This window comes from Pan paniscus, chromosome 2 (genome assembly GCF_029289425.2).
Source record: "Pan paniscus chromosome 2, NHGRI_mPanPan1-v2.0_pri, whole genome shotgun sequence".
NCBI classification, from domain to species: domain Eukaryota; kingdom Metazoa; phylum Chordata; class Mammalia; order Primates; family Hominidae; genus Pan; species Pan paniscus.
This window is the reverse complement of record NC_085926.1, coordinates 72307380-72451558: the sequence shown is the minus strand read 5'-3', so window position 1 is coordinate 72451558 and position 144179 is coordinate 72307380. Positions and strand designations below refer to the sequence as shown.

Sequence of the window (144179 nt, the reverse complement as noted above, 5' to 3'; positions counted from 1 at the left end):
TAAGTTTTGCAGTAATTTGTTATGCAGCAATTGGAAATTAATACATACACTCTCCTGTCTACAAAAGCTTACTCTTTTCTTCTCCAAATCATTCTCCCTCAAAATTCACATCAAATTCCTCCTTCGGCTTGGATTCTCCAGCCCAGAGGGATCACTCTTCTTTCTAAGCTTCATCACCACGCTTATACTTTTTTTTTTTTTTTTTTTGAGATGGAGTATCTCTGTCACCCAGGTTGGAGTGCAGTGGTGCGATCTTGGCTCACTGCAACCTCAGCCTCCCTGGTTCAAACAATTCTCCCACCTTAGCCTCCCAAGTAGCTGAGATTACAGGTGCCTGGCTAATTTGTGTATTTTTAGTAGAGATAGGGTTTGACCAGGTTGGCCAGGCTGATCTCGAACTCCTGACCTCAAATGATCTGCCCACCTTGGCCTCCCAAAGTGCTGGGATTAGAGGTGTGTGCCACCACGCCCAGCCATTGCCCTTCTTCCTTGGTGTTAACCTGAGCTAGAAGGAAGGGCTGTGCAGGCAGACCTAACATCTGATGTATCATTATTAATAGGTGACCATATTATCCATACTGAGGCATTTCTGAAAGCTGGTGGGGGGGGGGTTGCTATTAATAATAATCCTGAAAATCAGCAAAATCTAGGACAGTTCCAGGACAAACAACAGCATTCAGCCACCCATTCTATCTGTAAGAGGTACCTACACCTCCCAAAAAATGTAAGAAGAGGGAGAAAATTGTTTAGCAGGGATGTGGCTTTATTTGCCCAGTGCTTATATATGCAAAGAAAATGTAGCTTCTGGCTGGGCACAGTGGCTCATGCCTGTAATCCCAGCACTTTGGGAGGCCGAGGCGGGTGGATCATTTGAGGTCAGGAGTTCAAGACCAGGCTGGCCAACATGGTGAGAGCCTGTCTCTACTAAAAATACAAAAATTAGCCAGACATGGTGGCGCACACCTGTAATTCCAGCTACTTGGGAGGCTGAGGTAGAGAATCACTTGAACCTGGGAGATGCAGCTTGCAGTGAGCTGAGATCTTGCCACTGCACTCCAGCCTGGGCAGCAGAATGAGACTCCATCTCGAAAAAAAAAAGAAAAAACGAAAGAAAATGTAGCTTATTTTCTAATTATTTTTATTATTATTTTTAGACAGGGCCTCACTCTGTCACCCAGGCTGAAGTGCAGTGGCCCAACTACAGCTCACTGCAGCCTCGACCTCCTGGACTCAAGCGATCCTCCTGCCTCAGCCTCCCAAGTAGTCAGTGCACACCACCACACCTGGCTAATCTTATCCAATCTCTGAGATCACTCAGTCATTAGGTGACTGAGGAGGGGGAGAAGTGCAGTCAGAGCTCTGAATCCCACCTCCCAATTCTCATCTCCTCCCAACCACCCCCCCCCCATCCTTTTATGATGGTACTTAGGAATGTGCGAATTTGGGGTAAAACTGGCAAGTGGAAGGGGAAACAGAATCCGCCCAGGCTGTGAGGAATGGCTGTTCTGAGAGACTCCCTGGACTGGCTGGGGACTATCAATCCACCCAGATTTTTGTAGTGATGTCCTGGAATGAGTGTCATGTCTAAGTGCTGTGGGAGTTATGCCCTCCATGAGGGTGTCCACAGAAGAGCTGAAATCTAGCCAGTGCTTTGCTAGCCAAGCCACAAGCCCATGGGGCTGTGTGAGTCAGAAGAGCAAGCCTTTTTCTAATTTGCACAAAGGCATCCCATGGGCTGGGGCAGGCCCTGGCCAGCAACCAGATTCCAGGTCATTTGCTTCTGGCCTTGCATTCCCTGCCTGTGTCAGCCTGTTCATCCTGATCACAGGCCAGCGTTCTTTTGGCATCTCCCTGGACCCAGCCCAGGCCCCTGGGAAATTTGGTGTCCCCCACAGTCCATGGACAGGCCATGGAGGGCCAAGCCATCTTTCTCAGATTCCTCTATCCACATTCTTGCCACCACCTGTGTGCCATTGCTCTGGGCCCGGGGATACATGGTGCTTAGCCAGAGGTGAGGTCCCCCACGGCTGGCAGACTTCCTCACGCAGTGCCCTGCGATGTGATGTTCTCAAAATTTCCCCGTCACTTCTTGGATGATTCTAAATCTCCCCACTCCCTAAAGACATCTGACCTTATGAGTGGCCCTTGAGATTTTCCTTCTTTCCACCATCCTCCCAGGGCAGCACGAGCATGTTTGGGGCATTTCTGCAAATGGCAAAACTCAAGGATCTAGGTCAGTTCTTTGACACCTTTTTCTTTTTTTCTTTTTTTGAGATAGAGTCTCGCTCTGTTGCCCAAGCTGGAGTGCAGTGACGGGATCTCGGCTCACTGCAACCTCCACCTCCTGAGTTCAAGCAATTCTCCTGCCTCAGCCTCCCGAGTAGCCAGGATTACAGGCATGTGCCACCATGCTCAGATAATTTTTGCATGTTTAGTAGAGATAGGGTTTTGCCATGTTTGCCAGACCGGCCTCAAACTCCTGACCTCAAGTGATCCACTCGCCTCGGCCTCCCAAAGTGCTGGGATTACAGGCATGAGCCACTGTGCCTGGCCAACACCTTTTTCATGGAGTGGCACACATATAAAATAATAAGGGCATGATGTGCTGCATGGCCAAGAGGGGATCTGGAACCTCAGTGGAGGCTATACCAGAAGACTAATGAGATCCCCACCTGCCCAGATCGTGCCAGGCTGCTCCAAGGGCAGAGGGTATCAAATCTCTCAGGGGGTGGTGAGTCACTCTGATTGGGAAGATCTCCTTAGAGCTTTCAGCTTGACTTTGCTAGAAGGGATCTGAGGAGTTGAGAAATACCTTTTCTCCTCCATAAAGCCTTGCTTTCAAGGCCCTTGTCCCTCCGCAGAGGTCAAGAATGTCAGCCTGGAGATGCTAATGCTGATCAATGGCCTCTTTATTCTCTGCTTGTTCTCCTTCCCTTAGGCAATAAGCCTGCTGGCTCAGCCCTAGAGCTGGGACATGGCAAAGAGGTACAGTTTAAAGTGGGAAGCAAAATTACTGTAGGCATAAGGTTGGTGAAATGGGATCCCCATACAATTGTAATGATGAGAACTCCTCTGGAAGTGGAGGTAAGTATGGTTTTGGGGTTGGGGGGTGAGACCCCAAGGGAGCAGCACACTTGAGTGCCAATAAATTGTGGCTTAACTGCCTTCTAGAAACACAGGTTCCTGTCACTTCCAAGGGCATTTGTTTTGCTGAGTAGTTTATGCAAATGTGGAGCCCTCTGGGTGGCGTGCTGGGTGATGAAGTCAAGAGGGAACTGGCAGTCCTTCTCAAGCCACCCCAGAGGGCTCCCTGGTGCCTCTTCCCAGTCAGTCCTGGTCACCAGATTAATTTTGCCTGTTTTTTCTTTTTTTTTTTTTTTTGAGACAGAGTCTCACTTTGTTGTCCAGCTTGGAGTGCAGTGGTGCCATCTCAGCTCACTGCAACCTCCGCCTCCCAGTTCAAGCGATTCTCCTGCCTCAGCCTCCTGAGTCGCTGGGACTACAGGCACATGCCACCGTGCCCGGCCAAGTTTTGTATTTTTTAGTAGAGACAGGGTTTCGCCATGTTGAGCAGGCTGGTCTCGAACTCCTGACCTCAAATAATCTGCCCACCTTGGCCTCCCAAAGTGCTGGGATTACAGGCGTGAGCCACCGTGCCTGGCTGTTGTGTGTTTTTTGTTTGTTTGTTTTTAGAAAACATTATTGCTAAAATAAGTATTGTTTATTTCCGATAAAAGTAATACATGTTCATTTAGTAAAAGGAACATCCAAAAGTGCAAAGCTTTTAACAAGTCATCATCAATACATTCAGTTTTGTACTTGGCTTTTTTACTGAAAATATCGTGAGCATTTTTTCATCCTAGTCCATATGGAAGGAGGCTTATCCTCTTTTTAATTCCTTTTGGCCCCATTCCTTGTATAGGCTGTCAGCTAATATTTGCAATGATTCTGAGGTTTTACCCAGGAGAGACCTGGAGACAGCTGGTCACCTACCCCATCCGCCACAACCTCCCAGACAGATGCGGGCTGTCTAATATGAGAAAGCGCTGGGTCGAGAGGGCAGGGGCCTCCCTCCTTCACACACTGAACTATCACAAATGGACCTAACAGAGTGGAAGGACAGGTTGCAAATTGAGAAGAGAATGAGGAGTGCGGCAGTGAAATTGGAAAACAGAGTGGTAGTCAAGAGGAGGCAAGCAATGAGTTTAGAAAGCAGTGTCGCTACAGCCACTGCAAGCGTCTAGGACAGCTCCCCACTGCGCATGAGCTGTTGCAATGTGTCAGTTCAGTAGGATCCACAGATTAATGTTATACAAAAACAGAAAATTACAGAACAGAGATAGAACGAATGGCTTCTCTTTTCCTCCTACTCTTAGTTCATTCCAAATATTGGCAAACTTGGCCAGGTGTGGTGGTTCATGCCTGTAATCCCAGCACTTTGGGAAGCCAAGGTGGGTGGATCACTTGTGGTCAGGAGTTTGAGACCAGCCTGGCCAATATAGTGAAACCCTGTCTCTACTAAAAATACAAAAATTAGTTGGGTGTGGGTGGTGCACGCCTGTAATCCCAGCTACTTGGGAGGCAGAGGCAGAGAATCAACCCAGGAGGTGGAGGATGCGGTGAGCTGAGATCGGGCCACTGCACTCCAGCCTGGGTGACAGGGAGACTCTGTCTCAAAAAAATAAAAAATTAAAAGTATATATATTGGCAAACTTTTCTCAGTCTTTTGCCAACACTCATTTTTGCTGATTATATTTGCTTATAAACCTAAGTATCTTGAAGTACCTCTCTGTACTTCTGTTTCTTCATCTGGAAAATGGGGTGAATAATAATCCCTATCTCTGAGAGCAGGACTTCTCAACCTGGACACTATTGCAGTAGGGCCTGGATAATTCTTTGCTGTGGGGCCGTCCCAAGAACCATAGGTTGTTTAGCAGCATCCCTGGCCTCTACGCACTTAATGCCAATAGCATCCCCCCTAGTTGTAACGCACAAAATTGTCTCCAGACATTACCAAATGTCCCCTGGGTAAGGGGCAAAATAACCCCTAATTGAAAATCTCTGGTCTAGCACAGTGGCTCATGCCTATAATCCCAATGACTTGGGAGGCCGAGGTGGGAGGATCACTTGAGGCCAGACTGGGCAACATAGGGAGATCTTGTCTCTACATGAAAATTAAAAATTAGCCAGGCACGGGGGCTCACATCTGTAGTCCTAGCTACTTGGGAGGCTGAGGCAAGAGAATCACTTGAGTCCAAGAATTTGAGGTTACAGTGAGTCACGACCACGCCACTGGACTCCAGCCTGGGTGACAGAGCGAGCAACCCTGTCTCTTAAAAAAAAAAGAAAGGAAAATCATTGGTCTAGAGTTCTAGAGTTCCTGTAAGTATCACATGAGATGATTCAGGTAAGGTGCTTAGAAGAGTACCTGACACCAAATAAATGCTCAGTAAACTTAAGCCATCAGCATAGATGAAGAGGCCCTAGAATAGTAGGGACCATGGCCTGGGCTACTTCACAAACCGATTTGTTTGTTTATCATTATGGTTTTGTGCCTCTTAGGTTCTACCTTCCTAAAGTGCCATGGTTTAAAAAGCTCTTTTATGAGAGGTGCCTTTCTTTGTAGGTACAGAAATAAAGCTTCGAAGTACTGGCATTTGCAAGTGGCTTTTGAAACTGGAGAATGTCAAAGAAATGTAAATCATACTCTTTCAAGAGAACAAGAATGTATCTTTCTCTAAAAGCTTTCACAACTGTTAACTCAGTGGCTACTGAGACAAAGTGTTCTAGCAGGGGTGGTGGGAAGGCACCTAAACTGAACTCTGAGTTTTGCTGTTTGTGGAAGGACCAAACTGGTGAAACCACAGCATCGGTTCGCACAGGCATTTTGTTTGTTTCTGGCTGATGAAGAGAGGAGACTATTCTGTGAACAGCAAGGACTGAGAAAGATGGAAAATGAGGAAGAGGGTGAGATGGTGTTGTCCCTTCAAGCACGGATTTGAATGATGCGGGTGGGGTTGGTTAGGGCCACCTTGCAGGAAAATGTTGGGTAGGACCAGAGGAGTTGGGGACAGCATCCTCATGTCAAGCCCCTCTGCCACAGACGCTGTCAGCTCCAGGAACCTAGGAGCTGGGTGCGTGTGGTTTCAGGTCACCCTCATGCCAGACCCCACTGCCACCAGCAGCCACAAAACACCAAAGTGTGTGATAGGGACCTCTTCCCTCATCTTTTTCAGGCTCCTCAGGGTCCATGGCCCAAGTAGGTACAACCTGTCACTGCCTTTAGCTCAGTTTCCCCCGACTCTGCCAAAAGTTCTACCTGTGTTGAGGGACCAGGAGCACGAATCTTTGAATGATGCCATGTGGTCACTGAGATGAGGCCAGTCAGCAGCTCCTCCTTTTGTTATGGCTACTGCTGTGAGGCTGGCGGCCACAGCCATGGCCACAGCCCCACCCCCAGCTACAGACACAGCCACAGCTTCATAGCCCAGCAGTCCCAGCTACAGTCACGCCCACACAACCACTCCCGTGACTGTGGCCACCACCGCCCCCCACCCCCCTCCATGGACATTCCTCCTCACAGCTGCCTTCAGCCAAGTGTCTGCCACCAAGTTCCTGAGAAATGACTCACAGGAGCTTGCTAACTTTGGGGGAAATCTCGTGCTTGCTTTGTTTGTATGTTGCAAAGACCAGTATGATGACGGACCAACAGATTAATACCTGGATTCCAGACTGTTCAGAACTCTACATTCAACGTTTTTCATTTTACTGGCTCCCAAGCCCCCTCTGTGTGAGTCCCTGGGCCTGGTTCCTTCTTTGCTCTCTTGGAGGAGGAGACAGACCAACCCTGAGTACCCTGGCACTGTTGTCTAGCATTGCATTTCAGAGACGACTCAAAGGACCACAGGACTTCCAAACTGATCTATGCAGCCCAATAAAACTTAATTTCCCATTCCGTCCCTCTGTCCCCAGGATCCTTCCCTAGAGCAAGCTGTTCTAGAGCCAGTTTAGCCCTGAGAACCATGCCATGCTGCCTTGGAAGACCTCAATATCCATTTGGACCGGCTGACCAGCTTTTCCCTCCAGAACCTGAGCTCGCTGAGGTCACAGACTGTGTCTGCTTTACCCTTGTTTACAAGACAATTATGAGCCTGCAAATGTTCACATTTCTTCTATCACCCCACCAGAGGCAACCTTGTCATTGACAGCCCATCTCTTTCCTCTTGCTACAGAGGAAGGATTTGTTTAGGCTGGTGAGAGACTAGATTGATCTGTATAATAAAGGAATGGAAGACCGGCACGGTGGCTCTACACTTGTAGTCCCAGCACTTTGGGAGGACTAAGCAGGCAAATCACTTGAGCCCAGGAGTTTGAGACCAGCCTGGGCAACGTGGTGAAACCCTATCTCTACAAGAAAGATAAAAATTAGCTAGGTATGGTGGCGCGTGCCTGTGGTCCCAGCTGTTCAGGAGGCTGAGGTGGGAGGATCACCGGAGCCCAGGGAGGTCAAGGCTGCAGTGAGCCATGATTGCACCACTGCACTACAGCCGGGGCAAAGGAGTGAGACCCTGTCTCAAAGAAAAAAAAAAAAAAAGAAATGGAGAGAGGAGGAGAGTGTATCCATGAGTGATTCTTAAACTTCACGTGCATCAGAGCCACCTGGGATATTGTTAAAACGCAGATTCTGATTTGGTAGGTCTAGGGTAAGGTTTGAGATTCTACATTTCTAGCAAGCTCCCAACTTGCTAGATTAAGTCAGTTAAACCTCTTTCCTCTATAAATTACCCAGTCTCAGGTATGTCTTTATTAGCAGTGTAAGGAGTGGACTAATACATTATGATACTACTTCACCATGTTGAAGCTGAACCCATGGGCACGCTGGCTTTATACAGATTACATTTGGAGATTATAAATGCTGCTGGTTCTCTGAATACATTTTGCACAGCCGGGGTATAAAAGAGTGGATGTTGGGTGAGGTTTGCCTGTAACTGTAGGGAGAAATCCTGTGGAGCAGCTTCAGCGTGTGAGAGAAATGGATAGAAGAGAAAGGGGGATTTTTTTTATAAGTGTTGTCACAGCCTCAGTGGTTGGCTGTCATCATTCTCAAGAAATGCAAAGACCTTTGTTGTTTGTCATCTGCCCAGCTGCTGGTCCATCTTCCAAATTGTCTAGTGGAATGGTTAGCCAGGCCAGCCCTTCCTCCCCAGTGCATGACTGCCAGCAAGGCCAATGGGGGCTCCCTCCCTGAAATCTCAATCATGGATTCAGGCCCAAAGCAGAGAACACTTGGAGTGTTCTCATTCCAGCCACAGCAGCTCAGTGAGATTGTTGAGCATTTTCTGCTGCCAAGAACCTCCTGGAGATGCTGGGTGCCTAATGGCTCCAAGCCTGACTTTTTAGCCATTCCTTTGCTCTAGTGTGCTCTCTAATATCCTTCCAAGAAATTCCTGTTCTGCCTAGATCAGTAGAGGCAGTTTCTGTTGCTTACAATCAAAGCATCCTGACAGATAGAGCCAGTATAATATTTTGAGCTATTTTGAAATAATGTTTCATTTCCAGATACACGGTGTGTGTGGTATGTATGTGTGTGTGAATTATGTGATATAGTTTGGCTGTATCTCTGTATCCCCGTGTATCAAGGATGGGGCCAGGCAGTGATAATTGAATCATGGGGGTGGTTCCCCTGTACTGTTCTTGAGGTAGTTAATAAGTCTCACGAGATCTGATGGTTTTTTTTTTTTTTTTTTTTTTTTGAGACAGGGTTTCACTCTGTTACCCAGGTTGGAGTGCAGTGACGTGATCTTGGCTCACTGTAACCTCCTGGGTTCAAGCGATTTTCATGCCTCAGCCTCCTGAGTAGCTAGGATTATAGGCATGTGCCACCACATCTGGCTTATTTTTTGTATCTTTGGTAGAGATGGGGTTTCACCATGTTGGCCAGGCCAGTCTTGAACTCCTGACCTCAAATGATCCACCCGTTTCAGCCTCCCAAAGTGCTGGGATTACAGACGTGAGCCACTGCACCCAGCCTGATCTGATGGTTTTATAAAGGGAAGTTTCCCTACACAAGCCTTCTTGCCTGCCACCATGTAAGGCGTGACTTTGCTGCTCATCCACCTTCCGCCATGACTGTGAGGCCTCCCCAGCCATGTGGAACTGTGAGTCAATTAAACCTCTTTCCTTTATAAATTACCCAGTCTCAGGTATGTCTTTATGAGCATACTTTATGAGAATGACTAATACATTACGATATCACTTCACCACTTTGAAGCCGACCCCATGGGCATGCTGGTTTTATACAGATTACATTTGGAGTACATGCTGAGCACTGTGCCTGAGAGACATACAGTAGGTAGTCAATGAATGGCCACAGAAAGAATGAGCAGTCACTTTACAGCATCTGTGCTGAGCCCCAGCACCTCTCAGCTCCCCCCGTGCCCAGGGACACTTTAGATGTCCATCAAGCACTAAAATAGCAACACTTATAGGAAGGCATGGGCAAACTTGTAGTAGCACTGGCAAGTACACTTATGACCTTTTCCTCCAGTTTCCTTTCTCCCTATATATTCTTTAAAGCAAAGGGTTGCAGAAGGTCAGAATGGAGCATGATCTTTGTTCCACGAGTATGTTGTGCTTTGATTAAAATATTCCCAGTTACAGGCTCGGTGAGGTGGCTCATGCCTGTAATCCCAGCACTTTGGGAGGCCGAGGTGGGTGAATCACTTGAGGTCAGGAGTTCGAAACCAGCCTGGCCAACATGGTGCAACCCTGTTTCTACCAAAAAACACAAAACTTAGCCAGATGTGGTGGTGTGAGCCTGTAGTCCCAGCTACTCAGGAGGCTGAGGCATGAGAATCGCTTGAACTTGGGAAGTGGAGATTACAGTGAGCCGAGATTGTACCGCTGCACTCCAGCCTGGGCGACAGAGTGAAACCCTGTCTCAAAAAAAAAAAAAAAAAAAAAAAAATTCTTAGTTACATGAGAAGCAGGCCAGTGTTGCCTTCATGGCATTCCCAATTGAAGCACTTATCCCTATGGAGTGACAAACTCTATACATACTATAAAGGTTAATAGCTGGCCAGGTGTGGTGGCTCACACTTGTAGTCTCAGCACTTTCGGAGGCCGAGTTGGGGGGATTGCTTGAGCCCAGGAGTTCAAGACCAGCCTGGGCAACACAGTGAGACCCTGTCTCTATGAAAAGTAAATAAATAAATAAATAAAAAGTTTAAGAGCCCAGCCTGTGGAAGCAAGATGACTTTAATTAAAATTCATCCCAGCTGCTTTATGAACCAGCTGTTCTTGGGACTTCTCAGAGCCTCAGCTTCCTCACCTGTAAAATGGGCATGATAGTAATATCTTCCTCAGGGGCTGTTGTGAGGATTTTGAAAAGCAATGAACATAAATGGCTGACATTCCACCAATACACATTGAGTAAAGTGCCTAGAACATTTTCAGCCCTCAATAAATATAGCCTATTAAAACACATGTTCTACTGAAGCCAGAATCTATGATTCTTCCCTCTCACTCTTAAATAGATTTTTAAAAAAGCATTTGATCTAATTATGTTAAAGATATATATACAAGGGGAAGACAGAAAGAAAACATACTATGATCTTTCCTGTTTGTCTACGGGTGTGATGTTATATATAATTTTTATTTTCTTCTTTCAGGCCTCTTGTATTCCAGATTCTTTTGCAGTGAGCGTATATATTAGTTTTACGACCAGAAGATAAGCCTTGACAAATGCTATCTTTAAAAGAGAAGAAAATATCGAGGCAAACTGCAGCATGATTTTATAGAAACTGAGTGAAAAAAAAAAATCCCAGCTAGATGGAGAATTAGATGTTTTCTGGTCAAGAGCTTATTGGGAGGGAAATGACATCAATTTGGGTTCGCATCAGCTTGAGTGAAAAATCATAATGCAAAATGAAAGTACACAGCGCGGGTGCGGGGAGGGGCGCTGAACCCACGCTGGGATTTTGCCGTGTGAATCATCAAGCTAGAAATGACCTCAGGAGGGCATGTGGCCCCGCCCCCACCCCTCACCTCGGGAAGGTTGCCCAGCGACTTTTCAGGACAAATGAGCAATGGTCCTATTTATAAGCCCTCTAGGAACTAAATCTACACACATTTCCTTCCTCCTAAGCTTCAGGCAGGCTTGATTTAGCTTTTGCAGGTGCCCTCAACTAGCATTCTCCAACCTACTTCTCCTTCTGCCTGGAAGAGGCCTGGGAGTTGTCCCAGATCTTTCCTACCTACCCCTGAAGGACCCTGGGTCCTTGAGCAAAACCAAATCCCCCGGAAGTCAGTTTTGTCAGCTGTAAAATAGGGATAGGAAGGATTTGAAGAATGCCTAGCTGGGAGTGAAAAGGAGGCCTTCCAGTGCCAGAGGCCGTGTCTTTAACCATGTCTATACCTCCCTGGTGGGAAAAGGCAAGACACAAACAGAGGTAGCTTGTTTACAACAAATTGACAGGAATTTGGAGTTGGGGGTGGCAAGCTTGTTAAGAAGAAGCCAAGGCCACGGAGATGGGAAGCAGGAAGGGATTGAGAGGAGAGGGTCCAGAGAAAAACAGAGGCAGCTCAGGAGAGCAGTGATTAGCAAGGACATCTCTAGAGCAAGAGAAGCCCCCGGTGTAGGGACAGTCCAGAAAACTCAAGAACCAGGATGCTATATTGCTTTTTTAATTTTTATTTATTTTTTACTTTTTAAAATATTTTGAGATAGAGCCTCGCTCTGTCACCCTGGCTGGAGTGCAGCAGCGCCATCCTGGCTCACTGCAACCTCCACCTCCCAGGTTCAAGTGATCCTCCTGCCTTAGCCTCCCAAGTGCCTGGGATTATAGGTGTGCACCACCACACCCGGCTAATTTTTTGTATTTTTAGTAGAGACAGGGTTTCACCATGTTGGCCAGGCTGGTCTCAAACTGGTAATCTAAAGTGATCCATCTGCCTCCCAAAGTGCTGGGATTACAGATGTGAGCCGCTGCACCCAGCCAAGAACCAGGATGCTATGTTCCTGTAATTGACCAGATATGCAGGACTGCAATACCCCTTCGGTTATCCACAAACACTTTTGGGAACCAGCTTTGTGTTCATGATGCTATGAGGCATGGCAGATGTGAGGTGGTCCAGGGGTAACAGAGATGGGGAAAGAGAATGGCAGCTTCAGGAACAGAGGATGATGGCTAAGGACCAGATGACAGTGGTGACCGAGGGCATAACCCCCACTGACCAGGAGAAGGTATGTCTTTCTGGAAATCTGTGGAGTTTTTGAAGATGTGTCAGAGTGCTGCAGTGGGGCTGAAACCATTTTCTTTGTTTGTTAAAGAGTGATTACTGAGTTCTGAAGAACCTGGGGCTCTCCAGGAGGGACGTTTTCTGGGTGACAAGTATTAGCAATGTAAAATGAGTATTAGTGAAGTGCATTGCTAGCAGCATTTTTTTTTTTTTTAAGACAGAATCTTGCTCTATCACCCAGGCTGGAGGGCAGTGGCAGGATCTCGGCTCACTACAACCTCTGCCTCCTGGGTTCAAGCGATTCTTGTGCCTCAGACTCCCAAGATTACTCAGGGTTACAGGCACACACCACCATGCCTGGCTATATTTTCAGTAGAGACAGTGTTTCACCATGTTGGCCAGGCTGGTCTCAAACTTCTGGCCTCAAGAGATCTGCCTGCCTTGACCTCCCAAAGTGCTGGGATTACAGGTGTGAACCCCGTGCCCAGCCTGCTAGCAGTTTTGATGTTGGTATTGTATTAGTATTAGTATCTGTCTTAGTCTGTTTGTGCTGCTATAACAAAATACCACAAATTGGGTAATTTATCAATTTATTTCTCACAGTTCTGGATTCTGAGAAGTCCAACATCAAGGAACTGGCAGGTTTTGTGTCTGGTGAGGGCCCAGTCTCTGCTTCTAAGATGGTGTCTTGAATGCTATGCCCTCCCACTCAGAAGGCAGAAGGAAAGGCAAAAAAAGAACCAAACTGCCTCCATCAGGCCCTTTTGTGATAGCATTGATCCATTCATGAAGGCAGAGCCCTCCTGATCTAAACACCTCCCCAAAGTTTCCACCTCCCAACACTATTGCATTGAGGATCAAGTTTCCAACACATGAATTTTGGGGGACACATTCAGATCACAGAAATATCCATATTCCTTCCCCTCCCTCAAGTCCTGGATGAGCTCCTACATGTATTCTCCTAGGGCCAAATCAATGAACCACTGCTCAGACCCTGCCTCCCTGCATGTTGATGAGAGTGGCATGTGGTATTGAATTAAAAGCCCTCCAGAGGCGAGGAGATACACTTATTGCTCCCTTATCCACATGCCAGGTCACTTCATCATGAGAGGAAATTAAATTGGCTTGGAATGAATTGCTCCTCCCAAAGCCATGCTGGTCCCTAAACCTTCCTAGATGGCTGCAAAGCTGAAGGGTTGATTATCTATTGCAGCATAACAGATTTCTGCTCAGTTAAATAGCCCAAAGTAACAATACACTCACAGTTTATTCTCTCACACAGTTTATGGTAGGCAGGAAAGAGGGAGTGGCTCATTGCATGGTTGTGGCTTGGGGTTGCAGTCAGGAGGTCACCTGGGCCTGTGGTCATCTGAAGAGCTGGGCTGGAGAATCTGCTTCCAAGATGGCTCACACCTGCTGGCAGGTTGACAGGGAGGCCTCTGGTCCTTACTTGTAGGACCCCTCCATAGGGCCACTTGAGTGTCCTCATGACATGGCAGCTGGCTTCCTCTAGAATGAATAACCCAAGAGAGTATAAGGCAGAGTCACAACGTATTTGTATTAGTCAGTTTTCACACTGCTATAAAGAACTGCCTGAGACTGGGTAATTTATAAAGAAAAGAGGTTTAATTGACTCAGTTCCACAGGGCTAGGGAGGCCTCAGGAAACTTACAATCATGGCAGAAGGTAAAGGGGAAGCAAGGCAAGTCTTACATGGCAGCAGGAGAAAGAGAGAGAGGGGGGAATTGCCAAATGCTTTTAAACCATCAGATCTCATGAGAATTCACTCACTATCATGAGAACAGCATGGGGGAAATCACCCCCATGATCCAATCCCTTCCCACCAGATCCCTCCCTCAACAATTACAATTCGAGATGAGATTTAGGTGGTGACACAGAGCCAAACCATATTTCTCAGCCTCAGAAGTCACGTGCTCTAATTTCTGCAACATCCTATTGGTTACATGGGTCAGCCTTCCTCACCATGGGAGGACACTATCAAGGGCATGAATACCAGGAGGTGGGAATCATTTGGGGCCATCTGACAAGGGCCACTTCCTCTATGCTATAATTCTCAGAACCATTGTTTTTTCTTCTTTGTACATGAGTATAACATTGGCCAATTTTCAGTTATGTAAATAATTATACTAATATTCCCACTTGACATTTGTGCACCAATTTCGTCTCCTCAGAGCAATTACTGCCCCACGCTGCAGATGAGAAAATGAAGGCTTGAAGAAGTTAAGTGACGTCTCCGAAGTCCCAAAGTTAAAAAGGTCTGCAGGGCTGGGAACTGTGTTGTGGTTCCTAGTTTAGTGTCCTTTCCTTCATGCCTCACAGCTGCCATGAAGCCACAAAGACACCTTATGCCTGCTTGTCTTCCAGGGCAAATGGGAATTAAAAAGCAGCTGTAGTGTAGCAAGATAAATCTTATTTTTCTTTAAACTTTTGTATTTCACAGGTGACCCATACTCTTTATGGAAAAGCTATAAAATAGAAATAATTGAGAGTTAAGAAAAATTAAGAAAAGCCATTCCCCCATACTTCTCCCACCCAGATCTACCACTGTTAATATCTTAGTATGTTCCCCTAAGAACAAAGGACATGGTTTTAAAATACGTTACATGAACAGCATTTCCAGGGCAAACTCTGAAGGAAACCCCATCCACTCAGCTTCGCCTGTGGGGAGGAAGGATGTGAAATATGACCTTGAGCATGCAGTAGGCTGTGCATCTGTGTGCATGTGCAGGTGTGCACACATGTGTAAACGTCTGGTGCTTCTCTGTCCAGGTGGAGAGAGGCTCTGCATATCAGCAGTTAGCCAAGTTGAAGGGGAATTTATTGCAACCTCAGTAGAGCGTGTTTCTTCAAATGAGAGGCAGGGCAGCTCTGACTCCAGGTGGCAGAAATGGCTTGCCCTCTCGTTTGGTTTAAGTTCCTCTAGGCAGGGAAAGGTTGATTAAGTTTAATTCAATCCATTTGGTCTTCTGAGCTGCCTGCTGAGGTTGGGTCCTTGTGTGCTCCCTTTCATCATATGCCTTACACATGAAATGTCTTGTTTGTGACCAGCTCCCCTGCCCCGCCATGCCCCAACCAGAAGATCAGCCCCAGAGAGGGGGCCTCATCTGCCTTGTTCACCTGTATCTGCCTCCCAGCACCTGCCTCAGGGTCTGGCAGCTTGTATTTCTCAAAACCTGTTTGATTGAATTGAGTGCACGGTTTGGGGGATTGTCCACAAGAAAGTTGCTAGGGGCATCCACAATTTGTATCCAGAAGGAACTAGACCCCACTCAAGGGGCAGAATCAGGGTCCCAGGCACCTTCTCTGTGTCATCTGTTTGTAACTCGGGAACCCCAAGGTCAGGTTGCCACCACCTGGAGACAGAAGAGCTAGGTCCACATTAAAAAAAAAAAAAAATTACAAGAACTGCAAGGACTATTCCAAAGTGTTGGGCATCTGTTTTGTCCTGAACTAGAGAGATGAAATGAAATTCACTCTGTTTCATCAATCTTACTCAATTTCAGCTTCTATGGATTCTTTCCAAGTGCTGGGTCGGGAGGCAGTGAGGTAATATTAAATGTGATGAGCATCAGATTTGGAGTCAAATGCCAGGTCATCTACATTTGAGCTGCATGAGCTGGGGGAGTTTATCTCTCTGAGCCTCAGTTTCCTCATCTATAAAACAGGAATAATAACACTAAATTTGCAGCATTTTGGTGCTTGAATGAGATAAAAGTGAGAGTCGTTAGCATGATGCCTTGACACAGTGTGCCTAAGAATATGTATTTTTTTCTCTGGGAATATCTCCCTTAACCTTGAAAATCTGAAAGCAGTGCCAGCCACGTGACTCTCAAGGTTTCTGCCCATGAACGGCCTCCCGTGAGATTAGGAGATGGTGGAGCATGACTCCAGGCAGTGGGGCACAGGAGCCCACTGGGAAGTCCCAGGAGCACAGCCCCAGCATCGGTCAGGCCTGGATAGGATACCTGGGCCCTGAAGGGAGAATGTGGGTAGGAGGCAGCTCCGGGCTCTGCCCATAGCAGGGTCTCCTTTCTTCTCCTGCCTGGGTGGTGGCAGGTGGTCTTTCTCTAGTAGGAATCCAGGTTTTGGGGTCTGAAGCTGACATCACAGGAAAACCAAGGTTTCAGATGATGACCCAAGGACTCGTACATTATCAAATGGGTTAAGTCTGTCCCCTGTGGGTCCCCTGCCAATCTCCTGCTAGACTCCTTCCTTCCCTTTTGGCATCTTTCTTATCAAAGTGGCTCTTGGTGCTTCAGGCTCTCTTATTGTGGCAACTTCTTTCCCCATCAAAATGCATCCACTAGCACTTTGAGAATGTCCAACTCTCTTGAAACCTAATTGCTTTGACAATCAGATCCAGGGTCACAGTTTGCAGTATGTGACAATTTACAATTAACTGGGATGCTTTCTGAAGATACAGCCTGCATTTTTTGGGCTGGAGGACCAGAAATTACTACAATCCTGCCTCCAGGATCTTCTGTCTTTCCACAGCATCTGAGAGAGCAGTGACAAGGATTAGGTATTTGTCATCTCTGATCTAGACCAATCCCACGGCCCTATTTTTGGATGAGAAATCTAGGGTTCTGAGGGGTGAAGTAACTTATCCAAAGTCTCTTGCTGACTTTGAGGCAGAACCTGTGGAAAAGAAAACCACAGATCTCCTGACTTCTTTCCTACTGCCTGTCCCTCATTCCAGAACTTTCCATCTCAAAATGTGATCTCTAGACCAGCAGCATTGATGTCACCTGGGAGCTTATTAAAAATGCTGATGCTAAAATCCAACCCCAGCCTGACTGAAACAAAATCTGCATTTTAATACAAGATCCCCAGTTGATTCACATGCACTTCAGAATTTGAAAACCACTGGGCTAGAACTTAAATTTTTCCCTCTTGTTTCATTTCTTATCATTACTTCAACCCCAAGGGTCTATGAATCTCCCAGGCTGAAATTAACCCAATCTCAACATATAATGTTCAGGAGTCCTGGTATTATTAAATATAGTACAGTTTCCATGAGAAAACATTTCTGCCCTGTTTTCTGACATTTTTTTCATTTTCCTTAATTTAAAATTCTAAAAAGAAAAGCCTCATTAATGGAGTCATTTTTAGAATGGGCAGGAGAATCCAGCACTTTGAACTTAAGCAGAAAAGGTTTCATAGAAACTTAATAAACAATCAGACCTGGGTGGTGAAATGTACATGAAAGTGTGTGGTAAATTACAAAGTGGTGCATGAATGTTACTTCTAATTTCCAGGCTGTATGATCACAGAATGATATCCTTCATAAGCCCATTCTGGGTTAAAATGTTTCTCAGGAATATGATGTGAAATTTAAAGTTTTCTAATTATTCTCATTTTATTAGATATCTAAGGAGCTACAGTAGTGGTTATCAACTCTGGTTATGCATGAGAATAACTTGGGGGAGCTTGGTTTAAAAACACATGAGCCTGGGCCCTGGCCCTAGATTTTATTTCTTGAGGTCCTGCAGGTCAGAATTGGTCAAGGGTATGGTTTTAAACACTCCCAGGTGATTCTAATACAGAGTGAGATTGGAGAGCCACTGAGCTGGAAAGTCATTATTTTCCAGGTTTACAGTAAATACATGTGGGTGAGAATTTTATCCATATTTATGATATATCTAATGTCCAAAATTTCTAGTTTCTAAATTTTAACAATAATAAGACCATTGGGAGATATCACCTGAATTGAAATACTAATGGTTGCTGATTCTAAATAGTATTGATATGGCAATGACAATTTTGTTAATCATTCACTCTTTCAAAATTTGACATTGCCCCGCTACTATCCATGGTATCAAAGACTGACCTACATCTAACAGTCCATTTGTGTACAGGCTTACACCCTGGTGTCAACAACTGAATTCTTAGGTTCCATATAGTATTTATTCTAATGATTAGAACTTTTTAACAACACAGGCTTGAAAGAATATTCATGAGAACCTAAAAGCCCTAAGTTCTAGGTAGTGCTCTTTCCCTGAGTTGGCTGATGTTGATTCAATTTCCTGCTCTGAAAAATGACAGTGTTGGCCCAGAGGAGCTCAAATCTGGCTGACCATCACATTCACCTGGAGAGCTTTTCAAAGCCGCAGATTTCAAGGTCCCAGACTTTGAAGGGGAAGGGAGAATGTTGGAAATCCGGGTTTTCAAAAGAATCTTTGGAAGATCAGCTGTGTTTGGGAGCCACTGGACAAGATAAGCTTCCAAGTCCTTTTCTGCTCTAAGAGTCTACGGCATTAGATCCACTTAGTTAAATTCTTATATAAGAAAAAGCTGATCTGGGAGCAGGCCTGCCCAGCGGGCAGGGCCTACAGAGAGAGAGAACAGAAAACCGAAAAAACAGTAAAAGGCCTCATCTTTGACTCCCTCCTCTGTATGTCTCAAGGTTTTGTGTTCATGTGGTTTCTGTTCATATCTTTTCATCATAGTCATATTGCTAAATGTTGAACTGTCATTTCATCACATTACCTTTAAAAACTGTTGGAAATAATGTTCTCGGAAGGAATAATCACTTTTCCTGCTACCCATTTCACCTCACTTCTGCTCCAAGACTAAGTTTCAGTAGGCAGAAGAATCTCCCTGGGAAGACTGTTCAAAATACAGATTGCTTCCTGGCATGGTGCCTCATGCATGTGATCCCAGCATTTTCAGAGGCCAAGGCAGGCAGATCACTTGAGCTCAGGGGTTCGAGACCAGCATGGGCAATATGGCAAAACCCCATGTCTATTAAAAATACAAAAAATTAGCTGGGCATGGTGGCACGAGCCTGTGGTCTCAGTTACTCAGGAGGCTAAGGTGGGAGGATTGCTTGAGCCTGTGAGGCGGAGATTGCAGTCAGCCTAGATCACACCACTGCATCCAGCCTGTGAGACACAGCCAGACCCTGTCTTTAAAAAAAAAAAAAAAAAAAAAGACAGATTTCTGGGCTTCCCCTTGATTCTAATTCAAGAGATTTGGAGTTCGGTCCAGAGACCTGCATTTTTACAAGCATCCTAGGTATCCTATCTGCTTTTGATCTCCCTGTACAATTTAGCATGTAGGCTTTCCCCAAGTTTCCTTTATGGTAAGAATCTCATGGACCCATGGACAAGTAAACTAATAAATAAAACATGCTATATCCATACAATGGAATATTATTCAGTCATAAAAAGGAATGAAGTATTGATATACAGGACAATGGTAGATGAACCTTGAAAACATTATGCTAAGTAAAATAAGCCAGACACAAGAGGCCACATATCACATGGTTCCATTTATATGAAATATCCTGAGTAGGCAAATCGATAGAGACAGAAAGTAGATCAGCGGTTGTCAGGGGCTTGGAGGGAGAGAGGAATCGGGGGTGACTGCTAATGGGTGTGGGTTTCTTTATGGGGTGATGAAATATTCTCAGATGGTGGTGGTAGTTGCACAACTTTGTGAATATAATAAAAACCACTGAATTGTATAAAAGGGTGAATTGTATGGTATGTGAATTATACCTTAATTTTTTAAAAAGGCAAAAAAAAAAAAAAAAAAAAAAAGAATGCCCTGGGCAATTGTTTAGAAAAACAGATTCCCAGGGCCCACTGAAGCCGACTGATTTACCACTTCCAGTGGAGGAATACAAGAATCTGTTTTTTAATATCCACCCCGCATCAAGCGAATCAAAAGGGAAGTTTAGGAAACCTTATCAAAGGGGAAGTTTGGCACACTGAAGGCCTGAGCCATCTTTCTGCATGGACCCTTTAGTCCCATCAGTGCCTACTGATGGATGAATGGATTTTTAAAATGTGATATGTACACATGTCTTAGCCCATTTTGTGCTGCTATAACAGAATGCCATAGACTGGGTAATGTATAAAGACATTTATTTCTCACAGTTGTGGAAGCTGGGGAGTTTAAGAGCAAGGTGCCGGCAGGCTTGGTGTCTGGTAAGAGCCCTATCTCCACTTCCAAGACGGCACCTTGAACGCTATCTCCTCTGGAAGGGAGGGACACTGTGTTCCTCACATGGCAGAAAAGCAGAAGGACACAGACAGAGAACCCACTCCCCAAAGCCCTTTTTAAAAGGCACTAAACCCACCCATAAGGGTGGAGCCCTCATGTCTTAATCACCTCTTCAGGGTCCTACTTCTTCATATGGTTCCAATGGCAATTACATTTCAACATGAGTGTTGGAGGGGACAAACATCCAAACCACAGCAACATACAATGAGCTATTATTCAGTCTTAAAGAGGAAGGAAATTTGGACACATGCTACAACATGGATGAACCTTGAGGACATTATGCTAAATGAAAAAACCAAACACAAAAAGACGAAGACTGTATGCTTTTATGTGTATGAGGTACCTAGTATAGTCAAATTCATAGATACAGAAAGTAGAATGGTGGTTTCCAGAAGCTGGGGGGAAACAGAAATGAGGGTTGTTGTTTAATGAGTACAGTTTCAGTTTTTCAAGATGAAAATTCTGGAGGTCCGTTGCACAACAATGTGAATATATTTAACACTATGAAAGTGCACACTTAAAAATGGTAAAGATAGTTTTCTTTCTTTATTTTTGAGATAGAGTCTCGCTCTGTCACCCAGGCTGGAGTGCAGTGGTGTGATCCCAGCTCACTGTAGCCTCTGCCTGCCAGTTCAAGCAACTCTCCTGCCTCAGCCTCCCGAATAGCTGGGATTATAGGTGCCTGCCACCATGCCTGGATTAATCCCAGCACTTTGGGAGGCCAAGGCGGGTGGATCACCTGAGGTCAGGAGTTTGAGTCCAGCTTGGCCAACAGGGTGAAACCCCATCTCTACTAAAACTACAAAAAGTAGCTGGGCGTGGCGCCACACGCCTGTAATCCCAGCTACTTAGGAGGCTGAGGCAGGAGAATCTCTTGAACCCTGAAGTGGAGGTTGCAGTGAGCTGAGATCTTGACACTGTACTCCTGGCCTGGGTGACAGAGTGAGACTCCGTCTCAAAAAAAAAAAAAGATAGTTTTTTTTTAAAAAAAGACTGTGGCTTCCATTTCGAGCTCCCTCACTCTGTCTTGCTGTGCTTACTCTGTTGTTCACTGGCTCTCTCTTTCAGATCACCAGCTGCCATGTTGGGAAGACACTCAGGCAGCCTGTGGAGGAACTCCCATGGTGAGGAGTCTGCCAACAATCAGATGAGTGAACTTGGACATGTATCTTCCCAGGCCTGCCAACATGTGAATAGGCTGGGAAGCGGATCTTTGACCCCTATGTTGAGCCTTCAAATGAAACCACAGCCCTGGTGAACAGCTTGTTGCAACCTTATGAGATACCTCAGAGCAGCAGTCCCCAACCTTTTTGGCACCTGGGACCAGTTTCGTGGAAGGCAATTTTCCCACAGACCGGGGTTGGGGGGTGGGGATGGTTTTGGGATGAAACTCTTCCACCTCAGGTCATTAGCCATTAGAGTCTCATAAAGAACACACAACCTAGATCCCTCTTCACGCTCCTACGAGAATCTAATGCTGCTGCTGATCTGGCAGGAGGCGAAGCTCAGGCAGTAATGCTCACTCGCCCACTGCTCACCTCCTGCTGTGTGGCCTGATCCTAACAGGCCATAGACCAGTACCAGTCTATGACCTGGGGGTTGGGAACCCCTGTCTTGGAGTACAGGTACCCAGCTGAGCTGTGGAAGATTCTCAACACAGGGAATGTGTAGAATAATGAAGATTTATTGTTTCAAGCCACTAAGTTTTGGAGTAATTTGTTATGCAGCAATAGGTAACTAATACACCATCAAATGCATTTTGCTCAGTCAGATTGCAAGGCAGAACCTACTAGAGCTCCAGCTGCAACCCTGTTTTTCAGGATATAAAAGTATATATATTGTGGTAGACCAAATAATGAGCCTCCCAAAATGTCCACGTTCCTAATTTCCTGGAACATATTGTGAGTGTGTTACACTACAAGACAAAAGGGACTTTGCAGATGTAATTAAAGTTACAAACTTTAAAATACATTATCTTAGATGAGCTGAGTGGGTCCAATCTAATTACCTGAGCCCTTAAAAACAGAACTTTGGCTGGAGGCAGGAGAGATTTGCCAGAAGTGGAAGTTGGAAAGATTCAAAGTGTGAGAGGACCTCACTGTTGCTGGAAAAGGCAACGTGTAAAGCATGAAAATGAAGATGGGCCGCCTCTAGGAGCTAAGACTCCACCCCAGTTGATAGCCAGCAAGAAGACGGGGATCTGGGCTCTGCAACTGTCAGGAACTGAACAACCTGAAAAACCTTGAAAGCAATTCAGTGCTGGAGTCTCCAGAAAGGAATGCAGCCCTGCTAACACCTTGATTTTGGCCCTGTGAAAGCCAGGGAAGAAAAATCAGTAGCACCAACTGGGACTTCAGACCTACAGAGGTCTAAGATAAATAAATTTGTATTATTTTCAGTTCACTAAGTTTGGGGTAATTTGTTATGGCAGCAATAGAAAACATATCTATATATATGATATTTATTGGTTTTCAGTACTTTCCTACCAAGTGTCATTGCTATGCAGATGCTGCACAATGCTGTTTATCATTTTCCACTTACTCTGCTGAAGCAGTCATTCACTCTCTTAGTGTCTCTGTGTATTGCAGGGTTGAATGTTCCATGCATTGTTTTTAAGGCTCTCTTGGAAAGACACTCCTTCTTTGGGAGGCTGGCGTCTGGCTGGAGAAAGACTGAATGCCTGCTGGTTGTTTCTGAGGCTACTAATCAATATTTACCATTAGGATGACAACTCCATGCATCACTAAACTTTGACCTTTGTGCCCCAGAGCAGTCCCAAGATGCCAATTGATGTACGGGCAATATACATATTCCATGAACACAATACCCCTTTCATAGACTTTCCTGAATTAAGTTTTAGAGGTGCTGGCAATAGCAAAATAATGTTGCTAGTGTACCAGCAAGCTCAGGATATTTAGAAAGAGTGCTTGGATTGAAGTAACAGTGTTTATGATTTTTTAAAAGATCTTTTGGATGGATACTGTGTATGGAATGCTGACTAGATGTCCCTGTCTTCAGCATAACTGGGTGATGTTGGCATCAAGGGTCCGTTAAGCCAGCCTTGAAAACGAGGACATGCCTGTAGGCCCAAGACCTGTGGTATTCCCAGTAAAAGGTGTTGATACTTCAAATGAGATCAATTGCCAAACAGCTGTTTGGACTAAAACCAAATGATTAATTAGGCTTTCAAGAGGCAGTTATTTTGATTAAAGGGACCATATATGAATGGCCTTTGGCAATTTCTTATATCTAATCAGAGAGGTACACACACTCAGCTCTTGTGTGGAACCAGTGGGTGATGGACAGCTCAAGTCAAAAAGGGTTTATCAGAAGAGAAGATGCATGGAGCCCCATTAAAGAAAGGGTAGCCGAGACTCATAGGAGCTGAAAAACCATTAGGAACCAAGGAAGGCTATTCCTTCCATCTCTTTCCCTCTCTCTTCATAGCTACTTAGCCTCTCATCATTGCTTTCCCCTGGAATTCTCTGCTTGTTAATGCCCAGGGCCAAAAATTCCATCAGCTTTGATTTTATATCACTTTCAACTCTGTGGAACTGATTCTGAGTCTGAATTAATTTATTTATTTATTTTTGAGATGGAGTCTTGCTCTGCTGCCCAGGCTGGAGTGCAGTGGTGCGATTTTGGCTCACTGCAACTTCTGCCTCCCCAGTTCAAGTGATTCTCCTGCCTCAGCCTCCAAAGTAGCTCCACCGTGCCTGGCCTGAGTCTGAATTCAAATTCACCCAATTTTAAATTCCCAGGACAGAATCTGATTGGCTTAGTGTGATCTGGTGTCTAGCTGTGGTCCAATCAGCTGTACCCAGGATGAATCAGGGGACATATGACATGGTGGGAGCTGGCTCTTCCAAGTGACAGATGAGGCAGGGAAGAGATGACAGAACACCTCCAGAATATTTTCTGAACTGATAATAGCAGATGCCTCTTTGCTACTTCTTTTTTTCACCCATCTGCAAACCTGTTAAAGGGAAAGGACATTTTTTTCATTTTTGTCTTCACTACCATACTTAGCTAAGTGCCTCAGCCAGAGAAGATGCCTAATAAATTTTTAAAAAGATATAAAGGTGGTCATGTTTTTTCCAATCATACATACTTTTTTTTTCTTTTTTATTTCTTTTCTTTTTTTTTTTGGAGTCAGGGTTTCACTCCATCACCCAGGCTGGAGTGCAGTGGTGCGATCTCGGCTCACTACAGCCTCAATCTCCAGGGCTCAAGTGATCCTCCTGCTTCAGCCTCCCTAGTAGCTGGGAGTACAGGTGCATGCCATCACACCTGGCTAATTTTTTTTTTTTGTAAGTTTTTTAGAGACAGGGTTTTGCCATGTTGTCCAGGCTGGTCTCAAACTCTTGGACTACAGTGATCTGCCCACCTCGGCCTCCCAAAGTGATGGGATTACAGGTGTGAGCCACCACACCCAGCCCAATCATACATCTTCTAATAGTGCTAATCATAATCCAACTTGGTATTGAGGCAAAAAAAAAAAAAAAAAGAAAAAAAAAAAGAAAAAGAAAAGAAAGGGGGTCATATATTCTGATCACTCCTGAGTTCTTTCTTCCAGCACTGCTTAGGTTAATAATGGCTATTATTTACTGTTCATTTTCCATGGGGCAAGAATTGCATAAAGTGCTTTATACGTTATTATCCCATTTATCCACTATAATAATCCTTTAAGGAAACCGGAGCTCACAGAAGTGAGCTCAACTTGCCTAACTACACACAGTTCCAAAGTACTATGGCCAATTGTAAACCTAAATCATAGCCCAGTCCTCTTAAGAACTATATTGTCTTTCCTCCAGTGCTATGAGGAATTGTGAATGAGGCTGAGAGATGAGGCTAAAAGGAGAGGTATTGGCTGGGTCAATGCCAATTTTGTGGAACTAAACAAAATTGTTCCATTCTAACAGTTTTTGAAAGCATTTTGAACATGGCCTTGGGCCTTTCATGGTTCTGAGGATTTCCTACAACGCCTCTTAATTGAGTCTTTCCAGGCTGAGCTGCAGGATTTAAGTAATTCAACAACCAAAAAGTTCTCAGAATTTCCCTCCTTTTCCTTTTAGCTGAGTGAGAATGTGTCCCCCAGCTTTCTGCTTTTAACCACTGAAAAATAATCTGGAAATCTGAGTCAAGACCTGGGTCAAACCTGCCATTTTTTATCGTACCTTGCACAGTGAGGGCCAAATTCAGCCTGGCCTCCACTCACCAAGTCATGTACTCTGGCACAAGGCTGTACTGCCCAGAGGAAGAGATGCTGTGTTCTAATTCACATCCTAAACCACGCTGTGGGTGGCTTGTGGGCTAGGGGCAGCCTTGGATGGATATAACATTGTTTCAGATATCCCCTGCTTTAGATTTTGATTATGACTTGTGATCATTGTATTTCTGGATAGTATCTCTAATCTCTATTTTGGAGAGAGGAATCCAAATTCTAGAAGTCATTCTCAAGGGAAAGAGGGGCTGATATTGGTACCTAGAACTGGGTTTCCACATGTTCATTGGAGGGTTTTCTTTTTGTCACCTTCTGGCTTGTCTCCCACACACCCCTAGTCCCACCCACAGAGGGCAATCTGGGCAGCTTTGGGACTTGGTTTAGTAAAACAACTGAGTGAAGATACAAACTAAGGAAATCCAGTGTTATTACTGAGAAAGCCTGGCTTGTCTTAGAGGTTTTTTGTTGTAGTTTTTTTTTGTTTTTGTTTTTGTTTCTGTTTTTTTGAGACAGAGCCTTGCTCTGTAGCCCAGTCTGGAGTGTAGTGGCACAATCTTGGCTCACTGCAACCTCCACCTCCTGGGTTCAAGCAATTTTCCTGCCTCAACCTCCCAAGTAGCTGGGACTATAGGCGTATATCACCATGGCTGGCTAATTTGCATATTTTTCGTAGAGACAGCGTGTCACTATGTTGGCCAGGCTGGTCTCAAACTCCTGACCTCGGCTGATCCGCTCAACTCAGCCTCCCAAAGTGCTGGGATTACAGGCGTGAGCCACCGCACCTGGCTGTCTTTGATTTCTTTCTAAGGAAGGTGAAAATCCTCTCTCCAACCCACAAGACACTATGGGCACAGCTAAAGTGTTACACAGTATTTTGTTTCTAGGCACTGTTAAAATGCCTTTCTAACATGCTGCCATGATTTTAATTGTGTATGTGTGTTCATCCTGAAGTATATACATTTTAGAATATATGTGGAATGGAATTTGGATTTTAAGAGGACAGAAAGACTGTGAATTTTAAGATCTCCTTCCTTCTGCCCCAGGTGTTCATTTGACACCTAGAGATATTTATGCATGGCAGTACCTAGGGAGTACCTAGGCAGTAAAGTGTAGGAGGTAAAAATGATCAGTCTGGAGGGACAGATCTGGGTGGGTTCAAATCTCATCTCTGCCACTCACTAGCTGTACCTCCTTAAACAAATTCATTAAACACTCTAAGCCTCGTTTTCCTCAACAAAGATGGTAAAAGCTTCTTCTTCATAACTTCATTGTGAGGTTCAGTGAGCTGATGCATGTATAATAGAATGCTTAGCATAGAGCCAAGAACATAACACCCAGAAACGCCAGCTCTTCTTCTCAGAAATCAAGATGCAAACCTCAATTCTGGTTGGAAACATGTTGAACATCCAAGACAGTTTTTGTACTCTTTTGTTGGGGGCCCCCTGTTTCGTCAGTGTGAATCCCCTCAGAATTTGTTCACTGTCCCCCAAATCTCATCTGTGTGGCTGCTCCAACCAAGGAGAACCTCTGGTTGCCATGGCATGCATTTATCCGGTGAGCATGCTTAATGATCTCGTTCTCCAGGTCCCTGGAGTACAATGTAAGACTAGTGAGCTTGTTAACAAGGGTGCAAAGCTGGTAAGAATGGGCTGTCCGATGTATTTGCTTTAGTTACAAAGTTGTGTGGGAAAACGGAATTGCTGAAAACTCAGGACACTCCTAGAGAATGCTCATGGCAGCAGATTTTCCATTCTCACATGCAATTGCTTCCACCTCCAGGGTATAACAAAACCTTCCAGCGACTTCTTTTTATGTAAGGAGACAGTAGAATGTAGTCAGTTGGGCTGAGAGAGCTGTGGGTTGGATGCTGCTAGCTCAGAGACTGGGCAAATTATTGGACCTCCATACACCTCAGTTTTCTCCTCTGCAAAATGGAAATATTAATAGCATCCATCTCACTTGTGTTTTGAGGATTAATTGAGATAATGAATATAAAGTGCCTGGCACATAGTAAGCAATCAATAAGAACACTTTATCATCAGCACCATCTTCATAATTACTACCTAGCTCTTGGTATTACTGGGTGTAGAATATAAGCTCTGCAAAGCAATCAGCCTTCTGCCCAACATTGGTATGCTATTAATGGTGGATATTAAAATGTTTCTGCTGTGAATATCAACTACAGAAGCGAATTACTCTTTTTGAAGCTCTCCAAGGGCTTGCCTCATTCTGTAAGGCCTCTGGTTTGCCCTCTATAGCTTGCCCTCACACTGTGAAAGGATGATTTCCTGCAGCAGACACCATTGGTGGCCACCCCCACTGCGAGTCCCCCTTCTCCCTTGTGAACAGAACACAAATTTTGCTTAGGCAGCCACGTGCCTAGCCCCAGGGTGAAAAGCCTGATTAATGCAAGCCATTTATGGCAGTCTCATTTGGCTTTACCTTAGTTGGTCTAGGTGAGGGCATGTGAATGCATTCTGGCCAATGAGACATAAGGGAAAGTGTCATAATAAAAGGAGAGAGGAGCATGAGGTGAGCCTCATCTTGGTCCCTGCCCTCTTCCTCCCTGCTTTAGCTACTGTCATGGGATGCTTGGAGCTGCAAGCTGCTATTTTGGGACCATGAGGGAGATACAAGCATGAGGACAAAAACCAACACTGTTAAGATGGCAGAGCAGAAAAATAGGAAGAGTCCAGATTCTTAATGACATTGCTAAGCTGCCAAATCAACTTGGAGGCTGCTGCTCTCCAGACTTCTTTCTTAGTATACAATAACTGTTCTTATGATTTGGGCTACTGTTAATCTGGTTTTCTGCTAATTAATCAGCATACTCCTTTTCTGTTTGCCAAGCCTGGAAAATGACTGCTATTCAAATTCTGCTGAGATATAAAGACATTCTGGTCTTATTTTCTTCCTCTACATTTGGGTAGTCAAGTGTCTTTAAATAAATTCCACCCTCACTATTAAAGTGAAACTGTTGTTGAAAAGGTCATCAATGACCTCCTGATTGACATGTCCAATAGCTCCCTCTGATTTTGCATTCTGCTGAACCTCTGTTCCATTAAACAGCTTGACCATGTTCTCATTCCTAAAGTGAATCCTTCCCTCAGTGGGCCTCACTGCTCTTTCTTTCTACTTCTCTGGCCCCTCCTCTGTGGTCCCTTCTTTCTGCCTCCTTACCTACCTACGAACCCTGACATTCTGCCCTTTGCCTTCTCTTCTCTCACTCAGCACTTTCCTGGCATGCTGCTTTCACTTCTAAGATTTTGGTTACCATCTGTGGGTGCTAGCAATGGTCCCATTCATATCTCATAGACAGATCTTTTTGCAGCACCAGATGTGAGCAGAACATGCCCAACTGGATGTCCTCATAGGACCGTCAACATCGCATTTCCTAAACTGAACTGTGTCCCTTTACAAATTACTTCTCTATGACACACTTCACCACTCATACTAGCCCACAGCGAGAAACCCCAGAGTCATCCTAAGCAATTCGTTCTCTTCCAATATCCAATTCATCACCAAGTATAAAAATTTCTCTATTCTCAGGAGTCTATTGCAGCTTCCCCATGTTCACTGCAACAGCCTCCATTTATCATTTCTATAGTGCATAAGGTTTCACCTGCCTCCAATCTCTTCCCTCTCCAATCATCTATCTGCATTGCTGGTAGAGTGGGTTTTCTTAAAGCAAATTGAATCATCTCACTGGCTTTAAAAATGTCCAAAAGGGTATGTGTGTATGTGAGGGGGGTATGATGTGGAGACTGTATTAGCCATCATGCCCTCCAAATAAAGTCCACATTTCATAACACAGCATAGAAGGCCCTCTAGTCTCTCTGAGTACACACTGATTTTTGCATTTCGTCTCCTACGACCTCCCCCAACTGTCTCTGTATCCTGAGCTCAAGCTCCTGTGAATTCCTCTTTCCTTCCACTATTTCCTCTGATTAGATGGTGGACATCAATTCTCAGCACTCTGAACTCCTGGCATCATTCAGTTCTCAAGTCAAACTGCACTTCTTCCCAAAAGTATTACTTGACCCAAGGACCACACCTGAGTTTCTCAACCTCAGCACTACTGGCCTTTAGAGTTGGATAATTATTTTGTGGGGGGGGCTGACCTGTGCCTTGTAGATGTCTAGCAACATCTCTGGCTTCTGCTTACTAGATGCCAGTAGCAACCCCGCCAACCCATGTGACAATCAAAAATATCTTCAGACACTGTAAATGTCACCTGTGGAAAGTAACTTCCCCCAGTAGAGAACTATGAAACTAGACCAGGTCTCCTTCTTATCATTCATAGCTTCCTGGTCTTCCTTGATCACCACACTTACGGCACATTTTTATTTTATTTTTTGAGACAGAGTCTCACTCTGTCACCAGGCTGGAGTGCAGCGGTGTTACCTTGGCTCACTGCAACATCTGCCTCCCAGGTTCAAGCAATTCTCCTGCCTCAGCCTCCTGAGTAGCTGGGATTACGGGCACCCACCACCATGCCTTGCTAATTTTTGTATTTTTAGTAGAGGCAGGGTTTCACCATGTTGGCTAGGCTGGTATTAAACTCCTGACCTCAAGCGATTTGTCCACCTTGGCCTCCCAAAGAGCTGGGATTACATGCGTGAGCCACCACGCCCAGCTCGTGACACATTTTTGAAGTGACTTGTCTGATTGTCTCATCTGCTTCCAAAGGCTGTTATCTAGGAGGGCATGGCACCCAGTAGGCATGCAGTCTAGCTTCATGGAAGAGTGGGCTCTGTGATGGGAGCAACTTCATCTGTCATCTTCATCATTATAGCTTTAGTAACCAGCGTGGTGTTGGCACATAATAGGTGCTCAGTAAGTATGTGTTGAATGAAGGAATGATTGAATGCTCCCATTCAATCACTTCTTTCTCTCTAACCGAAGAATCCTAGTTGGGGTTTTGAGCCTTGTCTTCTCTTCCCTCATAATATTATCACACATGGCCCTGTTCCCTAGTACTTAGTACACTGGATAACAATGACAATCAAGACAATAGGTGAAATCATGTTTGTGGGAAAAATGATGCTCTATTTTGAGGGCTCTTTCTAAAAACAGAAAAACCAAGTCCAGTGATGTGCCCAGCAACCTCATGGTCTAACTTGTCCCTCTACTGCCATGCCTGCTGTGCCCCTGACAGCTCTCAACCACACCCATCACACACACACTGGCCCTAAGTGGAGGAATCACTCAGGGCTGCTGAGATTTGAAAGCTCACTTCCACTCCAAAGCATCATCGTGCCTCGCTCCTCGCTGACTGTAACCCCAGCCCCCTACACTGCATTCTGCCAGTGAGTGATTACACGGAGCTCACTCGCAAGCCTCTCCTGGGCATGGGAACAGTCCTCTCTGCAGCGTGCTCTCCACCTGATGACCTGAAATGAAGAGGCCAGTGAGGGCTCCACAGCAGAAGGGAGTCGCGATACTATTCAGGCAAACAAACATTAAAAAACGGTTGGTAGAAAGGAAATCTGCCTGCTAGGGAGAAGAGTCTGGTACTCAGAGTAGAGGTGGGTAGCTCTTCATGCACAGTAGATGGTGAATATGCATCCTTTATATGCATCCTTTAATCACAAAGCCTGTGGAGAGAAGATGCTGTAGTTATTATTTATACTTGGCATCCAATCTTCCACATAAATAACAGCACCGAGGTCTGGTGTTTGGTTTAAGTCAGCTCCGTTTAAACAGCCTGGCCAGGTGCAGACACACACTCTGGACATTTGAACTCTGTGTGTTGTAATCCAGATGTTTGGTCAAGGTGATGAACTCGGGTCACTGACGGTGAGAGAGTGTGCGCTGCTCTCTTCTAGCATCTTCCACTGGGAGCCCTGGACAGTAGGCCTGGCCCCAAGCCCACTTTCTTCGCCAGAGTCAAGAAACAGTAGCAGCTGCAGTTGTTGCTAGGGATGAGGGATCATCCACTTGGGAGTTGAGATAGCTGGGAGGGGGAGGTGGGTAGCAGGAAGGAGGTCATGAAATTGACCGTGCTTAGCTGCTGCCCACGTTTGGATTACTCGGAGACAGTCTGCAATGGGGGAAATATTAGGCTTTTAATGACAGCCCTGACAAACATGATCCGTATGACCAAATGAATCTTAAATGCAACTGCTATCATTTGTTAAAGGAGGATTTGCCAAGTGGCACGGTTCTCCTAGAGTTTTCCTAGTCCCATACTTTGCCTCAAACACGTACACAGAGCAAGGGGTTTGAACTTTCTGAGTTTCATGCAAAGCACATATGTTGTTTGGGTTTTGTTTTGTTTGTTTTTATTTTTGCAAAATATGTTATATAAGAAAGAAGAATATATCAATGAAATGGTAAATACAAACCCTCCAAAAGGATATAACATATTTCTAATGAAAGGAAACAACCACCTTCGCTTTATCCACACAAAAAAATTTAAAAGATGAAGAGGGGCCATTTTCATTCACAGATTGTGGAATCCTACTGTTTACTGCTCTCCAAATGAGTATTTTTGAGGCATGACTTCAATGGGAATTCTCAAAAGGAAGCAGCTCCTGGCATAGCGAAGAGAACACTGACGTTGGCAGCCAGGCAGCTTGGATTCCGGGCTTGACCGCTGACCCCTGCTTCCTGGCTTCCAGCCCCAGCACTCCACTCAAAGTGTTCTTGTCAAGGGTACCAGTGACCTTCTAATTGCTAAATCCGAAGAGCATTTTTCAGCCCTCTTCTGACCTGACCTCTCTTCAGCCAGATGACATAATTGCCAACTCTTTCTTCCTTGAACTTCTCTTACCCTGTGGCTTCAATGACACCATCCCATCCTGGCTATCCTCTAGCTTTCTCCATCACTCCTTCTAAGACCCTCTTCTAGGCTGCTCTCTTTTTCCTCAACAGCTATGGGGTAGCAACTGTGGACTGAAGGCTTTGTGTTTAGGCTTTGTATGCCTCTTCGTATCAACAATTCATAGCATTCCTGGGCTTATTGGTTCCATTTTAAAGATAAGAAAACATCAGTGATGGCTCATGACTATAATCCCAGTACTTTGGGAGGCCGAGGCGGGCAGATCACTTGAGGTCAGGAGTTCCAGACCAGGCTGGCCAACATGGTGACACCCCATCTCAACTAAAAATACAAAAATTAGCTGGGCATGGTGGCACATGCCTGTAATCACAGCTACTTGGGAGGCTGAGGCCCAAGAATCATTTGAACCAGGGAGGCAGAGGTTGCAGTGAGCCGAGATCACGTCACTGCACTCCAGCCTGGGTGACAGAGTGAGACTCCATCTCAGAAAAAATTAAATTAAATTAAATTTAAAAAAAAGATAAGAAAACTGAGGCTCTGAGTGATTAAGGGATCCTCACCCAAGGCGGCATAGCTAATAAGTAGCAGGAATGGGAATTCCAACTTAGGTCTGTTTGAATCCAGAGTCAAGTTCTCAGCTATTAAACTCTAATGGCGCCTTCTGAAGTAGCCCCTCCCTTAAATAGAGGTGTTCTCCAGAGTTGTGTTTGGCTCCTTTTTCTCCTCTCTGTCCCTGTCTCAGCTGGGGCTTCTTCTCAGCCTTTCCTGTAGTTAACTCCTCTATGATATCTTCAGCCAAAATCTGTCTTCTGATGCCGGTTTCCAACTGTTTTCATGCTATCTCCATTTGCATGTGACACAGCCTCCTTGTAGAGGTGGGGTGATGTACTCCCCAACTGCCATTTCATTCCTGATGGTTGGCTAAAGCCAGTGATTATTTTAGGAGTGGGCTCATGACCCAATTCTGCCAGTAAGACACGAAGGGGAAGATTGCTGGGGACGTCTGGGAAAGGTTTTTCTCCCTCCTAAGAAGACACATGAAAAAATGGTCTCTCTTCTTCCTTTCGATGCTGCACCTTGTAATATTGGAGTGGTGACAACTGTCTGCAGCCATGAGGAGAACCAATGTCAGGTCGAAGCTAGTAAGAAAAGGATGGAATCTGCGTGCTTACGAACAAGTTGATTGTACCTCATCTGGGACTGGAGCTTTCGACTATGTTGAATATTAATAATACATTTCCTCACGGTTTGTATGGGTTTGTTGTTGCTGTGGTGGTTGCTACTTGCAGCCACAAGCGTCCCAAATAACACACTGTATTCATCATATCTATAACTTAGGTCAATATGTTCTCTCTAAACAGCCTCTCCTCCTGTGACTCTATCTCTGTGAATAGCACCACGATCCACTCAGTCACCCAAGTCAGAAACCTGGGTATTATTCTTGACTCCTCCCTCTGCCTTATCCAGAGTGTCCAATCATGAATTAAGTCCAGCAGCTTTTACTGTTGGAAATCTCTTCATTTTTTTTCCAGAAACCCTCTCCGTGTCTTTTGCAGTTATTTGTTATTTTTACTGGTCTTCTGTTCCCTTTCTCACTCTGATCCAAGCTACTACTATCTGCATTGTTCCTAAAGACATTTAAAAAAATTCAATGTAAATTCTATAAATTTCCCAATTATAGTCTGTGAATAGGCCATCATTTTCTTCAAGATAAAATCTAACCATCATCAGTGAATAGCCCACTGTTGTCTTCAAGATAAAATCCAACCAATCAGCATGGTTTGTAAGATGCTTCAAGGCAGAGCTTACCTCTCTGGATGCTCACATCCACCAATCCACATGCACTCCAAGTTCCAGCACACTGGTTGCCTTTCAGTCCACAAGGCTCTTCTCCTTAGTGTCACCACATGTGCTGTTTCCTGACCTTGGATACCCTTCCTGACTTGTTTCCCTGAACCATACTGGTTGGCCAGTATGCTCCCATACACTTTGATGTGTGTCTCTCATAACATAGCAGGTAGGAATTTCAGACATGCCAGAAATGTCTTTCCTTATTGTTCTCTCTCTCTCTCCTTGATTTTTATTTTGAACCCATATCCTCACTCAATTTCAGTGCTAAGGGGGGTGTCTATCTGGTCTCAGGGCATGTGTTAATCACAGGTTGCCATAGAGATATCCCTAGTTTCCCCTTCATGGCCCCTTCAAGTCCAGGAGTTGTCTTGGCAATGCCCAACCCAGGCTAGAGATCCTGGAAGCTCTGCACAGTGGCCTGTACATAGACACACAACCACTGCCACTCCTGCTCCGGGGTCCGGCCACCTTCCCACAGCCCCATTTGTAGGCAGGCTCCCCCTCCTCTCTGGCCCACAGCCCCCTCTACTTTATGAACTCTTCATCTTCTCTCCTTCCCCGGTGCCTGGAGGAAGCACTCCCCTGACCTTCCTCCTTCCAAACATTTGTCTATCCCCCACCTCCTCTCAGTTCTCCTATCAGGGACTTTGGGAGTTTAGAATTACAGATCAGGGAACATGAGAGGCAGAGATTGACGGGCCTTTTTTGCTTCTCCTCTGCCACATTTCCTAAGACGGGGAGCATCAACAGTCTGCTTGAGAAAGGGGAAAATACTGGCAGACAAAAGAACATAGGGTGACAAGTGACCAATCACCCGGCCACCTCCCTGTTCCCATCACCTGCTCATGTGCCTCCTTCTTCCAGACTGTGAGGCCTGCAGTGTCCGTGATCCTTGTATTGTCAGCACGTGGTATCTGGCTCATAGTAGGTACTTCATAAATATCTGTCAAGACTAAAAATAAAAGAAAGAAGAGAATGGACTTGGAGTCAGGAGACCTGAATGCATCCCGCCAACTGTCTTCCCAGTTGTGTGACCTTGGGCAAGATACCCTACCTCTCTTCTCTTGGCGGTAGCAACAGGGAGAAGAGGCTCTGAAGAGGTGAGGGATATGGCGCCCTTCAAACCTCTGCAGTTGGTACTTACCCCTCTTCCCAGCCTTCTCAGATTCTGGCTCCATTTTACCATCTTCCTGTCATGCTTCAAGTGACCCAAAACTTTTATATCAGGTGCCTCTCCCCCTTGCAAAGCTATTTTGTGTATAAATAGATTTTTGCCCTTCCTCCTCCAGGTGGGCCCCTTTCCTTCCTTCAGTTAACAACTTTCAGGATTCTTGAGTTCCAGGGATTTGGTTTGTGATGAAGTACAAAGAACTGGAAATTCTGGTTCTGCCACACCCTGGCTGTGGGGTTGGACCAGTGTCTAAGTCTTAGTTTCCGCATCTGGAAGATAGAAATGATCATAACTGACTAACTAGCTCCTTCAGAGCCTGGACTCTGGAGCCCAAGCTGCCTCGGTTCAAGTCTCAGCCCAGTCACTTCCCAGATGTGCGACTCAGGGTAAGTGACTTAACTTTACTGCTTCTTAACTTCCTAATTTATAAAAGGGGCACTGTAATATAATCTACCTCATATGCTTATTGTTAATATTCGTTGAGTTATTAGTTCATTAGTTAACACCTAAAGTGCTTAGCACCTTGTCTGAGTAAGCACTCCATATATGTTGGTTATTATTATCTCATAGCCAGCCTCTCTTTTGTTTTTGTTTTTTGGCAGGGTCTCACTCTGTTGCCCAGGTTGGAGTGCAGTAGCATGATCTCAGCTCACTGCATCCTTGACCTACCTGGCTCAAGTGATCCTCCCACCTCAGCCTCCTGAGTAGCTGATTACAAGCATGCACCACCATGCCCGGCTAATTCTTGTATCTTCTGTAGAGACAGAGTTTTGTCATGTTGGGCAGGCTGGTCTTGAACTCCTGAGCTCAAGCCATCCGCCCACCTCGGCATTCCAAAGTGCTGGGATTACAGGTGTGAACCTCTGCACCTGGCCAGGGCAGCCTCTCTTTAGCTACCCACAAACTCATGATGTGTGGATAAGTTTGCTGGGTCTGCTCTAACAAAGTAACTCAAACTGTTCAACTTAAACAGCAGAGATTTGTTTCCTCACAGTTCAGGACCTAGAAGTCCAAGATCAAGGTGTCAGCAGGTTTGGTTTCTCCTGAGGCCTCTCTCCTTGGGTTGCAGAAGGCCACCTTCTTGCTGTGTCTTTATGCGGTCTTTCCTCTGTGTGTGCATTTGTCTTCATTTTTCTATGTAGAGTGTCTAAATTTCCTCTTCTTATAGGGTTACCAGTCAGACTGGGCTCACCCAAATGGCATTATTTTAACTTAATCACCTCTTTAAAGACTCTATCTTTAATACAGTCAAACTCTGAGGTAGCCAGGACTAGGGCTTCAACATATTGATTTGGGAGTGGGGGTGGGGACACAGTTCAGCTCATAAAAATGTGTACATAGACCCGAACATTATTAGATGTTCCTGTGGGTAAGTCTCTTTCTTAACCTTACTCTTAATGAATGTCAGGATATTTGAGTTCTAGGGATTCCATTTGCAGCATAATAGAATCTGCAATCAGAAAAGCAGGTTTTGAAGTCCAGGTACAAAACCTGGAGAGTTGCAGGAATGAACTTGGATGAACTACATACCCTGCCAGTGTCAATGGTAATTCACACAGAGGCAGCTGTGAGAGGCAACAATGTATGTGAAGGCCCTCTGTGATCTCTCTGCCCCTGGGTTTTTGCCTCTGAACTAAGACAGTACTAGATGGATGGTCTTAACTCTTCATTCCATCTTCAACATTCTATGACTCTGACTCTAAGGGTGGAAATTCAAGTATCAAGGACAAGCTGCCAGTAGCCGAGCACAGTGGTATGTGCCTGTAGTCCCAGATACTAGGGAGGCCAAGAAAGGAGGATCTCTTGAGCTCAGGAGTTCGAGACCAGCCTGAGAAAAATAGACCCCTGTCTCAAATATAAAATAATAATAAAAAAAGAACAAGCTGCTGGGGAAGCAATTTCTGGGCCCGGGGCTTTAATAAACATTGCAGAACTGGCTAGGCGCAGTGACTTACGCCTGTAGTCCCAGCTCTTTGGGAGACTGACGCAGGGGAATTGCTTGAACCCAGGAGTTCGAGACCAGCCTGGGCAACAGGGTGAAATCCCGTCTTTACAAGAAATACAAAAAGTAGCTGGGCATGGTGGTATATGCCTGTAGTCCCAGCTACTTGGGAGGCTGAGGTGGGAGGATCACTTGTGCCCAGGAAGTCAAGGCTGCAGTGAGATGACATTATACCCCTGCACTCCAGCCCTGGGAACAGAGTGAGACCCTGTCTCAAAAAACAAACAACAATAATCACAATAACAACAAAAAACACGGCCGGGTGCAGTGGCTCATGCCTGTAATCCCAGCACTTTGGGAGGCTGAAGAGGGCGGATCACCTGAGGTCAGGAGTTGGAGACTAGCCTGACAAACATGGAGAAAACCCGTCTCTACGAAAATACAAAATTAGCCAGGCGTGGTGGTGCACACCTGTAATCCTAGCTACTCGGGAGGCTGAGGCAGGAGAATTGCTTGAACTTGGGAGGCAGAGGTTGCAGTGAGCCGAGATCACGCCATTGCACTCTAGCCTGGGCAACAAAGAGCAAAACTCCATCTCAAAAAAAAAAAAAAATTACGGAAAAACTGAAGGAAATCATACCATCATAGGGAACCACTCACCTGAATATTCACAAGGCCCAAACTGGAACGTACTAAAGTTCATCATCCATTTCCTGGGCTCTGGCATGTGTGGCTGGACTGCTATGGCAAAAACTCACAGGGAGACAGGCCCACAAACTAGGATTGAACAAAGGAAAGTCCCTGTCTCAACAAATATTACATTCTACTGGATGAACCAGGCCAAAACATACATACATACATACATACACACACACACACACACACACACACACACACACACACACACACCCCATCATGCAGTGCTAGGTCATGCTAAGGGTGTAAAGAAAGATAAAGCAGGGTGAGGGTGGCAGTGACTGGGGATTATGCTATGTAAGATGTCCTAGTCAGGGAAGTCCTCCCTGAAGAAGGGGCATTTAGCATCCACCTGGACTATGAGAGCAGTGTAGCTGTGGGAATATCCAGGGGAGAACAGGCAGAAAGGCCCTGAGGAGGGGCTGGACATGGCAGGAAACAGCAAGGGGCCCAAGTTCCTAGAGCTGAGCTGGGGGTGAAGAAGCCAGGGGTGGATGAAGTTAGCAGGTCTTGAAGGCCAGGGTCAAGATTCTGGATTTTCATCTAAATGTCATGAAAGTCATTTGAGGATTTTGTGCAGGTGAGTCACCAGCATCTTAAAAGGATCTCTTGACGTGGTTTTGAGACAAGACTTTAAAGAATCATGGTAATCACAAGGCTGATGGCCAAATATTTCTTGCTCTCTACCTCCTGGGCACATGCTGGCTTCCTGTTTATGCTTCCTGTTGTGCAGCGTGGCCATGAGACTCTGACCAATGAGTTGTGAGCACAGGTCACTGTGTCACTTCCAGGCCAGGCAGCTGGTTGCCAGAATGCGTGCCTCTAGAGCTCCTTTACAGCCACCAATGATGTTCAAGCTGGATGCAGCTCAGAAAGCCTGGGTCTTTGTTTGTGCTGCTATCACAAAATACCCAAGACTGCTGGGTAATTTATAAAGAACAGAAATTTATTGTCTCACAGTTCTGGAGGCAGGGAAGTCCAAGATCAAGGTGCTAGCATTTATTGAGGGCTGCTCTCTGCTTCCAAGGTGGCACCTTGAACACTGTATCCTCCAGAGGGGAGGAACGCTGTGTCCTCACATGGCAGAAAGCAGTAGGGCAAAGAGGATGAACTCCCTCTGCCATGCCCTTTTATAGCAGCATTAATCCATTCATGAGAATAGAGCCCTCATGACCTAAACACCTCGGCAAAGGCCCTACTTCCCAACACTGTTGCATTGGGAATTAAATTTCCAACGCATGAATTGTGGGGGACACATTCAGGCCACCACAGCCTAGGTCCAAAGAGTGAGGAGAGACAGGGTGGAGGTGTTGACCTGCAGACAAGTGGCTTTAGCAAGAAATCCCTTTAATCACTTTGTTGGGATAAATCACGAAGATTTGGGAGGGTTACCATAGCATAACCAAGCATATCCTGACAGTACAGAGTGCAAGAAGAGAAGACTAGAAGTCCTCCTCTTTTCAGTTAGGAGGCTGAGAAGTAATTCTTTGTTGGACTGGAGCGACAGCAATAGAGATAATGGGAAGTGGTCAGATTCAGGATATATACTGAAGGTCAAGTGCAAAGGCTGGACTGATGTAGGGTATAAGAAAAAGAGAGAAGTCAAGGATAACTCCAAGGATTACGGCTTGAGTAACTGGATAAATTACTGAAAAGAAGAATACTCTGGAAAGGACAGGATTATTCACAGTGCCAGGCAGACAGCAAAGCTACATGATGCTAGGTCTTATGGTTATTACTTTAAGAGGGGAAGGAATATGGAGTGTAGATGCTTAGGGAACTTTTCAATCCAGAGTTACTGAGATGTAACTTATATACAGTAAAATTTACTTACCTTTTTTCAGAGACAGGTTCTTGTTCTGTCTCTCAGGTTGGAGAGCAGTGGCATGATCATAGCTCACTGCAGCCTCAAATTTCTAGGTTCAAGCAATCTTCCTGCCTCAGCCTCCTGAGTAGCAAAATTTACTCTTTTTGATGTACAGGTCTGAGTTTTGACAAATGCATTCTATCTTCTAAGTACCTCCATAGTCAAGATGTAGATAACTTCCACCCTCCCCCTGCATTCTTTTTTGCTGCCACTCCTTTGTAGTCAAATGCTCCCTCCACCCCTAATCCTTGGCAACCACTGATCTGTTCTCTATCCCTCTAATTTTGCCTTTTCCAGAAAGTTACGTAAATGGAACCACACAGTATGTGACCTTTTGAGACTGTGTTCTTTCACTTAGGATAATGTATTTGAGATTCATCCACATTGCATAGATCAGTAGTGTGTTCCTTTTAATTGATGAGTAGTATTCCATGGTATGGATGTGTCACAATTTGTTTATTGTATCGCCAGTTAAAGGGCATTTGGGTTGTTTCCAAGTTTTGGTGATTATGAATAAAGCTGCTATAAATATCTGAGCACAGGTTTTTATGTGAACATATGTCTTCATTTTTTTTGGTAAATCCCTAGGAGTGGGACTGCTGGCTCATATGGTAAGTGTATGTTTAACTTTATAAGAAACTGCCAAACTGTTTTTCCAGAGGAACTGTACCATATTGCACTCCCACTGGCAATGTGTGAGGGTCACTCCACATCCTCTCCAGCACTTGGGATTGTCAGGTGGTTTTTTTTGCTTGTTTTTTTGTCTTTTTTGCCATTCTGATGTGCAGTGGTGTCTCTTTGTGGTTTTAATTTGCATTTCCCTAATGAATAATGATGTCGAGCATCTTTTCATGTACCTATTGTGCATTCGTGTATCTTTTGGTGGAGTGTCCACTCACATCTCTTGTTCATGTTTTCATTAGGTGGCTTGTCTTCTTATTGCACGGTAAAAGTTCTTCATATATTCTGGATATAAGTCTTTTATCAGATATGTGCTTTGCAAATATTTTCTGTCTTTGATTTGTCCCTTCATATTCTTAACAGTGTCTTTCAGAGAGAAGTTTTTAACTTTGATGGTGTAGAAGCTATCAACCTTTTCTTTTATGGATCATGCTTTTTGTTTAATATCTAGGAAACCTTTGCCTACCCAAGGCCACAAAGATTTTCTCCTATATTTTCTTCTGGAAGTTTTATAGGTTTAGGTTTCACATGTTGGTCTATGATACAGTTTGAGTTAATTTTTGTCAAGGGTGTGACGTATAAGCCAGGACAATTTTGACTTGTGATATTTCCTACTATGGAAGAGGCAGATCAATGAAACTTCACATCTCTGATAAGCACGTGCACAGATGACACTGTAAAATGTCACCAGGTTGCAAAATCTGGTGAAGGTTCAACGCAGATGGTCAGGGAAGTTCCATCTCGCTCTGACTCCAGGGGAGCTTCTTTAGAAGTTAATCTTATCTTCAGCATTAGTCTCCAGATGTACCCAGTGATACCAGCACAAGCCTCAGGCTTTAAGTGAGATGAGCTGGGTTCTCCCTAGTTCCTAAGACCCTCCAGCTCCAGGTAGGTAGTTGCTCCAAGCAACAGTTTTCTCTTTTAAGCCACTGAAGGAATATTATGTGCAAAGCAGGGCATTAATTCCTAGCTATTAGGATTGACATTTTAGCCTTTCTGGCTTCACTCCTTCTTGGGTGGCTTTTTCAGTCACCTCGTGATACAGTTTTCTCCTTCCTCTTCCCCTCAATCACACATAACTCGGAAAGCTTCATTAAGATCATCTAGGTCTTGGTGCCCTTAAAACTTCACGGATAAAATCAGCGAGGGGAGAGAATTGAGAAATCAACACCGAATTGCCCACTGGTGATCTGGTCAATTGAGGACATTTTAGGAAAGACAACTGCCACATACTATTGCCATCATTCCATTAAAGAAGGGACGCTTAAATTACCAAAACCTCTGAAAAAAGAAAAAAAGTGAAAGAACATCATCTCAGAATAAAAAATAGTCTTTCCCAAGAATCAAGCATTGGTAATTTATCTGGTCATAGGAAAGTACTCATACATTTACCCCTTATTTTTCTCATTGCACTGCAGATTGTTGAAAATGTCACCCCCGATCAGGGTGTGGGACTCAGACCATAAGAAGGTGTATCATGGGTGGGGCAGGGGTAAGCACTGAGGTGTTTGGAGCAAACCTTTTTTCTCTCACTTGTTTATAATACCTTCATTGGGGATTCCTAAGGTTCAAAGTCCTAGGCTTAGTGAGTATTCAGGTTTCCCTCTAGGGAGTAGCACTTGCAAATTTAACGGCAGGAGGAAGCCTGAGTTGATAACTTTCCAGCCCTTCCCATTGGCAAGCCTCAGTGGCTTTCACTTCTTTCTTGAGCTGAAGAAAGGAGGGAAGCCCACCCAAGCTGCCCTTCATGGTCTGAATCCGGGCCATTTTAAAGGTCCTTCCACTACCTCCCCTCCTCCAAGGAGTCTGCTTCTCCCAGCATCTAATTCTTTAAGGCAGACACTGACAGTCCCAGGTAGACATATTCTTGTAAACTCATCAGTGGCTTCCATCGCATTCAGGATAAAGACCTCACTCCCAACTCACTCCCTACCCTGCCATATGGATCTATCCAGCCACCTGCCTCTCCAGCCTCATTTCTCCTCTCTGGTGGGACTCTGGCCACAGCTGCTTGCCTTTAGCTCCTCCAAAGCACCAGACACCTGACTGCTTTTGCCTTTTTTTCTTGTGGGCAACTTAACTTTTTCAGGGGAGTTCCCGGCTCCACCGGCTACATCAACAACCTCCCTCTCTTAGCATCCTCTCACCTCTCATCTCGTATTTTGTCTTTGTAGAATTGTCACAATTGTAATTACTTGTATAATGTCTGGCTCCTCAACTAGGAGGTAAACTCCAAAAGATTAGGAATGAAGTCTATTTTGTTTATCTGATCTTCCAGTCCCTGGCATGAGCATGATAGCTAGTTGCTACTCAATATATTGTTAAATGAAAGAGATTTTTTTTCAACGAATGTACACTAGTCAGTGTTCTAGGCACTTGATATATACTAGGTGGGATGGTGGGGGGAACACAGCAGAAAAATAAAATCCCTGCCATCATGAAGCATATATTCTACTGGGGCAAGGATCTGCTTAAACAAGATAACTGAACTGTGGGGTACGTTAGAGAAAAAGTCTCCTCATTATAAGAGCCAAATATAGGGTATGCTAAGGAGAGAAAAGTAGAGCAGGACAGAGGGACATGGGACATCAGGTTGTGGGTTGATGTATGAAATTTTTAGATTGGGCCGGGTGCAGTGCCTCACGCCAATAATCCCAGCAACTTGGGAAGCTGAGGCCGGAGGATCTCTTGAGCCCAGGAGCTCCAGACCAGCCCGGGCAACATGGTGAAACCCTCTCTCTACTTAAAAAAAAAAAAAAAAAGAAAAAAAAAGAAAAATTAGCTGGGTGTGGTATTACATGCCTGTAGTCTCAGCTACCCAGGAGGCTGAGGTGGAAGGATTGTCTGAGTTCAGGAGGTTGAGGCTATAGTGAGCCGTGCTGTGATCCTGCCACTGCACTCCAGCCTGGGTAACAGAGCAAGACTCTGTCTCCAAAAAAAAAAAAAAAAAAAGAAAAGGAAAGGAAAAGAAACAAAACACATGTAGATGTAGATTGCGTGACCAGGGAAAATCTCAGTGAGGAATTGACTTTTGCGTAAAGACCTGAAGGAATTGAGGCAGCTGACAATGAATGTGGGTATCTGCGCAAAGAGCATTCCAAGCCAAGGAAGCAGTAAGTGTGAAGGCTCTGAGGCCCTGAAGGTAGGGAACTGTTTTAGGAACAGCCAGGAAGCCGGTGTGAGTGAAGCGAATGAGGGGAAGGAAGTCAAAATGTAGACTTCGAATGTGTCTTATGTATCTGTGGAAATATTTATACTGGACATTTCTTGGCCAGTGCTTCTAACCAGCATCTACACTAAAACCACGGGTTTCAAACAATTTTTTTTTTCTCTTTGAAGCAGAGTCTCACTCTGTTGCCCAGGCGGGAGTGCAGTGGTGTGATCTCATCTCACTACAACCTCCGCCTACTGTGCTCAAGTGATCTTCACACCTCAGCCTCCCAAGTAGCTGAGACTACAGGAGTGCACCACCATGCCTGGCTAATTTTTGTATTTTTAGTAGAGACAGGGCTTCACCATGTTGGCCAGGCTGGTCTCAAACTCTTGGCCTCAAGTGAAACACTTGTCTCGGCCTCTCAATCAAATAATTTTTAAAGCAGTAGAACCCTTTTGTCAAATGAAATATGAAATGGAGGTTCAAGGGAGGAAACAGAGGAGCAGGGACTGGCTGGCAACTCTCACTGTTACTCTCACCCCATACTGGTCCAAGATGACATCTTAGAGGAAAATTAGTTCCCCACCCAGCTCAGCCTCCAAACCCCACTCCAGAATCACAGTACGCTCTGCCTAGAGCCACAGCACTCTGGAGCACACTGTACCAGAAATAGTCCCATTTGACTCATACAACTACAAGGAGACTTTCAATAGATATTTGCCTCCAACATCTGAATGAAATTAGAGCCTCTAAAGTTACAACCACATGGTGATCCTTGGGTCTGATAAGTTCCTAGAGATAGTTCTCTACTCTGAAATTGTTTTTCTTAAACATATTTTTTTGATTTTTTGGTTTTTTTTTTTTTTTAGACGGAGTCCTGCTCTGTCGCCCAGGCTGGAGTGCAATGGTGCAATCTTGGCTCACTGCAACCTCCGTCTCCCTGGTTCCAACAATTCTCCTGCCTCAGCCTACCGAGTAGCTGGGATTACAGGCGCCCATCACCACGCCCGGCTATTTTTTTTTATTTTTAGTAGAGACAGGGTTTCACCATGTTGGCCAGGCTGGTCTCGAACTCCTGACCTCAGGTGATCCACCCACCTCGGCCTCCCAAAGTGCTGGGATTACAGGTGTGAGCCACTGTGCCTGGCCCTTCTTAAACACATTTTTAAAAACTTTTTCTTTTTTGAAAAGATAACACAAGACAAAGATACAAAACGACATACTAAAACAGTCAACCTCCTATGGATAAATTACAGTGTATTTGCAATGGAATTCTACACACTTAAGCAAACAAACAAAAATGAACTATTGATGTAGGCAACAACGTGGATGGACATCACAAATATGCTGAGCGAAAGGTGCCAGCCAGACACAAGAGTACAGACTATATGACCCCTGCATATGACCTTAAAGAACAGGCAAAACTAATCTTTGGTGACAGAAGTCGGAATTGTGGTTACCTAAGTGAGGGATGACTCATTGGGAGGATAAAATGTTTTATTGTTCTAATGGTGGAAAGAGGGGTGTAGATGTATGCACTAAGCTGCAGTGTGAAAATTTGTGTATTTTATTCTATGTATAGAATAATAACAAAGTCTCCTTTCCACTACTATGGCTCCCAGCTACCTCCCCGGAGGCCACTCTTCCAGTGAGGATTTCTTAGTGCCCCGTTTCTTTCACGACCTTCATGCCAGGGGCAGAGTCCTGGGAGCATGCCAGGGAGACACCAGAGGCCAAGGCTGCTCCATGGCGCAGCTGCACTGGGCCATGGCTTTTGTATGTACCCTTTGGCTTTCTACGGTCCTTTTACCCCTAGAACCCTATCCCTCTCTCTTCCTCTTCCTTCTTTCATCCCTCCCCTAAGGAGGCAGCTGTGGCATTGAGGCCTTGAGAGGTTGCTGACCCTTGCTAAACAGTGTTGCTTCTCCTGGCCCTCCTGGGTGCGCCTGCCTGTAGAGGACACTGCGTGCTGATCAAACTTATTGTTGACACATTCATTCTCTCTTTTATTCTCTCCCTTCTGATCCCTGGACTGATCTCTAGGAATTTCTGCTCCCTGGGTGCTCAGTCTCAGTGAGCTTCCCTGGTGGCAAGCCCTGATATGCTTCCCTTCCATGGGGCAGTCCTGATAACAACCTATTTTATATTTGCATATAAACCTGGCTGAGGGTCTGTCTTACCTCCAATCCCCCCACCCCCGGGCCCCAACTCCTAGCAGCATTCTAAGACTCCGTCCCTCCCCTAACCTGGGGCTTCAGCACAGCCGCGTCTGTGTCTTTTATCATCTGGGGTCCTCCTCCTACCAGATCTCCCGGCCTGAGGACAGAGGGTCCTGAGTCACGTTCAAGTCAATTTGGCAAGCGTTTTTGGAGCAGGGCAAAGTGAAGGGCATTACCCTGTTCCTCGACTTCAAAAATCGAACGCGGGGGAAATGGTGTACAATTCAGGCCCAGTTATAATAGCTCCTAATACCCAATATCTTGTTTTGGTCCTTCGTGAATACCAGGCATCCATCAGCGAACCTTCCATGCCTGATTTCTCCGAATATTCAAAACAACCCTGGGAGGATGAGCCCCATTTTGGAGATGAAGGAGCTGAGGCACGAGGTTTTAATGCGGGCATGTGGTCGCCAGAATTTGAATAGCAACTTCCCTAAGGAAACGCCCTATTTAGACTCTAGGGGAGAGGAGGATCCCGGGAGGAGTCCGCCAGCAGAAGCTCAGAGTCTGGCCTGGGGGCATTTAGTTATGCCACGCCCTTTCTCTACTGTTCCCTCCCGCGACAGGGGCCTGACAGGGAGTGGGGCTTCGAGCCAGCGTCTCGGCCGGACGCAGGGACTTCAGAAGAGGCAAATACAAAGCTCCGCATGGCAGAGGAACAGAGGGGCGCGGGGGAACGCGGTCCAAAGGTGGACCTTGTCGGCCCCCGGGCACTGCAAGCCTCGAGGCGCTGCGAGCGGTGAGGCTGTTGCCAGCTCCCGCGGCGCGCGCAAACTGCGTGGAACTACTTCCCCGGGGCGGCTTCGGGGCCGGGGTCCCGGCAACAGCCTCACGGGGCGCCGTGCGGGGCCCGAAGCCAGTCGCCAGCTCCCGGGCGCGGCCACGTGCGCCCCGCCGGGCTTGCACGCTACGCCGCGCCGGGCCGCGGGGCCACCGACAGGCACGCGCGCCCCCAGCGCGCACACACTCCCGGGCACGCACACCGACCGCCCGGCCCACGTCCGCCACGCCCCGCCTTCCCCCGCGCCCCGCCTCCGCCCTCGCGGCGCCGGCCGCCGCCCTCCCATTGGCCGCACGGCGCGTGACGCGCGGCGCCAGGCCCCGCCCCTCGTCAGTCACTCGGCGGAGGCGGCGCTGGCGGGGACTAGTCTCGTCCGGAGACTGGCAGCAGCGGCGGCGGCGGCGGCCGGAGCTCGAGCCCCAGCGGCTGAGGGCGGGCGGCGGGCGCGGGGGAGGGAGGGGGGCCGGTCCGCGACGACTCCCCGGACGGCGTTTCTCCTCCGAGCGGCGCCGGTTTCGGCTTGGGGGGGGCGGGGGTACAGCCCATCCATGACCATGGGCGACAAGAAGAGCCCGACCAGGTACCTGCTCCGAGCGGAGGGGGCGGAAGGGGAGGGAGGGCTGGGGGCGGGCGGGGGCCGGCGACGACTAGGCCCCGGAGCCACCCGGGGCGGGGGGAGGCGCTGCTAAGATGGAGATCCGGGGGCGGGGGGAGGCGGCGGGCGGTGGCGGCGGCGGCGGGAGGCGGTGTCGCTCCCGCTCGGGGCCGGCGGCCGTGCGCGCCGCAGCCATGGCGGCTCCTCCTCAGCCGCCCTCCGCCGCCGCCGCCGCCGCCGCCGCCACTCCTCCCAGACAAAGGGAGATTTAACCAGGTGGGGAGGGAGGGAGGGAGGGCGCGAGCTTGGGAGTGGAGAGGGAAGGAGCCGGCCCACTCCCCGTCGCCGGCCTCGGGCTGCCCCTGCGCGCCCCCTCCAGATCCGGCCCGCGGCTCCCCTCCCGGCCCCCCCAGCCCCACGCTCAAGTCCACAAGTCCGCCCGCTTCCTGCGCCCGCCGCGGCCCTTCCCGGGGCGCCGCCGCCACCGCCTGGTGTGCGAGGCTATCCGGCCCGGGCCCGGGGCTTGCAGGGTGCCAGTGGGGGCGCCCGGTTCCCTTCCTCGCTCCCTCTTCCAGTCCCCGGAAAGGGTGGGTGGGTGGTCTCCCGAGCGAAGTTTCCAGCACTGGATTCCTGCGAAATTACGACGGCTCACCCGCGCCTGTGTTTTGCTGTCTCTCCCCCGTTTTCCTGCTCCCTGCCTCTTCCCTCCCTTTTCCCCCACTCTCCACTCCTCCGAAGGCCGAAAAGACAAGCGAAACCTGCCGCAGACGAAGGGTTTTGGGATTGTAGCGTCTGCACCTTCAGAAACAGTGCTGAAGCCTTTAAATGCAGCATCTGCGATGTGAGGAAAGGCACCTCCACCAGGTACTTGACGATCTGTGTTACCTTTTGTTAAAGGACTTTTTTTTTTTTTTTTTTTTAAGTGAGAGGGTAGTGAGCCTTACTTTCTGCCGTTTTTCCAACTTGTTGATTACGGCTTTTTTTGTATTTGTAGGTGGGTTGTGTGTGTTTTTGGGTTGAGTGTATTAAGTGTTGGGTGAAAAGCCTTGTGTTCACTAAATGATTTATGGGAGGGAATTTTTACAGGTTTTCATTTTATTTCAAACGGACACTGGATTTATTTGACACTTGTGTCTATTGGCTTATTGGTATTGGCTGGGGAAGAGAGGAAGCAGTACTATCGCTATGGATTGTAGGACATAGATGTTTTATATTTTTGCCATGTGTAGAATGGTTTTAATTTGCCTGTCCCGAGTTACTTTTCTCTTGTCTGAGAAATTTAGTGGGGGTAGTAAGGCTGGCTGTGCTTTTCCTGTCTTGAGCTGCAAATGTCTGTTACTTTCTTGCACTTGAAAATAAATGTCGGTATTTGATAAAGTAAGTGCATTTTGTGGGAGGCTGAGCTGTCAGTTTTTTTTTTCTTTGACTAGCTTACGTGGTGTGGTGATGGGGGACGATTTTGTAAAATGGTGAAATGAGCAGTGACTATGTGGAAGTTTGTGTTTAAAGCTCTGTGATGATGAAAAGAATGTTGAAAGAATTCCTTTTCATTTTGATGAAGGTCGTAAACTGCATGTGATGTTAAAACGAGTTGAACTACTTTAGATTTAACATTCATAAATACTTGGATAAAATGTCAAGACTGATGTAGTCTTTTGGTCATCTTTTAATTTATGTCTGAATTTGTTTCATTGGCGTTAGAGTTTGAAGTTAAACTGTTCTTGGTGTCATTTAATGAACAGGCATTGGGTGTGTGTGTGAGACAAGAATGAGTTTTTGGTGGATCCTTTAGAACATTACAGTTGATTGCCAAAAGTCTCATTTTATCAGGTACTTATTTTTGAATTGGTAACATTTCAGTGTGACTGTGTAGTAGTACTTCACAGTTCCAACTGGATATTGTTCTTTGATTAGATGAATATGTCATGTTAAGGTTTCATTGGTTTATTTATACTTGGGATTAAATAGGATTATTGGGCAACCTAAAATAATCTAACTCTGAGATTAATTGGCCTAATTATTGTTTCTGTGAATTGCACTCTTTAAATGATGAGACCTTTGAATAAAAATAATCAAAAACTAAAAATATTACTCCATACGTTGTTTTAAGAAATTTTTGTCGGTGTTTTGTATTATCATGGAATATATCTAAAGTAAAAAACACGCATCAGTAGTTTCATAGATTTTGTTTTGCTGTCTAAAATAGGGAATTCCATCAAATGGCATGAAAGTTTTTAGAAATGTATTTGTTATTTAAAGCAGTAGTGATTGTATATTATTTATGAGTAATGTTTTTTACATGTAGAAGCCCTCAGAGGCCAAACCTCTTTATTGTGGTTTTGCTTTGAGTGTTACCGTAGATGGTGTTCAAGTAAATGATTAGGAAACTCCTAAGAACTTGAGAACATTACTGGTGAAGAGAAACGTAAACCAAATTCAAAAGTTTATGTCTGATATATCGCTGGGAATGATTATCTCATAATGAAGTGCATTTCAGCTTTTAACATGTATTTTAAAAAACCTTACTCATCAATTTTCGGAAGCACATGGAAGGTGTTGACTTTTAAAAAAGGTATGTATGTATGTTTCAAGTATTTTCAGAGCCGCAGAAGACTGTTGAAACTTAGTTAAAACTACTGAATTATTTACAATGAAAATATTTTAGAGTCTATTCGGGAACAGGGAAAGGCATCTACTTTAAGGGTCTTCGAGTAATTTTCTGATGTCATTTAATAGAATTTGAATACAGATTTAACAGGTGTGAGGACTGAAAACTGTGTGCATTCATGACACTCTTAGCTGGCCACAGTTGGTTTCATTTTGGTTATTGTCAATATTTTGGTGTTTTAGATCTATTCAGAAGTCATCATTGGTTGGAATGCAAATAACGTTTTGGTTTTCCTACATTATGAACAGGTTTTATGTGGAGAAGTGAGTTTGACAGGTTTTCATCCTATCCTGTCTTGTGTGTTAACTGTTGGTTAATCCCTTTGTGATACTGGTTACTGCCATGTTTTTTCCTTGGCCCTCTTGTATTTTTTTTGTACCTCAAAAGTTTGAGTATGAACTTGACATTTTCTATCTTGTGTAGTTTTAATCAGACTTGGTATAGATTGATGGCAGTAGAAAACTTGTGTTTTGGATGCTGGGTAATAGGCAATATTTGTGATTTTTAGAATAATTTGTTTCGTGGCACAGAAATTGTATTTTATTGCTCTGAGCTGGTGTTATGTATTTTAACAATTCTAGCTAGTTGGCTAGCCGGTGGTTATTTTGCAGTTTTTGATCATTCTCATCACTGTCACCATCATCTACCAGTCAACCAAGGAAACCACCTATGACTTAGTGGTAGGGCAGTATGATAGAGAACTATATTTGCCCTTTGAGGGTAGAATTGTTATTGCTGATGTGATTGGGAAAATACTGCCATTCGTCTAAAGAATACTTATTAAATTCATAGGACATGAAAGATGCTGCTGAAGGGATTGGAGAGAGGAGAGGGGAGTGTTAAAATGTTGATAAGCCGTGTATGGGAATGACCATAATTCCAATTATAAAGTCTATACGGAAGCAGGGGTCTGACTTAGGGAATCAGTTAGAAGGATTCCTTCTTCTCCACTTCTTTTGGACAAGGAGAATTACAAAATCACCTGTCACCTTTTCACTATTACCATGTACGTCAGATATTTTTAGTTCTGCAGGTGGAATTGTTAAGGTGATTGAGAATGAGGTCTTTTTTTTCTTTTTGGAGCAGCAATAGAGCAGAATGAAAGGTGAGATGGTCTTAAGGAATCTGTTAAGGGAAGAAGGTGGCCTAGGCTGTGTGGAGGTTCAGGGGCAGCAGGAGAGATCTATATTTTAGATGTATTATCAGTATGTGTTGGGTGTCTTTGGTTTTTTGATAAACTTGTTTTTCTAACTAGACTGTCCACTCTTTATGCCTTTTCTGGTTATATATATATCCTTTTGTTTGGAGACAGGGTCTTTCTCTGTCACCCAAGCTGGAGTGCAGTGACATGATCATGGTTCACTACAGCCTCAACCTCCGTGGCTCAAGCGATTCTTCCACCTGAACCTCCTGAGTAGCTGGGACTATGGGTGTGCACCACCACATCCGGCAAAGTTTTGTAATTTTTGTAGAGACAAGGTTTCGCCCTGTTGCCCAGGCTGGTCTTGAACTCCTGGCCTCAAGTGATCTTCCTGCCTTGCAGGAGTGAGTGATAATTTACTTATAACACCCATTGTAAGTCTGCAAATCAGTGATTTCTAGTCATTTTAAAGAGTTGTGCAGCCATCACCGCAACCCAGTTTTAGAACATTTCCATCATGTCAGATGGTTTCCTTATATCCGTTCTGTAAGTCTAACAACAGAATGGAGAAGTCATGGGCAACAGGTTGCTTCCCTACCATGCTGATGTACCCTGAGCCTTTCAAGGTAGAAAATAAAAGTGCATGTTAGAATGTGTGTGTAAGGTGGCAAGTGCCTGGGGGAGAAACACTATGCCTTTCTTAAGTGGTAAAGTAGTATTTCCCATCCTGCTTTGCCAGTCTCAAGAAAGAGGATACCAGCTTTTAAAAGTAGAAGAAAAAAAACTACAAATGCATGAATGTACCCAACTGTGTGTGTGTGTGTGTTTTTTTTCTTTGTATTTTCCACCTTCCTACACTTCCAGCTGATGTTTTTTTGTTGTGGTGGTGGTTTTTGTTTTTGTTTTTTTTAAATGAAGAGACAAGGTCTTGCTGTGTTGCTCAGGTTGGTCTTGAATTCCTGGCCTCAAGGGATCCTCCTCCCTTGGCCTCCCAAAGTGCTGTGATTTGCCCAGCCCCTAACTGTTGTTTTGTTAAGTTGCATTTCTCAAGATTGGGCAGAGTAGCTTCCTAGACTTGGTGATTTAATTTTACTTTTCTTGTCTTGTTATTTCTCTGCATTCAATATTACCTTAATTGTAAAATAAAAATTACCAAGACATTGCTGAATATAGTTGTTGATTAGTGTTCCCTTGATAGTAGTCCTGCATTTTTACTTTCAGCTACTGCTTAATCACATTCATTTGCAAAACTGGAAAATTTTTACTTTGGCTAATTACCATAGGTTTAGAACTTTCTGGTCTTCAGCTCCAGAAATGTATCGCTGTGTTGAGATCATGTTTTATTTCATCCCTGTTTATTTGAATACTGCCCCTCTGAAAAGCTGACTGTTTTTGGAGCTTTTATAGACAAGTATGAGTGAGGAAATTACCTTAGGTGTAGAATAAAATTGTGTAGAAATAATTATCTTTGAAAAAATTTGGTATTCAGGATATTGAATTGGAAGTGTTGAAGCAGCTGTTTTGTGTGTAATATGTTTCTCTTGTTTGAGAATTTACCAGTTTTTTGCAGTTGTAGCTTTGAACTATCCATTCCCCCCTTAAATTTAGATACCCTGACAACCAAAAATCTCTTGAATTGTCATGAAGTACTTTAGTAGAAGTTTTATGGAAAAACACAACATAGTTATGATCTTTGCTGGAAGCTTCAAAAAGGCATCATCGTATGATGCTTTTTAGGTAGAAAAACTCCCAGAAGTAAGATAAGGTACCTACACTGGGCAAAGCCCAAGCCTCTTACTCATATTTCCTGGTAATCCACAGCAGTGGTTTTGCTCCTTTCATGACATTGTTTTTGTTGTAGTGTTTGTCTTTCATAAAGATTCTCCATAAAAATATATAAAAATTACCTGTCTTCCAAATCAGACTTTTATCAAACCTTCCAAGCTGAAAGCTGGTACAATTTAAGATCATTTTACCCAGGAACAGAGTAATAATTTATTTTGTGTTTACTGTTGCATTGGACTTACTGATTTATTGGTGGTGACTTGATCTTATGTGTACTCGGTGACCTTAAAGTAAATTACCTGGGTAGTTGTGGTCATTTGACAAGTTTTTATTGAGCACACAGCCATTTGCGCTCTTGGTGTACAGTGGTATAAAGACAGACCAGGTCCCTGTTCTTACGGAGCTTAAAATACTATGGAAAGGAAGAGAAAATAAACTAACAGAAAAATAACAATTTCAGCTGGCGACAAGTGCTACGAAGAATTTAGAGAAGGGTAAGGAACTACAGAGTGATGAGAACTGGGTGGAGTGACTGCTTTATAGACAATGTTGAGATAATGCATTTAATTTTTTAGGAAAAAGTAATGCTACTTCCTTTTGGAGCCGGGGATAATTCTTACGTAGGTTTACCTGTGCCATTTAGCTCATTTGGTTGGGGGACAGACAGCTTTTAGATTTGGAGCCCTTGTGCGTACGCTGCTAAACTTATAAACTTAGTTCCGTGTTGTAGACTAAACCTAGGCCAGCTAATTTACTAGTATTGTTAGTCATTAGGGTGGGAGATTATGAATGGATTCACTTACATATTATTTATTCATGTGGCATATATTTGTTGTGTATTTCAGTAGGTGCTGAAGAAAATTCCAGGATTAAGAAAAACTTTCTCAAGTAGCTGTAGTTTACCAAAATAGTTATCAGAACTCATTTGGTTCATTAGGACTTTGAGTAAATAGTAGGTCTCTCGTGTCCTAAATGACTTGAGCTAATACATTCTGCAGTCTTTCTGGCACTTCTTTTCTCTTTTGCCTCATCGCCCATGCTTTTTCTCTTTGTGGCATCTTCTGTGTTACTTTTCATAACTAGTACTCCCACTTCCCTTTTTACCTATAGATACAAACTTTTTCAATGGTCGCATACATAGAAGTGCACAAATCGTAAGTATAAGGATTTGATAAAGTTTTGCAGAATGAGCATATCTTTGCCACTAGCACCCAGATTGATTTTTTTTTTTTTTTTGAGACAGGTATCTGGCTCTGTTGCCCAGGCTAGAGTGTGGTGGTGTAATCACAGCTCACTGTAGCCCCTACTTTGAGGCCCAAGTGAACTCTCACCTCAGCCTCCTGAGTAGTTGGGACCATAGACATGTGCCACCATGCCTGGCACATTTTTAAGAGCTTTTTTTTTTCTTTTTGTGAGACACGGTCTCCCTATGTTGCCTAGGCTAGTCTCTTAATTTCTGGGCTCAAGCCATCCTCCCGCCTCAGCCTCCCAGAGAGTTGGTATTATAGGCATGAGCCACTGTGCTGGCTTGCACCTAGATTCTTAAAGAGAACATTACTAGAACATTACCGGAAGCCCCTTGTGCACTGTCCCCTGTGGGCCACTTCTCCCACCCCATTCCTGTCTTTTAATACTAGAGATCAGTTGTGCTTGTTTTTGAAATTTATGTGAGTGGAGTATACTGTGTATACAGTACACAGTAAATACTGTATGTACCACTGCGTATATACAGTATACTCCACAGTGAGTGAAACAAGCCAGACTCAGAAGCATACATACTGTATGTACCACTTTGCTTAGTAGCCACAGTGTATGCACCGTGGTACATACATATACTTCTGAATCTGGCTTGTTTCACTCATGAACTGTGCAGGATTCATCCATGTTGTTGTGTGCAGTTCTTGCTTATTTTACCAGTCCGTTTTATCCTGAGAATATCTTTGGCATTCAACTCTGCATGCAGACCCTTCCTTACACGTTCTAGAGAGAGGACCTGTCTTCACCCTGTGTTTATTACCCACATACTTGAACAGCTGTTTCCTCCAGGCATCATTATGCAAAAGGAATGAAACCCGGTTTGTGCAGCTTTTTTAGAGGACGTAAAAGGAGTCAGCTCTTGCCTCTCATCAATAGTATTGTTTATCAGTCATTTCTCTTTTGAGGCATTGGTTGAATAAATGGGAAAATTCCTGCTTTCAAGGAACTTAGCAGACTTGTTGACCGATAAGACCATAAGAAGAAAGCCAGTGAAGTACCCAGTGATGTGAACGCCATGGTATGAGCAAGTACATAATAGAGACCACAAGTGCTTTTTAGAAGTTAGAGATAGTCATTCTCTGGGGCTTCCTCAGGAAAATCCTCGCTGAATCTGGGATCTAAACTGGGCCTTATGATTCTTGGATGTAAGGTTTGTTGTATAGGTTGATACAAGTTACTTATTAATAGTTGTTTGCCCCCCTCCCTTTCACTATCTTTAGATAATGATGTCCACATCATTCACTGTCTTTAGGTGATGATGTCCACACCTTTCCACATCTCCTCAGGAGCTGGTGATTCCCAGATACTATTTGTTAACCTGCATCACCACTCCCATGCACATGAACACAGGACAAACAAATCCAGCTGCTTCCTGGCATCTCTACTTGAACAACTTAAAGGCAATTCAGATCCCACAGGGTGAAAAGCTGAATTCATCTATCAGAGTGTTTTCTAAAATCCCAAGTAGATTATGTCCCATTCCTGCTTAAAATGATCTCCTGATTCTCATTGCCTTTTGGATAAAATCCAATCCTGAGTATCAACAAGGGGCTTGTGATTTGGTCCTTTTCTGTGTCATTCTTTAGAATTTCTGGAAGCAGCCTATCATCGCTCCATCTGCCCTCCATACACAGCGTTTGTGTGTGTTATGCCAAACTGCTTGGTGTTTTCCAACCGTGGACCATGATATCTCACTTCCTTAACCTTACCTTCATATGCTTTTCCTTTGTGTCTTCTTCTGAAATGCTTCTTCCTTTTGTCCAGGCCGACTCCTGTTTGTCTGAGACATGTGTCTCAGGAAGCCTTTCCGTTCCCCTCCAGTCATTCATACCTCTGTCATAACACATAGACTGTATTTTTAATTTGATTTCCAATCTGTCTCTTTTAGGTTGTCACCTTTTTTGAGGGCAAGACCTTTTTGTTTCATGGCTTTAGTTTGCTGTGTTTGTTACAGTGCCTGGCATTTGGTAGGGGTTGAGTAAATGTATACAGAATAAATGAAGACTGGGAGAAGGAGTTCCAGTTAAGAGTTCTAATAAATAACTGTTTTTTCAAAATCTTGGGGCTTTCATCTTGTGTGTTGAATGTTACTGGATTAGGGGGAAGTTGTCTTTATGAAGTGTGCCATTTAAACTAGTATTCCTGTTTTTCTGTTATAGTTCCCTACTCCCCGCCCCACACCCCCTCTAAAAAAAAAGTACTAGAAGTTACACACACAACTGTAGCCTTGGAGGCTGTAGGCAGTGCATTTAAAGTACTTCTGGAGTGGTTTTGAGCTTCAGAGCATTGACACACTTCCCTAAATAACTGTGACAATTCTTTCTATTTGCTGTTGCCCATCGGTGATTTCAGTGGCCAGTAGTCATATTGGAAAGTCTGATAATAAAGCAGGGGATCAGTCATGTGGTACCAAACCAGTTGTGGGGAATGTTAGATGTGTTAAGATGTGATAAGCAACGACATTCCTGTTTGTCAACTGGCATCTATGGCGGTTTAAAAATGGTGGCAAAACCATTTTGAGTATTGTTGGAAATGTTATCTGTTCTGCCATGTTAATATACCTATAAGTTGATAGTTGCATCTTGTACCCTTGATAGTCATACTTTGTACATTGTGTATGCCACTATTCTGTTGAGTAATTTGGATTAATTACTTTGGAGATTGAAGTCTTGACTCATTCACTTCACTCATTTATTTAGCTGTATTTTCAGTTCCATGCAATGAGTGACACAGACTGTGGTGCCAAAAAGGAATTCTCAGTAAGGGCAATGCACATAAATTACTGTGTTACTCAGAAATCATGAATAGTTGAAATCACAAGGTAAATGGTAAAAATTTTGTTTTTAAATAGGATTAAATATGACTTTCTCTCCTCCTTTCTCCCTCTGTCAATTTAGAAAATCTACTTAAATTGTCCTGTGGTTGGGAAAAGAAACTAGTGGAAGGAATATGTTAAAAAAGCATCTTTCTTAAAATGTATTCAAAATATTTTTCTCTACAATTTAAGAGCATTAGCAAATACAACCTAGGATGAAACTTTAACAGCCTTTGAGAGGGACAAGAAATGAAATTAAGGGTGATATATGATGCCAGTATCATCGGTGTATTGGGTCTCATAATACATACAATACATGGTAGTTAGTCATAGGGAGAAAACAAACCTGGTGGCTGCTTTCTAAGAACAAACCAGATTTCTTGTGTAGCCATGTGGTTTAACTGTTCTTGTCCTTCTTTTACAAAACTAAACAGGTTTAGTATCATAAGTGCTACAGAAATAGTCAAGATTGCAATAATTAGGAATCTAGCTCGAACTACCTTAAGTCAAAAAAGCCAAAAATTTATTGGCCCACGTAGCCAATGAGAGAAAGTTGATGTTTAAACTCAGGGAAACGGGAAGAACTGCAAGAATCAGAACTCCTGTCACTTGACTAGTCCCTAGATTAAAACAGAAAAACAAATAAACAAAGGTCACCCATCATCCTGCCATTCAGAATTATTTATTGAGCAGTTTGTTCATTGGACTTCACATATTTGAGTAACTATGGTTTTCCAGGTGCTTTGCTTTAATAATGATATTTCATTGAATTTTCAAAACGATGGTTCCCTATGGGAGTGGGAATTATGCTATGTGTTATATGAAACAAATTGAGTTTGATTTTTAAAGGCATGTATTCTGGCCTGTTGGTTGATAGAGTTCATTTTGATTTCTTCTTCTAGGGGAGAAGTTTTATGAACACTTAATGGTTTTAGAGTTCTATTTGTAGAAAATAAAGATAAAATCCAGATTTCTTTCAGGATTATTTTCATTTTGGGAAGAACCAAAACATTGGATTCTTAATATCTATAGCATGATTAACTTTGCCCAAATCTTCCATTAAAGAATAATTATGTATACAAGAGAACCCACACTTAATATTTTTGTTCTAAATTTGTTTAGAGTGCTGGTTCTCAAACTTTAGCATGTTATCAGAATCACTTGGAAGAAGACTTCTTCAACACATTGCCGAGTCCCATTCCCAGAGATTCAGAAAATTAGATGTTGACATTTTCAAAGTGAACTTAAGAGAAGTAAGTGGTCTACATTTATAGGAACCATGTTTTTGGCATTTGAGGTGATGCCTTAATTGATGAAAACATTGTGCAAAGTATAGGAGTGTTTATAAATTAGGGAACCATATCAATTAAACTCTATCTTTTTGCATTCTAAAATCATCTATCTTGCATTATTAGCACTTAGGATTGGATTTCAGATATGTTTAAAAAAAAAAATCTAATTTCTGGCTGTGATGTGGTGGCTCATGCCTGTTATTCCAGCACTTTGGGAACCTGAAGCAGGAGGCTTGCTTGCTCACAGTTAGGAGTTTGAGACCGGCCTGAGCAACAAAGTGAGAACCCGTTTCTACAAAAATAAAATTAGTAGGGCATGGTGGTGCATACCTGTAATCCCAGCTACTTGGAAGGCTGAGTCAGGAGGATCCCTTGATCTCAGGAGTTCGAGGCTACAGTCATCTATGACTGCGCTCCTATACTCCAGCCTGGATGACAGAGCAAGACCTGGTCTCAAGAAAAAAAAAAATCCTGTTTTTTTTTTGCATTGCACAGCGGAGAGATGGAACCAGGTCTTATAATCAGTAAACCAATATTCCAGTAAAAAGCCTGCAAAGAATGCAAATAAGTAATAAAATAACTACAAATTAAGTCAGTAAATATGAGAAATGTATAGCCTTCCCATTACTCAAAGGAATACAAAGTAAGATAACTTTTTTTTTTGGCAAATCAAGTTTTAAAGATTAAAAAAAATAACTTCAGTGAGACTGAGAGATAGGCATTCTCATAGACTCTTTGCGAGTATGGGAATTGATTTACATTTTCTGACTGCCAGTACGGCAGTTAGTATCAAATGCCTTTGAAATATTTGTACCCTGTGATCCAGCAACATAACTTCTAGGAATTTGCTTGACCTGCGTATAAAAATTTCTGTTACGAATTACGTCATTATTACAACAAAAAATTGAAAATGACTTAAATAGGGATCATTAGGGAATTGCCAAAATTATGGAACCACCATGATGGAATATTTTGCAGCTGTTAAAAATGTTTGGTAGGTTTTCATACCTGTCTTTTTTTTTTTTTTTTTTTTTGAGAGGGAGTCTCGTTCTGTTGCCTAGGCTGGAGTGCCGTGGTGCGATCTTGGCTCACGGCAAGCTCCACGTCCCGGATTCACGCCATTCTCCTGCCTCAGCCTCCGAAGTAGCTGGGACTACAGGTGCCCGCCACCACACCCGGCTACTTTTTTTGTATTTTTAGTAAAGACAGGGTTTCACCGTGTTAGCCAGGATGGTCTCGATCTCCTGACCTCGTGATCCGCCTGCCTTGGCCTCCCGAAGTGTTGGGAGTACAGGCATGAGCCACTGCACCCAGCCCATACCTGTCTTTTTTTTTTTTTTTTTTTTTTTTTAAAGTTTTCAGATCTGCCACACATTGCTGGTGAGAATATAAAATCATACATTCCACTTTGGAAAATAGTTTGGCAGTTTCTTACAAAATGAAACATATACTTACCATATGACCTAGCAGTTGCCTCCTGAGCATTTACGCCAGAGAAATGAAAGCTAATGTTCACAAAAAAACCTGTCCACAGCTTTATTTGTAATAGCCCAAAACTAGAAAAAACTCACACGTTCTTCAGTAGGTGAATGGTACATTCATACTATGGAATACTATTCAGCAACAAAAAGGAACAAACTATGGATACATAGAATAACTTGGGTGGACTCCTGGGGCTTTATGCTGAGTGAAAAAAGCCAATCTTAAAAGGTCTCGTACTATAGGATAATTTCAAGAATTAACATTCTTGAAATGACAAAATTACAGAGATAAGAGAACACATTAGTGGTTGCCAGGAGTTAGGACTAGTGGCAGGAGGGAGGGAGATGGATGTAACTGTAAAAGGGTAGCAAGAGGAAGATCTTTGTGGTGATGAAGTAGGTTTGCATCTTGATTGTAGTGGTAGTTACATGAATCTAAACGTGATAAAGTGGCATAGAACTATATGCATACCTACCAGTGTCAGTTTCCTGGTTTTGACATTGTGTTATCAAGAAGGTGCACATGTTGGGAAACTGGGTGGAGATTACATGGGACCTCTGTGTACCATTTTTGCAACTTCGTGTGAATTTGTAATTATTTTCAAAATAGTTAAAAATGTTGAGAATATGTGATGATAAAGGAAAAGGTTCATAATCAGAAAAACAAGTTACAAAATGATAAAATTACATGAAACTAATATTTCATACCATTCATACTAATACATATACCTGGAAGGGATGACTGATAAAAACCTTAACTCTGAGATGATGGATTCTTTTTTGTATTTCTGTAGTGTATGTGTGGATGAGTCAGTATCACTTTTATAGTTGGAAGAAAGCAGTTTTCCTAATAGGAAATTTTTAGAATTAATCTAGTTTGGAATATTTAAGTGACAATGTGTTTTTACATTAAGGGATTAAAATTTTTATCGGGCACACTACTAACTTAGTATTAAAACAGCTGTTAAGATTGGAAAGTATCTGAATGTATTCTTTAAAATGTATTTGTAAATTTAAAATTGTTTCGTACTCTTCATATATAAGACATTTTGTGTGATGTTCTAAATCAGTGCTATTCAAAAGAAATATATTGTAAGCCACATGTAATTTTAACTTTCTAGTAGTCACAGGAAGAAAGTAAATTAAGCAGGTGAAATTAATTTTAAGAGTATGTTTTATCGAACCAATTATATCCAGAATGTTTTTTTAACATGTAACCAGTATTACAGTGAGATAGTTTACATTCTTTTTTTCAAAGAAAGTCTTCAAAATCTAGTGTACATTTTAGGGTTACAGCAAAGTTTAGTTCAGACTAACCACATTTCAAGTGCTCAGTAGCCACCTTTGGCTAGTGGGTACCATATTGAAGAAGAGGATGAGTAGTTGGGAGTGAGGGCTTTGATGTCAGACCCAAGTTTGAGTAACAGCAGCTCTGCCATTTGCTCACCTTGTGACCTTGGGTATGTTACATGAACTTGTGCTTTTGTTTTTCATTTATAAGATAGGGATAATAACTTCTCCATAGCGGTATTAGAAGGATTAAATGAGTCAATGTAGGTAGCATGCTTGGCACAGGACTGGGCACAAAATATGTACTGTAAATAGTATATGTTACACAGTGGTAATTTTTTAAATTCCCATATATTGTGTACTGAATTGAATGAGTAACCATTCTAAAAGTGTGACTGATTTCTTAGTAGTAGTAGTGAGTAAATATATAAGCAGTACATGAAATAATCCTTACTTTTTACAATTAAAGTTTTGGATCCTTTTAAATTATGACTGATTGAATAGACAAATATTTGAGTACTCATGTGCAAAATATTGTACCAGCCACTTGAACATTTAGAAGGTAGATCTTAAGATGATATTCTCAGATACTGTATATTTACATAAGTACTTGACATTTTGCAGGCCACTTTTGTGTCTTTTTTTTTTTTCAATTAATACTCAAAGCAATCCTGAGAGATAGTTGTTACTCTAACTTTCACAATTGAAGAAGCTGAGTTTCAGAAAAGTAACTTACTTGGTGTCATACCCAGTTAATAGAATAGAAGACAGGTGATTTAATTAAATGGACAAATTTAATGTGATGTTTAAAGTGTTTCAGCTACACTCCTTTGATTCTTTCCCTTCCAACTTTGCCATCTTTTCCAGGACCATTTAAATTAGAGGAGGACAATAAGATGTCACTTGAGGAGTTACCTTGCTCCGAATTATCCTGAGGTTATTAGCCTATTCAGATAAGCTATAATGTAAAAAGTTAACATAAGCCTGTATAGATTAGATGATTTATTTTGCTTGTTGCAGTGTTTCTCTTTATAAAGTTGAGTATTCTTCATCCTGTCTTTTGGATACATATACCTATAAAAACGGGCCAAGAATATGCATTTTGTGCTGACTGCCTTAAAATCGGATTCTTTGAAGTGTAGTTTGTCGCTTTACTTATTCAGAAAATTACACAATTCTTTTAGGGAACTGCGTGCCACCATTAAAATCACTAGTGAAAGGCAGTGAGTTTGTGAATGATTGACTTTCCCAGGGCAGTGGTGCAGTGGAAGGCACTCGTTACCTGGGCAGAGTTAGATGGAGCATATTTCATTAGGCGTTCAGGCTCTGTGTTCTAATGTGTAGATTTTGTTTTCACTGTATGCGTTGCTGGCTTTATTTCCAGTTTCTTCTCTAGTTAAAATATGGAGGAAGTCACAGGACATCCAGTTTGTTCTTGGGTACTATGGGACAAAATATATGACAGTAAACTATCAGCTCATCTTGGCAAGTACTTTTGGTGTGGACCACTGAAGCATATTTGTAGGAAGGGAGTTACATTTTGGTGCTCAGGATGGGAGTGATGGTAGTTTCAAAGATTTCTATTTTGGAAGAGGGATCTCAATGCCTAGGATTTCTGAAAAATTTCACTGTACACAGTTTCTGCTATTGCAATTACGTTATAAATAAATGCTTTAATTATAAGATACAACTTTATATGTGTAAAGATGTGTATACTAGGTTGAGATTTAAAACCGTGGGTTGCAATTAAAATAAAAGATTCCCTGAAATTCATGGAACTGGACGATGTCTTTCCTTTCCTTCTTTATGTTTTTTTAAAGACAGGGTCTCGCTCTGTTGCCCAGGCTAGAGTGCAGGAGCATGCTCATAGGCCACTGCAGCCTTGAACTTCTGGGCTTAAGCAATCTTCCCATTTCAGCGTCTCAAGTAGCTAGGACCACAGGCTTGTGCCACCAGGCACAATTTAATTTGGTTAATTTTTTTTTTTTTTGGTAAAGATGAAGTCTTGATATGTTGCACAGGCTGGTCTTGAACTCCTGGCCTCAAGTGATCCTTCTGTCTTGACTTCCCAAAGTGTTGGGATTACAGGCATGAGCCACTGAGCCTGGCCAGAACTAGATGATGTCTATGTCTTTTCCAGTTCTAAAATACTGTGCTATGTCAGTTTGGGCAATTTGTCATACAGTAAGATGACTCTTAAAATTTTACAATGCCAAGTTACTTGTCTACAAATATATAGAGAAGATAATTTGTCATTTATTCTCCCCCAATGTGTTGTATAGATATTCATGCGTTTTGTGACGACTTTTCTTTCTTTCTTTCTTTCTTTTTTTTTTTTTGATGGAGTCTTGCTCTGTTGCCCAAGCTGGAGTGCAGTGGTGCGATCTCGGCTCACTGCAACCTCCACCTCCCGGGTTTAAGTGATTCTCCTCCTTCAGCCTCCTGAGTAGCTGGGACTACAGGCGCCTGCCACCACGCCCAGCTGATTTTGTATTTTTAATAGAGACGGGGTTTTGCCATGTTGGCCAGGCTGGTCTCAAACTCCTGACCTCAGGTGATCCACCTACCTCGGCCTCCTCCCAAAGTGCTGGGATTACAGGCATGAGCCACCGTGCCTGGCCGCATTTTGTGACTTCTGAAGAGGAAAGCTTTATCTTAAAAATTTTTGATAGTGTTATTTATGTGTAGCTGAACGGTTTTCTTATTTAAGTTATAATTAAGGTTTTAATTTTGAAATCTTCATTCAGGGGTTAACATATCTTTGCCCCATTCTAAGAAATTAAACTCAATGCAGACTGACCAAAGACAAGATTCAGTCAATCTCCTTTTCAGGATCTCTGAGATGAGGGCTTCAGGACAGAACACCTGGTGTGGAAGGCTAGTGTTTTCAAGTATAAACAGGTGTACTGCAGCCCTAAGGCTGTTCTTACTTAGACCTTGGTTATATTAATTAAAAGAATGACACTGATACATCTTTTTTTTTGAAAAGTGTTTTTATTACTGAAGTGGTTAATACTGAATCATGCTCCATAGCAAAGCTTGGTTCTAATAGAACAGGTGTACATTGGGTGTTTTTCCTGCTTAACATTTTTTGATACCCATCCCTAGCATTCAGTCTGACACCAAATTCTGCTGACTTTATTTGTCCAGTATCCCTGCTGCGACTACCTTAATTTAGGTTCTCATTATATTTCATTTTTTATTTCAATTCTTAATTACAAGCCTGTATTGCCCAGACCTGTACCATTGCAGTAGCCTTGAAACTGTTCTGCCAAGTCTAGTCTGTTGTGCTGCCTAGAGATATCTCTAGAAAGCACATAGATCATGTAGTGTGCTTAAAAAACCCTGGATATACTGCCTCATTGCCCAAAGAGGTCTTGCCCTTCTTAGCATGCACTTTCTGGTCAAACTGTTCAGTGTTCCCTGAACATGTTCTTTTATGCCACTGTGCTGCCTGCCACATGTACTTCTAGAACTGCTTGAAGACTTACCTCTTTGCTACCGTGGTAAATGCTAGCTTCTGCTTCAAGACCCAGCTCATGGTAACTCTTTGGGGAAACCTTCCTTGATTCTTTTTTTTTTCTGTGACAGGATCTTGCTTCTTTGCCCAGGCTGGAGTGCAGTGGCGTGATCAAAGCCCACTGTAGCCTCAGAACTCCTGGGCTTACGCAATCCTCCCACCTCAGCCTCCCAAGTAGTTGGGACTCTACAAGCATGTGCCACCATACCCAGCTAATTTTTTTCTCTTTTTTTGAGAGATGGGGGTCTCCCCCATTTTGTCCAGGCTGGTCTTGAACTCCTGGCCTCAAATGATCCTCCCACTTTGGCCTTCCAGAGTGCTGGGATTACAGGCATGAGCCATTGCTGGGCCTTGATTTTTGTCTTTTGTGATCATTGAAGCACTTTGTGATATACTTATCGTACCACACAATCATTTTGTACTGGAATTTCGTGTTCACATTTGCTGCTCCATATCCGCCCCGTATGAGGCTCTCAGGGATAGAGACTGTAACCTGTTGTTGAATCTTTAGAGGCAAGGTCTTACTATGCTGCTTTTGTGTTCTTCAAATGTATTTAGAGGGCAGTCTGTTCTTCTGATTTCTTATTTAAAATGTTTACTTTTTAAAATAATTGTGTGATATATTGGCTAACCCCCTGCAAATAGGTTTATTCATTTAAAACCTTTGGGAAATGCCTTGGAAATACTGCTACACTACTTTCCTTTTTCACTTCAGTTTCTAGTTTTACTCTGTGCATCATCTCTTTTGTTAAGATGATTCCCTTGATTGTCTGTCTCTCTTTGAAGTTCATGCCTGCTTTTCTGTTCATAACAGATACAACAGTTGATTGCTAAATAGGATTCTTCTGAAGCACTGTCTGTTTTAAAACGGTGATGCCTCTTAGTAGAGCTCCCATAGAATGCCTTCCGAAGTTCTCTTCTGCTCTGTACTCTCTGGCTGAAAGTTTTAGAAACAGAGCGACTAGAGTGGTCTAGGGTCAGAATACAGTGTAAGGAAGCAAAGGGGTTGAAAATTGAGAAAATCGTGAAGTCTGTATTCTTCATGAGATTTTGCAGCTGAATAGTACTCAGAATAGTTGTAGTTCTCTTGGGCTAGATAATTGTTTGAACTGATAAATAATTTAGATACCGGAATTTTCTCTCTCCTTTTTCAGGAGCCACCTCCTAGATAATCTTCCTCTTCAGCTGGTACTGTTTTATAAATGAAGCCTCTGAATTGTTCATTAGTATTTTCAGACCTCTTTTATCTAGTAAGTTTTATGAGAGAAGACATTTTTCCTGATGAATTGGAATGTTTTGATTAAAATTTTTTTTTATGTTTTAAGTTAATTTATTAGACATTAGTAAGCACTTAATTTTTGGGGCACAGTATGTGTGGAGACTAATGCTCAACTACAAAGTTAGTTTCTCAATAGATGTTATGTAGAAACTTCTGTAATCTTCAGTACCTAGTTAAAAAAAAATTAGAATTAGGAAATGATCTATATAGAAGTGAATAAATTTAGTACACAGTGACTAGATCCCTAGATTGGAGGATTTTTGCTAATTTAATATTAGATTTAATCCTAATAGTTAAATCAACTGGTAATGCCATGAATAATTTTGATCCTTTTGTGGTTTTGAAAGATGTATTTTCAGAATTAATTTTATTACCCTCATAACATGCTCAGAGAACTTTGGTGTAAAGATAATGCGTTGTTTTTCTTGGTGGCCAATACAATCTTTTAAAGTGTACTTTTTAGCTTAGGTATCCCTGGAAGTTTTTGTTCTCAGTTTAATGATCTTGTCAAGTAAATACCACCTAATTATCTATTCCTATTCCGCTATCATTTATCCAGGCAATAGAGTTTTATATTAAATAATGCTTTAGGAATGAGAGATTTATTTGTAATTCCTGTTCAGCTATCTTGTCTATAAAGCAAAATTCATACTTACAGTAGTTTTTATTCTCTAACTTCTCAGTTAATAGGCAGTGTGGTGAAGTGGAAAAACCCTACAAACTAACACAGTGACAAATACATCCTGGATATTTTTGTGTAGTTCCCTTGTCATTTTAACTTTTCTAATCTGCTAATGAATCAGACTTTAGAGGAAAGAGATAAGAGCTGACCTTCTGACTTCCTCCATATAACTGAGTAAACCTATCTGGATTGTAGATTTCATTTCATTTCTTTTTTTTTTTGAGATGAAGTTTCACTTTTGTTGCCCAGGCTGGAGGGCAATGGCAGGATCTCAGCTCACCGCAACCTCCGCCTCCTGGTTCAAGCGATTCTTCTGCCTCAGCCTCCCAGGTAGCTGGGATTACAAACATGCGCCACCATGCCTGGCTAATTTTGTATTTTTAGTAGAGGTGGGGTTTCTGCATTTTGGTCAGGCCGATCTCAAACTCCCGACCTCAGGTGATCCACCTGCCTCAGTCTCCCAAAGAACTGGGATTGCAGGCATGAGCTACCACGCCTGGCTGTAAATTTCATCTATAAGAGAGTGATACTTGTGGTGTTCTTGTGTTTATATATTTTTTCCTCTAAGAAAGTGGGCTTTTTGACTGATGGCTTGTTCTTTAGAGTCATAGTATCTTTAGTGTATAGATAAACCAAAATTCTTCTATGTTTCTGTGATGGAGGACATAATTTGACCTTCAGGTTAGTGAATATTTGCATTGAGTTGTGCAATATTTCTATGTATATGAATGAACACATATCTGATTCTTGTCACAGGCTGTTTAGAATCAGAGGAAACAAGGCTTGTTGGTCTCTGCTGCTTTACTGCAAAAGCAATGTGAGAGTGATGAATGCAGAACAATTAGTGTAGCTGCCAGTTTTCAGTTGTCTTATATGATTGGAAAGTTCCTCATCTAAACACTAATTTATTTTAATCATTAAACTTTTCATTATTTTCTCCCTCAGAGATGCGCCCCCCCTCAATCAAAAACAAAAACCCACCCAAGCCCTAAAATTAAACCAAAAAAAGACTTCTGGCAAATAAAGTTGATTTGCTTTTCTTCCCTTACCTCTGGCCTTTGAAGATTCAGAGACTCAAAAGTAGTGAAACAAGTCATACTTCTCCCTATATCCTGCCCACAGAAACTTTCAGATGACATGAAGGAAGAAAGAACTAACTAGATAGTTGACTTTTGAGTAAACTCAGGCTTTGTTTCTTCTCTATCTTGTGGTAGATAAGAAAGACTTTGGACCAGATACTGGTGTGAAGATAAGAAGAGTAGGATTACTTTATTGTTGGGAATATGGGAAATATATTCAAAATATATGAAGCTGTGTTCCAGTGTAAATATGCTAGGTTGATTATCTCTTCCAGTCATCATGAAAACTACTTCATGCCTTGGTGAAACTGGCAACATGGGTTGTTTCTGAAGAGATACATGTTTTAATTTATGAGGTGTATTTTTTGTGTTTGTGTGTGTAATGGTAATGATGATATTCATACTGGATTTACTGCTACAATGTTACAATCTATTGCCAGTTAAAATTAGCCAGGAATGAAGATAGAGCATTTTGAAAATACAAGTTAGTGGTAAAATACTTTGTTGTACAAAAATAGAATTTATTTGTTGCATTTCTATACTACATCATCAAATAATATTAAACAGTTGGATTTTATCTCCTGGTAAAACTTGTCTAAAGTAAATGCTGTAGACTAATGTGTAATTTTGAATTATTTAGTCTCTGTATTTAAGAAAATCCAACAAGTATTATACTGCAACCAGCATAAAAACACAGCATTTGCCATCCTTATTTAAAATTTTTCAGCTTTATTAAAGTGTAATTGGCATGTAAGTAACTTCACTTTTAAAATATTACCTGGGAAACTACCACTGTGAAGATAATGATCACATCTGTCACCCCTAAAAGATTTCTCCTGCCTTTTGGTAATTCCTCCTTCCTGTTCCTTTGTCACAGGCAGCCACTAATCTGCTGTCACTATAGATTAGTTTGCATTTTCTTGAATTTTATATAAATATAATAGTGTATGCGGTTTTTTTTTTTGTTTGTTTGCCTTCTTTCAGTTATCATGGTTATTTGAGATTAATCAGTGTTTATTTTGTTATTGCTGAATAATATTCCATTGGGTGAACAATCTGCAATTTAACTGTCCCTTCACCTGTTGAGGGACATTTGAGTTTTTTGCAGTTTCTAGCTCTTACAGATAGAGCTGTTGTATGCATCCCTAAACAAGTCTTTGTGTGGACATATGCTTTTACTTCTCTTGAGTAAATACCTAGGAGTGGAATTGCTGGGTATTTTTAACTTTTTAAGAAATAAGCTGTTTCTCAAAGTGGTTGTATCACTTGAAATCCTACCAGCACTGTATGAACTCCAGTTTCTTCATATCCTTGCCAGCCTTGATATGGTCAGTCTGTTTAATTTTAGGCTGGTGGCAGGTGTCTAGTGGTAAAGTAGCTCATTGTGGTTTTATCTTCTGTTTCCCTGATAACTAGTGATGTTGAGCCTGTTCTCACGTGCTTATTTGCCACCTGTATTTTTATTTATTTATTTGCTTATTTTGAGACGGAGTCTCACTCTGTCGCCCAGGCTGGAGTGCCGTGGCGCAATCTTGGCTTACTGCAACCCCTGCCTTCTGGGTTCAAGCGATTCTCCCACCTCAGCCTCCCGAGTAGCTGTGTCTACAGGCATGCGTGACCATGTCTGGCTAATTTTTGTATTTTTAGTAGAGATGGGGTTTCGCCATGTTGGCCAGGCTGGTCTCAAACTCCTGGCCTCAAGGGATTCGTCTGCCTTGGTCTCCCAAAGTGCTGGGACTGCAGGTATGAGCCACTGGGCCTGGTGGCCCCCTGTATATTTTTTAAATGTCTTCATATTGTTTACTCATTTTTCAATTTGATTGTTTGGCATTACTGAATTGTCCTTTATCCTAGATTCGTGTATATATTTTGAGAGTGTCTTTTGAAGAGCACACTTAACTTTTGCTTTTTGTGTCATAGTTAAAAAAAATCATTACCAAACCCAAGAACACTAAGATTTTCTCATAGCTTTACCTTTAGAAGGTTTATAATTTTAGCTCTTATATTAAGTACTTGGATCCATTTCGAGGTAATATTTGAATACATATTTCTAAGGGTGAGGTAAGTTCATTTTTTTTTTTAAACGTACTGCTATCTCATTGTCCTGGCACCATTTATTGAAAAAAATTACCCTTATTGAAGTGCCTTTGTATCTTTGAAAATCAATGGGCTGTATATGTGTGAGTCTCTTCATTTTGTTTCATTGATCTTTCTTTACACCAGTACTATTACTTAAATAATGTAGCTTTATAAGTCTTGAAAATTAGGAGAAGTGTAAGACCTTCAATTCTTTTTAGAGTTATTTTGGATATTCTACATCCTTTGCATCTCCTTTAAAATGTTATAATTAGCTTGTCAATTTCGACATAAAAGGGATGCTGCTGGCATTTCTATTAGGATGCATTGCAGATATAGATACATTTGGGAAAAACTGAAAATCCAAAACATTGGACTCAGTATTCCAATCCATGAACATAGGTATCTCTGCATTTATTTAGGTTTTCCTTCAGCAGTGTTTTGTAGTTTTCAGTCTCATTTGTTAGATTTATCACTATTTCATATTTTCGATGCTGTGTAAATGTTACTATTAAAATGCCAATTTCTGGTTGTTTGCAGGTAGTTTATATACAGATTATTTTTGTATATCTTGTTTCCTGTAACTTGGCTAAACTTAATAGGTTCTAGGAACTTTTTTTTTGTAGATTCTGTAGAATTTTCTCCATAGACAATTTTATCTTTGAATTGAGACAATTTTTACTTTACTTCCAATGTGGACACCTTTTATTTCTTTCGCTTGCCTGTTGTGCTGGCTAAAACTTCCAATACAGTGTTGAATGGAAGTTTTGAGAGTGGACGTTCTTGTATTAGTAAGTGTAATGTTAGCTGTAGTAAACATTTAAATAGGTTTAGGGAATTCCTTTCTGTATTAATTTGCTGAGGGTTTTTTTTTCCTTAGTCTGGGTCTTGCTCTGTGGCCCAGGCTGGTGTGCAGTGGTGCAGTCACAGGTCACTGTGGCCTCAAACTCCTGGGCTCAACCTGTCCTCCTGCCTTAGCCTCTTCAGTGGCTGGGACTAATGCACCACTATGCCTGGCTAATTGTTTGGGGGGCCAGGGGGGTGGAGATGGGATCTCACTGTATTGACTACACTGGTCTGGAACTGGCCTTGAGCCATCATGCCATATCTGGCTTCGGCCTCTCAACGTGCTGGCATTACAGGTGGGAGCCATCGTGCCCAGCCCACTGAGCGTATTTATTAAGGAACAGAAGTTGGATTTTGTGAAATATCTTTTTCTCCTGCATTTAGTAAGACAGTCATACAATTTTCCATATAATGCTGGATTACATTGGTTGATTTTTGATTGTAGGAATCCTAGACCAACTTGGCATTCCCAGATTAAATCTCACTTTGTCATGATGTATTTTCATGATGAATAATCCATGTTGGATTATTTTGTTAAGAAAATTTGCATCTGTCGTCATGAATGACATTGGTCTGTACTTATTTTTTACCTTCTAGGCTATTTGTCTGGTTTTGGATTCACGGTAATGTGGGTCTCATAGAATGAGTTGGAAAATGTACTGCCCTCTTCACTTTTCTGGAAGAGTGTGTGAAGAATTGAAATTTTTTTTTTCCTTTTTTTTTTTTTTTGAGACGGAGTCTCACTCCATCTCCAGGCTGGAGTGCAGTGGTGCAATCTCGGCTCCCTGCAACCTCCGCCTCCTAGGTTCAAGTGATTCTCCTGCCTCAGCCTCCCAAGTAGCTGGAGCTACAGGCACCCGCCACCACGCCTGGCTAATTTTTTGTATTTTTAATAGAGACGGGGTTTTACCATGTTAGCCAGGATGGTCTCGATCTCTTGACCTCATAATCCACCCGCCTCGGCCTCCCAAAGTACTCGGATTACAGGCGTGAGCCACCGCACCCGGCCTGAAATTATTTTCTTAAATGCTTGGTAGAATTTACTAGTGAAACCATCTGGTCTAGGATTTTCTTTCTGGGGAGGTTTTACTACAGATTCAATTTATTTAAAATACATAAGGGTATTCAGATTATTGATTTATTCTTGAGTGAGCTTTGGCAGTTTGTACCTTCCAAGGAACTTAGGAATTTGTTTGTTTTATTGAAATAGTGTTCATGAGATTTCCTTATCTATACCTGTAGAATCTGTAGAGATGTCACTTCTTGTTTTCATTGGTGATTTGTGTCTTTGTCTTTCGATGAGTCTGGATTATCAAGATTTTATTGATCTCAACAAGCTTATGATTTCACTTTTTGTTTTTGTTTTGTATTTAATTGATTTCTCATGTGATCTTTATTATTTTCTTTCTTTTGTTTATGTTGAGTTTCATTTGCTCTTCTGTTTTTAGTTTCTTAAGGTGTATACTTTGCTCCTTGGTTTGAAACTTTTCTTTTTTTTCAATATGGGTGTTTGGCGCTGAAATTTTTTCCCTCAAGTTCTGCTTTAGTTGTAACTCACAAATTTTGATATTTTTGTGTTTTCATTTTCATTCAGTTTCAGATGCTTTCTAATTTTTCTTTTTTTTTTTTTTAATCTTATGGGTTATTTAGAACTGTCATTTAGTTACTAGATACGTGAGGATTTTCCAGATACCCTTCCGTTTTTGCTTTCTAATTAAGTGATGTTCAGCTTTGTTACTTTGGTGCATAAACATTTACAATTATGTCTTGATGAATTGACCCCTTTTTCATTCTGAAGTTAACCCACTTTATCCCTCGTAATAGTATTTGCTCTGAAATGTACTTTGGCCAATATTAGTGTAACCACTCCAGCTTTGTTTCGAATAGTGTTAGCATGGCATCCCTTTACTGTATTTGTGTCTTTGTATTTGAAATGAGTTCCTTATAGGCAGTATGTAGTTGGGTTTTGTTTTTCTAATCAGATATCATAATCTCTGCGTTTTAATTGTGGTTTGTAGACCATTTGTATTTAATGTGATTATTGACATGATGAGTTTTAAATCTACCATCTTGCACTTTGTTTCCACTTTATTTTTGGCTTTAGTTGTTTTTTTAAATATAATTTATGTCTTTTATTAACTTACTAGCTATAACTGTAGTTATTTTATTTATTTATTTATTTTGAGACAAGCTCTTGCTGTGTTTCCCAGGCTGGTGTGAAGTAAGGCAATCTGGGTTCAGTGCAGCTTGGACCTCCTGGGCTCAAGCAGTCTGCCCACCTCAGCTTCCTGAGTAGCAGGGATTACAGGCACATGCCACCACACCTGGCTAATGTTTTGTGGTTTTTTTTTGTAGAGACAGGATTTTGTCATGTTGCTCAGGCTAGTCTTTAACTCCTGAGCTCAGACGATCCACCTGCCTTGGCCTCCCAAAGTGCTGGGATTACAGGGATGTGCCACTGCTCCTGGCCAGTTATTTTAGTTGCGTTAGTATACATCTTTAACTCAAATCAGTTTGCCTTTAAGTGGTATTACACATCTTCACATACAGTCTAACAACTTTATCAAAGCTCCTTTTTTCCTTCTGGCCTTTGTGCTGCTATTGTAATACATTTACTTCTGCATATGTTGTAACCCTCCCCACAGTGTTGTAATAATTTTTACTTTAAGTAGTCCGTTATTGTTTAAATATTTAAAAAAAAAATTTCCCACATTTTTATCATTTCTTGTGCTCTTCATTCCTTTGAATAGATCCACATTTTCATCCAGTAATATTTTTTTTCTACCTAAGGGACTTTGTTTAATATTCTTATAGTACAGGTCTGCTGGTGATTACTTTTTTAAAAAGTTGCAGATTTTTCGTTTTGCCATTTTTCTGGTAACAGCTTTATTAAGGTATAATTCACATATTATACAGTTCATCCATTTAAAGTGTAGAATTTATTGGTGGTTAGTACATTCACAAAGTATGAACCTTTGCCATATTTTGTTACCCCCTCTCCCCAACAAGGAATCCTGTACCTTTTAGCGGTCACCCTCCAGCCTTCCCCAACTCCCAGCCCTAGGGAGCCTTTAAAATAGTATCTGTCTCTAAAGATTTGCTGTATCTTAGAATTTTGTATAAATGGAATCATACAATGTTTGGTCTTTTGTGACTGTCTTCTTTCAGTAGCATAGTTTTCCAGGTTCATTTATGTTGTAGTGTGTGTATCAGTACTTCGTTCTTGTTTATGGCTGAATGATATTCCATTGTGTAGACATGCCACATTTTCTTATCCATTCATCAGTTGATGGACATTTGCTTTCTACCTTTTGATTATTATTAATAATGTTATTGTGAACATTTGTATACATATTTGTGTGGATATATGTCCTCTTGGATATATACCTAGCAGTGGAATTGCTGAGTCAAATAAGAACTGCCTTTAACCTTTTGAGGAACTGCCCCACTGTTCTCCAAAGTGGCTGTAGCATTTTACATTCCCACTAACAGTGGTTTCCCGTTTCTTGCCCTTGTTTCAAAACATATTTTCAATGTGTATAAAATTTCCAGGTTTGGTTTGTTTCTTTTAGTTGTCTTAAAAGATGTTACTCCATTGTCTCCTGGGTTACATAATATTTGATTATCATTTTTGTGTGTGTGTGTGTGTGTGTGACAGTCTCACTCTGTCACCCAGGCTGGAGTGCAGTGGCGTGATCTCTCCTCACTGCAACCTCCCTCTCCTGGGTTCAAGCAATTCTCGTGCCTCAGTGAGTAGCTGGGACTACAGGCATGCACCACCACGCCCAGCTGATTTTTGTATTTTTAGTAGAGATGGAGTTTCACCACATTGGCCAGGCTGGTCTTGAACCCAACCTCAAGTGCTCTGCCCACCTCCCAAAGTGCTGGGATTACAGGCGTGAGCCACCATGCCCGGCCAATATTTGATTATCATTCTATCGTTTTTATCTTTGTTCTTTAAAATAAGTCTTGGTTTCTCTGACTGCTTTTAAGATTTCACTTAATCCCTGGTTTTTTAGCATTTTGATTATAAACAGCCTTGGTATAGTTTTCTTCATGGTTGTTGGGCTTGGGGTTTGCTGAATAGCATTTTGCCGCCTTATTTAAAGCTTATATCCTATTGGGAAATGTATAGAATTTTATAAAATGAGAATGTTAAATCCTCATTCATATTAAGAAATATGCCATAGCCTATCTGGCCAAGAAGAGCTAGAATCCTTTAGATTGCCCTTGGTTGCTACTGTATCTTTCTCTTTGGAAAAATTTCTTTAAGACAGGTTTTAGAGATATTGCCCAAGCTTTAACTAAAATCCAGTGATTGGCACAAGGTTATGGAGCACATTAATAGCAATAGAGCCTGCACTGGACTCTTGGTCTACCCTTGGGTCTTCCCATCAAATTACACCACCTCTCTGACAAACCAAGTACTAACTAGGAAGATGACCAGGGATACTCCTCTGGACCCTGTGAGTGTGACTGCTGCTGTGCTCTATATTTTAGATTCCTTTACCTCTAAGATAGAGAAAGAAATGGTATGCCTCATGCCCCTTCCTTTCTCCCCTTATCCATCCTTCCCTGTCTTTCAGAACTATGGTAGACTCATGTGTATTTCATAATGAAATAAAAACTATTCAATTTCCAGCTCTTTCATTTCTCCATACAAACACTTCCGTGAAACTCTTTTTTGTTATAGTCCACAAACAATGATAACTATCTCAGACTTCCAATTATGTTACTTTAGGAAGTCTGTGATTTGGGTTGGCTTGCTGTTCTCAAACAGCAGTTAGCTTGACCAACTTTTTTATTTGGTACAATGGGCTTTGGGATGTGAACTTGCTTTCTCTTGACATACGTTTCTGTTCTTCTGCCCACCTTATTTCCCCCTAGCGGGCAGTATGTATGAGTGTGGGTTGGTGATTTTAAGTTACCATCTGTATCACATCCCTAGCGCTTCCTTTCCCTTTGTAAGATTTCCTTTGTTTTTAGAATCCTCTCATATTGGTTATTCGACGTTCTTTGTAGATAATTATGGAGTACCTGGAGCATTTTGGCTGAAGTGGAATGCTTTACATGTCTTTATCCTTTTTGAAGCTTATCTGATTGGTTGTACATTCCCATGCATTAGAAACAGATCATCTAGTAATATGGAACATCCAGTCACCTTATCTTGCAGAGTTCAGGAAGTACATGTATCTTCCTGAAGTATCTTCTGGCGTTCAAGAGGAATTTTCTAATGGAAAACCAAAATGTTGTAATTTTGAGAAATCTTTTTTAAAGTTAAATTTATTGAGGTATGATGATATAGTAAGAGTAACCCTTTTTGCTGTATAGGTTCTGTGAATTTTGATGAATTTAAGTCCTATGATGACAAGAAGAAAAAATGTAGTTTTAATTTTCATTTCCTTGATGACTAATAATAAGCATCTTTCCTGTGCTTATGTGAGTCATCTATATATTTCTTTGATGAAGTGAGTTCAGATTTTTTGCCACAATTTCTAGATTGTGTTGCTTTCTTATTACTGAGTTTCTAGAGTTTTCTGTATATTCTGAATAATAGTTTTTAATTAGGTATTTGTTTTGCAACTATTTTTGCTGAGTCTGTGACTTTCCATTTCATTTTCTTTTGATTTTGACTTTCCATTTTCTTAATGGTGTCTTTTGAAGAGCAGAAATGTTTGATTTTTATGAAATCCAGTATATCAATTTTTCTCCTTAAAGGCTTATGCTTTTTTAGTTCTTCTATATGGAGAAAGATATGGATCGAGGTTCTTAATTCTGATGAATGGATGCCCCATTTTTTTCTGCACCATTTGTTGAAAGACTCTTCTCCATTGAGTTGATTGGCATATTTGTAAAAATCCTGATTACTATTAATATATATGTGTGAGTTTATTTCTGGACTGTGTTCCATTGACTCTTAAGTGTCTGACTTTTTGCCAATACCACGCTGTCTTAAAAATTGTAAATAGGTAAATCATGAAATCAGGTAGCATCAGCTCTTCAATTTGGTACTTTTTTTCCAAAATTGTTTTGACTTCTAGGTGTTCTCTTTTTCCATGTAAATTTTAGAGTCAGCTTGTCAGTTTCTATGAAACTTGCTGGAATTTTGACAGGATTGCATTGAATGTGTAGATCAGTACTCTTCAATAGGATTATCTGTAATGATGGAAATGTTGTGTATTTACACTGTCCAGTGTGTGGTAGTCACTAGCCGTATATGGCTATTGACTACATAAAATATTGCTTGTGTAATTGGAGAAATGAATTTTAAAGTTTATTTCATTTTAATTTATTTAAATTCAAATGTAGTCACATGTCACTAGTGGCTATTGTATTGGACAACATAACATAGATTATTTTGGGCACAATTATATATTATTTTGACTTCTTAAAGTCAGTATTGAGTTTTAAAGCCCACACATGTGGTATATCTCCCTATTGAGTCCAAAAATTTGAGATTGCAGCGTACGTAACAGATCTTATAGTACATATTTTGTTAAATTTATCCTGGAGTATTTAATGATTTTTGGATGTTATTTTAAGTGATATTTTTTCTTTAATCTTTTAATTATTCATTGCTAATATGCAGAAATAAAAATGATTTTTGTATATTGACTTTGTATCCTTTGCTTGCTTAGCTTCACTTATTTTATTCTAGTAATTTTTTGTATGTTCTTTGGGATTTTCTGCATAGACAATCATGTAAACTGTCAGTAAAGACAGTTTTATTTTTTCTTTTCAGTCTGTATGGGTTGTATGTGTTTATTTTATTCTTTTAGTGCATAGGTGAGGATCACCAGCTAGTTTTGACCAAAAAGTCTTAGTTTGCTGAGTTTTAAAAATTACTGTGAATGGATGTTGAATTTTATTAATGTTTTTACTGCATCTATTGAGATGATCATATAGTTTTTCTTTAATCTGTCGACATGGTGAATTACTAGTTTTTCAAATATCGAACCATCTTTGCCCGACCCACTTGGTCATCATATTTTTTTAATATATTGCTGGATTCAATTTACTAATAAATTGGGTCCATGTTCTTGAGGGCGATTGATCTGTGGTTACTTTATATTGTCTTTGTCTAGTTCTGATGTTCTGGTAATGCTTGTAACATTGAGGTGAGAAATGTGTCTTGTCCACCCCTTCAACCCCAAAGACACACACATTGTGTAAATTAGCCGGGCGTGTTGGCGCATGCCTGTAATCCCAGCTACTCGGGAAGCAGAGGCAGGAGAATCACGTGAAACCGGGAGGCAGAGGTTGCGGTGAGCCAAGGTTGTGCCATCGCACTCCAGCCTGGGCAAGAAGAATGAAACTCGATCTAAAAAAAAAAAAAAAAAAAAAAAAAAAAAAAAAAAAAAGAAAGGTTACCTTGGTGGGAAGAGGGAGGGGTGTTTGGTTAAATGTTGAACGTTTTGAAGCACACACCAGTTATTTGAGACAGGGTCTCACTCTGTCTCCTAGGCTGAGTGTGATCATGGCTCACTGAAGCCTCGACCTCCCAGGCTCAGGTGATCCTCTCACCTCAGCTTTCCAAGTAGCTGGGAACATAGGTATGTGCTACTGTGCCTGGCACATTTTTAAGAAAAATTTCTTGTAGAGGCAGAGTCTCCCTGTGTTGTCTAGGCTGGCCTCAAACTCCTGGGCTCAAACGATCCTCCCTCCTTGACCTTCCAAAGAGCTGGGATTACAGGTGTGAGCCACTGTGCCCAGCCTAGTTTAATAGATATAGACCTATCTGTTTGTTCCTTTATGTTATCCAGTTATTCCTTTTTGAGAACGGGTCTTGCTCTGTTGCCCAGGCTAGAGTGCAGTGGTGCAATCATACCTCGTCAAGTGCGACCTCAAACTCCCAGGCTCAAGCGATCCTTCCATCTTGGCCTCCTGAGTAGCTGGGACCAAAGAAAGGCACATGCTGTCATGTCCAGTTAATTTTTGTATTTTTTGTAGAGACGGGGTTTTGACACGTTTCCCAGGCTGGTCTTGAACTGGGCTCAAGCAGTCCACCTGCTTTGGCCTCCCAAAGTGCTGGGATTACAGGTGTGAGCCACCATGCCCAGCCTAATTTTTATTTTATTTTGTTTTTTTAAGTGTAGACAAGATCTCACTATATTGTTCAGGCTGGTGTCGGACTCCTGGGTTCAGGCAATTCTGCTGCAACCTCTCAATTATCTATTTATTTTTAAGTGAACTTTGGCAGTTTGGAAAAATTAGAGATCACATTGCATTTAAGCTGTCAACCTTAATATTTACAGAATTGTTTGTATTCCTCTTTTATTATCCTTTTAATTTCTGTAAGACTTGACATGTTTTCCCTTTTGTTTCCAATGCAGAGAATATTTATGTTTTTTTTTTTGGTTTTATATGCTACCCCTTTTAAAACTTAAGAAAAAACCGTAATGCTTCAAACGAATAGAAAAGCATACACAGTGATATAAGATACCCATATATGCTCACCACCTAATATTTGCTTTAGTTTTAATTGAATTTTTAAAACAATGAACATTTAGCGTTGCTTTAAAAGACCAAATGCCTCTTCTCTTCATCTCCCTTAGTGCCTTTTCTAACCACTGTCACTGAAGTAGGTATACAGCATTCTTATGCATATTTTCCTATTGTTCTTGTTTGTATCAGTCCATCATCATTCTATACCTTTTTTGTTTGGTATAGTTACTTAAGTGATATACTGTACATATCCTTTTGGATCTTGTTTTTTTCACTCAGCATTGTTTGAGATTACAAGAATGTTGACACTACAGTGTGTGTACTATGTTAGAAATTAGATTCTAAACATCATGTCTTAAATGAGAAACTGCTGCTCTCTTCTTTTTATCTTATTTGCAATTTATGTTTGAAAACATAACCTATTGTCTGTTGGCAAATAATAAAATGTGAGAATATTTTGAAAATTGTATTAGCCTCTATATTGAAAAGGTTAGAATATTGGATTCTAAGTTTTATTGCCATGTAATTTACATACCATACATGTTGCCCTTCAAACAGTTCAGTGACTTTCAGTGAATTTATAGTTGTGCAACCATTATTAAGTTCAGTTTTAGAACATTTATATCATTCCCAAAAAGTTACCTCATGCCTGTTTGCAGTCCGTCCACTCTCCTTAGGCAACCATTGATCTGCTTTTTGTCTTCATAGAAATTTTATGTCAGTGGAATTATACAATATGTAGTCTTTTGTTTATGTCTGGCTTCTTTCACTTAATATAATGAGTTGAGATTTGTCTACCTTGTTTGTTGCATCAGCAGTACTTAATTCCTTTTTATTGCTATGTAGTATTCCATTGCATGGATAAACCACATGTAGCTGGAAACGTAACTAATGAACTCTATATTGGCTAGTTGGTGGACATTAAGAGTGCTTGCAGTTTGTTGCTGTTGTGAATAAAGCTGCTGTAAGTACCTCTGTAGCAGTCTTTGTGTGCATATATATATATATATATATATATATATATATATATATATAGGAGTGGATATGTAGGAATAGATTGCTGAGTTGTATAGTAACGAGATGTTTTAACTTTTAAAGAAACTGCCACACTGTTTTCCAAAGTGGTAATTTTATATTACCACCAACATATGAGGGTTCCAGTTTATCTATATTCTCACCAACACTTGGTATTTTTTTAATTATAGCCTTTTGAGTTGGTGTATTGTGAAACCTCATTGTGATTTTTAAAATTTGCATCTCTCAAATGACTAACGATATTTAGCACCATTTCCTGTCATTAGCCATTTGTAGATCTTCTTCGGTCAAGTGTTGTCTATTCATATATTTTACCATTTTAAACATTGGGTTGTCTGTCTTATTTATTGAGTTGTAAACAGTTGAGGAATAGGCTTTACCAGATACCAGGTAACGCTGGTGCCTTGATTTGGGACTTCCAAGGCTCCAAAATGTGAGGAGTAAATTTCTGTTATTTATAAATTACCCCGTATCAGGCATTTTAAGCCCCCTGAATAGACTAAGAGTTCAGTTTATAATTTACTTATACAGAAATGTATTTTTCAAGAAGGTAATTTTAGCACTGAAACAATGAGGTATATACTTCATGAGCCTTTTATAGTTGGTTTCTAAAACCATGTTGGGATACTGCCTTGATTCTTGATTTTTAGCTTTCTTATCCCAAAACGAAAAAACCATTTACTGTATCTGTATTTCTGTTCTGAACCTTCTGGATGTATACTAGTCTTCCCCCCCGACCCCCCGCCCCATTAGTGGGAGATAAATTTTAAGACCACCCAGTGGATGCCTGAAATTGTGGATAGAACTGAACCCTAGATAAACTGTGTTTTTTCCTATGCATACATTCCTGTGATAAAAGTTTAATTATACGTTAAGTACAGTTAAGAGATTAACAAAAATAACCTCACTACTCTTGCATTTTGGGTCATGAGTAAGTCAAATAAGGGTGACTTAAACACAAGACGGATACTACCACAGTCAAACTGAAATGGGTATTGACAGGCAGGATAGTGTCTACAACATGGATATCTTCAACAAAGGGGTGATTCATATCCCTTGTGGGACAGAGTGGAACAGTGAGGGATTTTATCACACTGTTCAGAGCAGCATGCAATTCACAACTTAAGAATTGTTTATTTCTGGAATTTTCCATTTAATATTTTTGAACCACGGTTAACTTCAGAAAGCAAAGTCTCAGATAAAAGGAGATTACTGTATTACAAATCTGTGAGAAGTTTTCATTGTATTACTTTGTAGTGAAAAGTAATAGATACTCTCAGCCTAGGCCTGCTCAGGTTGTTTTCTTGAAGAACAAGTAATCAAGCCACCGACTAATTAATTTACAAAAAATAGTAGAAATTTATTTCTCACAGTTCTGGAGGTTGGGAAGTCCAAGATCAAGATGCCAGCATATTGTGTCTGGTGAGGGCTGCTCTCTACTTCCAGCTTTGTTGCTGTGTCCTCACATGGCAGAAGGTGGAAGGGCAGAAAGGCCTTGCTAGTTCCCTCCAGCCCCTCTTTTTATTTTATTTTATTTTTTGTAGAGATAGCATCTCCCTGTGTTGCCCAGGCTGCTCTTGAATTCATGGACCCAAGTGATCCTCCCACCTTGGCCTTTCCAAAGTGCTGGGATTACAGTGCTCCCGGTCCCCCTTTTAGAAGGGACTGATCCTATCCATAGGGCACAGCCAGAATGGCCTAATCATGTCTTAGAGGCCCTGCCGCTTAATGCGGTCACCTCAAATGCTGTTGCGTTGGGATTTTCAACATGAATTATGGAGGGGACACAAACATTCAGATAGTAGGAGTATACATTTTCCAATTCATATGTATTTTTTGCCTGCAAAAGATAAAAATTTTTCTTGCTTAAAAAGTAAAATTGACTTCCCTAAACTGGTGGTAAGATGGGGAAGAAGTTAATAGGGATTTCATTGGTGCTTTACTGCGAAGCTTCTTAAATGAAAACTCTGTGAGGGAGAAAGTGAGTGACTTGGAGTGCTGGTGGATTAACATATAAGCTCTGCTGCAAGATTATTCCCATCAGAGAATTAGTTGTGCCTTTTTGGAAGGTATCTCTTTTATTTTGTATTTTACACAGTTATGTGGAGATTGATGTAACAGATGAAGCACCTGCTTCATGCAGACATTAACTTAACACAATATTTTTCAAGCATAGTTGATGCACAGAAGTGCTAATATGGAAAATAAGGATGGTGTTTTAATAAGCATGTTATAATCTTTTAAACATACATTATCTTGGAGCTTGCCTGAAATGGATTTTGAGTGTTTTCAAGTCTTCTCTGGTGATGATAGGTACTGCTGAGTTAACCACAGTCTTTTGGTTAGGCTACAGTTAGTTAGCAAAGAGCTACATGTAGCTATGTAGGTAGTCTGATTTTGTCCTCTTATCAAGCATAGCCTAATAAACTGAATGGATTGCCCAAGCTAATTTGGATGTTTTCTCTCAGTTACAAACCAGGAAGCATGTTCTGCAGGCTGTTGAAGAAATGTGGATAACAGGTGACTGGACTTGATTTCCTTCTTTAATTCTTCCCCAAGCATGACAAGTTTTGCCCTCATTAGCTGCATTTTCACTGTGTGGTTTAATTAGGTTTTCCTTACAAGATTCAGCACTAATTATGCTTTTTGCTTTTCTGTTTTTGAAGAGTATTCTTTGACACTTTTGTTTATTAGTGTCTTTGGGAGTGGGGAGGGAGGGCATTTGGGGAAGGAATGCTGATATGACTGGGAGACTTGTGCTACTACCTCAGCTCTAGGCTGCTCTACTTCATGTGGGCATAAAATGTGTATAAAAAGTTAAACCTGCTAACAAATAATGGAATCTCATTTGGTGCAATATAAAGGTAGTATCTCTTGTCTCTTATTCTTATCATTAGTATAGCTGCGAAAGAGGATTGTTTGGAACCCTTCTGAATCTTTCGAGACTGATAAGAATAAACCAACTTTACTGTTCACCTCCCTGCAGATTGTGGCTGTTAGCACATCTAAGGTGCATCTGTAGTTCTTGTCACCGATGAAATGGCTTCATGGGATATGGGGGATCCTTTTTTTTCTTTTTTTAAACATTGGTTTCCATAGATAAACATTGAGATGGCTTCTTGTAACAGATTTATGAATTGGCTGACTCATCCTTAATCTTTGCTATTTGTTTGTTTACAATTTGTTCTCTGGGCTAAAGTTGATTTCTCTTTTCTCCTTATATGTGTGTAAAATGTCCTTAGGTTTGTACTCTGAGATGTCTGTATGGTTTATAATATACTTTAAAATTTCTAAATAGCTTAGAGTAAAAGATAAGTAATTATTTGATAAGGCTTAACAGTTAAATTATTTGCACATTTTTATAGATTGTGGAAAATAGCGTACCTTACTGCTTTTGTAACCACAGTGAAAGTTCCTTACTGTTTACTAGCTTTCAGATAAGAGCACAAACCTCAGATAGAGTTCTGTGTGTTCAGTATTTGGGTAACCGCAAAGAGTTCTTATACCCATCAGCCTTTCTTAACCAGCTCTGAGAGAATTAGCCCTCCTGCTCCAAGACTTCCATTGTAGACAGTTACCTTTTCCCCTGTGCATTCAAAATGGTACTAGTTGTAATAGATAGTTGGAAGAATTGAGAAAATAATCACTCACGTCATGTTTTGGGTGTTCTGTGGTTCAGACTGAGAAAGGCCATGGACCTAGAGAGTACACTGTGATATTATTTCTCATTCAAATTTACAAATGTAAAACAAAACGGCCTGCAGAGTTGTTCTTAATACTTTGAGACATAACCTGGCATATGCTTTTGGCTTTTCAGTAACCCAAATAGTTAGTGAACCGCCTGTAGTCCTTTCTTTCACAGGCAGTAATGTGCTTTGGCTGCTCAAATTATTTGGAATTCCTGTACTTTTATTTGTCTCTCACCTTACATAGGTTTTCTTCTCTGTTAGGGATGTTCCCTTTGTTCACCTAGTTCACTGAACTTGAAGAGTCACTTCCTTTGTGTAGCCCTTAGTCATCTGCCAGCACAAGGTTGGTATTCCCTCTTTTGTGCCGCAGTACCTGCACTTAAAATCATTATCTATCACATTTAAAAACAATATTTTACAGAATTGCCTCACCATTCCTATCTCTATCCATCCCTGGAGGGCAGGGACTGTTAGGTTTGTCAACACCTAATGTATGTTGGTTGAATGTTGAATGAGTTGTTGATACACGTTTGCTGTATAAGGTAGGCATTTTACAGTAAAGTTTTGCAGTATTAATAATGGCAGTGGCCGGGCACGACGGCTCATGTCTGTAATCCCAGCACTTTAGAAGGCTGAGGCAGGCGGATCACCTGAGTTCTGGAGTTCAAGACCAGCCTGGCCTACATGTTGGTGAAACCCCGTCTCTACTAAAAATACAAAAAAATTAGCCAGTTGTGGTGGCGGGTTCCTGTAGTCCCAGCAACTCAGGAGGCTGAGGCAGGAGAATCGCTTAAACCCGGGAGGTGGAGGTTGCAGTGAGCCAAGATGATGCCACTGCACTCCAGCCTAGGTGACAGGGCGAGAGTCCGTCTCAAAAAGCAGCAAAACCAAAAACCCAGAACGAAACATTCAAAGGGCACCAAACAGCGGAACACATTGGCCTTTGTGGAGATAGAAATATCATCATGGCTTCATTAAAATACCATGCTCAACCCTGCTGAACCTGTAACCATAGCCTGACTCGGGCATAAGAACATTGAAGCACATTCTGAGCGATGTAAAGCCATAATACTTCAAATACAGGTATGTAATTAATTGCAGCGAATGAGGCAGCATCGTATTTGATAGATGATAGATAGATAGATAGACAGACAGACAGATAGATAGATAGACAGATAGATAGATAGATAGGGCTTCAAAGGAGGTATGTACCCCGAAGACCTAGATGAGATTGCCTGCATTGTCACTACCTAATATCTTGAAAGGTCACCACCATCTCTGGGCTTCTCATATCATTTTCTCATTTGTGAAATTGTTGTTTTGGGAGAATTTCTTGAATATATGGGCAAGTGTGTTGAAAGTGAGAAGGCAACAAAATAGATGAGTGAACTGTAGTGAAACTTAACAAATTCTAAGTTTGGGTTGTTGAGAGGTTTCTATCACTTCTCTTGTCAGTCAAAGAGGCTAATATATAAAGTTTGCCATATAGTGGATATTCAGTAAATGTTGAGCCAATGAAAGAAGTGAAATTCCAAGATAGAATTAACAAGAATGACACTGTAGGTTGAACTGGGGCCCAGAAAGAGTAGTCTAGGCAAAAGATGCCTCTGGAGAATGTCTGGAAGTACCAGTACTACATGGGAATGGATTGTGAAGTTAATTAAAACCTTAGATCTGGCCTATAGTGCATTATGGGAACCCAAGCTGATACTTCCATACTTTGATCTGATGCAGGAGGTGGGATACTTACCATTTATTGAATGACCATTGTATGTCAGACCAAGTACAAAGCACCTTATAGATGATTTTTATGTTGACAGCAGCTGAAGACACCTATTTTTACCCCCATTTAAAAGATGAGGATAGAAATAAGCCTTCCAGAAAATAGATAGAAGGTAGTATGATACAGTAACTTACGTTGCAGAGGAGTAGTTACATGGAAGAGATGGGGGAAGAGGAAAGCAGGAGGGATGGTAGTTGTGTTGTTGCAAAGGTTGCCCTTCACACTGGATCTCTCAGACTTTGCCTTTACAGATTTGGCGGGGAACAAAGGTGAAGCTGGTTTTCCTTCTTTTGGAAACAGTTACTTGTTTTTGTTTTAATTATTTACTGAAGGATTTAGTCAGACTTTTAAGTTTGTTCTGTTACATTGAACATTGGTCGTACTGTGAGGAAGGGTCACAATTGATAATGCTTATTACCTATTTTTAAAAGATCAACTGATGAATGAGTAGTGGCAGTGTATTGTGAAAGCTCTGAATTTGCGGAGGAAAGTAACAGTTGAATTTTCTTGAAAGTAAAACTAAGAACTGTGTGTAGTAATTTAACTTCCCTCGTCAGTGAGTAATTTAACCATATTAACCACCCAAAGAAGTAATGAAAATAAAGCTTTTATTCAAATATTTGGCTGTACACATTATATCTGTTTTACATTTCAAAGCTACATTTATTGAATGGACAACATTTTTTTCTCTCACACTTCTTTACCTTCTGTAGAGCAGATAGAGCGAGTCACTTAAGTTTTTAATTCCTACCTGCAAACCTTCTTCGTAATTACATTTATTTCTGAAATGCCTTACAGCATCTTGTCAGCTTCCTCCCCTCAGCCCCAGAGATTTAAATCAGGTAGATTCTTACGATATCAAGAAGTGTTCAGCTTCTTCTATAGAAAGTCATGATTTATTGCAACATACTGCTATAACTGCTTTGCCAGTTCATCCACTGTGAATCCACTGACTGTACTCTCTAGTGTGCATCTTAGTACATTTTGTGTTGCTGTAACAATACCTGAGACTGGATAATTTATAAAGAAAAGAATTTTATTTGGCTCATGATTCTGAGGTTGGAGAGTCCAACATTGGGCAGCCCCTTTGGTTGAGGGTCTTGTGCTCGCTCCTTCAGTTCATGGCAGAAAATGGAAGGAAGCCAGCATGTGCAAGGAGAAGGAACAACCCACTCTTCGAGTAATGAATCCAATCCTGTGAGAGCAAGAACTCACTCCCACAAGATGGCATAGTCTATTTATTAGGTATCCCTCCCATGACCTAAACACCTCTGACTAGGCCCCACCCTCTAACACCGGCGCATTGGAAATCAGATTTCAACATGAGTTTTGGTGGAGACAGACCACATCCAGACTATAGGCACATGCATCAAATATTTTTGCTTTGTATGCTCTGAATATTTTGTGGTGTTCATAGGTTTAGCTCATAATCTCCAAAAGGGAAATTGTAATAACTTCTAACTTGCAATTGAACTCAAACCAGTATAAACAGGGTTATTACTTTAAAAAAAAGTTTTAGGAAGAAGTGGTAGTTTAGTATTTTAAGCTGTATCAATTGGATGAAATAAAGTGGAGGAAATGGTTTAGAAGTATTAAATTGCTGAGTTTATAGAAATAACTTATATGTACTGCATGAAAAGGAATGTATTTGAAAAAGATGCCTGATGTACGATAAACCAATTTAGCATTATTTCAGCGCAGAGATTGATTTATAAGTTAATACTTTAATATAAAGTCATACCATTGCTTTAATGGTGATGGTGGAGCAGAACACATTTCTAAGAATTTATTATTGTTAAAACAGAGATTTCTATTGGAAGACATATGTAAGTCATCCTTTTTTTCAAAGTGTAACTGTGTTTGGGAAGGAAATAAAAATATGAATAAAATGTGTTTTAAATTATGTCATCAAAAGGTGGGATGTAATGTTCTTCACAGATTTAAAGAAACATTTCATGTATATTTGAACTTAGAAGTTTTGGAGACTGAAGGCATTTGCTAAGCATTGTTTTTCTTTTCATTCATTTAAGGCTCCGTATGGCATCTGTGTCAGGCTGACAAATTCACGTGTTACAGAGTTCAGTCAAGAGGCCAGGTGTGCAACTGTTAGCTAACAGGTGGTATAAGCGTTAAGAAGCCCAATAACCTGTTCTCACATCTGTCTCTGTATACTGTGGTCAGTGAGACTGTACAAGTGTAGCTGTGGAAAGTTTATGGACAGTAAGTGGGATAGGTATTGAAAGACACTTCTGGCATTGATGGGAGACTGTTTCGGTGGAAAGTGACTTCAAACAATAGTGCCAGGATGGTGTAATTTACATTTGGCCCAGATTCACCTTAGTTCTTTGAGAGAACTAATTTTTCTCATTGTGGCAATTGTAATTGGCCCTCGGAATGGATCTGTTTTTAAAATAGTGAAGTGAACATTACATTGCATTTTTTACTTTTGAGATAAATTTTGGTAAACAAGTCTTGATTTTTTTCATGCGTAAAACTGCCTGCTTAATGGTTAAAGTCTCCTTATGCTTTAATGTAAACGTTTGTTATCAAAGATGTGCAACAGCCTGATAGCAAAAACAGATGCACAGATAAGCTCAAGTAACCAGTGAAATCTAAAACTATTCATAAGGTGAGTTTAGTTTTGAATTATTATATACACTAACCTGTGTATATAACCAGTATTGGGGGCAGAGTCCTATTGGTACAGATAACTAACACTGGCTATCAATTTTCCTATATAACAAAGCACAGGCTTTTTACCCAAGGTGTCTCTATTTGTATTTAGGCAATTTTAATAGCTAAAGAGTTGACCTATATGTGACTTGCATTTGAATTCTTAACTGTAATATGCCAGTAACTTTAGGAGTAGTTTTGAATGCAGCTCCTCTCTTCGAGCCTCTTGGGACACTGCGTCTGTCCTTGTCTGTCAGATTCTCAAAAACTTTACTTGGGACACACACAAGTAAACCTGGGTTCAGTAGTTTCCCTTTCCTTTTTTCCTTTCTTGAGAGTGGGGAGAAGCTTCTTTGTTGGACAGAAATCACTCATCTCATTTTTTTTCTGGCACTTTATGGATTTTACACCATCTCCTACAGAATAGAGTTTTGATTAGAGTATTCAAGACCAAATTGCTTACTTTCAGGGTAGCTTTATTATTCCAGCCCAATACTGCACTCCCTACTGCATTTTTGATACAAACTTGCTCATTTGAAAGGGTGTGAAAAGAATGATGTGGTTCCTGAGATTTAGCTACTCAGGGAGTAGGAGGAGACAGCAGGAGTTGGGTTAAATCTAGGAGGAATGAGGTGAGGGAATGTCTAGTGTTTTGAGGAAGGGCTGTGAGAAACAAACTGCTATTTTCTGAGAAGCTTGTTAAGAGAGTTGTCCCTAAGGCAAGTAGTTCTCTACTGGGATTTCACATTTCTAGAATCTCCTCGGGGGAGCTATTTAAAATACCTTTGTTTAGGTGGGCCCATCTCCTACCCATTAAGTCAGTGTCTCTGTTAAGTAAACAGCATTTCACCTGTTTGAACTTAGGAGTTTTAGAGGCTGAAGGCATTTACTAAGCAGACTTTGATTTTCTTTTAATTAATTCATTCAAAGGCTCCATATGACACTTGTGTCAGGGTGACAAGTCTCCATTTGTGACATAGTTTAGGCTGGACCAGAGCATCATTGTTCTTTAAAGGCTCCCCAGCTGATCTAATGTGCAGTCAGATTTTTGAGCCACTGATCTCCAGGACAAGCATGGTTGAGAATCAGTGATGTGATCTGGTGGCTTTGTCTCCCAAGTTGCTTATTTTTTAGTAGTGTGTGTGTATTTTGTTTAATCTTCAAGTGAATTTTAAGTTTCCAGTTAGATAGTACAATAGTACGGTATAGGGGTTCATAGTAGCTGAGTACATACGTGATCCCTAAGTAACAGTGCTGATCTGGCTCCTTGCCTTCAGTTCCTGCCTTGTGTTGTCAGCCCGGTCTTGTCAGCCCAGTCTCTTCAGCTTAGCCACCCTAGTCTTCTTTTAGTGTTAACTAACGTATGATTTTTCTTCCTACCACAGGGTCGTTTTCCATGTTTTTCCTGACTGAGACCACCCATCCTTGGCTGCCCCCTACCCCACCCCTGGCCCAGACGTGGCCACAATTTTTGAAAAAGTCCTTGATGTTCCTGTCCTTTGGAACACTTCCCTCATTTGCAATTTTCTATCCGTGTGTGATTATTTGCTTGTTTGGCTCCCTTATTAGACCAAGCTTTTTGGATCTGCCTATTCTTATCCACCTTTATTTCTAGCATCTCCTCAGTGCCTGAGATACAGCAGATGTTGAATGAATGAATAAATGAAAAGTGCAAGGTAACTAGACAGAAATTCAATTAGTTGTATGTGTCTGTAGAACAGAATAGGAGAGCAGTGCGATAATGTAAAAGCTTCTGGGGCTGGAGAAATTGTAATGGACAGGAATAGTCAGGGAAAGCTGTAAATTGGAGGTAGAAATAGGGAAGAGGGTAATGGTTGTCAGGTTTGGGCGTGAGAAATGGTGGGAAAATAGGTAAGGTAACCAGACCTATTTGTTTAGGGTATAGGGATGTTGCTTGGGAAAGGCAAACATTAAATTGGTGTCAAATTGAGGGGTTTAGGTTTTACTTGAAAGACATTGAGGGTCTTAGAGGAGGGATTAAAGCAGTACTGGTAAAAGATGAATTTAACTTTAGGGTAGAGGCTAAAGTGGGAATGGTAAGGAAGGAACTGGAAATACTGTGTGTGAGAAATGAGTAGGATATGGGTTTTATCTTGGCTTCCTGGAGTGTAGTTTTGAGGAATCTGGGGCCCCATTTTCTACCGTGTTTCCTATGGGTTTAGGAGGGAGAGCATTTATTTATGCTTGGGTATTTGTTACCTCTGGGCTTTTTGGAAATTACTAAAGATGAATGGTAAAGTCAGTGTGGGAAACCTTGTGGAGGAGAAATAAATAGCCAGTGTTTATAAAGGGTGGTTATTTTTTAGAGGAATTGTTATCAAATGATAGTTAATGCTTATTGTAGCAAAATTTAAGTAGTTTGAATTTCTTTGGGTTGATCTTTAAAAAAAAAAAATTAGGATAATCCAAACCTTTTTAAAGTTCTGAATTGGCAGGCAGACTACTTGTTCATTCTTTTGATTGTTCATTAATAGCAGATGAATCCTAGGGCAGATTTTTAATATTTTAGAAACATTTTCATGTATTTATGAACATTAATCCCAAGATATTTATATGAATTTTATAAGGAAGGCAGTGTTACAAGATAAAAAAAAAAAAAAAAGACTACTGTACCCAGAAGTTAGCAGACACTAAACTTTTGGCAAATCACTTAGTATTTGCATTTCATCTTTAAAATACAGTAGTCCCCAGTAGCTGTGATTTCATTTACCAGTTAGTTACCCACTGTCAACTTCTATCAGAAAATAGGTGAGTACAGTAAGATATTTTGAGGTAGGAAGAGAGAGCAACATATACCATGTTCACATAATTTTTAATACAGTATATTGTTATAATTGTTCTGTTTTAATATTGTTAGTCTCACTGTGTCTGATTTATAAATTAAAGTTTATCATAAGTATGTAAGTGTAGGTAAAAGCGTAGTATGTAGGGTTCAGTACTGTCTGAAGTTTCAGGCATTCACTGGGGGACTTGGAACATATCCTCTACAGATAAGGTGGACTACTGGTAGAAGAAATCTGACTAAATAATTCTAAATGGGAAGGGGCAGCAGAACATGGTTGCCCACTATTTATTGTATGGACTTACCCCACAGCTTAAAAGAAAACAGATCCTAATACAAAGAAAAATGGTAATCATGATTGGCGTTTTTTAATTTTTTCGATAATTATTCCTGTTTTTAATTGTCCTGGGAGTAAGATGCATGGGGATTTATCACTGTTCTTTGCTAATAACTAGCCTTGCAGGAAGCCTAAGCCTATTTAGTGGCTAAGCTCATCCGAAAGCATTGTCAAAGCCAGAATATCCGTGGCAGTATCTTGAAGGCTTTTCTGTGATCCTGGTGGGCACCTGGTTGGAAAATTTTCCATGCAAAGGTTACCTTAAATGACCTGTGATGCACAACTTTGGGGAGTCAGTTTAGTATTGTTACATGTGCTGAGGTAGTCCCTCCAGATACCTAATGGCTTTGCCTTCAGCTGTCTCTACTATTTACCCCACAATGGGGTAGGATGGTCTGACCTGATTTAAGTTCCTTAATTTTTGCCATACTTCAGCACCTATCTCTATACCTGGTTTCTAATATCTAGACCCCTTAGAAAATGCTTCCTCTGCTGCTTTCTATCCAGCTTCTTCCCAAAAATGGCAAAAAAAAAAAAAAATTGCATTTAAGGAAGATTAGAGGCAATATGGTCCCTTTTCCCCAAGACTGTCTTTCCTCAAGGATCAAATGGAGCTAATCAGAGGCTGTTAAACCTGGCAGAGTGTCAAACATGCAGGGACCCTGTCTTGTCTTACCCTAAGAAACTTATTTGCTTTGCTGGCTTCTCCTGTGCCCCCATCCTTAATTCATCCCCCTCTTCTGTCCTTTTTCATCAGAGCTACCTAGAGTTCATCCAACCATAGCAAACATGTTGTATGTTGTATATTTGTTCTTTTTCCTAGTCCCAATTTTCTACTAGTAAGCACATTTAAAATATTTGTTTCATTTCTACTCTGTACTTTGAAACATATAGGTGTTTTCTATCCTTGTCTTAAACCTACATTAAAGTAATATATAGAATATGTTTATTGGAAGGGAGTTGATTAGCCATGGTACAGTGCTAAATTTACTAAAAACTAAATTTAAAAAATTACGATTTCTTAAAACATGGAGTTTTCCTAAGGTACTTAATATTTTTCAGTTTTTAAAGAATTTTACTTTAGTATGGACCCTATGTAAAGTACATGCACAGCTTTAGACTAAATATGTGGGAAATTTTGAAGACTTTAAACAATTTATCAATGCATATTGTAGTTAGATTCAAGCTGGATCCTTACCTGTTATCAGATGCCAAATATAGGATAATGCTCTCAGCCACCAAGTATAGCCAAGCGAATTCAAGACTGTATAATTTCACAACGAGCACCCAGCATCCATTTGTGGCACATGTAGCTTGATCCTGTTATTTTTCCTATGGGGATATTCAGGATCATAGATTGGCCCACTAGACTGATTTCAAGGCTTTCAGTGATATTTTCACTGGAGAAAAGGACATTTAATGGGAAGCTTTTATTGGGGAAAAAATAATTCTACCGAGAAGATTAATGGGTCTATAATTTTAGAGACAGAGACGAAACACTGTTTTAAGACAAATTAAACAGGGGTACTGGCATTAACTTCAGAAAACATTTCACTGGGTTCTTGGAAAGAAAAATTTTCCTAACATGAGAACCTAAGCAGTGGCGCATTTTCCAGACCAAAATTTCTTCTTGTCATTCAAAGGTTTCAGATATAATAAATTATAGCCCCATCATGAAGAGTCTGAATGCCAGAGAAAACAAATGACGGGGCAAGGATGGCACAGCTAGTTACTATGCATGAGGGCTAGACGTTGGTCACTTCACCACCTTATTGTTATGAGGGCTAATTTAATCAGATTAACTTCATCTCAAGCATCTATTGGTTCAAATAAATTGAGTTTACAGAGCTGTGCGCTTTTTTTTTTTTTTAATATGAAGCCTGTAACCAAAGGATGTGATAATGGCAGTAGTCAAAAAGGTAAATTGTATACTTGTTTGCTTACGTGGGTCACCAATATGTCAGCCTTGCTACTCAGACCCCTTACTTGCTTAATGATAGATATTTGCTAGGAATGTTACCACCGCCAGCCCTGTCTTAATCCGTTCAGGCTGCTATAACAAAATATCATGGACTGGATAGTTTATAAGCAACAGGAATTTATTTCTCAGAGTTCTGAAGGCTTCGAAGTCCAAGATCAAGGTGCTGGCAGATTGATTCAGTACGTGGTTCATCACAACTTTTTGGCTGTTCTTACATGCTGTAAGGGGAGAGGGGTCTCTCTCTAGAAGAGCACTAATCCCATTCATGAGAGCTCTGACTTAACTACCTTCCAAAGGCCCCACTACCTAGTATCATCACCTTGGGGATTAGGATTTCAACATATGAGTTGTGGGGGCGGGGAGGACACAAACATTTGGATCACAGTAAGTCCCTTTTCCCTAATATCCTAACTGAAAGAAATGTGCATTTTTCCAGTTTGACAGGATTGTATGTCTTTATTCTTTAGGGCTGTGTGGTTGAGTGGATACCAAGTATTGTTAACTTGAGAATAGCAAACCTTACTCTCATGAAAAAGCAAGGTTTGCCATTCCTTGTAGCTCTTGTCATCTAGACTCTAGTTGCCCTACCCTCTGTATTTTTAGGGTCTGGGAGCTCAGGATGGTTTTCACAGTTTTAAATGGTTGTTACGTATGTGTCTACTTAATATTCTTGATTTTGTTTCTTGGCCTAAAAGAGTTATTATCAGACCCTTTACAGAAAAAAATTGTTGATCCCTGGTCTAAAGGAATACAATACATGGCCAGGCACAATTCCTCATGCTTGTAATCCCAGCACTTTGGGAGGCCGAGGTGGGTGGATCACCTGAGGCCAGGAATGTTTGAGGGTGTGGAAAGTGCATATGTATCTATTCATTGTCTGTTGGTGTGTAACACATTACCCTGAAATTAGCCACTTAAATATTATCTCACAGATTTTTGAGAGTCAGGAATCTGGGAGTAGCTTAGCTGGATGGTTCTGGCTCAGAGTTCCTAATGAAGCTGTAACAAAATGTTAGCTGGGGCTGCAGTCATCTGAAGGCTTGACTGGAGCTAGAGGATCTGCTTTTCAAGATGACTCACTTACATGACTGCTGAAGACCTCAGTTCCTTGCTGGTTCTTGGCAGGCAGGTCTTAATTGTTGACCATATGAACCTCTCCATAAGGCTTTATGAGTGTCCTCATGATGTGACTGCTAGCCTCTACCAGTGACCCAAGGGAGAGCAAGGTGGAAGCCAGGATTTCTTTTATATTCTAACTCAGAAGTCACTCAGAACCTCATATTCTGTTAGCTGTGATTCTCTAACTCCAGCCCCACAGTCAAGGAGAAGAGAATTAGGCTCCCTATTTTCTTCTTTTAAGGGAGGAGTATCAAAAAGTTTATGGACAAATTTTAGAGCCACTGCAGTCTATTTCAGTGGTAGTGGTGGCAGTGGCAGCGGCAGTGGGCTGTAGTATATATGCATTGGCAGGTATTAATGGATTGTATTTTTTTAGGAGTATGGTTGGGTTACATATAGTAAGTCTTGGTGACCTTTCTAGGCAAGCAGCAGAAGGGAGGCACATGAGCATGTATATTTTGGGTGAAATTAGGTGTGTTTATTTGGATGGTGTGTGTATTTTTTGTTGGTATCTTGGTGTGTGTATGCATGTGTTTGAAGGCATGTGCATTTGAGGGGTGTGTGCACTTGTGTGGGGATAGATTGCTTGAGGGGCATAGGCAGGTTTGTGTGTGTGTGCATGTGCGCACACGTACCTGTCTGAAGGGCGAGTCTATGCTGGTGTGTCTGGGATGATGTTGGGGTAGGGTAACACTGGGATGCTGTGTTATCTGGAAGGAAAGTTGATTGGTGGGAAAGAATAGACTCCCCACTGTCATCAGGTGGGTTAGGATTTCATTTGGAGGCCCCTAGGAGAGGCCATATCTCTACTTTTGGGGTCTGCTTTTGCCCTGAACTGGGATTATTTCATTACAAACGCACATATGTATGTACATACATACACATGTGAATTTTATATGGATGACTTCGCTGTACGAGCCTGTGGAATGCATCTCACCCAAGCCACCCCATTGTAGTCTACCTCCATCAACTCAAAGGTTTGCTTGAGATATCTCTGGACTCTTAATTTTCATGTTTCCAAATTGGCCCAATGGATTTATCTATGAAGGAGATTGATTAATATACAAAGACATATTCCCTCCTATTAGAACATATCCCAGAGCATCTCTATTCTGAGAAGACCTTAAACTGTGGATTTTAAAATCAGGCTACTGGTCAAGTGTCATCAGAGGAAAGAAATACAGAAGTGATTGATCCTGCAATACCAGGTGTTGACACTCTTCCTTACTCTTCAAAATATTATTTCCAGAGGCTTGGGTTTTAAAAGAAAGAGTGAAAACTTTATGAGGTACTTAAGATTTAGTTAGGGAATTAAATACATACGCAAAAACTCAATTTAAGAATATATAAACAAGTAAAAACAAAATATAAACTCTGTTACTTCTTCTGCAATAAAAAGCATTGACGGGGCCGGGGTGGAGAGGGAAAGTTCTTGGATGTAGATATTAAATTGCTCCATGATTGTGTCACTGTGTAGATGAAAGTATCTGTAGAAAAGAGGTAGACGACATTTGTGTATGGTCATTTTCAGTCAATTTAGCTATGTTTTCGAATACTCGTCAAGGCATAATCCAATGTAAATACTATGTTTTTTAGTTCTCGTAGTTGATAACTTGAGAAAAATTAAAAATCAGACATTAAATGTACCACCTGAGATTCTGCGGGTCCCACATGGAATATTAGCCAGTCATCCTTGTTGTTTGTCTTTTGTAAACGGGAGTATGCTGGACCAGACGTTTATTATTTGAGATCCACAAGGCCCCTGAAATTGCATGCAGACATTTGTATGTGTACTTACTTCTGAGTAGGTTAAAGTTTCAACATATAGTCCTTTGTATCCCAAGTTTCACTCCTCAGATTCAACCAACCACTTGTTGAAAATATATTCAAGAGAATAAAACCAATAAAAATAACAATACAACAATTAAAAATAGTACAGTTTGATAATTATTTCCATAGCATTTACATTGTATTAAGCATTATTAGTAATCTAGAGATTAAAAGGTATATAGGAGGATGTGCATAGGTTAAATGCAAATATGCCATTTTACATAAGGGACTTGAGCACCCACAGATTTAGGTACCCGTGGGGGTCCTGGAACCAATCTGCACAAGGAAGATTTTGGTTGGCAGCACCACTGTCCAGTCTAGTCATTGCAGCTGTTGGTCTGAGTGTGGAACTCAAAAATTCAGAGGGGGAAATCACCATATGCTGTACCTTCCCCCACAATCAAGCACTTACCACTTCGTTTTAAACATGTTCATAGTTAAATCTGTGGGACAGTTTGTTCAGTTCTGCCAAAACCTTGTCAGCCGGGGGTTTGTCATGATCTTAAATATTTGAGAAGGTTGAATAAAGTTAATTGTTATTATGCAAACAGATCAGTTAAATTGAAAATTATTGAGTATTTTTTCTGTGCGAAGGCTTATTTTGAGTTTTGTGCTTTTGGAAATATTCTTAGTTGAATTTGCTAATTCCTTCAGAGAAGATGGGTCATTTGTTGGATAGGCAACACCTCTTTTATGATTAAGGTTTCAGTGGTTAGTCCTGATATGTCCTGACCCATATCCCTACCAATCCCAAATATATTTCCTAGCTCTCGTTTGAAAGGGAACAATTTTAGCCCTGGGTGACTGTATTTGTTGTTCCCATGAGATAATACTTCATATAAGAAATATTGATGTGTTTGAGTCTTCTTGAAGTTTTTCCTTACTAAATGTTATGTTTGGGGATGTGGAAACATCTGGAAATAACATGGTGTTGTGGGTTGCTTATTAAAAATAAGTATAAAAGGAAGTTGGTTTTCTTTTCTTTTCTTTTCTTTTTTGAGACAGAGTCTTGCTCTGTCGCCCAGGCTGGAGTACAGTGGCGCGATCTCGGCTCACTGCAACCTCCGTCTCCCGGGTTCAAGCGATTCTCCTGCCTCGCCTCCGGAGTAGCTGGGATTACAGGTGCACACCACCATGCCCAGCTAATTTTTGTATTTTTAGTAGAGACGGGATTTCACCATGTTCTCCAGGCTGGTCTCGAACCCCTGACCTCAGATGATTTGCCTGCCTAAGTCTCCCAAAGTGCTGGGATTACAGGCATGAGCCACCATGCCCGGCCATAGGAGGAAGTTTTAAACGAGCTTTTTATGACTGATACATTTAATGCAGGAATACCTTATTTAAGAGGGTGAGTCTCTTTAAAGGGCACTTGGAGAAGATGCTTTATTATTGGTCATGGATGGAACTCAAAATTGTGGTCTGGTTCTGAAACAATTATATTCTCAATTCTAGTATGTTGCTTTAAATGCGTTTGTTTCCCATAATGAGGGCTGGGTGCTGTTGTGGAAGACACAGTAACAGTAGGAACCATGGACAGCTGCTAGAGTAACAGGTGGGACACTGTCATTGCTGTAAACCATCAAAACAGTGGCAGGAGCTGTATTGGGTAGGGCAGCTCTGAATACTTCTCCAGGGAATCTCACCATAATAGCAACCTAAAGTAATCAAAAGAAGAAAAAATTCTTTTCCGTGTAATATTAAATGTTACAGGGTCTATAGAATACAGTTTTTAAAAACTAGAATCAGTGGTGGTGCTCAATAAATGTAGTGTGGCAGTTAAGGCTTTTTTTTTTTCTTTTGGAATATTTTTTCTGTAGCATCCACATTCTGAGGCATATATGTGTCTGAAACTTGGGGGAAAATATATTCTTCTGATTTCACTAAGACCAAAGTTTTTAAAACTTGAATTTGCCTTATTAATATGTATATACAAGTGTGTAAGAAAAACAAAAATAGCACTTGTATACTTTTTCTTCCAAGTGTTTGTTTTACTGATTCCAACCTTTTTTTCTCAGTCATATTGATGAGAATGTAGGACAGGTATTTTCTTTGTTTTAGCAGTTGGGAAAACAGGCTGAAGGCTGTGGTTCGTTCTTAAAAGTCATCTGCAAATTGATAAAAGAGCCAGGGCTAAAATTCCATTTTCTTAACATCTGTTACTCTTTTCACTGGCGTTACATTCAGATTAAGAAATGCAAGGGCTGATCACGTGGCTCATCCTGGGGGTCCCAGCACCTTGGGAGGCCAAGGCTGGCGGATTGCTTAAAGCCAGGAGTTTGAGACCAGCCTGAGCAACAAAGCAAGATTCTGACTATAAAAAACAAAACAAAACAAAACAAAACTGGAAACGGTGGTACGCACCTGTACTCTCAGCTACTCTGGAGACTGAGGGAGGATTGCTTGAGCCCAGGAGTTCGGGGCTACGGTGAGCTATGATCACACCACTGCACTTCAGTCTGGGTGACAGAGCAAGAGCCTGTCTTAAAAAAAAAAAAAAAGCGAGCAGATGAGCTCTATAAATATTACTATGCTGTGAAATCTTGTCTGTTCTCAGAATCTATTATTCCAGTTCTCTGAACCCCTTCAGATTTTGGTTGTCTCATCCAAAGTGCAGCATATCCATCCAGCTCTCCTTTCCAGTAGACGTTGCTTGTCTACTGTGTTTACTTCCAATTCACCGATTCTACAAACCTTTATGCAGTGCATACACTCTTACTCATCTAGGTCAGTGCTTCATTTTTGAGAGATGGTTGATTGTACCTTCTTATAAAGCTGTTTAGCTTAGAGTAAAAAATGCTTTACTCTATTACTCTGCTCCAAAATTAGACAAGTAGCTGTCTTTACTTTCATTCTCTTCTGAGTTCTTGTACCTCAATTAAGACATTCTTTGGCCATGAAACTGCGTGGGCTTCTAGTTTATTTTTAACTTTTATAAATGGATATTACTGAAACACAAGAATAGAAATAATCTCCCTGTTCATCACCCAGCATCAACAGTTTGTATATTGGCAGGCCTCTTGATCTTCATAAATACTGTACGGGCTTATTGTTTTTGTTAAGCCATCAGCTTAACAGTGCACTTGTATAAAAGTGCATTCTGGGCAAAAAATTGGCTCAACACCATTAGTCATTGGGGAATTACAAATTAAAATCACATTGGGATGCTACTATACACCCACTTTAATGGCTCAGATTAAAAAGACTGACAGAACGAAGTGTTGTTGAGGATATGGAGCAATTGGAATGCTCATACTTTGCTGGAGGGAATGTAAAATAGTACAATCCCTTTGAAAAAGAGTTTGGCAGTTTATTATATAGTTGAATATATATCTTGCCATAAAGTTAAACATATACTTGCCATAGGCATTTTAGCCAAGATAAATGAAAACATATGTCTGCACAAAGACTTGTTAATGAATGTTCATCTCAGCTTTATTTATAATAGTGGCAAGCTGGAAAAAGCCCAAATATCCATCAGCAGGAGCCTGGATAAACAAAATACATAACAACATGGATGATTCTCAGAAATACTCTGCAATGAAAGTAGCCTTACACATAAAGAAGAGTATATAGTGTATAATTCCATTTATGTGAAATTCCAGGAAAGACAAATGGAATCCGTAGTTACAGAAAACATCAGTGGCCTCCTGGAGCTGGGAATGGGGATTGTCTAGAAGGGGCACCGAAGAGGATGAGGGGTGATGATTAATAGCTGTATACATTTGTCAAAACTTCTTAAAACTGTACACTTTATTGTGTATAGATTGTACCTCATTAAAATTTACCCTGTGCAAGCATTGGCCATGTCAGTAAACTGCAGCACCTGTTCTTCTTCACGTTTTTTGTTTTTATTTTTGTTTGGATGGCAGGTAATCATTCACCTGTAAACAAGCAGGGTGTAATTTTGGAGGTACCACTAGTCTTTAGTTCTATTCCAGCTGTAGGGAGGGCTGGATAGGGTCAGAAGTAATGGGATTCTTTGCTGCTTTCCTCTACTACAGGCTGTTTGGGTCTTCTTTGGAAGATGAAGCTTTGGCTCTTATATCCTTATTCCTGGGCAGGATAGCTCCAGTTTCTTTCAGAGACTGAAATATTTTCCCCTCCCTTCCCCACTATCCCAGAAAAACATACTTAATGTTTTAGAGAACACTTTGTCTAACTAATGAATCTATCGTTATTTCTCCTGATAGTTCTACTTTTGGCCACAAATTGTTTGATGCTCAAGTTTGTCTTTAGAACACAGCAGTTTCTCATTATTTGAGGTATTCGATTAGTGATACAAATTAGTTTAAAACTCCAACAAAATATAGTCATAATGATATTCAGAGCTCCCCCACCTAACTTTTGGTGTTGGTTATGCTGTCTGGAATATAAGGCTAATTGGAATAGGGTGTAATGATATATCACTTTGCGTCACTTACTAGTTAGAATATTGTAATCCTTCTCTAGGTGGCCCGTAATGGTTTTGAGTACAGTGCTTAGGAATGTGAAAAATTCCAAGAAACATCTGTTCCTAAAAATCATCTAGATTTTTAAGAGTTCGAGAAAGGATTGGGGCTTGTCAAAAGGAAATAGGGATTGGGTGCAGTGGCTCACACCTGTTAACCCAGCACTTCGGGAGGCTGAGGTGGGCAGATCACTTGAGCCCAGGAGTTCAAAACCAGCCTGGGCAACACAGTAAGACCCTATCCCTACAATTAATTAGTTAATAAGCCAGGCGTGGTGTCATGTGCCTGTATGTAATCCCAGCTACTCAGAAGGCTGAGGTGGGAGGTTCACTTGAGCCTGGATATTTGAGGCTGCAGTGAGCTATGATCACTCCATTGCATTTCAGCCTGCTCAGTAGAGTGAGACCCCGTCTCTTTTTATTTAAAAAAAAAAAAAAAAGAGCGAGAAAATAGGAGACAGCCCAAAGGAGGAGCTCCTGATGGCCAAAGCTGGAACAATTTGAGCAAAAAAATATATAATGACAGTTTTCTATTTTAACCTATAGGATAAAATAAGTATCCATGAATTCATATTGATATAAATAATTGAGTAAATATATGGGAGAGTAGAGACAGCTCTTAAAGAAAAATTCCACTTAATAATTATAAAAGGAAAGCGGGAACTAGAAAATCACTATTAGGACAAAAATACCACCACTACCAACAAAAAGTTAAGAGATTTGTGCCGAATCACGTTTGGACGCTAAAATTAGTAGCTTGAAGTTTCAGGAGAAAGAGCTTATTTATATAGTCTCAATATCTCTGCCAAAGTATTTATTTGAAAGACAATAACTTTAAGGTGGAGAAACACAGCAACATCATGAACCCTTTGGTGTGATACACTGAGGAGGGCACATCATTGCCGTGGTGTTGTAAAAAGGCACGACCTTCATTCTGATCATGAGAAAACATCAGACAGACCCAAATTAAGGAGCATTTCTGCAAAATAACTGACCAGTCCTCAAGAGTTTCAGGTTCATAAAGGACAAAGGCCAGAAAACTATCAGAAGGAGCCCAGAAAATGAGAAATAACAACAGAATGTGATGTGAGACCTAGATAGGATCCTGAAACAGAAAAAGGTCATCAGTGGGAAAACAGGTGAGATTCAGGAAAGGTCTGTGGTTAATGGAATTGTACAGATGTTAGTGTTCCAGTTTTGATCATTCTGTGTTTATATAAGATGGTAACATTAGGGGGAACTGGGTGAGGGGTATATGAGAGCCCTACTTATTTTTGCAACTTTTCTGTAAGTCCAAAATTAGTTAAAGCATCTAAAATTTCTACTTCTAAAAGGCATTCGAAAAATCTGTTTTCTCTTTGCAAATTAGTGAATCATTTTCAGCAAGTTTTTGCAGAAAGTATACTTACAGCAGTTTAGTTTGGTGGGGAGGGAGGTGTCCCCTCCCTCTCTCCCTCCCTTCCTTCTGTGGGGAGGTATCTCCCTCCCTCCCAACAGGGTCTTGCTCTGTCGCACAGGTTAGAGTGTAGTGGTGCATGATCACAGCTCGCTGCATCCTTGACCTTCTGGGCTCAAGCAATTTGCCCACCACAGCCTCCTGAGTAACTGGAACTGCAGGCGTGTGCCACCACACCCAGCTAAGTTTTTTGCATTTTGGTAGAGTTGGGGTCTTCCCATGTTGCCCAGGCTGATCTTGAACTTGGGGGTCAAGTAATTGGTCCGCCTCAGCCTCTCAAAGTGCTAGTATTGCAGGTGTGAGCCATCACACCTGGCTTCCCTCCCACCCCCCTCAAATAAAGACATTTCAGAGTCATTTATGGAACATACAGAATCCTCACCTTGTTGGAAACTTTTTACAAGGGATAAAAATTGGATTACACTGATGCCAAAGGCAGATAATTTGGAGTGGAATACTAAATTGAAAAGCTGTTGTGTCAGAATGATTACACTCATGCAGGTACTTTCATGTATGCAGTATACAATCCCAATTTTCAAAATACCCGTTTTTTAAAGCTAAGATTTTAGGTAAGTCTGTAATTGGAGATCTTGCTAGTAGTGTGAGAATCTCACTTGATGCCACAATACTTGGGCTTGTGATAATGTAGTTTCTCTGAGGTTAAATAAGCAGGCATATTATGCCATGCTCTGGGGACTCAGTTTTTACTACCTATAGACCTTTTCTGTTTTGATAGAGAAAGAGAAAAAGACAAAGAGCATTCCTGAAGGACTAGATTCAACTTCTTGTGAAGTTTGTTCTAGTTCCTTGTTCTAAGATTTTTTAAAATCATAGGCATTGTAGAGCAGATTGCAAAAGTAGCTTTTTTCATACCAGTATAGGTGGGACATGTTTTGATAGTTGGACTATTTGAGGTAGGAGGAAAGGTGGAGGGTTAAGGGGCATGTATGTAATCTGGTGAAGGAATTGGAAAAGAAACGCTTTGGAAGGATACCTTCCTGATTGCCAGGTTCAGAGGCTTGTCCTCAGGCCTTATTTGCTATAGCTTTTAAGATTATTTTTAATATTATTGACCATTCTTTCCTTGAAAAGCTTCTCTCCCTTTTAAAATGGTATCTCATTCTCTTCGTTTTCCCCTCTTTTACTGGCTTCTGTTCATCTCCTTTCTCTCTCACTGTTTAGTGGAAAGAGCAGAAACTTGGGTTAAACTCTGCTTGCGCTAGTCTCGTTTTTACTGTTGGGTGTTTGGTTTATTTAATAACTTCAAGAAGTCATGAGGATAGTGAGAAGTAATGTATGTAGAATGCTCAGCACAGTGCTTCCTCATAGTAAACATTCATTACCTGTTAATTTTCTTACTTCTTTCCCTCTTTTAACGGGGAGCAGTTCTATCTCTGGGTAGATCTTTATATTCATTGAGGTCTCTCTCTCTCTCTCTCGTCTCTCTCTCTCATGTATCATATACATTGAGATCTCTCTCTCATATATATAATATCCCTAAAGAGCTCAGTTCTGAGGCCCAGAGACAGTTAAGTACATCATTATAATACAATGTTATGCAACACGCTGATGTAGCATCTGCTGTCTGCACTGCATTATACAGAGGACATACACTCTTGTAGCCAGCATTAGCTGACCTACTGGCAGGAAATTATATTTTGATGCAAGTTTGGGGAGTATACATAACATTGAAAAGATCGGTACTGTCTCAGAGATGTTAATCATCTAGTAGGGAGACATAGACAAGCAGGGTGGTAAACTATAATGTAGAACTTTAAGTGGTGGACGTATGTCAGGGTGGTTTGGGAACACTGAAAACCTGACCACAAACTTATTTGCCAGGAGAAGTTGGGAAAGAAGCGGCATTTGAGCTGGGTCTTAAAGCAGGTATGGGTTTTACAGAAGAAGTATGGAGAAAAAGGGCATTGCAGAAGCTAAGGAATAGATAAGCAAATAAAACAAGTAGTAAAAGGTATCTTCTGAAAAAGATAAGATAAAGTTTAGTGTGGCTTGAGTTCCTATGAATGAGAGGCCTGGGACAGTGAGTGTGGAGAAAAAGCAAGCTGAGAGAAATGTCTGAAGAAACTTGTGAAGAGTCTATATATCATGCTAGGGAGTTAGGATTTCATTCTGTTAGCAGCAGGCTGTGGCAGAGTTTTAAGCAGAGGAAAGGGAATTCACCTTTTCTCTTTAGACCCTTTGGTCTTTAGCATCATGTATGATAGCTAGAGGGAGGACTAGAAAAGACCAGATAGGATCTTATGGACATAGGAAGATATTTAGGTCCTGAACTAGCATGGAGGAAGACAATGAAAATGAAAGGTGGGGATAGGAGATTAGAGAGTCCTTTCTGAGGTTTCCTTGGCATGTGAAGAATGAGGGTGGTGGGAGAATTCACATACTAGAGTATTCCCAGCGGTGTGTTCTGAACATAATCGTCTTAACTAACTGATGCTGAAGACATTAGATGATACACATTCTGATACATTTTTTTTTTAAACATCATTTCACCACGTTTGGAAAGTTCTTTGGAGAATTTTGCTTAGGTAAGAAAAGTACTCATGAGTGGGAGCTGTGCAGAATTTTTATGTAGAAGTACTTATTAACACCACTCTGGTCCTTCAAAATGAAAAGAGTACAGAATGAAAGAATTGATTAAGATTTTCCGACAAATGTTTTCTTTAGTTAGAGTGGACTTTGATACTTGCATGATTAATTTCTTAGGCACTAAGATGTGCATGCTTGAGTGTGTTAGGATGTGATACATGACTATTGACAGCCTCAAAGATTCTCTTCTTTATTCAAGTTTCTATTCGTCTGCAAATGTTTTCTGGTTATTCTGATAAATACTTCATCCACATGTAAAAAAATATGACCAACATTTTAAGTTCAGAGATCACTGTTTAAATTGACGTACGAATTGTCATCTACCTATGCCAATCTGTGCCCTCCCAGCCCCCAGAAAAACAAAACCATATTTATGGAGTTGAAGGAATTATCAAACCCAGTGCTAGTGTCTCTAGTAATAGATACAGGTAATTTTAGAGTCTTCTTCACCTTTATTAATATCTGATTTTTCAGCCATTTGACCAAGTAAATAAAGATACCCTAAAACTTTTCTTCCCTTACTCAAAAGCCATTTCCTTCCGTTACTGGAAATAAAGACCATGATTACCAGAAATGTTCGAGGTATAGATGGTATTGTCACAGTTGTGATTGTATAGGGACCATCAAATTGTCTTTCCATCTGGCAGGAGAAGAGTGATCACACATCTCAATACAGAGATAACATAGTATCAGTATACTCAGTGTTCTTGGGATTCCTCTCCCTATGTCCTACCCTTTTATAGCCTGGCCTACCAGTCAGAACAATGAACACATTGCAGATGTCTTGGGCAGGCATCTTTTGATAAAACTGATGAGAGAAGTTCTCTTTGTTTTAGATTGCCCTCCCATATTTGCAAAAATTTCTACTCCCTTATATTGTATTCCTGTAGTTAACGTTAGACATTAGCCCAGTGATTCTCACCTGGGAGTGATTTTTTCCTTCCAGGGAACATTTGGCAATGTCTAGAAGCAAATTTGGGTGTCACAACTTGAGAGAGTGTGGTACTGCTGGCGTCTAGTGGGCTGCTAAACATTCGCCAATGCATAGCACAGCCCCCACAACAAAGAACTAAGGGGCCCAAAATAATCAATAATGCTCAGATTGTGAACACTGCAGTTAGTGAAGTGTTGAGAGTCTTCTGAAGTGATAATGGGCTTCAAGAAAGTTTTTAATAACCAGTAATGTAATTTTTAATAACCAGTAATAACATTTTAAAGTATTAAAACCAATAAAGTTTTAATAACCAGTAATTATAATAGATCTCTTGACCATGAATGAATTTGTCAGGGCTGTTATTTTGTATTACTTAAGTTTTTGTTTTGTTTTAAAGGTTAGATTTGAGGGAAACCTTAAAAGTTTACCTTAGTTTAGTTGGAATCTTAATTTGATAGGTGAGGAAACTCACACCTGAGGAGGGCAGCTAGTTTAGTATTTGTTAGACTGTGGCTTATCTAGTAGCTTCTTTCTTTGATGAATTACTAATGCTTTTGTGTTTTGGAAGTACCCATGTTTGTGACATGAACTGTAATTTCAGAATCGTTAAATGCATTTTAAATAGGATCTTTGACAGCTTTAAAGTAATTTGCAGAGCAGATTGGATTGCTTTAGTGTAATGTTTCTTGGAGAAAGACTTGATTTGTCAAATTTATTTGCATCTGAAAATAGCATTTGCTTAGAGATTCTTAGTTTCTGGGATTCATCTTAATCATTGACATGGTTTAGAAGGTACATTTGTGTATCTTTTTTGGTGGGTGGGGGGGAAGGAGCAGTCATGTCTAAGTCACTAAACCAACAGTATGTAGTTTTAGAAGGTTTGTAAAAGCATGATGTTTATTTCGGACTTGAATGAGTTACTAAGAACATAAACTGCAAACTTGCCTGCACCTCAAGAACAAATACTTTATTTAAGTGTCTTTATTAAATACTCAATACAAGTGTCTGAGCTAAAGGAACCTTAGAGATCACTTACTCTAATCCTTTTATCAACAAAGAAATTGAAGTTTGGAGAGATTATCTAACTCATCCAAAGTCACAGACTTAGGGTTCCAAGATAATATGAAAGTGAAAAGGGGAGGTCTAGATATCTCTTCCACTAAAGGCCTGTGTCCCAGCTTGTGTGACAGGGCAGACCCCATGTAAGACAAAGGACCTCGCCAGAGGTCTGGGCTGTTGGAGTCTCTTGTGTTATTATCCCATCAGCCCCTTGGAAAATGAGCGTGTATCCACACACATCCAGAATACACAGCACTGTGCCTCTACATTTAGTAGGCACTGGGAGAAGTCTGTTGCATGAGTTTGAAAACGTAAGTCAAAATGCTAAAGGTGAAACTGAGATGGAGAGGAGATCGCATAAGCCAAAATGCCAGAGATAGAGTTGAGATGGGAGAGGAGATGGCACAAGAAATGTTACATCTCTGACGCAGAGAGTAGGGTTGGGTGTCCAGGTAGGCTTTGGTCCTTCCAAGGAGGCGGGTGAGGAGAGGTTTGCCTCTACCTCTCTTGTAGTTGCAGTACCAGCAGCTGCCGTGGTGCTCACACTGCCTCAAATGGGACAGTGATCCTACAGCACTACTAAACCAGATAATCAGCAAGCAAAAAAAGTCTTTTACCATAGAAGAAAGTTTATGTTGAAAATATGGAATGGAGGTATCAAAAAGAAATGTAACCATTTTCAAACAAAAGTCCATTTTCAAAACAATTTAGGAAATCTTTTTCTTTACGTGATAAATTGAACTAACACATTCTTTGTCAGTGGGCATGTTCTTTGGAGAAGGGCTGAGGGAGAGCTGAAGGGCTTATTTATTATGGGACATTTACTTAAAATATTTGAATAACCACGAATAAAATTTGTTATAGGCACCACAAGAGAGAGGAAATGGAAGGAAGCCAGCATTATAGTCTATGGCTTAAGTACTCGAAGCCCACTTTTAGAAAGTTGTTCTAGTTTTAAATAAGTTTAAGATTTTTCTTTATTCTCAAAATGTTTCCAGCAATTCGAGTCAATGCTGCTGTTCACCTTTTTTGTTTTGTTTTGTTTTGTTGAGGAAAAATTTAAGCCTGAGAAGTTACCTTCTCAAGACTGTCTCTTTCTTTGCCCGCGATGCAGTAGACTTGCACAGTCCAGTATTGGGCATGGTGCTGCGGTGGCCGTTTGCAAGCGTTTTGGTCAGAAGATCCCTTACATTTCATAAGAGTATTAATGACCCCAAGGAGCTTTTGTTCATCTTAGTTATATATATAGATACTTCCCGTATCAGAAATTAGAACTAAGAAATGTTTAAAACATGGAAATATACAAGCTGTCAGACCAATGACGTCAGATGTCATTGCTTTGGAAAGCTGCATTGTAAACTCTTGAAGAAAGGAAAATGAAAAGGCAAGTAATGTTTTAAAAGTATTGTGGAAATAGTTTTGTCTTGTAGATCCTCCTGGAAGGGTCTTGGGGACACCCAAGAGTCTCTGGATCAATACTTTGAGACCCACTGGGCTGAGATAACTGTCTGTTGCTGCCAGATTGGTTTATAAAATAGGTCTTTTGTTTCCAAAAATCAGAACCACTTTTAGTTCTTTTTATTTATTGAATATATGTTCCTGAGTTGCAGAAAAGTTACGGTGCTTTCACCTATTGGTGCTCAGGTAGTTAAAGTCTGTTTTCAGGGCATAAGAGACATTTTAATATCCAAAATGAAAATTTAAGGTGAAGGAGAACATTTCAGAATCTGCTGTTTATTAAGGTAAAGATACTTGTTAGTCGTGTGGAGCCAGTTATTTCTAACCAAGCAGTATCTGGTGAGAGTTTGTGTAACACCATGTGTGGATATTTTACAATTGAAGTGCAGTGGCCTTCCATAAAGGCATCCTCTTTTAAAAGGGATTTCTGCAAAACCAAAATTCTCTCCGAAATATGCAGAAAAACTGGCAGCTATGTTAGTGAGGCTCCTTAGTGCTGCTGTTGCTGTTAGACAGCATAATTAACTTTAGGATGCTAACATATGCGAAGGATTTATGTCTCTAGAACCATTTCCCAGGGCAGACTTACCAGCTCCTTTCACTTGTAAATCTTTCCATTTGCCTTCCAGTATCTGAAGAAGGGTGGCAGACACATCTACGGCTGGAAAAGTAGTGCTTTGGAATGTATGTATTACTTTTACAGGGAATTGTCTTGTGGAATATCTCTCTACATGTCCTGTTGCAAGAGCTAAGTGAATGGTACCTAATTTTGTCCTCATTTCATCCTGACCTCAGCCCTGTGAAAATAGGTGTGGCCTCATTCTCATTTCAGGTAATTTACCTTAGCTCAGTAGCAGGTCTGGATAAAGTCCAAAGGCTGTCTTAACTCCAAAGTCTATACTCTTCCTTTATACTACTCTGTTTCCCTATTACCTGTGAAGATGACGGAAGGAAAGATCAGGGAGAAAGGGGATGACTTGAGTTTTGAAATTCTGATAGGATCAAATTTGAGGGAAGTTTTAGTTTTCTAATACAGAGCAGAGTGATTCTCTTGAGTCAAGGATGTATGTGGGAAAGAGTAACCTAGAATGGGACTAAGACCCCCTTCAGGTCACCTAGTAGCTCCTTGTAGATGGGTCGAAGGATTTGAGAAATTGAAGAAAAGTGTTTACATGAAAGAGGAAAGTACTGTTTAAGAAAAAAAAGAACTACAAAAAAACAATACTGTTTGGGAAGCAGAGGGAAATTAATAATGTCCTGCAATGTATGATCCTAGTAAAGTGACAGTTGAGTTTTTAATTATCCATATTATAATGATGGTTGGCTTCAGTCAAGTCATGAGGTCATATAGGTTCCTTGGTATATAAAAAATACAATGGAACAGACTGTATGGGTTAAGTGAACAGAAAACAAATTTTATTAATCATCAAAGCCAGAGACCAATAGTGTTTACTGGACAGTGCTGTTGGGATAAAACAACTCAGGTGCTTTCACACTTTAACACTGCTTTCCTTAGAAGTAAATACATATGTTGCCCAACTTAAAAATGGATTGTATTCCACAAACATATTTGCAATTTGGTTATTTACAACTTGGAATACATTATCGTAGACAAGTCCAGACAAAGATTTAGCCTCAGTATGTCTTTAACAAGGTACTTTTGCAAAGAAAAAAAAAAGTTGTGTTCAGTTTATAAAGCATTTTCACACATGTGGCCCACCTAGTTTCCTGCAATTGGATTTTACTACCATTCCTATTTTGTTTTTAGAATGTTTTAGTCAGCAGGTGTTAAAGAATAACAGCCGAGTTGTATACTTTGGTAGGTTCCAACCTGGGATATATGCATTTTGGGACATCAGTAATATAAAAATTCACTCATTATTGGATGGGGTAAAATCTGTCCTAGCCAATCCAGTGCACATGTGTATGTCTGTACAGTGTATATGTATATGACCTTCTGGATGTAGGGACAGGAAAATAGGTCATGTGAGAAGGCTCCTTTTAATTACAGTATCGTAATGTGACCTGTCATAAAGAATCCTGATAAATTCAGTGGAGTGACTTGCCCAGAGTTGCTAAATTCTTTGAAGTTGCTAATTCTTAGACTAATAGATTGCCAAGGGAAGGAAGGGTTAGGGGGAACATAAAAGCAGCATATGAAGAACTCAAGGGCTCGATGTAAGCTGATTTGATGAAGACATTTTGTAGGTTGTAAGGAACTGTCTTAATTGTAAAGTACCTTTTGTTTGAGATGGATGGGTTTATTGCCTTAGTTCCACAACCCGTGGGTATTTTAATCGAAAAGTGAAATGCCAGGTGGAATTAAAAGTGAGCACAATGGACACATGATTGATAGTTTATGAAAAGCTGGACACATAATCAAGGAAAAGATACAATTTATTAGAGACTCTTCTTGCTCTTTATTGCCTGAATCACAAGAAGATGGCTTTGTCATCTCATTGCTCGTTGTGGTAGCTGAGATCCAGAGAAGTATATGAGAAATGAGCAGTAAGATCTCAGGTTGCACAAGAGGAATAGGAAAACAAGAGTAGTACACGGGGGAAATGCCTCTTTAAAAAATAACTGTTTTGCCTGTGCTCCTTGAAAGTGGTATCGGTACACATACCAAAGCAATCCTGAAAAGGTGTCTTGTTTTCTGTTCTCATTTGTGCTCGTGTACATTTGAACTCTCTGAAGTTTTTCCTTTCCAGACACTAAGAATGCCCCAGATAAAGATCTGCTTCACTTTTTATAGAATGGACTCTTTTCTAAAATGTTAGCTGTTTAAATGCAAATAAATATTTTCATAGCACATTTTCACTTACATGCTACTAAAATGGCAACAATAAACCTGTAAAATAATATTTCAAGAAGACACCCTTTTCATAAGAAAATATAGTCGTGAAGAAGATACCAAAAGCTTGTTTGCTAAATTTATGAGGGAAACTGTGTTTACTATCTTGAATCTCTGGTCTTTTTTTTTTTTTTTTTTTTTGGAGATTGGTGGTGGCGGTGGTGATGATTGATTGGTTTTAATTTGAGACTTAGACACCAAAAGTTGTAGGCCATGGGCTCTGATCTAATATTTACCACTGTATTGTGAAGGTGTTTAACTGCTTATTTAACGTTAGTTGGGGAAACTTGAATGATCTCGGAGACTCAGACTGTCAGCTTTGTATTGAAGAAATGACTTGCCACAACATGTTGAAAGTTTTGCCCATTAAATGAGTGCTATTTACAGTGTGTTGTATGACACTTAGAAGACTTCATTAAGCAATGCGAATTTGTTGGAAGTCACTGTTTCTCACTGATCAGCAGTGTTAAATATCATAATATGGGTGTTCATTCCTTACAGAGAATGTTCTGAAGGCAGTGGAAAGCAAGGAAAACATTCTTGCCTGTTCCCTCTGCCCCCTTTTCTTTTCTTAAGGACAACCAAGTAGTCCCCTTCTTGCCAGAGTAAGGCACGGTGAGGCTAACAAAGGTGGCAGTGGTGTTCTCAGGGAGGAGTCTAGCTGAACTGTAACTTGGGGACCTGAGTTTTTCAATCCCTAGTACCCTCATCACCCTTTTCATCTCACATTGCCACCCCTGACACACACGCAAGGCTGTACTCTTCAAAGGCATACCTGTAGAGTGTTTAAGGATACCTGAAGATAAGAGGAGTCCATGAAGAGTCCAGATGGAGCTGAACCTTGGATGAATTTCTTAACTCTTTCTGCTCCTCAGTCTTCCTAATTTGTAAAATGGAGATGACAGTTCCTCCTTGAGGGGAGGTTGTGCTGACTCTGACTTCTTGATGTGCCTGTCCTGTGATAGCTTTGAAAAGGTTCTACCTGTCTCCCATGTTGGGTACATTTGTAAAGTTGAACCAACCTGGAGAGCCTGGCACAGCATCCCAGGAGTGGAATGTGGGAGTGTGCATAGCTCTCAATGGAAATTGGACTTTCTCATTCTTCCACTTGCCATGCAGCGAAGAGAGTATTAGCCCAGAAGTGGGGAGGGGACAGATTTCAAGAGCTGCCAGAACAGCTCTGATGGTGCAGTATCTTTATATGGGAGGGCTCAGCCTGGTCGCCCTTGTATTTTTCTTTTCCTTCGCCTTCCAAAAGGTGAATTTCCCTACCTCATCCCCTGCCCCCCAACTCTAGGAGTACTGTGGCATTTATTGGGAGAACTAGTTTGAAAAAGCAGTTATGCTAATTAAGACGATAAATGCTCACTTGTTGTTGAGGGGTTTGGGTGGGGAAGGGGTGCAAGTGATGGTTTAAGAGTTAGGTTGTCATTTAAGGACACATAGAAGACATTCAGAACACAGCAGTAGTTTTCAAACAACACAGGTAGTTTAGCAGATGCCCCATTTTTCTTGGTAATAACCAGATCCCAAATAGTCTTGCGGCCTTTTCATTTGTGAAGTTTTGGTTTGTTGACCAACCGAGGGAGAAACACTTCACCGTACTAGTCAAACATTTTCTTAGGAGCAAGTGAGACATTCACCCAGTTGTGCTTATATGTTGCATTTTAGGAGGACTTATGGCTGAAATTTACCTTTTGTACATACAGACTTCATCCTGTAGATACCAGATTGTGTTGCATGCACTGAAGAATTCTGAGCGTGCATTTGCTGAACTGTTGAATGATAGCAGTGGCAGAACCATCCAGAGGGCACCTTACATGTTGTCTACAGTGTGCCAATAAATAGTCCTGGCAGACGGGCCGTGTTTTAGGGAATAAGTCATTTTGGATAAGCATGATCTCTGGGTAATGGAGACCTGCTTCTTTTAGGCATACTATATTCATGCTATTAAGGGTAATTTGTGAGATGCGAGTAAATTTCCTTTTCTCTCTCTGTTCATCACTTGCTCTCTTTTCTCCTATACTGTCCAAACCAGGCACTGCTTTCGATCTCCGTGGTTCATTTAATCTCTTTTCTGATTTCTCATTTCCAAATTCTGCTCACGACCCCTACACTACCTCTGCCATATTGCCTGCCTCCCTGTGAAGGGAGAGGCCAACTGAGAGAACGTCCTCAGATTGTCATCTTTCTAGTAAAAATGTCACTTTATCTTTACCTAGCATCTCTCTTATGTCTCAGCAGAAAGTGTCCCCATTTCTTTCCCCAGGACTTCTGTTTGAATGTGTTCTTTCTCTCCCTTTGACCAGTCATTTAACCTCTCTGTCTTGCATGCCCTCTATCGTTCTCCCTTTTTGATTGTACAGCATCATCCAAGACCCTATTTCCTACAGAAATTCTTCTCAGTTTGCTTGGGTAATAAGCAGAGCAATCTCTTAACTCAGCACCACAGTTCTAAGGAAGAGCTCCTGTGCTCTTCCTCTGACAACCTTCAGGCTCTTAATTCTTGCCGCCCTGATGCCACATAGCCTGCTCTCCTAAAAGTCACCAGCGACCTCGATTTCCAAAGCTTGGGCCCTCTTCTCAATTTGCATCCTACTTTGTCTTTCTCTGCAGTGTTCATTTATTCATCCAGTAGATAATTTTATTGAGTACCTAGCACTGCTTAATGCCACGATGACAAAGATGATTAAATGTGGTCTTTGCTATGGAGTAGTACACAGTTGATTGACAGTTACAGTGTAATGTGATAAGTGACAACTTTTATAGGTTGTCCTGGAGTAAGGTAGGCTCCTCTGTCTCAAGATTGGATGGGCCTGGTGATTAGGCTGAGATTTCTCTGGGGCCAAGCACTTGGCTTACCTTTGATTCTCTCTGTGTTTAGGATAGTCTTAAATTGGTGTTCAGCTGTCCTCTCTTGTTCTTGGATCAGATTTCTCTGGCGTAAAGTACCCATACTGGCTTAATTGAAACTCTTCATCAGGGTGTAGTTTCTCATAAAGTTTGAGTGGTTTATTCACATTATTAACTCTGGCTACATTATTTCATTTTAACACCTAAATATTGGTTAATGTATGGTAGTTTATTTTAGCACTAATTTAAACTGTTTGGTAATCCCTCTAGACATCTAATCTGTGGCCCCAGTGAGTGCATGTGCAATGTTTTGTAGCGGTCATTTTTTTTTAAGTATTAACACAATCATACTTCCTCTTTAAAAGGAGTAAAATGTGTTAGAATGGCTACTGCTGCTGTTAGAATCTGTGAAAAAGGGAAAGTCACCTTTCACCTAGGGGGTCCTGTGTGTTTCTTGGAAGAGAGGGGCTTAGAGTAAGTACATGCCCCTTCTCCAGGGTGCTTTCACATGTGTTTGAATCAATCCCTTGTCACTTGTGATCCAGGCTCAGGTAATACAAGGTTTCGTGGTATGCCATCCCATGACCAAAACTTGTATTGCTAGAGGCCATGACCAGTACTGAAACACTCAGAATATACCCAGTTCAATGCTCAGATTAACTTTGATACTGTCGTGGCATAAGCATCTGTCCCTACCTCTCCTGCGTCACCTGTCAGCTGTATCATAGCCACTGCCCAAGAGGTGCTCCAGTAACCACACTTAGCTTAGGGAGCCAGCATATCATGCACCTAGTGACTCTCATTTTGTTTCCTGGTAAAGAATAGCAACACTGGCCAGGTGCAGTGGTTCACACCATATTACCCAAGCACTTTGGGAGGCCGAGGTGGGTGGATCGGGAGTTCGAGACCAGCCTGGCCAACATGGTGAAACCCCGTCTTTACTAAAAATACAAAAATAGCCAGGTATGGTGGCAGGCGCCTGCAGTCCAACCAAGCTACTCAGGAGGCTGAGTCAGGAGAATCGCTCAAACCTGGAAGGTGGAGGTTGTAGTGAGCCAAGATCGTGCCACTGCATTCCAGCCTGGGCAACAGAGTGAGACTGTCTCAAAACAAAAAAGAATAGCAGCATTAGGTAAGAATGCAGCAGCTTTGTTTTGGGTTTTGTTTTTAGATTTTTGTTTTCTAATCCTCCACCGCTGACTCTCCCATTGATGAGTCAGACTTGGTCTGTCCAGTTATTTTTCTCCAGTCCATTTCTCCATCCTGGGGAATTGGAGAGGGAGCTGTCGGTTCTGAAGGGGACTATTACATTGTGGCAGCCAGTTGTTTTACTTTGTTAATGAACCATTTGTATATTTGTTTTCCATCTTAAACTTGGAGAGTTTATTATATTGTAAATGTCTATCTAGATGGGAATGTCTTGGAGAGTTAATATTATGTAGAAATAAAGCATAGGCATTCCTGTCTCCCTTTCTCATTTAGGGCTGTGAATGGTCATGCATTGTGAAAGTGTTTGGCATCTCTTAGAATTTGTGAACAATAGTGCTAAGAGCCAGTGTCAGTTGGAGATTGGCACAGACATAATGGTTTATGGCACAATGAATGTGTCACTTGTGTATGATTTTTTTATAGTGACTTTCAGTCTTCACTCCCTTGGGAGCTAGTATGAGCCATAGTTACCTTTATTGCTCTCTATGTGTTGTCTGTGCCAATCACAGAGCTGCAGGGGAGCAGAACAAGTTGGAATAATTAGATTGAGGAGTGAATGTCACACTTCTAATTTCATTCTCTTTTCAAGGGATTACCAGTGTCCATTTAATAAAATGAGATTAACCCTCTGCAGCAGGAGTACTTGAAAGCTGTCAGTCAGTATAATCTTGACGGCTTGAAAGAAGTAGTGTTCTCAGCACTCTTAGAAACACTGTCATGTTTTATTGGCTCAAAAACTATTTTACTGCACAGGGATGTGTATGTTAGTGTTATCACATGTGAATGTATCATTTCCTTTGAAAAAGGAAAAGTTTAGTATCCATACTAAATAATCCATACAAAATAATGCAGAAATAACATGAACCTTATAATTTAGTTTTGAGTTGGCAGATATCAGTAATAAAATACCCAAGGAATGTGAGACCAGATAAAAATGTTTTAAAAATTTATAAAGCAAATAGTGATATATATTTTTTGAACATTTCAGAAAACCTCGGATCAATTCTCAGCTGGTGGCACAACAAGTGGCACAACAGTATGCCACCCCACCACCCCCTAAAAAGGAGAAGAAGGAGAAAGTTGAAAAGCAGGACAAAGAGAAACCTGAGAAAGACAAGGAAATTAGTCCTAGTGTTACCAAGAAAAATACCAACAAGAAAACCAAGTAAGTTTCTGGTTAACTAAGTACAGGATATTACTTTGCAAGTGAATTCAAGATATCTTCTAAATGCCTGTTTTTTTTTTTTTTGTTTGTTTGTTTGTTTTGTATCTCCCTCATTTAGACCAAAGTCTGACATTCTGAAAGATCCTCCTAGTGAAGCAAACAGCATACAGTCTGCAAATGCTACAACAAAGACCAGCGAAACAAATCACACCTCAAGGTACTTGGAAACTAGAATGACATACTAAATCACTGCTCTGATTTACTTAATCGTAATCATGAATCCAGGGTGGTTTTGTGCCTTGGGTTTGTAGGCTAAGAAGGTGAAGAGCTAAGTATGGGTGGGGCTGGTGACTTTTTCTCTTTTTTAAATACTGTGGCCAGAACAGGAAACAGATAATAGTAATTTTACATTGGTCCCAAGCTTTGCTATCCGTGCTTGTTGGATTATTGCTAAAACTGAGTAGCACACTCTATAGTCGGCTTTGGCATGTGTGGTAGGCAGTTCGGATTCATTGCCACAGTGTCATGAAGTCTTGTGCGTATTGATGATATTCTGCCAGAAGCTGTTTTTGATCCATAACTTACTTAATTGGCTCTTCCCCTGTGGTGTTGCTTCTAGGCCCCGGCTGAAAAACGTGGACAGGAGCACTGCACAGCAGTTGGCAGTAACTGTGGGCAACGTCACCGTCATTATCACAGACTTTAAGGAAAAGACTCGCTCCTCATCGACATCCTCATCCACAGTGACCTCCAGTGCAGGGTCAGAACAGCAGAACCAGAGCAGCTCGGGGTCAGAGAGCACAGACAAGGGCTCCTCCCGTTCCTCCACGCCAAAGGGCGACATGTCAGCAGTCAATGATGAATCTTTCTGAAATTGCACATGGAATTGTGAAAACTATGAATCAGGGTATGAAATTCAAAACCTCCACCTGCCCATGCTGCTTGCATCCCTGGAGAATCTTCTGTGGACATCGACCTCTTAGTGATGCTGCCAGGATAATTTCTGCTTGCCATGGGCATCTGGCCACCAAGGAATTTCGCACCCTGACGATTACTCTTGACACTTTTATGTATTCCATTGTTTTATATGATTTTCCTAACAATCATTTATAATTGGATGTGCTCCTGAATCTACTTTTTATAAAAAAAAAAAAAAATCTGCTGTGCACAATTTTCCATGTACATTACAACTGGTTTTTTGTTTTTGTTTTGTTGCCGGGGGGGAGGGCTGGGAGGGGGAGGGAACTTTTATTTATTGTGTTCACAAACTCCATCCTTTCAGCATATCCTTTTAAGTTTAGTTCTTTCTTCCAGTTATACTATGTACTATCAGTTTTGATACAACTATATATATATAAATATAAAATTATATATAAAGGGTTATTTGAAACCAATCCATGGCAACGCTGGTGCTTGATACACTGTGAAGTGAATACAACATTGAACAGTTACAGATCTGGGACAGTCCCTTCTATGAAAGTGCTGAAATTTAATTAAAACCAGTCTTACATGAAGTATGTTCCAATCCATGTGGGAACTTGACTCTCTCATCTGTCTAAAGAGTACTGGACGATATAAAAATATATATTTTTTAAACAATGTGATCTCAGATTTAAAGACTGCTCCAGATAGCCTGCATTTGCAATGGAATAACTGACAAATCACAAGTGGTTTAGTTGGGGAGGGCTTTGATCATTCAAAAGTAACTAAAGTAGCTCCAGAATGCCAAGTATTCGTGTAAATTACGGTTACATGTTATCATTTGCTGTTCTTACATAAGCACTCATGAAAATATGGTATTCTGTAACTCGAATTCCATCCATTTTCCAGACCTCTACTCATGTCTGAGGTAAATCTAGAAATTGTCTTAGTTTTAGGATTGAAACAGTCTATAAACTGTATTTTTGGTCCATCCAGGAAGCTAGTCCCTTGTTTCTACTTTCTACATGACATTGCAGTGGTGGTTTCTGTAATTAAAATTTGTTTGCCTCATGTCCCTTTGTCTGATAAACCTTCACTCTACCGATTCAGTTGTGAGCATTCTTTTTTTCCTTCTCAAAACCTACTGTGATTTGTTTTACTGAACAAAGGTTATCAACCACACATCCAGTCCTGACATGGAGCTTTTCAGTGTTTGGAGACATTTCTCAATCCCCTGCTGTGGTAGGAACTCCAGTGGTGAACGGCTTGCGCGCCTGCAGCCAGAGTTGCAGGGAAAGCTCGTACTTGCGAGCAGCATGTAATCTTTTTTCTTCCTGGACATAAAGATAGCTTGAGTAAACTGTTCTATTTCATTCTCTTCACTCTTTTTACTGTCTTGCAAAAAAGAAAAAAATAATAATAATCAAAGACCACTAATAAGATTCCACCTCTCCTTATTAAAATAATTTTTTAAAATTTTGTTTTGCTTTTGTTTGGATGTGGGGTCTCTCTTCTATTTGACTTTTACATTTAGATACAGAGTTTGTAGTACTTCAGAGACATTTCAAGCATGAGAATTTGAGGTTACCTCTCTTTATTTGACCTTTAGGGACTCACGGGAGGGCAGCCTGATTTGTAATGAAGCACCACATTTTGGTGTTAAAAACCTGGTTTGCTTAATAATAGCAGTAATTTCTGTCTGTGGAGGCAACAAATAAAAAAATTAACAGCTTGAATTGAGTAGCCAACAGGAAAGGTTCCTTTCACATTTACATTAAAACTATTCTGTAGTCACTAATGTACCATAATTTAAATACTTTTCTCAAAGGTATAGATTATAAAGCAGTGCCATTTGTTGCTGTGGTCCTATTCTCAAATGCATGGACAGTGTTCCCCCCTTTTTAAAATAATGCTTGTGTCTGGGATGCAAGCTATGCTTATCTTTTTAAATACATTTTTAAAGTATTTATTAATGAACCAAAGGAAATCAGATGCTTTCTATAAGCATCAGAATATATAATACATAGTGATTTGACTATGAATTTTAAATCCACATTTTAATATTAGTGGGATATTGCAAAGACATTCCTTCTAAAGTTTTAATATTCCTTTTATTAAGGGTCTCAGGGAGGGTAAATTAGTCAGCCATATTTATTTTCCAGAGGTTTAAGAAATTGCTGTTTTTAACTTTTTGAAAAAACTTAAATGCCACCAAACTCATGTAGGTTGCACTGCTTTTTGAACCAATAACTGTTGGTATGCACTTTGTTCAGACACACTGTGTACTTTTTCAAAAACTAGTTTCATGTAAAGTGATTGGACCCCATAGATTCGTGGAAAAAGCTGATTAACCAGCTACTCATAGGCTGCTAATTCATTCATGCCAATGTTTTGGTTTTTCAGTTTTGCCTCCGTGATAAATTAAAGAATGGGGAGGGGTGAAGGAAGGGGAAGAAGATTGCTTTAGAACAAGTGGCATGAAATTACCATCTTTGTAGAAACCGCAGCTAACAGTGGGAGTTATCTAAGCAATCAGATGTTACAGGGCCAGCCCTTTAGCTGCTGTGGTGTATTCTGTTGGGTAGTGAGGTAGTAGGTACTTTATAGACTTTTAATTTTGGAAATTGATGACATCCCTCAGGCATGTATTCTGGAAATGGAATTCCTGTAACTTCCTGTGTCTGCAGTATGCCCTACAATTAGTAGGCAGCGTGTAAAAACACTAGTGTAGATTATAAAGATATACATTAAAAGAGGACCAGAAATACTTGGTATTCAGTGGCACAGAAAGCAGGTTAAACAAACAAAAAGCACAGTGTTATGCTTGCAAGTTTCCATTTGTTTTAATACCACGCAATCTTTCACACTCGTGCGTGTGCGCGCACACAGAGCTTACCTGACTTGCTCTGCTTGAGTCATGCAGTTACAAAAAAAAAAGACATCTTGACACCCACACAATATTCTAATCAAAACCTTTCAGTTTCAATCTGGATATTTAAAAACATTGGCAGAAGCTTTTGTGAGTTTAGTTCCACTAAGATGTTTCACCTGCCTTATCAAGACCATTCTCAGTCTACTTTTTTAAGCTACCGTATCTTAAATTATTGAAAATTTATTAATTGCTGAATATATAATAACCTTTGCTTGTATGTAACCGAAAATGGTTTAAGAGCCAACATTTAGAGTATGACAATGGAGCTGAACAGTTTTTAATGCGCAAGCAGTTCTGTTCTTGTGTATGACTTGTAACCTTAATTTACTGTGTAAAGATGGTTACATTATTTCCTTAGCTTTGTTTGTTGGAGACAAATAGAGAATGCTTGTTAAGTATGTCAAAACAATCTTATCTTGTGAATTTTTGTTAATGTATTATACGAGCTATATTTTTCATTTGCCCAGAAAGACAGCTTGTATAACGCTTTTGGAAGTTTCTGCTCTGTAATGTCTTTAGAGCTGACAGTCTGTTAGGTTTGTTTTTTTCTTCATGCTAAAGTGTCAGTTGGTGGTTTTGTGAACTGGTCAAAAATTCACAGGTCTTAAATGTTTTGGGGGAAATTTATATTGGACACTGCTCTTTGTCTAGCAAATAAAAGATGTTAATATATTCCTGTTACTGGCATGTGCACGACTATGTTATTAGAAGCCACTTTATCATTTTCCTGCTTTAAATAGAAATGTCTATTTATGAATTCTGCTTGTAGTTTTTTCACAAATAAAATAGTAAAATTTACATTGGAAATCTTTATTTTTGTGTGTATAGATTTTAGCCTTTAGAATAATAGTTAATTTTTAATCTGTGGCATATTTCCAATGTGAATAGGAAGCTCACTTTGTATTTTAGAACTTGTTTATCAGAAGCTGAAATAGCTGGGTATCTTAAGTACATACCTCAAAGATGCAAAAGGAGACATAATGGGGCAAAAGAATCACCAAAATTTGAAAGAAAATGAACTGTCTCCTAAGTGTAACCTTTGAGATAGATTGCAATGATGTAAAGGAAGGAAATGGGATTTAAGGAAAGAAAATGGAGATGATGCTAAAATTTGCTAATTGAGGACTGAAAATCCTCAAAAGACAACCCCTGTTTCTGGCCAACTGGATTTAGGTCAACTATGTCTCAGAGATGTGAATAAAGTGTGTTACTAACCTAAAAGCCACACAAGCTCACTTATTGCCCCATGCGAGGGAGACTCCTGCCTGCTGCTGCAGGTGCTGAGGCATACAAGTCTATAACCTTCCAAAGAATTAAGAAACCACTTAAAACATGTCAAGATCCATCCCCGATTATTTTGTCCTGGGTCTGCACCTGAACTAGCACTGGAAGGAAGAGAGTGTAAATAGCGCAGGATGTTGAGTTGAAAATGGGTCTGTTCTGATAAAACAGCAAGTTCCATTCTTCGTCCTCATTTTTTAGTACTGAACGTGACCCAAGTTTGGCCCCTCAGAAGTCTTGGAAAGGATCTGGAAGGGTTGAAGGACAGGGATTGGATGGGGTCTCTCATGTTTCCCACAGGCCATTTTGGATACAGACGTGCGATCTGCTAACCCCATTCCCCTCTGCTTGCTTTTGTGCCTGAGGAGTTCACTGTGAGGGCCCCCACTGCTGGTGGCACTGGTACCATCCTTTGGAGGAGGATGGGAATTGTCTCCCATACCAGGTGTGGACCAAAGCAAGCACTTGGTCTTTACAGGGGAGGCACAAGGAAGAGTCGTTTCTTTCCAGTTGTGTGGACGGAAAGGGAGGCAAAAAGGTTTTCTCTAATCCTCAGCCAAACTCTAGTGTTAACACCAAGTGTCCAGATCCCCATTGAGAAATCCCATGGCTAGAGTGTGACAGGATCATGGAAGCAGCTCTTGCTCAGTTATTCTTGATCAAGGGTGGAATGACGACTTCAGCCAGCAAGGGCCCAGGCTTGTGCTCTCTGATTTCATAGCCATACGGCGTGGAAATGGAAACCAGCCAGACTCCACCTTGGGCAGTGAAGAGAACATAAGGGACGTCCAGGAGGCCCTTGGTCTAGCACGCCCCTGACCTCCCAGCGGTTCTGGAAGGCCACTCCTAACCCTTCAAACCATAGCAAGGAAGGTTAGAGCTATCTTTGGGTTAGGATCAAAACTCGAGAAGGTTCTGTTTGCTAACCACTGAAGGAAGCCCACGGCCTGTCTTTAGGGCTTCTGTCAGGAGAGTACAATGGACATAGACAACTAGATACTGCAGGAGGGCTCTAATTTTCTCAGACAGGATCCTAGGATGTGTCTGGAAGCCCGGGGAGTGAAGGTAGACATGCAGGTGTGATGTTCTGCCTGATAGTGCCTCTCTCCAGGCATTAACTACAAGGCTGGGTGGGGGCTTACTGTAAGGCATCGAGTCCCTAAGCATTTATACAGTCCCAATTGTGCATCAGTGCAGTGCTGGTTATAACAGGGAAGAATTTGTGGAGGGGAGGGCACAGGCTGAAATTGGCCCATTCCTACACATGCTCTTGACCTAGACCTAGAGTAAGTGACATTAACACCAACCATCCCCCTACCCACCTCCAGCTTGTGCCAGACATCACTAATCAGTCACAGCGCTTCTTTCCAGCTGAATCCAGACTCAGAATCCTCATTAGAGCTCATTGTTAGCACGTCTTCCTGAAGTGCAACCCATTTGCCATTCCTTCCCTGGACGAAACCCACCCCAAACAACTGGGAAACCCTTCAAGGCAGTTTTTAATCAACACTTCAATTGTGGAACTACATGAATCCAAGAAGGCCAGCTGAGAAGCTCGGAGGAGTCAGGAAGGAAGAAAACTAAATATCCAACACCCAACTCTTCAAAGAGTTCAACTTCCTGTTCAAAACAGGGTCAGACCAGGGGATTCTTAGTGAGGCCAGTGATGAGCACTGTAACTTTAAATGCAGCCCTGAACCCCAGACCTGAAGGCCTGCCAGTGTCTTACCCTACAGGCCAGACCGGGACCTACTTGCCCAAGCTGTCCTACTGGTTCTGTCAACCGGGGACTCTCAAATAACAGAGTAGAACACCACATGGATATGATTCCTGGAAACCACAGAACTAGGTGAGACTCCTACCTCTGACTGCCTGGATGTCCTTGGGCAAGTCAGCTGACCGGGCCATTTCCCTCAGTTGTCAAGTAGGGATTAGAGGTGTATGTGCTCCTACTGTGTTCTCTGCTCCAAGGAATCATGGCACAGTGCTCCCAGAGGTGGGTTGTGTGTTACCATGTTTTTAACAACGGGAAGCAAAAACTTTATGTGAACTTTCATTCTGATGCTTCACTGATGACACCGGAAATGAAGATAATTTGTTTTGTGATTGTTTTATTGTGTTTTCAAGTTTTAATTCATGAATTTTCCTGTACTAAAACAAAGAGCAAAGTTGGTTAAAGCCTGCATGTAAATAAAGTCCAGTGGGATTTTTGACACCTGCTTGATGTTTCTATGTCTACAAACAGTGTTGTAATGAATACGGCCTTTCATCATTAAACATTCGATTTTTTAAAAATGACGCTTACTGTCCTGTTATTATTGAAAAGGTAAAAGTTGAAACTTGATGGAAGAAGTAGAGATGTGCACGGCACCTGCTGTGATCACACTGTAGAAGCTTACTAAGCATTAGTTGCTGGATTGTGCATAAATAACATGTATACGTACACACATGTATATCTTCTTAATTGAGAATGGGATTCTTTTCATTGGTGCATAAATGCCACAGGCTTCTTGCACAGAGAAGTTTGAGGTACAAACCCCTAGATCTGCCACAAACATACTCATGGTGTGAATTCTAGATGAGAATCATTTCTTCAGCCTGAGTAATTCGGCCATCAGAGCAGCACCAGAATGAGGAGCACTCGGTGTCTGGGAGCCAGGCAGATTTATAAATTGTATTCATTGCCTCTTCACATTAAAAGGAATTTGTACCCGTTTGGAGAAGTCTCCAATAGAGTTATCTTATTGGTTGGAATTATAGCAATCTAGAAAATGTGTGAATCCAAGGCATTCCCAAGAGGCAGAAACCTCTAATAAATTATACTGTGAAGTTCCAAGCAACTCCTGCTTGTAGAAATCACCCTGACAATGCACACGAAGGCAGCAAACAAATAGGGGAATAAGAGGGAGAATTGCAAGTGGCTTCCATTCATCTTAGAACAATCAGCGGCCTCCGGCGCTGTTAATGCCATTAATCGTGTCGTGGTGTCGCATGTGGCCTGTGCTGGCCGGCAAGATGGGGACCACTTTGGTGGGCTGCTGAGCAGAGGCAGGAATGCCAACACCCCAGCTGGGCTCGCCCCTCTTCTGCAGAGATTGATAAATCCCGAGTGGGAGCTTAGGCCTAGATGAGACTGAGTGAACTGGAAATGGAGACACATGTGAGTAGAAGTGGTGGGACCAACAGTTCACTCTACAACCTTTGTTTATGTTCCCAGCCCTCTGACCGTTATTCATTAGTGGTTTGTTTTTTGGTTTTTTTGTTTTTCTTGTTTTCTGAGATGGAGTTTTGCTCTTGTTGCCCAGGCTGGAGTGCAATGGGGCAATCTTGGCTCACAGCAACCTCCACCTCCTGGGTACAAGGGATTCTCCTGCCTCAGCCCTCCAAATAGGTGGGATTAAAGGTATGTGCCACCATGCCCAGCTAATTTTTTGGATTTAGCAGAGACAGGGTTTCACCATGTCGGGCAGGCTGGTCTCGAACTCCTGACCTCAAGTGATCCTCCCACCTCAGCCTCCCAAAGTGCTGGGATTACAGGCGTGAGCCACCATGCCTGGCCAGTTATTCATTAGTTCTATGCAACATGGATTGGTATCATCATAGCAAAACTTATCGAAGTAGAAAGAATGGCACATTTTATTGGTACTGTTTTATGCCTTATGTAAACACATTTCATCTTCACAGTGACTCTATTGAATATAGCAGGCGTTGGCAACTACAGCCCATGGGCCTAATCCATCCCAATGGCTGTCTTTGTACAGCCCTCTAGCTAAGAATTACTTTTACATTGTTTTAATGGTTGAAAAAAATATTTAAAGAATAATAATTTAGGCCGGGCGCAGTGGCTCACACCTGTAATCTCAACACTTTGGGAGGCCAAGGCAGGCGGATCTCTTGAGGTCGAGAGTTCAAGACCAGCCTGGCCAACGTGGTGAAACCCCATCTCTACTAAAAATACAAAAAATTAGCTGGGTGTGGTGGTGTGCACCTGTAATCCCAACTACTCAGGAGGCTGAGGTAGGCGAATCACTTGAACTCAGGAGGCGGACATTGCAGTGAGCCGAGATCATGCCATTGCACTCCAGCCTGGCATCAGAGCGAGATTCCATCTCAAAAAAAATAAAAATAAATAAATAATCTTAATGATTATTAAATGATTTTTGAAGAATAATTGTGATGTGAAAATTATATGAAATTCAAATTTTAGTGTTTGTCAATAAAGTTTTATTGGAACACAGCACACTTATTCATTTATCTATTGTCTATGGCTGGCTGTTTTCCCCACTACGATAGCAGAATGGAGTCATTGCAACAGAGACCGTGTGGCCCAGGGCCTAAAATATTTACACTCTGGCCCTTTCTACAAAAAGTGTGCTAACCCCTGCAATATACTCCCATCTTAGTCACGTTCTATGAGGTAAGCACTGTTACAGCCCTCCATGTCTGGAGACTTAGTAAAAAGTCAATAAATCGTTGTGGATTGCAGGAATCCTAACTCCCTGCTTTACAAATGAGGACACTTGGGCACAGGAAGGTTACCCAGCTAGTAAGTGGGGGAGTCAAGGTTTGAATCAAGGCTGTCTAATGTAGAGCTCTGGCTTTTAGTTTTCAAGAGACTGAATGCACAGCTTGCCCCAAAGCGTGTTCCTTGAAACATCAAGTAGGCCAGATGCCTAGCTTTGGCCAAATGTGTTTGGCAATAACTGTTTAACATAGACGCCTTCTTGAAGTTTCACAGTGATCATTAGCATAACAAAGGCTCTCAGAAGTGCTACAGGAAAGAGACCCATTTAACTTTCTTTACTATGGTGTTTTAAAAACTTAAAAAAATTTGACCTACCTTCCACCAACTTATATAGCTTGGGTGAAAGCTTAAGTGAACAGAGCAAGGGACTTGCAGGTAAGACATACTAGGTACAAATTGCGTCTGTGACCTTGAGCGCATCATTAAACCTCTCTGAACCTCCGTTTTTTTTCTCTGTAGAATGCTGATAGTTGTAAGGATTTAGTGAGCTGATGAGGTCCTGGCTCCTGGTAGATGCCCAGAAAATGACAGTTCCCTGCTCCACCTGGGTACTAACTCAGATGTCCTGCAACCTGCTATTTCCCACCATAGGGACCACATTGGGAACCAATGTAGCTTTGCAAAGTGACAGCTCATTTCATGTTCAGGAGCCTAGTGGTTACAGATAGGACCATTCAGAGCCATCAAATGCAATCCCAACTTCAGAAGAGGGAAGGTTCTGGCATCCTAACCGCAGACCGGAAAATGCTCCCGGAGCATCTGCATGCCAACAGCATGGCCTGGCCCAGCACCGTGGCAGGGAGCCACACTCCCTGCCTTGTGGGTTTCTCGTCCATCATTTTCTGGGAGAGATCTAACAGTGTACTCCGGCTGTCAGTAGCGCTCTTGAATCTGCTCTCATCTTAGTCACACTCCTGCTTAAGTGAGTCGTTCTTGACTCCCTGGACACCAGAAGCCTTTCTTCCTGACAGCAGGTGAGAGGCTGGCAGCCTCTTGACATGACCATTCACTTCAGTGCTTTCGAAAATCCCCGGCTGCCCCGCGACCCAGACATCTGAAGATTTTGCTTAATAGACTCTGCTGCCAGAAGGTGTGTTGGGACTTGGCGAGCCCAGCCTTGGACTTGCTCTGCCTGAGCCAGGGTAATTCCCTCATCAGTGCCTACCCTTGCCTTCCTGGAAAAGGCTGGCCCTCCCCAGGGGGAAGAGAGGGAAGGTGGCACACCACCTGGCACACAGCAGGAGCTCAGTAGATGATCTCACTGCCCAAATTATGGAGTTAGGTGAAATGCAAATTCAACATGTATTCTTAGAACAAAAGGGAAGAACTCAGAAATTTCCTTTTCTTAGTATACTCTTCTGCCCTGGTGGTGCTTTGGCTGGAAAGTTTGAAAAAGCCTGCTACCTTCCTACCTCGCACTCCACAGAGTGCCTAGTTTGGGGAGGGTCGGAAGGAGGGGGAGGTATATATTGACAAAGTATGAGTTCCCAGGCCCTCCCATGAGCAGGGTTTTTTGTTTGTTTGTTTGTTTCAGATTTCATGTACATTTGCTAGTTTCTGGCAGTTGGCAGATCGAGCCAGCGGCTGTCTTTCACACATACTCCTGAAGGCCTCTAAAAAGCGTGAGAATCAATCACCTCAGCACCCCAAGAAGCCAATGGAGGACCAGCATTGACTGTGCTGCCATTTTTGTTTTGTTTTGTTTTTGAGACAGAGTTTCGCTCTCGTTGCCTAGGCTGGAGTGCGATGGCACGATCTTGGCTTACTGCAACCTCTACCTCCCAGCTTCAAATGATTCTCCCGCCTCAGCCTCCCAAGTAGCTGGGATTACAGGTGTGAGCCGTCATGCCCCACTAATTTTTTGTATTTTTAGTAGAGACGGGGTTTCATCATGTTGGCCAGGCTGGTCTCGAACTCCTGACCTCAGGTAATCTACCCGCCTTGGCCTCCCAAAGTGCTGCGATTATAGGCATGAGCCACTGCGTCTAGCCTCTGCTGCTGTTGTGATCAAAGGACATAGTTGCAAGATAGTGACCTAGTCAATACCCTCACCCCCTTCTCCAGCTCCTCCCTGTCCTACCTCACTGTCCTCTTGGGGAACAGGTGCTCCCATTCCAGGGCCAGCCATCCTGCTGGGAGTTTGCATCTCAAGCAGCAGCAGGCCCTTCGGGAGGAGGGGAGCCAAGATGGCAGTCAGCCTTCCACTGTCACTTTGAAAGGTGTAACATTTTATTCCCTGAGTTTTGTATGCCTCCGCTTAGCTGCTCTCTTAGTGCACAGCCAGGCTGAAAACCAGATTTGTCTGACGAGAAGAGCTTGTATTTGAATATAAAAGCAATGACATCTCTCAATAACTACATGGTAGAGAATTTAAATTGCTTCTCAATCTCCTTCCTTCCCTTTCTCTTTCTCTTTTTTTTTTTTTTTTTTTTTTTTTTTTGAGACGAAGTCTTGCTCTTGTTGCCCAGGCTGGAGTGCAATGACATGATCTCGGCTCACTGCAACCTCTGCCTCCCAGGTTCAAGCAATTCTCCTGCCTCAGCCTCCTGAGTAGCTGGGATTACAGGTGCCTGCCACCACGGCCGGCTAATTTTTGTATTTTCAGTAGAGATGGGGTTTCACCATGTTGGCCAGGCCGGTCTCAAACTCCTCACCTCAGGTGATCCCCATGCCTCAGCCTCCCAAAGTGCTGGGATTACAGGCATGAGCCATCACACCTGGTCTTTTCTTCCCTTCCTTTTTCATAATGGAATCCCAGTGATTAGCCGGGCTGATTGCCTTCTAGGATGAAGACAACATTTCCCAGCCTCCCTTACAAAGCTAAGCATGGCCATGTGACCATTTTCTAGCCAATGTGAAGCAAGCTGAAGTGCCATGTGTCTCTTCTGGGAAGTGTTCTCGAATGATGGGGGTGGAAGTGGAGAGACAAGCATCCTCTAGCTTTCCAGCTTGGAACTTGAATGTGATGCCTGGAACTCTACCAGTGATCTTAGACCATAAGGGAAACATTAAGGATGGAAGTCACATGTTAAGTATAGCAAGAGCTGAATGACAGAAGCCCGGGTCCCAGGTGAACCCATGGAGTTGCTGTTCCAGGTTGGCCCTGGCTAGCATTTGACCTCTCATAGATGTCATAAATAAAGTTCTCTTTTATTTAAGGCACTATTACTTTTGAGTTTTCTTTCTGTTATATGCAGATGAAGTTAATATTAACTGATTTTAAAAATTTCTAGTAAAACTGATGCTCCCCTCCCCCCAGAAAAAAATAGGCCACACTTCTCCTGAAGCCTCCTGTAGCCCTGGGTTTGAGTAGCTTGGAACTACGGACAATGCAAGGGTTTAAGGTCAGTGGATTTGGGGTCCAAATCCACCTATCACTTAATAACTAGATGACCTTGAGGATTTTTCCTATACAACGAGGTCATATTAATACCTTTTTTCATAGAGCTGCTGTGTTTAATCCAATATATTTTTCTTGACTGCCTGCTTTGTACCAATTACCATATTGATCCAGAGCTGAATAATACAGTCCCTGTCTTCTAGCAGAAATTGTCTTAAGTGCTATGTTAGGTTTCAGCTAGCCAACTTAGTCTCTGCTGCTGGGAGGTTTTAAAGATGAGAGTGAAGTTAGATCTTAAATGAAGGATTCATGAATGGCTTCAGAAGGTCTGTGACATGAGTTCCTTCTTGAAAATTTTCACAAAAATTGTGTGTGTGTGTGTGTGTGTGATAGCAAATGTGCATTTTTATTGGAGGCAGTGTTTGTAATTTTTTTTTTTAAACAGAGTCTCTCTCCATTGCCTAGGCTGGAGTGCAGTGGGTGACCGCAGTCTGCCTCCTGGGTTCAAGCGATTCTCCTGCCTCAGCCTCCCAAGTAGCTGGGATTACAGGTGTCTGCCACCATGCCTTGCCAATTTTTGTATTTTTAGTAGAGACAGGGTTTCACCATGTTGGCCAAGCTGGTCTCGAACTCCTGACTTCAAGTGATCTGCCTGCCTCTGCATCCCAGTGCTGGGATTACAGACGTGAGCCACTGTGCCTGGCCAGGTTTGTAATTTTTATTAGAGTCTAGAATGCTTCCATGGTCTTAAGTGGAAGTGCTACTGCAAGCTAAAAAGGATCCAGATAATCTTGGTATGGCTCTCACTTCTCTTCCGCTAAATGGCTTCCTCCTTGAAAAAGAATCTGTATAATGCAGAGAATGTGATGGCCACATAAGTTAATGGGGCACTGTTGGGCTGCTTCGAATGGAAGATTTGCCCACCAGAATCAATCAGCTGAGGCTGTGTTTTGCTACTGTAACAAATGACCTCAAATCTCCAAGGCTAACAACAAAGGCTTGTTTCTCACCCATGCCAGTGTCCCTGTGCATTACTCTGGAACCCAAGCCGATGGAGCAACCTGTCTCTGGGATATTATTGTCAACCTTGGGGCAGAAGGGATAGCAAACCGTGCACTGGCTCTTCAACCTCTGTTTAGAGGTGACACGCATCACTTTTGCTCACATTTTACTAGCCTAAGAAGTACATGATCACTCCTGACCACAGAAGACTGGGATCCCATGAGAAGGGTGCCAGAGGAAGAGAAAACACACATTCTGAGCATTAATTGATCTACCACACCATGTTATTGGGATACAAGATTGCAAACAGAAATTAATCAAAAACGAGCAGGAATTAAACCTAACCCAGCTTCCTCAATTTCACTGTACTCAACACTCCGCAGCCAAGGAGACACGCTGAACAAAAAAATCTGGTTTTCCATTCTTGCCACATTGTTAAAATTGGAAGAAAATCAAAACCAGGTAGAGGCACTTGGACTCCGGGAGTCTTTGTGATGGGCAAAAGACAAGACTAGTAAAATGGGTGTGTTTAACAAATGTCTACCATTAGCCAAACTCGGGGCCTGCCTCTTTATGCCCCTAGTACTGGCCCTTATATCAGGATGCTTTTAACACATAGTTCATGCTCCCTGGATGTACCTTGCTTAACATACTCACAGCTTGAAGAATTTCCTAGATCCACACAGCATGCTAAGCGTAATGGATTGGATCGTGTCCTCGCCACCCCAGCTACCACCACCAAATTCATATGTTGATGTTGAAGCCCTAAACCTGTATTTGGACACAGAGCCTTTAAAGAAGTGATCAAGGTTAAATGAAGTTACAAGGGCAGGGCCCTAACCTAATAGGACTGGTGTCCTTGTAAGAAGAGGAAGAGATACAGAGGAATGGCCATGTGAGGACACAGCATGAAGACAATGATCTGAAAGCCAGGGAGAGAGGCCTCAGGAGGGACCCGCCCTGCTGGCACCTTGATCTTAGATGGTCAGCCTCCAGAACAGTGAGAAATAAATGTCTGTTGTTTAAGCCACCTAGTCTTTGGTATTTTGTTATGACAGCCCAAGCATCGCAATACATTAAGAAAAACTGGCCAGGTGTGGTGGCTCACACCTGTAATCTCAGCACTTTGGGAGGCTGAGGCAGGAACATTGCTTGAGCCCAGCCTGAGCAACATAGTGGGACCCCCATCTCTGCAAAAAAAATTAAAAAATTAGTCACACATGGTGGAGTGCACATGTCGTCCCAGCTACTCAGGAGGCTGAGGTGGGAGGATCATTTGAGCTCAGGGGGTAGAGGCTGCAGTGAGCTGAGATTGAGCCACTGCACTCCAGCCTGGGTAACAGCGAGACCCTGTCTCAAAATAAAAGAAAGAAAGAAAAAGGAAAACAGCAGCCCCAATCCCCAGCCCTACCCTCTTCCCTTCTCCCCTTCTTCAGAGGAACATTTTCTGTTCTGTATCATGATTTCTTTGGTACTCGTTTCCACATCTCTTAAGAATCATGCCTAGAACTCCTTGCTGTGTTTTCCATCTTAAGTGTTATCTCTTGACTTTCCACTATGGAAGATAAGATTTTAGCCCTTATTCCTTCTGCCCATCCTCATCCTATGTAAGCAGACTTTTCTCTCACCCCCTGCCCAACTCTCAATATTATTATACTGTATTTGGCTCAATCAAAATTCATTATTTCTATTGTTTTGACTTTATTAGTGCACATCATCACAGTGGTGTTTTATGGTAAAACCACGATTGTTTTTCCTTTCCTACACAATTTTTGTTTTCTTAGAGTTTATGATTATTTTTTTGTTTGCTTCTTTATCATCAATTCTACCACAAACACAGGCAGGGTGAGTTGGAGTCCTGGTTGGACGTAGCATTTCACACAGAGGTTTTAATCCAAGGGTTTGTAAATGAAGGGGCTGTTGAGAGAGGTGTGGACGAGGATGGAGAGGCACCCCAGGACTTCAGCAACAGTAGGAAGCTGTTGACAGTGCCAGGCCTGAAGGGCAAGGGAAGGAAATAGTGTTCCTGGAGCCTAGGAGATTGAGCTGTAGAGGAGATGCCCGTAGGAGCTGTGTTTGGGGAGGGATGACATAGCCACTGCTGAAATGGCGGTTTATTAGTTTGTTCCCATATTGTTGTAAGGACCTACCTGAGACCGGGTAATGTATAAGGAAAAGAGTTTTAATTGGCTCTCAGTTCTGCATGCTGTACAGGAAGCATGGCGGGGGAGACCTCAGGAAACTTACAATCACGGCAGAAGGTGAAGAGGAAGGAGGCACATCCTACCATGGCGGAGTGGGAGGAAGAGAATGAAGGAGGAGGTGCTACACACCTTTAAACAACCAGTTCTCATAAGAACTCACTCACTATCACAAGAACACAAGGGGGATGTCCACCCCGATGATCCAGTCACCTCCCATCAGGCCCCTCCTCCAATGCTGGAGATTACAATTTGACATGAGATTTGGGTGGGGACACAAATCCAAACCTTACCAGGTGGCATCAAAGCAGTCAGGGAGAGGCATGGAATACACTTGGCCTCTCTCTTTTCTTCCGCTCCCATGTCTTCGCAGTGCCTCCCATTAGCCAAATTCAGTCAGAACCCAAGTAAGGGAGCCAGGAGTTTCAATCCACAGAGACTGCTGACCAAAGAAAGGCAGAAAATGGATGAGGTGGGCCATGGTGGAGACTCCCAGCACATTCATCCAGTAGTCTCATTTCTTCTCAGCAGATTCACTGGCTTCAGGTATTATAGGAGTTTCAGCTTTTTGGAGACATGTCTCGCAGAGCAGAGCCTCCTGACCTGCTCCATCCAGGCTGGGGGGCCCTGCTTTCATAGCGGGATCTCCTTGACCGTCATCCTGGGACTCCCTTCCTTCTCTTCAGTGTTGTATCCCCTACTTCCTGCAGGCTCTGTCTTTCTCCTTCTTTGCTTACTCCCTCATTTTGGTGGAGCTCATCGTGCAGTAGCTTCCTGAGAAAGGATGTGTGTGTGGGAGGTACATTCTTTGAGACCTTTCAAGACTAATGAAGTCTTTATTCTTCCTTTACATTTGACTGATAGCTTGACTGGCATAATCTCCCAGGAGGAAGTGGTTTTCCTTCCTCACAACTGGTGACACTGATGAGAAAATCAAAGCCCTCTGATTCCTGATTCTGTGCATGGAGATTGTTTTCTCTCTGGAAACTTAAAGAATCTTCTCTGTGTCTTCGGTATACCGAGGTTTCATGACTATGCTCTTTGGTGTGGGTCTCTTTTCACCACTGTGCCAAATACCCAATGGGCCCTTTCAATCCTTCAGTGTTGGGAAATTTCCTTGAAATATTTCACTAACGACTTCCTTCTCTTCATTTTTTTCTGTCTTCTCCCTAGACCTCCAGCTATTCAGGTATTGTATCTCCTCTAATTTTCTTACAATTTCTGTCTTGTGTTGTGTTGTCTTGTGTATCTCTTTATGCTTTTGTTCTTCTTGGAAAGAGATTTCTTCGTGTTATGGGTTGCATTGTGTCTCTCCAGAAGATGTTGAAGTCCTAACCCCATTGCCTATGAATGTGACCTTATTTGAAAATAGGGTCTTTGCAGATGATCAGGTTAAGATGAGATCATTATTAGGGCAGGTCCCTAATCCAATATGACTGTATCCTTATACAAAGGGAAAATCTGGATACAGAGACAAACACACACACAGGGAGAACACCGTATAAAGACAGATCTGACAATAAATCTACAAGCCAAGGAATGCTCAAGAGTGCCAGCAACCCACCAGGAACTAAGAGACGAGCAGGGCACAGATGGCTCTCACAGCCCCAGGAGGAACCAACACTGCCAATTTCCCCTTCTAGGCTTCAGAAAAGTGAGATGATACATTTCTGTTGTTTAAACCACTCAGTTTGTGGTACCTTGTATTAAGCTTAGCCTCTACTTTAGCCCAAAGCTGCCTGCTTACATATTTCAAGTTCAACCTAGAGGTTTCTCCGCACACAGTGAACTGTAACCCAACTGGTTGTGGAAACAGACTGTAACCTACTCTTGTACCAGTCACAGAGTTTTGGCCAATCACAGGCTGTCAGCTCTTCAAACCATGTTCAAATAAGTCAAACGCCCAGCTATAGCCAATTCAGCTGCTTCTGTGCCTCACTTCCATTTCCTGTACCTCACTTTCCTTTTTCTCTCCATAAATATTACCCTATCATGTGGCAGCCCCAGAGTGTCTCTGAACGTATTCTGGTTCAAGGAGCTGCCCAATTCTCAAACTGTTCTTTACTCAATTAAACTCCATTAAATTTAATTTGCCTAAAGTTTTTCTTTCCACATGTGTTATGGCAGCCCTAGCAAACTAATATACTTCATTGTTGCCTCTAGTTCTTACTATTAAGTTCTTCCTTTCTTCCATCATGTTTCAAATTTCCAAGAGCCATTCATTTTTACATATCCTTTTGGTCACCTCTACTTCTCTCTCTCTTTCTTTCTCTCTCTTTTTTTTTTTTTTTTTTTTTTAAATTAGAGATAGGGTTTTACTATATTGGCCAGGCTGGTCTCGATCTCCTGACCTCAAGTGATCCATCCACTTTGGCCTCCCGAAGTGCTGGGATAACAGGGGTGAGCCACCACTCCCGGCCCTGTTACATCCTCTTCTTATTTCATACCTGCAATATATTCTTTCATTTCTCTGAGAAAATTAATGATGCAAATATTCAAAGCTTTCTTTTTCCAGACTGGTCTCTGTTGTCAAGTTCCTTGTTTCATGTCTGTCCTGTTAGAGGATTTTCTCAGGTGTGTCTAAATCTCCTAAATCTCCTATTTAACAGTGGAGGAGGGCCAGGCACAGTGGCTCATGCCTGTAATCCCAGCACTTTGGGAGGTGAAAGTGGGAGGATTGCTTGAGGCTAGGAGTTCAAGACTAGTCTGGGCAACATAGTGAGAGCTTGTCTCTACAAAAAATTTGAAAATTAGTTGGGTGTGGTGGTGCATGCTGGTAGTCCCAGCTACTCGGAAAGTTGAGGTGAGGGGATTGCTTTAGCCTGGGAGGTCGAGGCTGCAGTGAGCAATGATGGCACCACTGCACTCCAGCCTGGCCATAGAACGAGACACTGTATCAAAAAAAGAAAAAGAAAAGAAGTGTGGAGGACAATAAAGGTGAAAACACCAACCCAAGAGCAGAGGGCATTAAACTTAGAGGGATGTGGTGGGCTCTGTTTTGGGGAAACCCAAATATAAATGTCTTTAGGTCTTCCCCCTTGGCCTAGTCAGCCCTTCCAGTCTCCTACCTGGACAGCAGTCTGGAGTCTCAGTCTCCATTATGTGAAGTCACACATCCTGCCGTGGGGACCTCTGTGTCACCCTTTCCAGAGGGCAAAGCCTCACCTAGAGTGGATTGGGGAGGACAGTTTCCTGCAGCCTGGAGTGAGGGCTGGGCCTAAGGAGCAGATCTGGGAAACCATCTACTCCTTTAACAGCTTTAACCCACTCCTTATTTAGTCCTCCCCACCATTCACCTCCACTTCTGGAATTACAAGAGCAACAGATTCCTGAGCTCTGGAGGATTCCATTGATTCTCAGTTTTTACAACTTGGCTTAGGATTTGGCTTTCTCAAGGCAGTGCCTGCCTACCCATCTGTTTTCAGCTTAAAATATTTTCTTGTTGTCTCCTCTCCATTCTACCAGTCCTGTGGGGTTTTTGTTTGTTTGTTTATTTGTTTTTCAGTAAAGAAAAAAATAAATCCTTTACTCTACTTTAAGTGGTTCCAAGAGGGAACAAAATGACCTGTGTTCAAGGGTTCATCTTTGCCTGCAGATCCTAAGGTGTCTTTTTAAAACTAACATTTACTTTTATGATAAAAAAAAAAACACTGAACAAATGCGGACTAGAAGGAAACTTTCTTAATGTGATAAAGGGCACCTATGAAAAACCTACAGTTGGCATCCCCCTTAGGGATGAAAGATTGAATGCCTTCCCCTGAGATCAGGAATGAGACAAGACAAGAAGTGCTCTTGCCACTTCTGTACAACATTGTACTGGGACGTCTAGCCAGGAATCCAAGAATTAGGCAAAAAAATGACATTAAAGGCATGCAGATGGAAAGGAAGAAGTAAAATTATCTCTATTTGCAGATGACATAATCTTGTATATGGAATATCCTAAGCAGTCTGCTAAATACCTATTATAGCTAATGAACAAGTTCTGCAAGGTTGCAAGATAAAAGACCAATATACAAAAATCACTTGTATTTCTATACACTTACAGTGGAAAATTCTGAAAATGAAATTAAGAAAACAATTCCATTTTACAATAGCATCAGAAAGAACAAAATACTTAAGAATAAGTTTAACAAGGAAGTGCAAAACCTCCTTTGTGTGGGCCTGTTTTTGGACTCCTTACTCTCTATCTGATATGTGAATCGTTCCTTTCACCAATGCCACATCATTTTGATTATCTTCCTCCAATTTTACTCTTCTTTGCAAAAATTGTTCTGATTATTCTAGTTTCTTTGCCTTTCCATACAAATTTTAGAATTAACTTGTCTACATCAGCAACAACAGAAATCCTGCTGGAATTGTGTTAAATCTATTTATCAATTTGGGTAATGTTGACATTTTTACTCTGTAGAATCTTCTGATCCGTGAACATAGTATGTCTCTCCATTGCTTTAGGTCTTTGATTTCTTTCATCAGTGTTTGTAGTTTTCAGCATACGGATCTTATAGGCATATATTGTCATTTTTATAAATACATGTATAATACATATTATTTCTATAAATGAAATAAATTCAGGTTGAGTATCCCTTTAAAAATAAAATAAAATAAAATTTAAAAGTGCAAAACCTATGCTTTGAAAACTATAAAACATTGTTGAAAGAAATTTTTAGAAGACCTAAATAAATAGAAAGACACCACATGTTCACCAACCAAAAGATTTAATATTGGTAAGATGGCAGGACTTCTTTGAATTGCTCTACAGACTCAACACAGTCCCTATTCACTGACTTCTTTGCAGAAATTGACAAGCTGATCCCAATAGTCATATGGAAATACAAGGGACTCAGAATAGCCAAAACAATCTTAAAAAAAACAAAAAGAAAATTAGGGGGCTCACACTTTCTGATTTGAAAACTTAGTACAAAGCAACAGTAAACAAGGCAATCTTGGTACTGACATAGCCATATAGATCAATGGAATAGAATTGAGAGTCCAGAAATAAATTCTCACATTTATGGTCAATTGATTTTTCATGAGGTTACCAAAACAGTGCAATAGGGAAAGAATAATATTTTCCACAAATGGTGCTGGGACAATTGAATATCCACATGCAAAAGAATAAAGACAGATCTCTATTTCACATGGTATAAAATATGAACTCAAAATGGATCGAGATCCTAAATGTCAGAGCTAAAACTGTAAAATTCTTAGAACAGCCTGGGCAACATAGGGAGGCCCCATCTCTATAAAAAATAAAAATAAATAAATTAGCCAGGTGTTGTGGTGCACACCGGTGGTCCCAGCTACTTGGGAGGCTGAGGTGGGAGGATCACTTAAGCCCAGGGGGTTGAGGCTGCAGTGAGCTGTGATCACATTGAACTCCAGCCTGTGTGACAGAGTGAGACCCTGTAAAAAAGGAAAAAAAAAAAAAAAAAACAACTCTTAGAAGAAAACAAGGATGAATCTTCATGACCTTAGATTGGCAATGGTTTTTTTACATTATACCAAAACAAAAGCAACTAAATAAACATTGATAAATTGGACTCCATTAAAATGTAAAACTTTTGTGTTTTAAAGGATACAATCAAGAAACTGAAAAGATAACTCATGAAATGGGAGAAAATATTTGCAAATCATATGATAAGGGTCTTGCTTATAGAACATATAAAGAACTCTTACAATTCAATAATAAAAAGACAATCTAATTAGATGGGCCAGACATCCTAAGTAGTGGTGTGCACCTGTAGTCCCAGGTACTTGGGAGGCTGAGGTGGGAGGATGAGTGTAGGCCAGGAGTTCAAAGCTGTATTGCTTCTGCACTCTAGCCTGGGAAACATAGTGAGACCCTGTCTCAAAAAAACAAAAAACAAAAAGACAACCCAGTTAAAAATTGAACCAAAGATCTGAATAGACAGTTCTCTAAAAAATTACATACGAATGGCCAGTAAGAACATGAAAAGATGCTCAACCTCATTAGCTATCAGGGAAATGCAAAAGACAGATAATAATAACAATAACAAGTGTTGTTGAAGATGTAGACAAACTGGAACCATCACACATTGCTGGTGAGAATGTAAAATGGGGCAGCCACTTTGGAAAATAGTCTGGAAATTCCTCAAAATGTTAAACATAGACTTACCATGGAACCCAGAAATGTCTGGGTATATAACCAAGGAATAAAAACATGAAAACTTGCACACAAATATCCATGGCAGAATTATTTATAATAGCCAAAAAGTGAAAATAACTCAGATATCCCTCAACTGATCAATGGATACATTCAATGTAATGTATCATATAAATTCCAATGTTGGGAATAAAGAGAAACAAAGTACTGATACATGCCACAACATGATGAACCTTGAAACCATTCTAAGAATCCAGACACACAGCTCACATACTGCATGATTCTATTGACATGAAATGTCCAGAACAGGCAAATCTGAAGAGACAGAAAGTAGATTAGCGGTAGTTTAGGGTTGGGGAGGGATTTGGACAGCAACATAGAGTTACTGCTAATGGGCACAGAGTTTCTTTGGGGAGGGTGATGAAAATGTTCTGAAATTGATTTTGGTGATGGTTGTATATTCTGACATGAATATAAAAAAATAATTGACTAGTCCACTTTAAATGGTTGAATTGCGTGGTATGAGAATCATATATAAATTAGTCTGTTTTTTTTTTTTTTTTTTTTTTGAGACGGAGTCTCGCTCTGTCGCCCAGGCTGGAGTGCAGTGGCGCGATCTCGGCTCACTGCAAGCTCCGCCTCCCGGGTTCACGCCATTCTCCTGCCTCAGCCTCCCGAGTAGCTGGGACTACAGGCGCCCGCCATCACGCCCGGCTAATTTTTTGTATTTTTAGTAGAGACGGGGTTTCACCGTGTTAGCCAGGATGGTCTCGATCTCCTGACCTCGTGATCCGCCCGCCTCGGCCTCCCAAAGTGCTGGGATTACAGTAGTCTGTTTTTTTTAATTAAAATTTTTTCCCTTTTGCTATGGTGCTGATGTTATTTTCTAAGCCTAATTTTAATTGTCCTGGCTTCTGTGTTCCTACTACAGCCCTTTATGTTAGGTTTTTTTTTCTTTTTTTTGAGACAGAGTCTCACTCTGTTGCCCAGGCTGGAGTGCAGTGGCACAATCTCGGCTCACTGCAAGCTCTGCCTCCCAGGTTCATGCCATTCTCCTGCCTCAGCCTCGTGAGTAGCTGGGACTACAGGTGCCCGCCACCACCCCCAGCTAATTTTTTTTTTTTTTTGTATTTTTAGTAGAGACAGGGTTTCACTGCGTTAGCCAGGATGGTCTCAATCTCCTGACCTCATGATCCACCCGCCTCGGCCTCCCAAAGTGCTGGGATTACAGGCGTGAGCCACCGCGCCCGGCATCCTTTATGTTAATTTTTAAAGTAGTTGGGCTATGCATTAAAATTAGCATAAGGACACTATAGATTTAGAAGGAAGATTATGGACAGTGAATCAGGTAGACCTGAATGGATTCTGGAACATCTGCCACTTGTTTGCTCTATAGTTTTGGACAAGTAGCTTAACTTCTTTGGGCCTCATAGTTTCGTAGTCTGCAGAATGAAATTACTAATAGAACCACAGGAAGGGGTTTTGTGTTTATAGGAGCTCTGTGCTAAATGGACTATAGGAAACACTAAGATGCTTTTAGCCTATCTTCCACACAGAAAGAACATGTTAGAAGTATGTATTAAGCAAGACTCTTTTGGTTGTAAGATACAATAAAACAAAGCAGCTTGGAGGGAATGAATTGGCTTGTGTCACCTGAGAAATCCAGGGGTAGCTTCAGGCATGGCTGGATCCAGGGGCTTAATTGATGTCATCCCTTCCTCTTTCCCTTGCTCACTCTCCGGTAATGGTTAAGAGTAAAGACTCTCAAGTCAGACACCTAGGTTTGAATCTTACTTCTTATGTGACCTTGGGCAAGTGGCTTAGCCTTTCTATGCCTCAGTTTATTCATCTACGTAGAATGGGTGGTGATAAGAGTGTTGAGGAGGAGGAGGAGGCTTGTGGGGTTCAGTGAGGTAATATGTGTAATGTGCTTAAAATAGTGTTAGGCACAGTAAATACTAAATAAGTCTTTGCTATTATCATCATTATTATTTATTTTGTGATCCAGCTGCAGCCAGGAATATTCCATCAGGCCAGACAGTTGGTTCTTAGAAGCGTGAATCTATATCCCTATAGCACAAAAATGTAAGAAAAAAAAAGAGAGAAGGACTATTTTTACACACTAGCTTTGAATCCCAGGGAATGTGGTTTATGTGCCCATCCCTGAACCAAACAGAGGGACGCAGTTGCCCTATGATTGGCACAGTCTGGGGCATGGACCCATGATGCCCAGGGTCTGGGCACCATAGTAACAACTTGTTGAGACCACGTGGAGACACATGGGGTTAAAGAGGGCAGAGGAAGCAGAAAGTGGTCAGGTAGACATAAACCAGTACTACCTCCACCTACTGCAAGGAAGTTTCCAAGCATTGCTGGAGAGAACTGAATCTGGGAAGGATGTGATGGGACCATGGCTCTTTGGTAGAGCTTATGGTGGGGAAGAAGCTCAGCCTTGGTACTGGAGGCCTGCTCTGCACCCTGCCATTCCAGTTATCTCTAGAAACATGAGGCCTCTGAGGCTTCCTTGAGGCTAAGGAATGCCATGTGGTATGCATTATCCGCCAAGTAATAAGCCATTTACCTTCCCCAAAGCTGGGAGCAAGCAGTCTTAATTGGTATAGCCACTGGAATATTGTATGTCTCCCACTGGGGTCCCAGAACTTGAGACCCTCTTACTTTTGCAACCAGGACAACATGTTGAAAAGATGGTGGTCTTTTTTCTAAATGGAAAAAGCAACAAAACCACATTTTAGATGGTTATGGGTGTTTTGAAGTGGTTTCTGGTTAATCCCAGCTCCATGGAGCCATCTGAGAGGTTTGCTACATCTGGGGTCTGCTAGAATGAGGAAACGATTTTGCTAAGCCAGCCTGTGTCTGCATTCCCAAATATGGAGTTCAAGGACTCATCTTGGAGAAACTGAAACAGAAGCTTCCAACAAAGGGTTCTTGAAGTCGGTTTGTAATTAACCTTTCTGTGTAATGTGAGATTTCTCAACTAAATAAAGGGTAGAAAAATAGATTCAATTTTAATAATTAACAGATACTTGATTACAGGAGTTTCAATGTGCCTCGCAGAGTATTGGTTGCCATATGCTGGGGGCATTAGTCCACAGCCACATATAAACTGATCTGACCTATCTATTTTTTAAATTTCGGTTTCTTCTCTATGTGACAAGCAGGCTGGGCCTCGTCCGGCTCTGTGACAGGCAGCAGTGCAGCTTCTGGAGCCCGGAGCATGAACACCACAGCGAGGCCCAGGCTGCAGTCCCTGCCCTCATTTAATCTGTGACCTCACGGACTCGTCTCCAAACCATAATTGAATTCCCATTTGATCTGTTTGACCTCAGCCTCCCACAGCGCCAATTCCCTGGTGGACAGGGTGTGCTCTGAGAACTCTCCAGGCTGCAGGGGTTGCCACCTGCGCCCTCTAGGGCAGAACGTGGCCTCCAGACAAATCTTATTTGGCCTAGCCAGGGTTGAAAAACGCTTTTGAACGTGGATGCCTTTGGATGCTGTATTTGTTCCCTGGGGCTGCCGTAACAAAGTACCACAAACTGGGTGGAGTAAACAACTGAAATTGTCTCGTGCTTCTGGAGGCTGGAAGTCTGAGATCAAGGCGTGGGCAGAGTTGGTTTCTTCTGAGGGCTGTAGGGGACGGATCTATTATGTGCCTCTCTCCTTGGCTTGTAGATGGCCATCTTCTCCCTGTATCTTCACACTGTCTTCCTTCTGTACATGTCTGTGCTTGAATTTCCCTTTTTTATAAGGACATTAGTCACACTGGATCGGGGCCCACTGTAATGACCTCACGTTAACTTGATTATCCCTGTAAAGTCCCCATCTTCAAATAAGGTTGCATTCTGAGATACCAGGGGTTAGGACTTCAGCATGTGAATTTTGGGGGGTGTAATTCAGCCCATAACAGATGCCATGGCACTTCATTTTGCCATGGTACCATCCATTTGTGAGTACCTCACACCGGCGCTTCTCCTCTCACTTGTTTACATGCCCTTCTGGCTCCTGTATATCTTTTTTGGGGGATGGAGTCTCACTCACTCTGTCGCCCAGGCTGGAGTGCAGTGGCGCAATTTCTGCTCACTGCAACCTCTGCCTCCTGGGTTCAAGCAATTCTCCTTCCTCAGCCTCCCAAGTAGCTGGAACTACAGGCGTGCACCACCAAGCCTGGCTAAGTTTTGTATTTTTAGTAGACATGGGGTTTCACTATGTTGGCCAGTCTGGCCTCAAGTGATCTGCCTGCCTCAAACTCCTGGGCTCAAGTGATCCGCCCGCCTTGGCCTCCCAAAATGCTGGGATTACAGGTGTGAGCCACCATGTCTGGGCTCCTGTGTGCTTTTGGATGGTGACTCCTCTCGTTAGTTTATAGTTCATTCATTCATTTGTTCAATCATTCATCCTCATAAGATTGTTGAAAAAAATGAAATAATTTATTTCCATGTTAGCTTAATATCTGGCATATATAGGTATTCAGCAGCATTTATTTATTTATTCATTTACCCATATTTATCAAGCAAACATCCACCAAATGCCAGGAATGCAGCAAAGCCAGACAAGGTCACTCCCCCGATGGAGTGTATAGTGAGGCAGGGGACAGACTCGATCCAGTGTTCACGGTGTAAATGTATGAACCAACTGTGATAAGTGCTCTGAGCTGCAAGGGGCAGCGGGAGGCCAGGCCATGTGGAGCCTGCAGCCCGTGGGAAGGCATCTGAGCTTCTTTGGAATGTACCAGATGGTCAAACTGATAACTTATCAGCGGAGGGTGACACTCTCAGGGTAGCACTGGGGCAATCAGGTTGGAAGTGGGCAAGAAGGGATTCTGGAGATCTCGGGGAGACTGCTGCAGGTGCCCCGAGAGAGATGGGAGCTTGGTCTCGAAGGGAGTGGAGAAGATGGAGAGGGGTGGATGGCTTTGAGAAATTAGGGGTAGATTGGCAGGACGTGCGGATGGGAGGGAGGTGCCAGGGATGGACAGGCTTACAGACGTGGCTGGGCGGTGTGGCTTCTCACGGAGAGAAGCAAGAGGATCCCGTTTATAGGTACATGTTGAATCTGAGGAGTCTGAACTTGATAAAGCATGGGGCGTCACTGTCAATCATCTACTCATTCATTCAACAATCATTTATGGGGCACTTGGACATGGGCAAGAGTGGTGTTAGATGTCAGGAATACTGCAGGAAGCAATGCAAACTGCCTTATGCGATGGACATTCTAATGAAGAGACAGTAAATAAGTGAGCAAATAGATAAGACTATTACAGAGTATGATGAGAAAATAATGCCAGGTGAGGTGCTAAGGAGTGATTGGGGGTAAAAAGGGTGGGCTAATTAAGTTGGGGTGGACAAGAAAGGCTACTGTGAAGGGCTGCCATTTGAGCGGAAGCATGAATGGTGAGAAAGAGCTGGATATGGAAGAGATAGGGGACAATCATCTCAGGTAGGGGGCATAGCATGTGCAAAGGCCCAGAGGCAGGAAAGGCTCAAAATGGGGTTGGTGTGAGAATCAGGGACCAGAATGTGCGTGTACTTACAGGCTAAAGTAAGGCATTCACACCTTCCCCCAGGTCCATTTAAGAAGGAAAGCCATGTAAGAAGGCCTTAAGCCGGGGAGTGACAGCGTCTGCTTTCCTCGTTACAAAGATCAGCTCGATT

The 144179-nt window shown here is 41.7% G+C and overlaps 1 protein-coding gene across 1 annotated transcript; it reads left to right on the top strand.

Moving 5' to 3' along the window:
• The first annotated feature begins 47006 nt into the window (after positions 1-47006).
• Positions 47007-120835, top strand: RYBP (RING1 and YY1 binding protein). Its single transcript, XM_034956886.3, has 5 exons — positions 47007-47221; positions 47975-48100; positions 116008-116184; positions 116303-116401; positions 116804-120835. Exons 1-5 carry the CDS (start codon positions 47190-47192, stop codon positions 117054-117056), a joined length of 687 nt encoding a protein of 228 aa, XP_034812777.1. The 5' UTR covers positions 47007-47189; the 3' UTR covers positions 117057-120835.
• The last annotated feature ends 23344 nt before the right edge of the window (positions 120836-144179 follow it).

Coding starts and splice junctions, on each gene's coding strand:
- RYBP (XM_034956886.3), top strand. CDS start 47,190: ATGACCATGGGCGACAAGAAGAGCCCGACCAG. Junction 48,101..116,007: donor AGGAAAGGCACCTCCACCAG/GTACTTGACGAT, acceptor TGAACATTTCAG/AAAACCTCGGATCAATTCTC. Junction 116,402..116,803: donor GAAACAAATCACACCTCAAG/GTACTTGGAAAC, acceptor TGTTGCTTCTAG/GCCCCGGCTGAAAAACGTGG.